The sequence below is a fragment of the Orcinus orca genome, chromosome 9 (genome assembly GCF_937001465.1).
Source record: "Orcinus orca chromosome 9, mOrcOrc1.1, whole genome shotgun sequence".
NCBI lineage: Eukaryota > Metazoa > Chordata > Mammalia > Artiodactyla > Delphinidae > Orcinus > Orcinus orca.
Window position 1 is genome coordinate 27,356,234 of NC_064567.1, and position 136,619 is coordinate 27,492,852.

The 136,619-nt window shown below is 37.8% G+C and overlaps 1 protein-coding gene across 1 annotated transcript; it reads left to right on the top strand.

The window, feature by feature from the left end:
• Positions 1 to 20,617: 20,617 nt before the first annotated feature.
• SLC13A1 (solute carrier family 13 member 1) lies at positions 20,618 to 107,393 on the top strand. Its single transcript, XM_049714539.1, has 16 exons — positions 20,618 to 20,687; positions 23,333 to 26,840; positions 46,497 to 46,625; positions 48,444 to 48,580; positions 50,954 to 51,141; positions 51,751 to 51,808; positions 51,887 to 51,935; positions 76,155 to 76,306; positions 87,115 to 87,234; positions 91,478 to 91,576; positions 92,002 to 92,103; positions 95,230 to 95,336; positions 97,427 to 97,536; positions 102,508 to 102,669; positions 104,166 to 104,303; positions 106,044 to 107,393. Exons 2-16 carry the CDS (start codon positions 26,742 to 26,744, stop codon positions 106,179 to 106,181), a joined length of 1,788 nt encoding a protein of 595 aa, XP_049570496.1. The 5' UTR covers positions 20,618 to 20,687; positions 23,333 to 26,741; the 3' UTR covers positions 106,182 to 107,393.
• Positions 107,394 to 136,619: the final 29,226 nt, after the last annotated feature.

The window sequence follows — 136,619 nt, forward strand, 5'->3', positions numbered from 1 at the left end:
AGAGATAAAAGGGTTGGGAGCAATGGAATGTTGATTTTAAAGGTTAGCTTAACATTTGGGAGACAGGGGGGTGAATTAAACACGTATGTAACTAGAGATTGAAAATGCTGGAAAAGGGGGGATTAACCCCCGAGACCAAGACCAGTGGTGAAGGTGTTTGCTCTAGAAAGGAGAACGGATGTGTCTCCCACTAACATTAAAGGGGAAGCGCGTGGACATGGAGATAGACATTTTTGAAGTGAAGGATCAGGAATCTTTATCTTCTCGATATAACTCTAATATTGATTTCCTGAAACTGTGCTTTATGGATACAGTGGCTCACTACATATCACTCTGCTAAGAACAATAAACAACTCATCTGCAAAGAGATTATACAATGAAATACAAACGAAACACCAAAAATGGACTTTCTTCTCATGTTGAGATATTGTTCCATCAAATATCCCTTCTTGCCTCTAAATATTCTCCTCCTTTGCATCCTTTCCTTCCTGTAAAGGCCTTCTATACAAATAAATAAGTCATCTAAAACCCTGTACTCCCCTTCTTTCCTACTTTTCAGAGATAACCATCTCATTGGCTCCATTGGCTCATCTTCCACTTACCCTTCAACCTACCTCAGTCTGATTTCCATGCCCACATCCCCAGGAAAGTGCTCTCACATGAGATCCATCATGATCTCCATCCAAGGACACATTCAAGAACTAATCCTTTTGTAGCTCACTCTTTCCTTGACCCCATTCTCTCTCTATGCTTCTTCTCCAATCTCTGATGTATCTATCACCGTCTCTTTCACATGTTCTTATCCCATCTGACTGTCTGACAAAAGCCAGTGTTCCCTGGAGTCCTGTTGTATGATGCAATCTGAAACATTCTGCATATATTATGAACATAATCTAAAAGAAACAAGCTTGAAGAAGAGACTGAAATGGTCAGGAAATAAATGCGGATGAAGAGATGAAGATGAAGAGAGGGTAGTGTTGGAATGATGGCAATTCTGAGACCTTTAAGGTGAATAAGGTAGATTTAAACTGAATGGAAACTAAAGGTAAAAGTGTTAAATAAGACACAGGGAAGCAGGCTAATCCTCACGGTCACTGTTTGGCTGCACAGAAGACTGGACAAGGCTGTAGGATCTCAGCTCTGCTCAGGTTGGATCAGAAGACCTGATCAGGTTTCCTGGCCCACTCGGGCTCTTGCCACAGTGGTCAGTAGGGGCCCCAAACTCCCTCTAGTAGTGAGGTGTTTTGGATGACGGACTCCTTCGAGAATCTGATGAAAGTTATATTCTATCTTCCTAGAGAAACTCAAACATGTGCTCTAGATGTGAATTCAAGAGGTTCATGGGTCCCTACTCTAAATTATGGAAAGCTCCAAGTTTTGCAAGCAGGTAGAACACCCCACCCATTAACCTATTTGTTTGTCCTTTGACCAGAAGCCTTCACTAAGTAAATCAGTATTGTTCTTGGCAATCAAGTTTTAGAAAAACTGAACGTTATTCTTTTTTATTTTTTCCAAATACTATCCTGTTCAGCTGCTCTACACTTACTGCTAAAAAGAAAACACACTGGTTGTTCTACTGGCATATGTTTGCCTTTTTTGTCTGAAATTTTTACATGTGACGGCATCAATTCACAGTAGTTCAATCCAGTTTCTCTCTTGCAACCAAATACTTTTGGAACGCTCTCCGTATGACTGAGATACTGTTATAAATCCAAGAGGGAAAAAAGCATCTTGAGTTTTGTCAACAAAAGGTTCCTATAGATTTTTCTCACTCAGCGGAGGATCCCTTGGTGTAATACTTAAAAGTCATTGTCTTTATTAAAGCATTCCCTCAACACCCATATCTGACATAAAAGTGGTCTGGTGTTGACATGTGCTTACTTCTATCCCTGTGGTCTACATTCATCTAACCCATTCATTCAAAGATCTTCTTTTGAGGACTCAGTGAAATACTCAGTTCTATGCTAGATCCAGAGAATAGTACAATGAATAAGACAAAGTCTTATTTCAAAGTCTTATTTCAAAGGCCTGAGCCTCTTGGCAGAGATAGACATATCAATAGATGATAAAGATACGTTGTAATAATCAGTGGTCCTCAGCCCTGACTTCATAATAGGATCATCAGAGAGACCTTTCAGGAAATGGTGATGCTTGTCTCTGACCAAGAGGTACTGGTTTAATCATTCTGAGATAATGCCTGAACATCAGTATTTTTTAACAACACCCAGGTAAACCTAGTAGCATCTAGATGAGGAAAATCTAAGGTATTGTGGAAACATTTAGGAGTTACCTAGGACCTAGAATGAATATCTGAGTTGATTCACTCAGTGAAGAAGGAATATCTAATTGAAGCAGGGAGAAGGCTCTCCCAACCAGATGCATCAGTATCTGCAAAAACATGAAAGTGGGAGGGCACATGATGGGTTTATTTATTCCTTTGCTCACCAAATACTTACTGAGTGCCTTGCTTAGAGCCAAGAGCTAGGTCACAGTAACTAGACAAATCACTCCTGCTCTTATAAAAATTATAGTAGGGTAGTTAAGTATTGACAGCATACCATTAACTGTAGAAATGATTGTTAAATTGCTGTTCTGAGAAATACCACAGAGCAGAAGCACAGGAACTATGAGGGTAGTTGGAATAGATCCCTCTCACTTTGGGGAAGCTAGGAGGGCTCACCTGAAGAATTGTTACTTAGGCTGAAATTTGAAGAAGTAGTCAGCAGAAGCAAGAATGCAATGCAGAGAACTGCTGGCAGAAGAGCTGTGAAAAGCCCTGATGTGGATGTGTGGTCAGTGGGTGGTCAAAGCACAGTGAGTTAGGGGAGAGTGATGGGGGGTGGAGAAGCAGAACGTTCCCTCAGTGTGGCCAGACAACCCAGGACCTTGTGGACCACACTGGGTCCCGAGTGCATCACATCCCTTCTGTTCCTGTACTGCATCAGCAACACATCGGTTTGTGCATGTCTTGGAGATTATCAACACGTTTGCCAATGTCCTCAAGACAGTCCTGTCTCTTCGTTAATGTCCAGAGATGCTAACTGACTTGCCCAAGTTTGCATAGTTTAAAATTAATCCTAAGAACCAAGGTTAGAACTCAAGGCTAGTGAGTCGAAATCTGAGCCCCTTTCCATCACATCACAGAAAATATTTTATCAGATGATATATTGTATGCAGCTAAGTAAAGTTCTGATAAATCTAGAATCACTTGTCAAAGTTTTATGACAGTACAAAGATGTCAGGAGCACTTTGTGGTTTGTTGTTTGTTTTTGTAATAATAATAGAATCAAAAGATGGAAAGGCAGAATTTTCAGGCCATATAGTGGTAGCTAGGGAGAACTGACTAGATGAAAGGAAGCTATGATGATAGATCTTTGTTTAGAGCCGGAGGGACCTTATTTTACTCAGTAACTGCTTCTAAGAGGAAATGAATACCTACACTCCCTAGGACTAAATATAAAGAAAAGAGAGGCTTCTCACTACCCAAATTCCACTGAAGTAAAGAAAAGAGCTTTGGTTTGTCAAACAAAGGTTCCAAGGAACGTGTGGGAGCTCTGAGAAAGCAGCCAACATAAGGGAAGGTCTGTGCCCTGCTCTAAGGCCTCACTCTCCGTGTGCCCAGCCAAGAGGAAAGCTGTACCTGCCAGAGTTGCCTCCACGTGGCTCACCCAGGAGCATGTTCACTGGCCTGCATTTTGCTGGTGGGCCCAGATCAGAGCCGCCACTTCCCCTCAGTGACACCCCCAAGGAATCTACAGAGTACCTGCCAGAGTAGAAAAGATTCGTGGTAGACATGAGCCAAATAGCAATTTATCCTTCTTGTCACTTTTCCTAGTAGTCCAGACTGGATAGATTGTAGCGGCTATCACCACAAAATGTTTCAGAGAGAAACATTCCCTATAGATATGAAATTGGGACACATACTGTGTCTTTAAATAAGTAAACCACTAACTAGATAGAACTAAATGCCAGGAAAAGTAGCATCTGACGACCTGCTGACAATGTCAGTTCTTTCATATTTTTCTTCCTCTGTATCCTGAATTTACAATAATATAGTACATACATATTTCAGAGAATAGAAGCCAAACTGTTTTGAATTTGGGCAAGCATCATCTTAATTCCTTGAACATAATCGAGGGTTTTATAAATTCATGATTATCTCATTTGGTCAGTATTATTAAAAACAGAATATCAAAAAGTGAATTTCTATATCACTAAAAGCAAAAACTTTTAATGTCAAAATGTATATTCCCCTATTTTCACATTTACCACCCTTTAGTATATTTTCCCTGTCCCTCAAGGCTGGCTCCCCATGGCCCTTTATTTCTCAGATCCCTTATCCAATCTGTCTTCTGGTTGAATAGATTCCACCTTCTAAAAGTTCACATGTTTAGTTTTGATTCCTCTCTTCCCTTCCCACTGTTGGCATCAGTTTATGACACATCACCTGAATTATTGCAGAATGTTTTGAACACTTCTCAGGGTTGCCTGCTTCCAACTCATCATTAACTCTCTTGCCAGATGAGATGCCATCTGTCATGACAACCCAGCACCTTGGGGCCAGGCTTACTGTACTTGGTGAATTTCCAACATTATGGAATCCACTTCCTAAGGCAGAAGTCAGAAATCAACCTTTCTGGCTGCTTGGTAGCCAAGGCACAGGCGTGAGCCCCGGGCTCTGGGAATTAGGCTCACCCATGCCACACATTTGGATTCCAAAGTAGGTAAATGGAGGAAGAGGCTCCGTGTGAATTCCATTTCACTGGCAAATGTTGTGGCCGGAAGTCTGCAGCATCCTGTGGCAGCAGCGTCTCAGGTGGCCATCTCATGGGGAGCCAGTCCTGAGTGCGATGTAGGGTGTCATTCTTCAAAGTACCTTTGAGCCTAGTTTTCTTCAGCTCTCCCAGGGGTTCCATGCATCATCTAGTACTGTCAGTAAAGTCAGCTGATTCTTCTTGCCTCTAACGACCCCAGAGTAATCTTTCTGTCCTCAATTCTTTTCATTCTTTTTTCTTTATTTTGCTCTACAGTAAGTATTTCCACTCTTTTATCTTCCAGGTCATTTATCTGTCCATCTGCCTCAGTTATTCTGCTATTGATTCCTTCTAGAGAATTTTAAATTTCATTCATTGTGTTGTTCATGATTGTTTGTTTGCTCTTTAGTTCTTCTAGGTCCTTGTTAAACGTTTCTTGTATTTTCTCCATTCTATTTCCAAGATTTTGGATATCTTTACTATCATTATTCTGAATTATTTTTCAGGTAGACTGCCTCTTTCCTCTTCATTTTTTTGGTCTGGTGGGTTTTTACCTTGCTCCTTCATCTGCTGCAGAGAAAAGGAGACCATGAGTCTCCTTTTCGCAGGCTGCAGGTTCATAGTTCCTGTTGTTTTTGGTGTCTGCCCGCAGTGGCTAAGGTTGGTTCAGTGGGTTGTGTAGGCTTCCTGGTGGAGGGGCCTGGTGCTTGTGTTCTGGTGGATGAGGCTGGATCTTGTCTTTCTGGTGGGCAGGACCACGTCCAGTGGTGCGTTTTGGGGTGTCTGTGAACTTATTATGATTTTAGGCAGCCTCTCTGCTAATGAATGGGGTTGTGTTCCTGTCTTGCTAGTTGTTCGGCATGGGGTGTCCAGCACTGGAGCTTGCTGGTCGTTGAGTGGAATTGAGTCTCAGCGTTGAGATGGAGATCTCTGACAAAGCTTTGGCCGTTTGATATTACGTGGGGCTGGGAGGTTTCTGGTGGACCAATATCCTGAACTCAGCTCTCCCACCTTGGAGGCTCAGGCCTGACCCCTGGCTGGAGCACCAAGATCCTGCCAGCCATACAGCTTCTGTCCTGAACGAATATGTTTAAGAAGGCAGGGGAGCACTTGGCCCACAGTTTTCTCTTGCTGTTGCTTGACTCCTTATAAACACATCTGGTTCTACAAGAATGAAGTCACTGACCTTCAACACACTCTTCCTTCAACATATAAAAGAAGGGTCGATCCACAGCTAGGGTGTTCATCAAGACTCTTCCCCAGCACTGGCATCGGACTGGACTTGTTTTGCCCACTGCGCAGCAAGCCAAAACACCGAGAGGCAGAGGTTTGCAGCAAAAAAGGGCTTATTCACAAAGCAGCCAAGACAGGGCAGGAGACGAAAAGAAAGAAGAACAAATCTCAAATTCATATTCTGGAAGGTAAGGGGCTAGGGGTATTTATGGGCTAAAGAAGCAGGGTCGTCTGAGGCATGAGGAACATGGGGAACGAGGGGGAAGGTGACTGGAAGTAAGGAAAAGCCACTTTTAAAAAATTGAAGTATAGTTAATTTACAATGTTGTGTTAGCTTCATGTGTACAGCAAAGTGATTCAGTTATCCATATATATATATATATATCCTTTTTCAGATTCTTTTCCATTATAAGTTATTATAAGACATTGAATATAGTTCCCTGGGCTATATAGTAGGTCTTTGTTATTTATCTATCTTATGCGTAGTAGTGTGTATAGGTTAATCCCATATTCCTAATTTATGTCCTACCCCATCCCCTCTGGTAACAATAAGTTTGTATGTCTATGAGTCTATTTGTGCTGTGTAAATAAGTTCAATTTTATCACTTTTTTAGATTCCACATGTAAGTGATATCATATGCTATTTGTCTTTTTCTGTCTGACTTACTTCACTTTATATGATAATCTCTAGGTCCATCCATGTTGCTTCAAATGGCATTATTTCATTATTTTTTATGTCTGAGAAATATTGCATTGTATATTATACCACATCTTCTTTATCCATTCATCCATTTATCCATTGGTAGCTTCCATGTCTTGGCTATTGTAAACGGTGCTGCAATGAACATTGGGGTGCATGCAGATATAGGGTTTTTCTTTTTTAGCACTTTTTAAAAAGTATTAAATCTGCTGATCATTTACTGGTCTTTCATGCCTCTGTCTTTCCATGGGAGGCACCACCCATCATATGCCAAAGTAGTTGGCGCCCATAGCACCCATTTCCTTGGGATGCTGAGTTGTCTGCCACTGGTCCTTCTAGCAGAAGCCTCACTAACATGTGCCAGGGCTCACTGCCAGGTGCCCTCAGCCTGGTTGCACATTGGCATGCAGATCAGAGGGCCTTGCAGCAAACCACCCAATGCAGGGCTTGTTGGGTTTTCAATTTCTACCCTGGTATTTTTGCAGAATTCTAAAGAAATCTCCCAAAGAGTTCATTTGGGCATCTGCAAAGATTTCAGTCTGAAATTATTTGAGTTGACTGATTCTACAGCTGGGATTTCAGTCTGTTTTCTCACTTTCTCTCCCTGTTCCCTTTCTTCTTTCTTTTAAGTTGAGTGACTTGGGCAATGCTGTTTCCTCTCTCTAAAGCTGCTGGTGGCATGGGGATTTCATAGATCACCTCACTCAGATTCTCTGGTAGGGACTAGTTTCAAAGCACTGACCCTCATCTATAATCACATTCACTGGCTGTCTGAGTCTAACTCCTTGAAGTGGCAGAATCCTACTGATGCTGGGATAAATACTGACCTTCTGGAAAGGAACACTGTATTTCAGGTCTTGGATCATCAAGAAGAAATGGTCAGAATGGCAAGCCTTGGACAAAGTCATCATTGCAATCTTTTTCCCTACAAAAAGTAGATTATTTTGTTTAATATAATTTTAATGTACATAATTTATAAGTAAGGAGTGGGCATAGGATATACTATCAGACTGTTTGTGTGTTATGTTATAATGGGATGTTAAATTACAGTGGAATGCAGAGGTGAGACAAGCATTGTCTTAGGGTGACCATGGCTTAAGTCAGCTTTCATCCATAAAAGTTCAGTTGCTCATCCCTGATATAAGGATTCGAAATATAAGATTCAAACGTCCAACTTCAGTTTTTCTTCTATAGCATATAGTTAACTCACCTTAATGTTGCAATAATAAATGCATCTGTAAGTGCATCCCCAAGCATAACTCATGGGAGATTCAATTTATATTCCAGAGATTGCTTAGCTACAGTGTACAATAAACAGTGCTCCTTTTGGGATACGAGGATGCTTTGACCCTCAATTAGACACGGCTTTGATGTTTTTTTTTCTTAATTAATGGTGCGGATTTGTTCTGTGAGGCATCCATGCTTCCTGTGATGTATAGCTGGCTAGGTTTAGATTGATCCTATGCCATGGGTTACAGGACAGAATTTTGGTTGTAAGAATCACAGACAGGATCACACTCATGCCTTTACTTCTATTAGAGTCATACTGAATCAGTTGCAAACATTTAAATATCAGGACATTTCACATAAAAGAATGTTTCTGACTTGTTTTTGAAACATCAAAAAAAAAAAAAAAATCAGACAACTGGGACCTGTCATGTCTCATGCCATCTGGCTCTGAGGATGGCTGCCTCTTTCAGTGGGCCGTCTACTTTCACTGTTACCGAGGTCCCCAGCCTGATTTTCCCTTTCATATCTGACAGTCTGGTGTCTGAAAGCATTGGGTTTGCAATCTCTGCTTTAGTTGTTATCCATGGAAGGACAGTGGCCTTAATTAAATTACTTCCCTCCAGTGGTCCTCTCTGATGGAGGAGGCATGAATTTCCCCGTTACTTTCACCAAAAAGGCATTTTATTCTCTTAATGGGATTAAGCCCTGTGGCCTGTGAATTAGCAAGTCTATCAGGACCATAGAGAAGATCTGTCTCTAACAGACATTCTTGTAACTCAACTAATTTTTGACACTCAGAAAATACATCTCTTTCAATGTTTAAAATTTTTAGTAAAATTATCTGTAAGCTGTCAGGATTTATAAAAGTCCTCTATACCATGAGCCAGTCCGCTCATGTCAGCCTCCATTCCTTTTGCCGTGTCATTCCCTCTAAGCAGGACACTCTCCCCAGGCCCTCTAAATATTCAAAATCTTTCCTTTTAGACCCAGTTTTATTCTCAGTTTCTGCCCTGGCTAAGGGGACCACATGATGCAATTTGTCTGTGATAGTCCCAGAGGAATTATTAACAGCATTTTTTTAATTCTCAAAACTCTCCAGGTTTGAGTCCTACCCTTGGCTACCTCCTCAATGATATCTGTGTTTGCAATTGCCATAACACAGAAGTGTCCATGTTCTAGAGTTTAGCAATTACAATTTTCTTATTGAATAGCAGACTTCTTTGAGTAAGAGATTTCTTTTTATCAACATCAAATTTAATGGACACCTCTGACTACCTCCCTCATAAGACAAACTTCTTTTGAATAACAATAGATTATCTCTTATTTGTTTAGTTTAGCACTTCCCAAAATGTGGTTCAGGGACCCCTGTGGGTCTCTAGGACCCTTTCAGAAGGTCTGCCAGGTCAAACTAGTTTAATAATATGACAAAGACATTATTTGCCTAATTCTCTCATTCTTTCACAAGTACACAGTGGAGTTTTACCTTTTCTTAAATTGAGATATAATTCACATGCTATAATGTTCACTCTTAATGAACATTATATTATATACTATTCAGTGGTTTTTAGTATATTCACAAAGTTGTGCAAACATCACCATTGTCTAATTCCAGAATATTTTCATAACCAAAAAGAAACCCCATAGCCATTGGCAGTTAATCCCCATTGTGCCCCTTTCCCCAACCCCTGGCAACTACTAATCTACCTTCTGTTTCTATGGATTTACCTATCCTGAGCATTTTATACATATCTTATTATGCCATATGTGTACTTTTGTGTTTGGCTTCTTTTATCTGGTATAATGTTTTCAAGGTTCATCCATGTTGTAGCATGTATCAGAATTTCACTCCGTTTTATGGCTGAATAATATTCCGTTGTATGGATATACCACATTTTGTTTATCCATTCATCATTAAATGACAGTTGGGTTGTTTCCATTTTTCAAAGATATTATGAAAAATGCTTCTGTAAACATTCATGTATAAGTTTTTGTGTGCAGACATGTTTTCATTTTTTCTTGGGTATATACCTAAATGTGGAATTGCTGAGTCATATAGTAGCATGATGGCATGAGACACGACAGGTCCCAAATGAGACCAGATGGCATGAGACATGACAGGTCCCAAATTGTCTGATTTTTTTTTTTTTTGATGTTTTTTGGTGTTTAACTTTTTTGAGGAACTTCAGAATGTTTTTCAAAGTGACTGTGCAATTCAACATTCCCACCAACCTTGTATAGGGTTCAATTTCTCTACATCCTTGTTAACACTTGTTATTGTCATCAGTCCTTTTTAATTCTAGCCATCCTAGTGGGTATAAAGCAGTCTTCCACTGTGATTTTGATTTGCATTTCTTTGGTGACCAGTGATCTTGAGTATCTTTTCATGTGCACATTTGCCATGTGTGTACCTTCTGTACAGAAGTGCCTATTCAAATCCTTTGCTCAGTTTTTAAAAATTGTTATTTATGTTATTTGTGTTATTATATCTTTTTATTGTTGAGTTGTAATCATTTTTATATATTCTGGTTACTAGACTCTTATCAGATTGATTTGCAAATATTTTCTCCCATTCTGTGGGTTGTCTTTTCACTTTCTTGGAGCACAGGAGTCTTTAATTTTGATGAAGTTCAATTTATCCAGTTTTACTTTGGTTACTTGTGTTTTTGGTATCATATCTAAAATAACCAATGCCAGGGGTGTGGGGGGCTGGGTGAAATGGGGAAAGGTGGTCAAAAGGTACAAACTGCCAGGAAAAAATAAATAAGTCATGGGGATGTAATGTACAGCACAGTAACTATAGTTAATTGCGTATTGAAAGTTTCTAAGAGAGTAAATCTTCAAAGTTCTCACCACACACACACATTTGCAACCATCCGTGGTGATGGATGTTAACTAGACTTATTGTGGTGATCATTTTTCAACATGTACAAATATCAAATGATTAAGTTATACACGTGAAACTAAATAAGTCAATTATATATAAAAAACTAGATTAAAGCCAACAACAACAAAAACAAACAAATAACCAATGGCAAATCCAAGGTAACAGATATTTAAACCTATGTTTCTTCTAAGAATTTTACAGTTTTGATTCTTACACTTAGTTCTTTGATCCATTTTGAGTTAATTTTTGTATATAGTGTGAGGCACTATTTCATTTTTTGCATGTAGATATTCAGTTGTCCCAGCACTATTTATTGAAAAGACTCTTCTTTCCCCATTGGAGAGTCTTGATACCTCATCATAGTAGTTCTACTTTTTTTTTTTTTTTTTACTTTTTTAAATATAATTTTTAAAGGTTACACTCCATTTACAGTTATTACAAAATATATTCCCTGTGTTGAACAATACATCCTTGTAACCTATCTTACACCCAAAAGTTTGTACCTCCTACTCCCCCATTCCTATGTTGTACCCCCCGGCACCACTGGCAATCACTAGTTTGTTCTCTGTATCTGCGAGTTGGCTTCTTGTTTGTTATATTCACCAGTTTGTCATATATTTTAGATTCCACATATAAGTGATATCATACAGTATTTGTCTTTCTCTGTCTGACTTATTTTACTAAGCATAATGCCCTCCAAGTCCATCCATGTTGCTGCAAATGGCAAAATGTTGTTCTTTTTTATGGCTGAGTAGTATTGCATTGTTTATATATGCCACATCTTCTTTACCCATCCTCTGTTGATGGACACTTAGGCTGTTTTCATATCTTGACAATTGTAAATAATGCTGCTATGAGCACTGGGGTGCATGTGTCTTTTTGAATTAGTGTTTTTGTTTTTTCATATATATACCCAGGAGTGGAGTTGCTGGGTCATATGGTAGTTCTATTCTTAGAGAGTAGTTTTACTTGTGCCTGATTTTTTCTTGCTTCTAAGTTAGTCTTGACCAGTTGCTCCTTTCACCCAAGTTCAAAGTGCACATTCCCAGACCAAGCACTGGCTGCTAGATAATTTGCTGGGAAACTGCTTTACAGAAAAACATCAAAGGTGAAACAGGGCAGTGCAGAAGGATGAAGATGAAAACACAGACTGTCATTATACTCTGTAGGGCCTTTCAAATTATGTATGGATACTAGGCTTTTTTTTTTTTCCATAGTGGAGAGGCATTGATATGTCCAAACAGGAAAGTAATGTGGTCAGATTCATTTGGGAAGAGCTTTCTGGTGGCACTGTGGAGGATGTATCATTGGGTAAGTTTTTAGGAATGGAGACATAGACCAGTTAGGAGGCCAGTAATCGTAGGGGATGGCGAGAGCCTGAACAAAGAGCAGTGGTCTTGGAGATGAGGGAGACGAGAAATTTGAGAGCATTGCAGTGGTAAAGTGAAGAGACCTCGACGATGGATGCAGTGGGGAGGTGGGGATGAGAAGACAGAGTCAGCATAATGTTCAGATCGCTGGTGGATGGGGGCGGGGAGCCTTCTTGATGCCATGACAGAGTGACTCCACATTCTAGTTCACCTGGGACTCTCCTAATTTTAGTACCGAAAGTCTCACGTCCCAGAAAACTCTCAGTCCTGGGAAAACTGGTACAATTTTTCGCCCTATTCACGAGCCTGATATGTTGGCTCCTGAGGTCACCACACCAGGCACCTTCATGGCCACTAAGCTGCCACCTCCCCAATCTCTGCCAAGTTTTATATATTAATGTATTTGCATCCCGCTTTCAGTTCCTGATCCAAGAAAAAATTACTCATCTGGGCAGGACATAAGAGCAATGACCAGGGTGCTCTGTAGACCCCTCCTTTCAGTGGCTGCACTCCGTTTCCCATATTCCCAATAGCAAACAAGACAGGCTACTCAGAAATGACTCTAGCTCCTGTGTCTTTAGATAGGCTCACTTTAGGAGCCCTGGGCTCTGTGCCTTCCTCGCTAGTTGGCATCCAAGTATGCTGTCCCATATGAAGTCGGAACTAGTGGTGAGTTAGGTGAAAAGAGCACAAGCTTTGGAATCAAACAAATCTGGATCTGGACTTGGTCTGAGTGACCTTAAGCAAGTTACTTAACCTCCTGAAGCCTCATCCGTAAAAATGAGATTGCCATTGGAAACCAAGGGTATGACAAAATACTAGCCATCAGTAATTTGATTTTTCTTGCCTTGGGTCTTTATAATTTCAGGGGATGCCTCCTTCCCCTGAGGGGAGCGTTTGGGGTCCTTCCACTCTTTCAGCCTTGCTGCTTCCCGGTTCAGATTTTCTATTTCCCCAGCAGACTCTGCCAAGATGCTGAGTGGCTGGCGCTGAACCTGCCTGGGAGGTAACATCCCTACAGGAGAAAAGAAAGGAAAGAATGGCCTGGAGGAAACATGCTAGTGGTTTCCAGGACTGTTAGGTTCACACTAACTCCACAGGTGATTTCCTGGTTGACTGTTTATAGAGTCACACATAGGCATTCATACATATTTAATACTGACATTTCCTTTCTAGAAAGAATGAACATTTCTAATTTTTAAATAATGATTGATGGATAATCCTTCTTTGTTTGGAGAAATCAATGCCACAATAAGTATAATAACTAACATTTCTTATCCAGACAAATGCATATTTTGAAGTATAGAAGAAGGATTGGTTTGTGAAGTTGAAAGTAACTTATGCCTTAGAAAAAACTGTTTATGTCCTTGTTGGCATTTTATATAAAATATATATATATATGAGTCTAGTAACCAGAATATATAAAATGCCAGCCAAGGAGTGGAAAGGTGGACATATAAAATGCCAGCCAAGGAGTGGAAAGGTGGACATAATCATATGTGTAATCTAAGTTTCTGGGAAGGTAGATTTCAAAAATTTTATAGGAAATGTGAATTTGTGCTCAAAGACAGGAAAATGCCATCCTGATGGTCAACAGGGCAAAAGTCATTGCTATTAACTGTATGTATATCAGAGAGTGAGGTGTCTGCCTAGAAGGGGAGATGATTCAGTAGGCCTGAGTTAATGATAGTATCCAAAAGCTACTTTCTAATGCGAGAGTGTCAACTTGAAGGGAGGTACTTGGAGAAGGGAGCTTGCTGAATACATTATCAATGATTCTGAATAAAAATGGGGTGGACACTCATTAAATATGTGTATAGCATGCATGTGATGAATTACAGAAGTCATGGCAATTTAAAGCATGTGTAAAAAAATCTAACATGATTAAAATTAGTAGGGAAAATTTGCCGTATTTACTAAGATGACAAGACAGAGAGTCCTTAGCTATAGCACATAGAAAAATAGTTTCAAAGTTTATGGGATAGCAAGCTCAAAATATTTCAGCAATGTCATGGGGCAAATGCAGCCGGTGTTGCTATAGGAACCACATCCAGAACCAGGGAGGTGATAGTCCGGTTCTGCTCCTGTCTGCCAAACAGCATCTGCAATAGAGCATTGAACTCAGGCACCAGCCAGGGATATAGAAAAAGACTAGTCCATGTTCTTAATTTAAGATGAGCTCCCAAGATTGTGAAGAAACTTAAAATCTGAGACGTGAGAAATGGTTGAAGCAAATGGGTAAGGGAAGACTTCAAATATATAAAGGCTGTCATGTGGAAGAGCAGCTTGATTTCCCTCCCAATGATCCCAAAAAGCAGAATTAAAACAGTAGATGGAAGCTACAGGAAGGCAAATTTTGGCTCAACTTCCAGGGGAAAAAAAAATCTAAGAGAGAAGAGAGGGGATATTTAAATATGGAATGAGGGATGAGTCATTCAAGAATGGGCTGGGAAAGAATGGGCTTTTGGGCACCGATATTTCCTGGGGGGGCTCGAACAATTTTCCAAACCAGAGATGCTATGATTCACTAAAAGTAGAGAAAACCACATTAGATCAAGACTCTTGCCGTGAAATTTTATAATTAGTTATTTTAGGGACTGTGAAAATGGAGATTATTATGAAAGATACCAGAGTGCTCAGAATTAATTGCCCTCCCATAGCGCTTGTCTTAAGCTCTACGAAGCCACCAGGAGTTCTTGGCTGTATACATGCTGTCTTCCCCATTTGATGGCAAGGTCCCTTGTGAAGGGACAGTATCTTATTCACATCAATGCAATCACTACAAGAGTCTATTTTATTAGCCCTGTTTCTTTTAAAAACCTCCCAGAATTCAAACTATTCCTCACCCCTATCATTTTTTTTTTTTTTTTTTTTGCGGTACGCAGGCCTCTCACTGTTGCGGCCTCTCCCGTTGCGGAGCACAGGCTCCGGACGCGCAGGCCCAGCGGCCATGGCTTACGGGCTTAGTTGCTCCGCGGCATGTGGGATCTTCCCGGACCGGGGCACGAACCCGCATCCCCTGCATCGGCAGGCGGACTCTCAACCACTGCGCCACCAGGGAAGCCCCCCCTATCATTTTATATCATGTTTATCCAGGCCAGAAGTATAAATTAAGCTGACCCCTCATGGTCTGTCCATTAATGTGGTTTAACTGTACAGTCCTACAAATGAAGAAGAAAATATTGTTCTGAAAATGTACCTCTGTGAGTCTATGGTAAAGAAAATGGACAAAAATGAAAGCATAAATAACTTGTCAGAATAAATGTTGGTATTTTTCTTCATAAGGTTGTAAGTAGTCACGAGGCACACATTGCCTTCCCTTAAACGATGAGTTGCCTCTATAAGCAACCATTTTGAACCGAAAGCCACCAAACCCAAATAGTAACAAAGTCAAGTGGTGAAGAGTAGTGAATGCTGTAGCTATGACAGAAGAAAGTTACTCCACGCGGGCCCCCGGCTGACTCCTTGTATTCATGTTAACGACATGTTGTGAGATATTCCACACTTAGGTAAAAATGAATTTCCAAGGAAGATGGGTCAGCCTGACAGTAGGCTGGATTGTGTCAATGCCACTTGCTACACTTAAAATGAAATCACCTTTAGAAACTTTTTCTTTTCATTGTCATCAAGGACAAGAGATGTACCGAGCTCAAATGGACAATATTTTTGGTAGCAAAATGGTGGGAGAAATACCAATTTTTTTCTGAGGGAGAAAAATGGACCCATTTGGCTATGAGCAACAAAACAGTGAATTCATAGCAGCACTAACGTTACCAGGGGAGAACTTGTACCTTTCTAGTTTCTTTAAACTGGTCTCGAGCTATACCCAAACCAGTTTCTGATTGCCTAACTGAACCCTGTGAAATCCTTTTGACTCTAGAAAAGAAGTGAGCACTTGGATCAGCTGGGATCACAGGGTTGTTCTATGTGATCTATTGCTGGGGATCCTCAGCTTCCATTTTTTGGAGTCCTGGAGTCATAGCAGTCCTCTCAGAGCACCTTACACTCTGGTCTGCTTTCCCACCCAGGTGCTGACAATAAATGCTACATTTGGGAGTCCTGGTTCACCTCTGCATACCCTGAAAGTTCTCATGAGGAGTCCCAAACTGCCTCCTGTGTGAAAGCTGCTGGAATAGGACTATTTCATAAGGCAACTGGGCAGGCAGGTGAGGGACAAGCAGGGAGCGGGAATAAACAGAGATCTAGACATTTTTGAGTAGCTTTATTCAGTTTCCTTTTCTAACAATGTGCTAAGTGTTCCAGAATGTCCTTTCTCTTCCATTCTCCCCAACATCCCCCTCTTCCTTCCTCCATCCCTGAATCTTCCCCTCTCATCCCCCAGAGAGCCCAAGATAAAGACATGGTCAGGCTTAGTCAAGAGAAAACCATCCCGTGCACCCTGGTGGAGGGTGTGACCAGTTGTGTCTGGGCAGGAGTGCTAAGGTGTCCAGGAAGCTGCTGTTCTTGCCAAAAATAGATCTGCCTCTTGTGGAATTTGCTTTGCTTCTCGGTTCATGGGAGTTCAGGTCACCACCTCATAGGACACAGTTCAGTCTTTCTCTGTTCAGTCAGTCATTTACTTCACGGAATTAGAGGAATGATTATTGAAGTTGTGGTTAATAATGAACAATATACCAATTTAGGTGTCTAGGGAGTTGCGCATGAATCTGGAGTCTCTAGGGTAGATTATCCTACCCTAGGTAATGCCTTTATCCTTTATTTTAGGAAATGAAAATAAAAACTGATACAGTTCATTGACATGGGCCTGGAAATTGCACTACATACACATTATCTGTACATTTCACTTTCATCAAGAGAATTCATCACCTTAAAGAATAGAACAGTGAGCATGAAGAAATCGAAAATATTAAAAAGTGCCAAAGTAAATGACTACTGGATGCTAATTACGAGGGGAAAAAAATGATCTTAGTTTTCATAGTATCTGAAAAGGTTTTAGGGCACAGCTCACATACGGAACTCAGGGAATAAACACTTTACAGTACAGTGTCTGGAAATGATAGAATTTATGATGATAACTGGAATATATAAATGGGGATACACGATGAGTGAGTTTCAGAATTAGGGACTAGTGAAGGCCTAGAAACAAATGACTGTGAAGAGAAAATCTGTCTTACATTCCTGCCTCTATAGTCTCAGCAATAGCAATCAAGTCAAAATGGCATGCACTTTGGCATCCACAAATTCTAAGAATGAAGCCAATGTGGTCTTTTTATGTACAAATGTGCCTGGCTGCTTTCACCAACAGGAAAAGCATTTTGACTTTTCTTTCCTTGGTCAAAGCATACACTCAGCATATACACTTTCTCATCTAAGTATTTATGGGTATATTTGGAATGGAGCAAATACTCCCCCACTGAACAAGCCATACGTCTTTGAAAACCTAACTACTTAATTGAAGAACTGCTCCTGTGGGCTTTCCTGGTGGCGCAGTGCTTGAGGGTCCGCCTGCCGGTGCAGGGGACGCGGGTTCGTGCCCCGGTCCGGGAGGATCCCGCATGCCGCGGAGCGGCTGGGCCCGTGGGCCGTGGCCGCTGGGCCTGCGCGTTCGGAGCCTGTGCTCCGCGATGGGGGAGGCCACGGAAGTGAGAGGCCCGCGTACCGCAAAAAAACAAAACAAAACAAAAAAGAACTGCTCCTGTAACCCATACTATATAAGCAATGGGGTTAATTTGTTCCCATTTATCTATATTTATAGGCAAATTTAGAGAAGTTTTTCACTGAGTAGTCACTTGTTGCTTTGCTAGGGTTTATTGAGGATTTAAGACTTACATGCATTTTTAAAATAGTAATTAATGTCAGTGTGTCTACTCACAGGGAGATGCATCTTACAGATACTATGTCAATGATTCTCAAATTTTAGTGTGCATAAAAACTACGTAGGGAGCCAACTAAACATGAAGCCACATTTTGACCTAATAGGGCAGGGACTCTGCACTTTTGTCAAGCACTCCAGGTTATTTGAATGCAGTTGGCCAAAGGAGCTTCCCAGGTGGGTCCATGGAAAGTCAGGAATTGTCAGGATGGATTTATAGAAAGCAGCAGATTTGAGATGAGTCTACTGGGTCAAACTTCAAGGATGGGTGGGATTTAAAGACAGAGAAGGGAAGCATTTCCTTGGAAGAGGGAAAGGCCTGAAGAAGAGCACAAATTTGAGAGTAAATATGGCATAAGAAAGAGAAAACCATAAAACAAGCCTGAGAGAAGCCTAAGGGATGGCACATAAAGTCTGGTTTCCTTTTCCCCCATGTTGATTGTCTACACAACTAAAGTCTTTATGAAAATAAGCAGAATATATAAAGAAGGAATCTTTCTATTTGTGGCTGAACCTGCTTTTCACATAAGGTATGTCCAATCATAAGTCTCAATGGACATTAAGAAAGCAAGCCCTAGAGCTACAGTCCCTAAGCCAACCAAACCATGTACATACATACAAATGCTAGGTTTCAGGTTTTAGTGTGTGGTGTCAAACTAATAGTCATTATGGTAGACACGTGACATAGTACCAAAAACACCCCACATTGCCTTAGGTCCCAGAAATAACTGGATTTAAATCATTATACCACTTAGTACCTGGGAATTTTACTTGGCCTCTTTGAATTTTAGTTTCCGAATCTATAAAGAGAAACAATTATAAAAATACACACCATACCAATCCCTTGTATTGGGTTTTTTTTTTTTTTAACACATCTTTATTGGAGTATAATTGCTTTACAGTGTTGTGCTATTTTATGATGTACAACAAAATGAATCAGCTATATGCAAACATATATCTCCATATCCCCTCCTTCTTGAGCCTCCCTCCCATCCACCCTCCCTATCCCACCCTTCTAGGTCATCACAAAGCACCGAGCTCATCTCCCTGTGCTATGCAGCAGCTTCCCACTAGCTATTTTACATTTGGTAGTGTATATATGTCAGTGCTACTCTCTCACAATGTCCCAGCCTCCCCTTCACCCCCATGACCTCAAGTCTGTTCTCAACGTCTGCATCTTTATTCCTGCCCTATCACTAGGTTCATCAGTACCATTTTTCTAGATTCCATATATATGAGTTAGCATATGGCATTTGCTTTTCTGACTTACCTCACTCTGTGTGACAGACTCTAGGTCCATCCACCTCACTACAAATAAGTCAATTTCGTTCCTTTTTATGGCTGAGTAATATTCCATTGTATATATGTGCCACATCTTCTTTATCCATTCGTCTATCAATGGACATTTAGGTTGTTTCCATGTCCTGCTATTGTAAATAGTGCTGCAATGAATATTGTGGTACATGTATGTTTTTGAATTATGGTTTTCTCAGGGTATATACCCAGTAGTGGGATTGCTGGATCATATGGTAGTTCTATTTTTAGTTTTTTAAGATATCGCCATACTGTTCTCCATAGTGGCTGTACCAATTTACATTCTTACCAACAGTGCAGGAGGGTTCCCTTTTCTCCACACCCTCTCCAGCATTTACTTTTTCTAGATTTTTTGATGATGGCCATTCTGACCGGTGTGAGGTGATAACCTCATTGTGGGTTATTTATTTTTTTTTAGCATCTTTATTGGAGTATAATTGCTTTACAGTGTTCTGTTAGTTTCTGTTGTGTAACAAAGTGCATCAGCTATACGTACACATATATCCCCATATCCCCTCCATCTTGTGTCTCCCTCCCACCCTCCCTACCCCACCCCTCTAGGTGGACACAAAGCACCGAGCTGATCTCCCTGTGCTATGCAGCTGCTTCCCACTAGCTATCTGTTTTACATTTGGTAGTGTATATATGTCCATGCCACTCTCTCACTTCATCCCAGCTTACCCTTCCCCCTCCATGTCCTCAAATCCATTCTCTACGTCTGCATCTTTATTCCTGTCCTGCCCCTAGGTTCTTCAGAATCTTTTTTTTTTTTTAGATTCCTTATATATGTGTTAGCATACAGTATTTGTTTTTCTCTTTCTGACTTACTTCACTCTGTATGACAGACTCTAGGTCCATCCACCTCACTACAAATAACTCAATTTCATTTCTTTTTATGGCTGAGTCATATTCCATTGTATATATGTGCCACATCTTCTTTATTCATTCATCTGTCGATGGACACTTAGGTTGTTTCCATGTCCTGGTTATTGTAATCAGAGCTGCAATGAACATTGTGGTACATGAATCTTTTTGAATTATGGTTTTCTCAGGGCATATGCCCAGTAGTGGGATTGCTGGGTCATATGGTAGTTCTACTTTTTAGTTTTTTAAGGAGCCTCCATACTGTTCTCCATAGTGGCTGTATCAATTTACATTCCCACCAACAGTGAAAGAGGGTTCCCTTTTCTCCACACCCTCTCCAGCATTTATTGTTTGTAGATTTTTTGATGATGGACATTCTGACTGGTGTGAGATGATATCTCATTGCAGTTTTGATTTGCATTTCTCTAATGATTAGTGATGTTGAGCATTCTTTCATGTGTTTGTTGGCAGTCTGTGTATCTTCTTTGGAGAAATGTCTATTTAGGTCTTCTGCCCATTTTTGGATTGGGTTGTTTGTTTTTTTGTTATTAAGCTGCATGAGCTGCTTATAAATTTTGGAGATTAATCCTTTGTCAGTTGCTTCATTTGCAAATATTTTCTCCCATTCTGAGGGTTGTCTTTTCGTCTTGTTTATGGTTTCCTCTGCTGTGCAAAAGCTTTGACGTTGCATTAGGTCCCATTTGTTTATTTTTGTTTTTATTTCCATTTCTCTAGGAGGTGGGTCAAAAAGGATCTTGCTGTGATTTATGTCACAGTGTCCTGCCTATGTTTTCCTCTAAGAGTTTGATACTTTCTGGCCTTACATTTAGGTCTTTAATCCATTTTGAGCTTATTTTTGTGTATGGTGTTAGGGAGTGATCTAATCTCATACTTTTAAATGTACCTGTCCAGTTTTCCCAGCACCGCTTATTGAAGAGGCTGTCCTTTCTCCACTGTACATTCCTGCCTCCTTTATCAAAGATAAGGTGACCATATGTGCATGGATTTATCTCTGGGCTTTCTATCCTGTTCCATTGATCTGTCTTTCTGTTTTTGTGCCAGTACCATACTGTCTTGATTACTGTAGCTTTGTAGTATAGTCAGGAGTCCCTAAAGTCAGGGAGCCTGATTCCTCCAGCTCCGTTTTTCGTTCTCAAGATTGCTTTGGCTATTCGGGGTCTTATGTTTCCATACAAATTGTGAAATTTTTTGTTCTAGCCCTGTGAAAAATGCCAATGGTAGTTTGATAGGGATTGCATTGAATCTGTAGATTGCTTTGGGTAGTAGAGTCATTTTCACAATGTTGATTCTTCCAATCCAAGAACATGGTATATCTCTCCATCTATTTGTACCATCTTTAATTTCTTTCATCAGTGTCTTATAATTTTCTGCATACAGGTCTTTTGTCTCCTTAGGTAGGTTTATTCCTAGGTATTTTATTCTTTTTGTTGCAATGGTAAATGGGAGTGTTTTCTTGATTTCACTTTCAGATTTTTCATCATTAGTGTATAGGAATGCCAGAGATTTCTGTGCATTAATTTTGTATCCTGCTACTTTACCAAATTCATTGATTAGCTCTAGTAGTTTTCTGGTAACATCTTTAGGATTCTCTATGTATAGTATCATGTCATCTGCAAACAGTGACAGCTTTACTTCTTCTTTTCCGATTTGGAGTCCTTTTATTTCCTTTTCTTCTCTGATTGCTGTGGCTAAAACTTCCAAAACTATGTTGAATAAGAGTGGTGAGAGGGGGCAACCTTGTCTTGTTCCTGATCTTAGTGGAAATGCTTTCAGTTTTTCACCATTGAGGATGACATTGGCTGTGGGTTTGTCGTATATGGCCTTTATTATGTTGAGGAAAGTTCCCTCTATGCCTACTTTCTGCAGGGTTTTTATCATAAATGGGTGTTGAATTTTGTCGAAAGCTTTCCCTGCATCTATTGAGATGATCATATGGTTTTTCTCCTTCAATTTGTTAATATGGTGTATCACGTTGATTGATTTGCATATATTGAAGAATCCTTTCATTTCTGGAATAAACCCCACTTGATCATGGTGTATGATCCGTTTAATGTGCTGTTGGATTCTGTTTGCTAGTATTTTGTTGAGGATTTTTGCATCTATGTTCATCAGTGATATTGGCCTATAGTTTTCTTTCTTTGTGACATCCTTGTCTGGTTTTGGTATCAGGGTGATGGTGGCCTCGTAGAATGAGTTTGGGAGTGTTCCTCCCTCTGCTATATTTTGGAAGAGTTTGAGAAGGATAGGTGTTAGCTCTTCTCTAAATGTTTGACAGAATTCGCCTGTGAAGCCATCTGGTCCTGGGCTTTTGTTTGTTGCAAGGTTTTTAATCACAGTTTCAATTTCAGTGCTTGTGATTGGTCTGTTCATATTTCCTATTTCTTTCTGATTCAGTCTTGGCAGGTTGTGCCTTTCTAAGAATTTGTCCATTTCTTCCAGGTTGTCCATTTTATTGGCATAGAGTTGCTTGTAGTAATCTCTCATGATCTTTTGTATTTCTGCAGTGTCAGTTGTTATTTCTCCCTTTTCATTTCTAATTCTATTGATTTGAGTCTTCTCCCTTTTTTTCTTGATGAGTCTGGCTAATGGTTTATCAATTTTGTTTATCTTCTCAAAGAACCAGCTTTTAGTTTTATTGATCTTTGCTATCGTTTCCTTCATTTCTTTTTCATTTATTTCTGATCTGATTTTTATTTATTTCTTTCCTTCTGCTAACTTTGAGGGTTTTTTGTTCTTCTTTCTCTAATTGCTTTAGGTGCAAGGTTAGGTTGTTTATTCGAGATGTTTCCTGTTTCTTAAGGTAGGATTGTATTGCTATAAATTTCCCTCTTAGAATTGCCTTTGCTGTATCCCATAGATTTTGGGTCGTCGTGTCTCCATTGTCATTTGTTTCTAGGTATTTTTTGATTTCTTCAGTGATCACTTCGTTTTTAAGTAGTGTATTGTTTAGCCTCCATGTGTTTGTATTTTTTTGTTTGTAGATTTTTTGATGATGGCCATTCTGACTGGTGTGAGATGATACCTCATTGCAGTTTTGTTTTGCATTTCTCTGATGATTAGTGATGTTGAGCATCCTTTCATGTGTTTGTTGGCAATCTGCATATCTTCTTTGGAGAAATGTCTATTTAGGTCTTCTGCCCATTTTTGGATTGGGTTGTTTGTTTTTTTGTTATTGAGCTGCATGAGTTGCTTGTAAATTTTGGAGATTAATCTTTTGTCAGTTGCTTCATTTGCAAATATTTTCTCCCATTCTGAGGTTTGTCATATCATCTTGTTTATATTTTCCTTTGCTGTGTAAAAGCTTTTAAGTTTCATTAGGTCCCATTTGTTTATTTTTGGTTTTATTTCAATTTCTCTAGGAGGTGAGTCAAAAAGGATCTTGCTGTGATTTGTCATAGAGTGTTCTGCCTATATTTTCCCCTAAGAGTTTTATAGTGTCTGGCCTTACATTTAGGTCTTTAATCCATTTTGAGTTTATTTTTGTGTATGGTGTTAGGGAGTGTTCTAATTTCATTCTTTTACATGTAGCTGTCCAGTTTTCCCAGCACCACTTATTGAAGAGGCTGTCTTTTCTCTATTTTATATTCTTGCCTCCTTTGTGAAAGATAAGGTGACCATATGTGCATGGGTTTATGTCTGGGCTTTCTATACTGTTCCATTTATCCATATTTCTGTTTTTGTGCCAGTACCATACAGTCTTGATTACTGTAGATTTGTAGTATAGTCTGAAGTCAGTGAGCCTGATTCCTCCAGCTCAGTTTTTTTCTTTCTCAAGATTGCTTTGGCTATTCAGGGTTTTGTGTTTCCTTACAGAGTGTAAAACTTTTTGTTCTAGTTCTGTGAAAAATGCCATTGGTAATCTGATAAGGATTGCATTAAATCTGTAGATTGCTTTGGGGAGTACAGTCATATTCACAATGTTGATTCTTCCAATCCAAGAACATGATATATCTCTCCATCTGTTTGTATTGTCTTTGATTTCTTTCATCAGTGTCTTATAGTTTTCTGCATACAGGTCTTTTGTCTCCTTAGGTAGGTTTATTCCTAGGTATTTTATTCATTTTTTCCAATGGTAAATGGGAGTGTTTCCTTAATTTCTCTTTCTGATTTTTCATTGTTAGTGTATAGGAATGAACTGTATTGGGTTTTGAAGACTAAATGAGGTAGTAACCTTCCTGACACAAAGCAGTTGATTGTAAATGGATGAGCAGTATTTGTAATATTTTTATATTCATAGAGATGTTTTAAATGGACTAATCCATAGTTACACAATGGTGTGAGTCATTTTACGTCAGATAGATAAAACAGCACAATTCTGATGTAGTAAGAGAGATATATGTTTTTCTATACAAATAAGAGATGAAAGTTGACAATTGTGGAACTGGTTAGCACCGTGATGTGATTTGAAAGATACCTTAAGATGTGTTTCCAAGTGGCCCAAAGTCTCCCATTAGAGTTTCATTCCCTGCTGGCTCTTGCAGAGGTGTGCCGCTCATATTAGTCTTTTGTGTTTAGTGTGAATTGTTTTCTCAGATCTTTTATCTCAACGACAATGGAGAGAAAACCCCTGAGGAAAAGGAAATTGGCTGGACGTAAAGCAAAGGTAGAACCATTTTGTGATAAAGGGCAGCCACAGAAGATGGAGCTGGCTAGAACCTCAGGCCATAATAGGAGGGACCTGCAAGACTCGGTCTGGTGAGAAATGGGAGCCAGAACAGAGAAAACAGCGCACTGAGAGGAGGCCCTGACAAAATGTCAATTGTTTTACCTTTAGCCTTTGTCTGGCTTGAGTGCCACTGTTCCCTGCATGCATAGGCCTTCATTTCCATTAAATATCATACAAATACCTTTTCATTTTTGGTATCATCTCACAGAGTAAGATCTTCTAAGATGAGAAAATGAGGCTCAAATGGTCTCACCAGGTGGCTGAAGGAAATCTGAGAACAGACATGGTTTCTTCAAAAAATATATATAAAAATAGCATGCAATGAACTGTACTGAGTGTTATATAGAAAAAAAAGTATCAAAACTGCTTTAACTCTCCTCCTTTAATGTGTTTTTTAACGCTTTTATTACTGCTCACTATTTACTACTATTATTTATAATTACCCTCCTTTTTTTCACCTGAGAAATTCAAGATGTAATGTGCCTTTCTGGTTTGGAGACTTTTTTTCTGCTTACTGATTTTCCTGAATCACTATATATGATATATCTTTAGAAATTTAGACTTTTAGAGGCGAAAAAATGTTTTCTCATCCGCATTAACAATACAGTGAGGTGAGTGTTGGTGAAAGAATTATCTTTCTTGAAGGGAAAAGAAGGCAGAGTTATATTCATGGGGCATAGAAATAAGGTCTAAATGCTAACCACAGATTATTTAAAACTAAGGTTATTTGTGGCAAGAGAAATTGACTATAGATTATAGAAGGAAATGTGTTTTGTTTATACCTAGAGCCAGGTGCATAGTAGTTGTTTAGTTGAGGTTTGTTGTATGATTAATTTATGACACAATGAGAAACTAACCAGTGAGTCCCTAGCCCTGAGGTGTTTCAAAACAGATCCTCCATGTCACTGTCAGAACAGTTCCCATTTACACACACACACTCCTCTTGAATGGCCATATCTCTGTACAAATTATCTCTGTACAAATTCCCTGATAATTATACAGTCAATATAGTCAGTATCAGCACAATAGTATCAACTCAGTTCTGAAAAAGTCTTACAGGTGAGGGCTTATGGAAGACTTTATGGTAACTTTTGGTTTCCTATCCAAAGAGGTCATAGAGTCCAAGAAACACGGAACTTTGCTTTCGAACAGTGAAGAAATTATTGTGCAACTGAGTGTGGTACTGGGGAGAAAAATACTATTCACTCTCAGAAGCAGTGGTATTTATCTTTTGAATGAGAACAGAGAAGTCCTAAATGAGAGCGGTCAGGAGCTCTCCTCTGAGCCAAACTCCACAAAGGCAGTGCGTTCGGCTGCCTCAATACCTTATCTGAGAAGTCCCAGAAGAACCCATCTGTAGCAAAAACTTGCCTTTTCACACTGGAATTCCTACTACTGGGGTTGCTATTTCGATTCACAAACTGAAAATGAGCTTCACTAGAAAGGGTACTGGAGGCACCCAGTAAAGACCTGCTCAAGGCACCACGCAAGTGTGGAGCCTCCAATTCAGGGAACATCAAAAGGTAAGGAGGGGCCTCATCGTGGGCAGACTCAGCCAGCCTCATGGTTTGCCTTCTCCTAGACTTGGCCAGTTCACATTCCAGTTAATGTGCACAGACTAAATCAGGACAGTTTTGCCCTTCAAAAACATAACAGAAAATGGTCTTTGAGTTCTTGCAAACACTCTTGAGCTTATCTCTCCATGTGAATTGTGACAGTAAAACAATAAAAATCGAGATTTAATTTTAACTCGTTGGTGAGTCTGGGGCAGTAAATGAAGACGATGGGCTAGAGAAATATTAATCCAGGTTGGCTATTTAACGTCTGCCTTTTTTTGGAGGAGAACACTATTGAAGGCACCAGTTCGGGACAATGAAATTCTTCAGTTATATTTTAGTTTATCGCCGGTTTCTCCTTGTACTTTTCACTCTGTTGATTTTATTGCCACTGCCACTCATCCTCCGCAACAAGGTAAGTGAACCCGGAGAATGGGCTGGTGGGTTTTCTGATTTATCTAATTGTCCTTTATTGTTGCTATGTAATTGTCTGGCTCAGAGCTGAATGGGTGATGACACCTTGGGCTTGAAATCAGGATGGTTATACATTGTGTTTTGTCCATTTTTTCTCCTTTTTAATGATTAATGTTGTTGATCCTCGGTATGATTAACTGCAATAATTAAATAGTATATTCAGTCAGAATTGTTCTCTGCCTGGCAACCAGATGAGAGGAAGGGCAAAAGAATCACAGCCCTTGAGATCCTGTCATTCTAGTTATCAATCTCCAGAGAGCATCCTGGGTTAACACAATCCTTTCCCCTGAGACGAGGCAGCAATGTGACACTGGGGGAAAGAGCTAGAAGAAAACTTGGGAGTCCTAGGGAGGGTCTAGCGCAAACTAATTTACTTGACAGCTCCGTGGCTTGGTGTGGGCCACCGAATCTTCTGGAAATCTAGTTTCCTTATGCTTCATTGAAAGCATGAAGTAATTTTCCTTGGTTAATCAGAAAAGTCTAATAAATAACTGTACATGTTCTGAGCATTTGAGATTTTTTATCATTTTGGTGTGCTTGTAGGGATTTTTCTGTTTCCTTTTAAGTGTGGTCAGTCTAAGTCCAGAATAATAAACACAATGCATTTTTAATACCTTGGGGAAATGACTGTATCAGCAGACACTTAGTGAGCACCTTCTCAACGCCAGGCACGATGAGTGTCTCTTGGTGGTAAGAGGACAGTCACCAGAGTCAGAGTTAGGTCCCAGGTTTCCACTTAGAGGCTGTGTGACCTAGACAAATTAATTAACCTCTCTGTGCTTCCATTGTCTCATATGTAAGAGTGAGAGAGTAACAGGCTTGTTATGAGGATTAAATAAATAAGCACTCATCAAGCACTTACTTGGAGCTGTGGCTGGCACACAGTAAGTGGGCTAGTGAGAATCTCCCCAAATCTGTTGATCCCACAGCTGTGCAGTTCCCGCCACCCCATGATGCCTTTTCTCTGAGTAGAAGAGAACCTTTCTGATGTTCTTCTCTCATAAGCATTAACCAAGGTTATACTAGTCTGGGTAAAAATAGAATTGCAGTAATTATAATACTCCACCCTCCCTCAGAAGTCTGCCACTGTCTGAAGGAAAGTCGTATCAGCTACAGAAAAGTCTCTTTTGACTCTGTCAAGGCCTCCTCTACCTGCAAAGCCGGCAAGGGATCTGGCCTCTGCCACCCACAGCTGCGGGGTGTTTCCTTCAGGAGGAGGTGCAACGGAGGTCTCACAGTGCCCTGAGGAGCGGGGGAAGAACTCTCTCCCACTTTTCGTCAAATATTGTTCTGAACCCCCAAAGTTTTAGAGAATGTCTAGTGAAAACAGCGGGCACACTCCATGGTCTTTGGTTTGGTTGGCTTTGTTTTGCAAATTCTTTGTGACTAATCCTCCCCTGTTCCCCCTGCCCCTCCCACCCAGCTAGTTCTGAGGACTCTTCTGTGAGTCTCTGGCAGCCACTAGATGACAAATGTGAATCACAGACATAGGGATTTCATCTGAATGCCCACCCCCCCCCGCTATGAAGACTCGTCACTCCATCTAGTGCGCATGACGGCCTTCTTTTTCCAACTCCCCTGGTCCTACCTGTCCCCCAGACCTGGCTGACTCCTACCATGAGTACGTCCTGATTCATACCTGGACACCTGCTCTATTTTAATATTTCTGGGTTACTCTCAGTATAAGTCCTTACTTATGGCAGAGAAAATAAGTTAAACTAGTCAAGACAAACTTTGGCCATGAGTGCATATCATCTGTGCTGCTCCTTTGACATATACACATATGACACTTTGAGTATCTTCCATAATTTTCAGAGGAAGTGAATATAAGCTCCTTGAAAAGGAAGAACAATTAAATTAATAGAAAGCAACATTCTCCATGCATGAGTCATTAATCAGAAAGTGCACATTAGGTCTGTGGGGAAACCTGGCAACAAGTTGCATTTGACAAACTGTGTTCCTCTTTCCTTTCCCTCTAATCAACTCATTTGTTAAAACTCAATGTTAATGGGAGGATTTTTTTCTAGTACAGTAACATGATTTCATTTTTTGTTTACTCTAAATGCATACTTAACCATTCAATCAACCGCTAATCAAACCCAAAGAATATTATTTTAACTGCTGCATACAAGGAGAGTAAAACTTTGTTTCAGAGGATGTGGGCCTTTGGAGTGTTTAAAAGTTAGGTAGAGGCTTACTTTGACATGAATGCAAATCAATTTATTGTAACGTTCATGTTACCAAACCGGAGAACCCTATGCTTGCTTCCAAACCCACAATAATAGTCAAGCAAAACAAAGTCGATTTTGCTTTATAAAAGCACAGTGAATCTACATGATGTAGAACCAACAAACAATAAGTTATTGGCTGATTTTTTTTCATTTTCCTTCTGATTATTGAGTTGTTTCTATAGACCAGCCTTAACGCTTACCTTAATTTTACCTTAATTCAAAAATGTAGCGTCAATTATGAGAGCCCCTAAGTGGCTTTGCAATGTAACGTTCAAAAGGGAGGGGAAGGGCTTCGCTTTGCAGACATGTGACCCAACAAAGGCCAAACAGATGCTATTGAAACTGGATTTGAACTCAGGTTCTGTCAGAACTCAGAATTCATGATTTAACAGTGGTTTTGTTTTACTCTTTTCTATATTTTGTACTTTTGAAGATTTATCCTCTATTTTGAAGAGTCACATAAAGTGTGGCTTGATAATCATTTCTGAACAACTCAGGCATAACTCTTTACAATAATGCTTTAGACAGGTCAGACCAGAGAAGAGGTGCATCTTTGCCATTTCCTCAATTGACCTCATGCAACTCAATGTCTTTAAAAGGTAGAGAATTGCAGTGATTCTAACCACTGGGGCGGACCTGTGAGAACTGGAGTAGCGGGCTCATGTGTGTCATTTGCTGAATGTCCCAGAGTCCCAGCTATACAAGCTTGTATTATCAGCTTGTCAGGATATGGTGCCCCTTCCCTTCACACCTGTGCCCAAATGTTTACCATGAGTCATGGCATTTAGTGGGCATCTTAAAATCTTCTAGTTGGAAGAGACCTTGGAACTGTGTATTTCAGTGTTTTCATGGAAATAATATTTTATAGTGAAAGAAAATATGTATTGATATCACCCCAGAAGCCTATGAGCATAAGTCAAACAGAAGCTCAAATTGAATCCTTATGAATTAGGTATTGTAACTGGTCAAATTTTGCAGATTAGAAATGGAGATAGAAACATGCAAATAGCTTACCAAAATGTGGCTATACAGATGTTTCCAATCAACATCTGTCTGACTTTAGAGCCAGTGATCTCAACCACAACTGAGTATCTGTGTCTTTATAGCTTCCAAGGGTAATAAGTATACTCCTAACACATTGGTGTAAATGTCACTTTACTAAAGGAATTGTATTTCCTTATTGCTTTACACTGAAACATCAAAAATACTGTCTTTTTAATCATCACATAAGTATAAGGGTAGTCCTAATCCTTTCCCAATTAGTAGTTAGTGCCCAGTAAAACAACCCTGTAGTGTAATTGATATTTATGTAAATATTTGAATAAAATTAATAATTGCACTGAATTTTTCTTTTTGGAGAGGGAATATCTTAAATATTCCCAGATAAAAACTTGTTAAAATTGGCCTAGGCTACGTGCCGTAGTCCCAGTGATATTCACAGTGCAACTTTGTTCTTTTATGACTATTTCTAGCAGCTTGTTAATTTTACTTCTCAGAACTCCATACTATTTCTTTGCTTATTTTTCTAGTTTCTTGGCTTTTCTTTGTATTTCTTTTGATGGAACAAAATGATAAAAAGAAGGCCAAGTTTGTTTGAGGAGTTTTAATAGGAGAAAACTGAACAATAATATTTTCTCTTTGTAGACAGCATCCTTCCAGGTGTGTCACTCCATCTAATTTACCCATTCATTATGGACCCCCTTTTTTTTTTTCAGTTAAGGAGACAGGAAAACAGCCACACAGATACTGAGCAGCATTCCCTAGTTGACTGGTTGTAAATCCGAGACCAGATTTCAGGTTTCTGTCAGATACTTCAGGATTTCTCTGGAAGATATTTTACACCAGGAGAAACTTGAAGAGAGGAGAGGGGAAGAGTCAGCCGAGCAGAGAGCCTTAGGGCGCTGGACCGGCCCAGGTTAGGGATGGAGGAAACACAGCTGGGAGGGCCACCTGCTTCAGTTTCCTTCACAATCTATGCATCTGATGCACCGTAAATTTCAAAGTTATAATAGAAATTATAATAAGTAAAAGAAATGATACATAATGAGAGTCTTATGGTGCTCCATCTAGAAAAACTAAACAGGTGGGAGAAAGGTAGCTCTTGTAAAGAAATGTAAACCTTAAAGTGATGGAAGGGGGAAAGTGGTAGGTTGAGAAGTCTGACAAAGGAAAGGAAAATGAGTGGGAGAAAATTTAAAAAGACCACAGATGAGAGAAGAGGGAGGGCAGAATTCTGAGAAAACATACAGAACTTTTAAAGGGGCAAATCAAGTAATGAAACAGTTGATATTGTTTTTAATGTTGGTCTAAACTGTTGTAGAGATTTAAGATAAAGGAGGGAGATGCTATAAACTCCAAGAAAGTGAACATTTTAGATACAAAAGAGCATCAGAATGATGGAGGGCAAGAAAAAGAAGGCATGGAATCATGCTAATTAATGTGGTAGGAGATGAACAAAACCAGAAAATCCAAATGTGATATATATTTATTTCATGAATATTTGATGAGAACTTGCTAGGCCCAAAGTATTGTGCTCAGTGAACAGTGGCACATTACGCAGTTTAATGTTTCTGCTTTCAAGTAGCTTGCACAATTGCTGAAAAGTCAATATATACCATGGCCAACATTCATCACAAAATAAGGTTGTATATAAATCCATGCCAAATGATGGAAACAAATGATTTGTGTTATAGACGTGTAATTAAAAGGTGAATATATCTCTAAGGATTCATTGTTCTTCAGCCCCTCCATTCCCCCAGCCACACACATCCCACTTGCCCACAACCTGCTGCTCCTTCTATTTTCCCTGTCTCGGAGAATCTGCTACCCCGTTTCCAGGTCTGAAATCTGTGTGTCATGTCAGATCCCTCAGATATTCCTAAGCCCTCATCACTCAGTCTATGTTGCTTTACCTCCTGAATCCACCCGCTTCCCATCTGTGTCTTCATCTCCGTTCCTGCTGGCACTGCTCTCCTCAATCCTGTCTTTTCCTCTCTCTTTCACAGACCATTTTCACACTCTTTCCCCCAGAGTCTCCTGCCAGAGGACTATTTTTAAAATGTCAACCTCGTCCTATTGTACCACTGGTCAGACATCTTCCATGGCTCCCTTTTGCCGACAGGGGGAAAATATCTAAACCAAACATGTATATACTGATGTATCTTTGGGATTTTGCCATTTATTCCTCCTAATAGCCCTCCCCAAAGCCCCCAGTACCTATCTCCCGCATTGCATTCACATTTCCCATGGCAGCGATATTTCACTATCTGCCGCCCTAGGAGACCCATGATTGTTCTTCCCTCTCTTTCTCTGCACATGCTGCATCCTCCTCCTGGAATGCCCACTCCTTTCACCCTGTCCTTCTTGGGAAAGGCGGCTTGGGCTGTGATACAAACAGAATCATCCTCCGTGCTCTCATTGCACAGTCGTGGAGACATCGGCCTCCATCGTAGTATGTATTCCATTTTGCCTTTATCTTTGCCTCCCCCTCTAAACTGCAGATACCTCAAGAACACAGAACATGTTGTTTAACTTGTTTCCTCCGGCCCACGCACAGTGCCTGTCACACAGTTAGACAGTTGATAACTGTGCTGAACGGATGGATTAAGGACCTCTCACAGCAGAAGGATATGGTACATAGCTAGATCTTGTAGGAGGGATAAGATACAGGAGAAAGGAGACGATGAAAGGAAAGAACTTCAAATAGAGTATAGAGAGCGACTAAGGGACAGAACAAGAATGTAGGTGTAACAGGAGTGTGTCTCTTCCATGAAGCTCTTCTTTTCCTTTCATGATACATATTTATGCCTTGGTTGGTAACAATAGTATATGTGAATGTCTACTGTCAGCCTCCTAACAACCATTAGTATAGTCAATATTATCCCCATTTTACAAATGAGCAAACAGACACTCAAAGAGATTAAGCAATTTGCCCAAAGTCACACAGCCTCTAAGGGGAATGGGAGGATTTAAAGACAAGCTGTCTGGCTCCCAAGCCCATTGATGCTATTGCTTCCTTAATGGCATTTATATCAGATTTTTACAACCTCGTGCACCATTGTTCCTGCATTTGTAATAACAAAACACATGTTGAGATGAGGTCTCCCACTGCCTGGATTACAGAGCAACCACGACCCCTGATGACCAAATAACGTGAGCAAGAAATAAACTTTGGTTGTTTCAAGCTGCTGAGACTTAGGGGGTTTTGCCACAGCATAAGCTAGGCTGTCCCAACTTATCTAGCATATTCTGAAAAACTCGCCAAGTGATTCTGTCATGCTACCCTCTGGCCCATGTCCTCATCTGTAAAATGAACAAGACTTAAAAGAGTTTTCAATGTTATTTGTGGATTGGCTGCCCCAGATTCACCTGAGGTACTTATGGATGTGAAGTCCAGGATGCTGCACATTTAACAGACTCATCATGATTCAGAAGCAGTTAATCCATGGCCTGAATTGTTATCACACCCTGGTGCATTGGAGAACAAGATGATCTCTATGGCTATGTCCAGTTCCACTGTGTGCATGGGGTGTGAATACAGCATGTCTCCTTTGCTAATTGCTTTTAGAAGTTAGATGAAAAGGAGTTAAAAATTCCCTTGTAACTGACATAGTGGAGCCACCAATTGCCTTTCCCTGCTACCCATTTTGGGCTGAAAACTAACTAGAAATGCTAATTATTTTTCCTTGACTTTGTAGTTGAGCTTCTTACTCTCCATCTTCCAAGATGGAGTCACTTTAACCTTTGCAGTTAATATGGATTGAGTCTTGAGAATTTCCTGCAGCAGTAGGGTAGGTGTGTCATGAACCATGCAAAGCCCTTTATGGGTTCTGTCAAATAATAATAGTGTTTTTCTTGTAGCACACAGATTTAGAATGCATTATTTTTCTCCTGTCTTAATTGCTTTGCATTCTTTTTTGAAAATCAATTGCAGTGAGTGAGGCCTGTGATTGGTCCTGCTCTTCTCAAGCTGTGCTGAGAGATGGTACCTACATATGTACTAATTCTTCAGTGAAATTATTCCATAATATCAGTCAGTGTGTCATTAAAAAGGGGGAGAAGAGGTGAAAAAACTATATTTTAAAGCCTAATTTATATTTCAATTCCACCCGGAACAATAATTTGAAAGAGAACCAAGGTGATTTTTAAATATAATCAGCCACATTTCCCAAGATAATTTGACACTCAGAACTTCAGTAGGGGGGAGTCATTATCCACATTGCCTAGTCATAGGGTCATTTGCCTTTTCGGCCTCGGTAGCAAGTTCCTGGCTGTGCTTACTTGGGGTGGTTAAGACACCATATGACTAATATTGTGAAATGGGAAAGTGGGAGAGTGGCAGCTACTGGGAAGTGACCTATGCAAGTAAAAGTTTTAGTTCCAATTTCAGCTTATTAGCAAGAGAGGTGAGAACCTCAGGAGAACTATAGAGACAATTCACCCACCGGGATGAGCGCCAAAACATCCAGTGCCGGGCAAGTAGGAGCGAAAACAGAAAAGAGAACAAGGCAAAGAAAAGAGATTCCTAGGCTAAAGAATTTATGCCTAGTAGAGGGATTGTTTTATATAGGGATCAAGATATATGAATAAAAACAGCTGTAGGAAAGACACCGAGGGAAAAAAGCTTCATTCATTTAATAAATATTACTGGGCACTTACTGTATGCCAGGCATTGGTTTAAGTGCTGGGACTAAGGCAGTAAATGAAATGAGATGTGCTCTCATGGATATACTTGGATTGAACTCTACTACATACTAGCAATGTGATTATTGATCCTAAGTTCAACATGGAATTACCGTACCTACTTTACAGAATTTGGTAAGGTCTACATAAAACAAATATTATATCTGGCATGTTGCAGGCATTCATAAATGTTATTTTCCCCTCCTCTTACTTAGTCATAAGTCAGAAAAACAGATTTGCCTATTTATTTGGCAAATATCTTCACCTTTTAAATAAGATTTCCTATCTTTAAAGTCTGTGATTACCAGTCTAGATGAAGTTTGTACAATTAAGACCCCCCTCATCCCTTTCTCCACCATAAACACAAAGCTAATGAACAACTCTGTAGACCAGAATGGGTCAGAAAAGCACGCAAGCAGAGCAGATGTGAGAACCTGTGGTCTGAAGTGCTCCCACATCATTCTAGGGTCAGAGTTAATTTTAGTGCCACAAACAAGGGCTGGAGAATGGTTTTCTTGGCAACTATGACAGGCCCAAAAAAAAGCTAGACTGACCACTCTCTGTGGTGGCATTCAGAGGAGGCAGATTCTGCCCAGCCTCCCAGGCAGAGCTGATCCAAGCTTCCTGATCCACCTAGATGACAGGATTTGCATTGTCCTGGGAGGACAGGACCTCAGGCTGACAAGATAAGGCACACTCTGTACTATGAGCTAAGGACTGGCTGGAGGCAACTGTAAAACTTCTAGATGGTAAATAATGAGTACAGAAAGAAAAAACACAAAAACAAAACAACTACCATACAGGGTAAATCTGGAAATAAAATTTCAAAATGAAATAAGACAACCAAGAAAGTCTGACAATGAAATCAACACAGAGATGAAAACACTCCAAATAAAATGAAAATAACAGGGAAATCAATAGATGAAGAAAGGGGGAAAATCCACAATAGATGTCAAATTATTTTTAAAATAGAAATATACAATATTGTATTACAATATGCAATTACACACCAACATATTAAATAACCTAAAAGTGGATAAGTTCCTAGAAACATACAACCTATGAAGACTGAATCATAAGGAAACAGAAAACCTGAACAGACCAATAATGAGTGTGAGGTGCTTGAATCAGTAATCAAAAACTTCCCAACAAAGACAGGCCAGGACCAGGGCTTCACTGGTAAATTCTACCAAATATATTTTAAAAGAATTAACGCCAATCCTTTTAAAACTGTTCCAGAAAATTGAAGAGGAGCGAACACTTCCAAACTGATTTTATGAGGCCAACATTATCCTCATACCAAAGTCAGGCAAAGAGACAATACAATGAAAGGAAATCACAGGCTCCTCTACAAAGTACTAGCCAACCAAACTCATTAGCACATTAAAAGGATCATACAACATGAGCAAGTGGGATTTATCCCTGGGATACAAGGATGATTCAATATACACAAAACAGTTAATGTGATGTATCACATTAACAGAATGAAGGATTTTTAAAAATCACATAATCATCTCAATAGATGCAGACAAATCATTGACAAAATTCAACATCCTTTTATGATGAAAAACTCTCAACAAATTAAGTATAGAAGGAATGAACCTCAACATAATAAAGGATGTATATGACAAGCCCTGAGTACATAACATCATACTCAATGGTGAAAAACTGAAAGCTTTTCCTCTAGGATTAGAAATAAGACAAGGATGCCCACTCTCACCACTTCTATTTAATACAGTATTAGAAGTCCTAACCAGAGCAATTAGGCAAGAAAAAGAAATAAAAGGCATTAAATTGGAAAGGGAGAAGTAAAATGATCTTATGTGTAGAAAACTGTAAATACTGTACAAAAAACTGTTATAACTAATAAACAAATTCAGTAAAGTTGAAGGAGACAAAATCAATGCAAAAAATCAGTTGTTTTCTACACACTAACAACTATGAGAAAAGAAAAATTTTTTTTAAATCCTATTTACAATAGCATCTAAAAGAATAAAATACTTAGGAATAAACTTAACCAGGAGTTTCACCTTCTGAAAACTATAAAACTTTAAAACATTGATGAAAGAAATTAAAGGAAACCCACATAAATAGAAAGACATCTCATGTTCATGGATTGGAAGACTTAATATTGCTAAAATGTCCATCTACCCAAAGCAATCTACAAATTCAGTGCTATCCCCATCAAAATTCCTATGACATTTTTTACAGAAATAGATAAAACAATCTTAAAATTCATATGGAACCACAAAGACCTTGAATAACCAAAGGTATCTGAGCAAAGAGAATGAAGCTTGAGGCATCACACTTCCTGACTTCAAAACACATTACAAAACTACAGTAATTAAACAGTATCTTACTGGCATAAAGACAGACATATAGACCAATGAAACAGAATAGAGAAATCAGAAATAAAACCATGCATATGTAGTCAACTGATCTTTGACCAGGGTACCAAAAATACACAATAGGCAAAGGACTTGAATGGACATTTCTCCAAAGATGATATACAAATGACCAACAGACATATGAAAAGGTACTCAATATCACCAATCATCAGGGAAATGCAAATCAAAGCCACAGTGAGTTATCACTTCACACCTATTAGAATGGTTTTAATTTTTTTAAAAAAAGATGTGTTGGTGACGATGTGGAGAAATTGGTACCATGGTATACTGTTGGTGGGAATATGAAATGATGCAGTCACTATGGAAAACAGTATGGAGGTTTCTCAAAAAATTAAAAATGGAACTACCATATGTATGATGCAGCAGTCTCACTTATAGGTATATAGCCAAAAGAATTGAAATCAGGATCTTGAATTAGTATTTGCACTCCCATGTCCATTGCAGCATTATTCACAATAGCCATAATATGGAAACAACCTAAATGTCCATCAATGAATGAATCAATAAAGAAAAATGTCTTATCTATAGACAGCAGAATATTATTCGGCCTTAAAGTAAAAGAAGGAAATCATGTCATCTGAGACAACATGGATGAAATCATGTCATCTGCGACAACATGGAGGACATTATGCTGAGAAATAAGCCAGTGATAGAAGGAAAAATACTGCATGATTCCACTTCTATGAAGTATCTAAAATAGTCACATTCATAAAAGTAGAGAGTAGAATGGTGGTTGCCAAAAGTTGGGTGGAGGGAGAAATGGGGAGTTGTTCAACAGGTAAAAGTTTCAGTTATGCAAGATGAGTAAGTTCTAGAAATCTGCTGCACAGCACAGTAACCATAGTTAACAACAATATTGTATTGTGCACTTAAAATTTTTAAGAGGGTAGATCTCATGTTAAGTATTTTTAACACACACACACACACACACACACACATACACACACACACAAAACAAAAACAAACAAAACCCAGAATGGGGCCTCAGGAAACTTTTGGACATGATGGATATGTTTGTTACCCTGATCGTGGTGATAGTTACACAGGTATATGCATATATCCAAAACTCAGCAAACTGTATACAATATATATGTGCAGTTTTTTGTGTATCTATTAATCCTCATTTTTAAAAAAAGAAATATAAACCAAGAGCAGGTGAATATAAAAAAAAAGACTAGTTAGAAATCTTGGAAATGAAAAATAAAGTCTCTGAAATTCTTTTAAAAATCAAATTTTAAAAACTCAAGATATAATAAACTGTAAACTTTAAACTGAGTACACTTGAGGACATAATCAGTGAACTGATAAGAAAGAATACTAGGAATTCACCTAAAAATCAGACAGAATAATAAATAAATAAATATGCTTTACATGAAAGAATAATTTGAAGGATGAGTTCGGAATTTCCAACATACATGTAAAACGTATTCCTCCTGAAAAAAGAGGGACTAGAAGAGAGATTATATTCAAAGTAATAATGGTTAAAATTTTCAGAATTAAAAAAGATATGAATCCTCAGATAGAATATGCATTTCTAAGTACAAAATAATTTAATTAAATATTAGTCCATGTTTAGACACATCATAAATGAAACTTCAAACCACCGAAGATAAGGAGAAAATTTTAAAGCTACCAAACAGTAAAGAGAACAAAAATTATACAAAAGGATGATAATTAGATTAATTTCTCATTTTTTTCAACAATAATGAAGATGCCTAGTACAGATTTACATGACCCTTATGGGGAAAACTTCAAAATATTATAGAAGGAATTTAATGAATACCTAAATGAATGAAAGTGTTCATAGATGGGAATATTTTAAGGCCATTTCTTGTTTTATAAATTCTGTGTAATTTCAATAAAAATCTAAAATTCAAAATGTAAAAGCCTAAAACTATCAAGGCAAGTTTGAGAAAAATGTAAGATAAGGGACTTGAGGTACAGATTGTAAAACTTATTGAAAAGCTATAGTAGTTAAAAGAGTTTAGTAATTCTGCAAGACTTGATGTTTGAAAGGCGGTGGGGGGAGTAGGTGATTGAGGGACAAAACAAGGAGTCCATAAACACATGTGCCTGCATTTGTAGTGATTTGGCACAGGAAATAATATAGCAACACAAATTAGATGGACCAAAGATGGACCATCTAATAAAAAAAGCCAGGGCATTTAGGTTATACATTTAGAAAAAAGGCATCAGATTCTTCTACAAGTAAATTTAGGCCCTACACTTGAAAACAGCCTTTTTAAGTTTTAGAAAAAAATATGGGAATATAATAGAATATAGAAAGAATTTCTCATACAAGGTAGTAAAAGCACAGAATATAACAGAAAGGATTTTAAAATAACTGCATTAAAATTAAAATCCTCTTATCAACCAGAAATAGAATAAAACCAATTTCATAGATGAGTCAGAGAGTAAGACAAATATTTGCAAATATATACTTATAAAGAAATATTATTAAGAATCTAAAAATAACTCCACAAATTCATGATAAAAAGAAATAACTGAACAGAAAGATGGAAAGAGACTATAAATAAGGTAATTTTCAGGAGAGAAACAATTATGTTCAATAACCATGAAAAAAATACTTCAGTGGTATTCAAGCAGATGCAAATTAAGAGGAACTTTCCATACTATCAGATTGTCCAATAAATAAATTAGTCCAGTATGCCAATGGTTGGTGAAACGGAACATTCTCACATTGTTGGTGCTAATACTGTATAAACTGATACAACCATCTTGCATACTTTCCACTCAGAAACTTCGATAACTACACTTTTTATACACTAGCTTAGAAAATCTCTTTCCTATATTCACTTTGGAACTAAGTACAAAGATGTTCGTAGCCCGTAAACAGCCATCAGTAGAAAAACGGACATATGAATTCTAATGTATTTATAAAAAGAAATGCTCTATCCATTTAAAACAAATTAACAATAGGCCTTCATGTATCAACATGAATGCACTTGAAATAGATAAAACATTGAGTGAAAAAGCAAGTTGAAAAATCACATATACAGAAAATCTTATTTAATCTCAAAACCACATGATGTTTATTAATGCATTAATGTAGTAAAATGTAGTAAATACATGTAGTAAATACATGTAGTAAAATCACAAAAGCATGGATAGAGAGGACACACATTCTAGATAGTGGTTGACTTTCAGGATTTCAGAGAAGGAAGTGGAGTGGTGTATATAAATCTTGAATGTTTTATTTATTTTTTAAAAATTCAAGCAAATGTGGCAAAATATTAGCATTTAAAAATATGTGTACGAATGTGTTTATTATATAATTTTCCATATGTTCTTAATATTTCATAATTTAAAAAATGCTTTTAAAACATATACTGCTAGAAGGCTTCTTATGCTTCATTTTTTCAAAAATATCAAGGATCAGGAATCTCTTTCTTTAAATTTTTATTAGAGTATAATTGATTACAATGTTGTGTTAGTTTCTGCTGTACAGCAAAGTGAATCAGTTATACACACACATATATCCACTCTTTTTTAGATTCTTTTCCCATATAGGTCATTAGAGAGTACTGATCAGAGTTCCCTGTGCTATACAGTAGGAGGTCCTTATTAGTTATCTATTTTATATATAGTAATGTGTATATGTCAATCAGGAACAGGAATTTCTTGCCCATATTGGTTGGTAATCATCTGCACGTAATCTCTCTGGTAGTTTGAGAGAATCTTCTTTTAACAGGAAAGGTGGAGATGGCCCTAAATGAGCCAGAAAGGCACAGCGTACACACACAGACCAGGAAAACACGGTCAAGTGACATTACACCTCACACTATCGAATGGAATTTACAATATCTGTATTCTGCATAGCTGCCTCTGCCTGGTGGATGTGGTTTGCTGAACTTCTCGGTGTAACTTTTGGAAGTGGTAGAGGGTATATAGGTTTTTTTTAACAGAAAATCGGTGTTTTTATTTGGGGAAGTCCTCTGGACTTTTCCCCCTTTGTTTCATATAGTATTTTGAGAAGAGATCATGACTTAAAAAATATTTCTGTAAGATCAGTCTTACTCATAATTTTGAATCTTTTTTCCTTCCTATATTTTCCTTCACAATAAACAAAATGAAAGTAGACGTTACTTGTGTTGCTCTCACTCAGTTCAAGAATTTATAATACTAAAATGTTTTGCTATCTGTGGAACAGAATTTGATTCAAGTTTTTACTTGTTATGGTTGCAAGGTTAATTTTAATAAAGACAACAGATGTACTCACGATTTTCACTAGACTTGAGAGGGACTGAGAGGGAAATGATTCACCCACAGTCTAACTTACTTGACAATTGGTCTTTTACTGTTGTATCAGTGTTTGCTGGTGGTGGTAGTACTGGTGATTGTGGTGTATAATGGTGGTTACAGTGGTGTCCTTCTGTTTTAGGAGTAGGGGGCTTGATAAGAAGGTGGAGAAAGAGAGGGAAGAGAAAAAAATTAAAGAGACAAAGACGGTAGAGCTAGAGATAATGGGTCACTCTAAGAATTTCCAGTGATATAATGAAGCAATTTTTTCCTCTATCTCAGAGATGGTTCTACAAACATTCAGAATGGTTCAAACATTCAGAATGACTTTTTTTTTTTTTTTTTTGCGGTACACGGGCCTCTCACTGTTGTGGCCTCTCCCGTTGCGGAGCACAGGCTCTGGACGCGCAGGCCCAGTGGCCATGGCTCACGGGCCTAGCCGCTCTGCGGCATGTGGGATCTTCCCAGACCGGGGCACGAACCCGTGTCCCCTGCATCGGCAGGTGGACTCTCAACCACTGCGCCACCAGGGAAGCCCTCAGAATGACTTTTGAGTTGTGAGCACTAAGATAACTCCTGAACTTTCTTCTTCATCAGAAGAACGTGTTCACCCAAAATCATTCACCCTCATTTTAGTTTTGTTGAATATAATGTAAATAACAAATGAAATGTTTTTCTCTATCTTTTCTTTCTTTTTCTTAACAAAAACATCCACAGATCTTTGATTTTTTAAAAAAAAATCCTATATATATTTAATATAAGATTCTTAAAATACTTGACTTTGTGCCTGGATTAACCTTGTGTTGTTGAAGGCCTAAAGTGCTAATAGGAAAGAACACTTTCCTGTCCAGGACTCCAAGCCTGACCAAGAAAGATCACATAATAGAAAACAGGAATTTGAGGAAGGAGGTAGTCCTAGGATAGATCCATCAATAGGATGACTGCATAATTTGTCAGCCAAAGAGGGACACTTTGGAGAATGAAAGTGATTGCTAATCAAAAGGGATACCTGCCCAACAGGTGTAAACCAGCACTATGCCATGAAAACTGACACAGATGGCCATCCTACCCATTCAAAGGGGGATACATCTGTTTTCCTCCTTTTCTAGACTTTGAGCTTCCTTAAGATATGGGAAAAAGAGGCATTTCCTACACATTGTGGGAATGCAGCTATCAGGGACAACAGATATAGTGCCTTAGCCAGATGCAGCTGTAATCTCCTGGGACACATAGGCAGAAATATGAAATGTAGGTAAGTGTTTGTGGGAAGCTCCATAGACAAGATGTAAATATGAACCTCACATTGAAGAATGGCCAAGTTTTCACAATAGATTATGAGTCTAGGGATTCAGCTTGAGCAAATAGACACTTACTGGAAGCACGTTTCTGGTTTGCAAGTTGGACCCAGGGATAATGATAAAAGGGAAGGTCCGAAAGGTTACTTCCTCGAACGAGGTAGTAACCCAGGGCTTCTCAAACTGTAACTTATGTAAGAATCACCTGGGGAACCTTAAAATGGTGATCCTGATTCAGAACGCCTGGGGAAGACCTTGAGATGCTTGCATTGCTCACAAGCTCCCAGATCATGTTGATGCTGTTGGTCCATGGACCACACAGCTGGTAGGCAGAGAAATCCAAGTGAGCGATCCAAGTGTTGATTCTCACTTGGTGATTTGCAAGGAAGAGCAGGTAGGCAGCATTTTTATTACCAGAGATTTTACTCAAATGCTGTTTAAGGCCAAGCAGGTAAGAGAGTGCGTGAGATGGTGCAGAGGTACTGTGCAGAACTGAAAAGCACAAGTCAGTCTCTAAAGGGGAATTTCGGAGTCCTCAAGTCTGGAGAATTATTGACCTGGAAGAATATGATTCCAATGTTACCAAATTCCTTCGTTTTTCAAGAGAAGCCAGAAATCTGGATTTTAAATCTAATATGAAATCTGCTTGTTTGTAAATCTTGACTCAAATTAAATGCACACACACTCACACACATACCATTGTAAGTCAAGTAAACTGTATTTTTTGCTAGATTTGGCCATCAGTTCGCAACTGCTTTGTCTACATAGTTAAACTAGGTCAGAGGGTCCAAGAGGCCAAGGTATGGTCACACGCAGGTAGAAGCCGTCACATAAGAGTATCTGGGGGCTTCCCTAGTGGCACAGTGGTTGAGAGTCTGCCTGCCGATGCAGGGGACAGGGGTTCGTGCCCTGGTCCGGGAAGATCCCACATGCTGCGGAGCGGCTGGGCCCGTGAGCTATGGCTGCTGAGCCTGTGTGTCCGGAGCCTGTGCTCCACAACGGGAGAGGCCACAACAGTGAGAGGCCCGCGTACCGCAAAAAAAAAAAAAAAAAAAAAAAAAGAGTATCTGGGGTCTCACTAGTATGACTGCCTGATTGAATGTTATGGATTAGAGTTTAGAAGGGTGTATGATGAGGAGCAGGGATCAGAACCCAAATATGAAGAAGGAATATAGATAAGACTCTTTAGAAATATTTCAGGAAGTACTGGGGTGAGGTTTTTTTTTTGTTTTTTGTTTTTGGCTGCGTTGGGTCTTCGTTGCTGCACGCGGGCTTTCTCTAGTTGTGGTGAGCAGGGCCTACTCTTCGTTGCAGTGCGCAGGCTTCTCATTGCGGTGGCTTCTCTTGTTGAGGAGCACGGGCTCTAGAGCGCAGGCTCAGTAGCTGTGGTGCATGGGCTTAGTTGCTCTGCGGCATGTGGGATCTTCCCGGACCAGGGCTCGAACCCGTGTCCCCTGCATTGGTAGGTGGATTCCTAACCACTGCGCCACCAGGGAAGCCCTGGAGTGAGTCTTATAGTTAGAGTGAAGGTGGCCTTGAATGCAAGATGAGGATTTTGGATTCTTTTCAATAAACAACTGAAAAATCACTGACTTGATCATTTTAAATCAGGGCTGGGCGAGTTAAAACATGAAAGCCATCTACACAAGCAAATAATACTTGAAATTTTGCTTTTTATTTTGTCCCCAAAGTTGCCCCATCTGAGCAGACTATGAGTGTCTAGCTGAAGTAGACCCATGTGGAAATGAAATTTCAACACTATGGCAGGGGTTATGTGTGGTGAACAGAATTCACTGGTACCATATTCTATTTATTTTTCTGATGTTTTTGCAGTCCCTTATAGATTGGTGCGCCAGACACTTGTCAGGGTAGCTAGTCCCTTAATCCAGCCTCATGAAAGGGAATGACGAAAACGAAGCAGATTTTTAAAAGATCACCTCATTCTGGAACAGCCTTGCCTGCAGTGGAGGAAGTAGAATGGAAGCAGAAGGTCAGGTTTTAGAGGTAAAATGACAGGGGGATGGATAGGACCAAGAGACTGGTTGGTTGTGATTAAAAAGCAAGATAATAAAAAGGTCCATTTTTATCTTTGAAATCTAGGTTCTTGTAAGTATGATAGAAAACATAGGGTCATAATGAAGAGCTTTGGGGTTATCCACGTGTTCTAACTACGAGAAAAAGCAGGCCTGGTCATTCTCTACACTGGCATTTTTATTTTATTTTTTAATTAATTAATATTTTTGGCTGCCTTAGGTCTTTGTTGCTGCACACGGGCTCTCTCTAGTTGCCGGGAGTGGGGGCTACTCTTTGTTGCGGAGCAGGGGCTCTAGGTGCATGGGCTTCAGTAGTTGTAGCACGCAGGCTCAGTAGTTGTGGCACATAGGCTTAGTTGCTCCGTGGCATGTGGGATCTTCCCGGACCAGGGCTCGAACCCATGTCCCCTGCATTAGCAGGCGGATTCTTAACCACTGCGCCACCAGGGAAGCCCTACACTGACATTTTAAATTAAGCTCATATTCACAGATTCTCTCCAGAGCAAGTCAGGAAGATTTAGTCAAAGCTCAGCTTTGTTTCACTGTTTTTTATTGTTTGTCAAGATTATAGAGGCAGACTTTGTGTAATATTGTCAACATCAAAACACCTTTAGTCTTTCTCCTTGAAAAAGCACAACAAAGACATGACACAATCATGGCTTATTAAGAATTTCTTAGAAACCCACTGAAAGTACAGGATTTCTGGATGAGTAAATACCAGGCCCAGAGGACTCACCCTGAGGTAGGTGAATCAGAGGGCAGCAGAGCTAGAAATGTTATTGTCCTGGGAAAGCCTTAAATAAAAGACCTCGGTAAACTCAGACAGCAGTTTTTGTAAATTTGTAAATTTTTCAAACACAGCCCAGAATTTGCAGAGATTAAGCAGTGTGAGAGCAAAACAAAGCCTATAAGAGATGCTAACCTTTACTGATCACTTAGTACATCCTGGGTGATTTCATATCAAAATTATTTATATAAGCCAAACACAATGACAAATTCCAACCATTCCTTAACAATGCCCTAAAATAGAAACCCACAGTTTTATACCTAGCGAAGCAAAACATTCTATTAAGAGTCTCCATCCTGTTGAGTCCCCCTGTGTCTTCCCAGGAGCTCAGCTGTCTTTCTAAAAAGCAAAGCAGAGGCTCTTCACCTCCAGGTCTGTGTCACTTAGGAGCAAATTCAGTCTTATCCATGCATGTAACAGGGCACTGTCCTTCTTTCCCTGTAAAAAAGTACACCAATACTTTTCTTCTAGGTTGATTTTCCCTTTTTAGTAGAGGGAGAGGAAGGTCAGTGTGCATGGTTCCCACCCAACCAAGAAATGCAGTGAAAAGGCAGGGAGTACAGTTCACAGGCCAAATGAAGGTGAGGGCAAACAACTATATACGCTGACATGAACACAGAAAACTGACTGCATGCTGTTGTCTGTTTTGAAGAAAATGCGAAGGAAACATAACAAATAAGGATGTTTTTATGTCATTGGTTTTTCATGTGTATTAAATTTTGACTCTTGGAACCCCTCAGAAATAACCATTTTGCTGCCCAACTCAAAGGGGCAGGGACCTTCAGAGTTTCTTCATAACTTTCTCTGTGACTCGACTCTATCCAGCAAATGTGATTGTGGTTTGAATGATAATTTCCCAGCCTCATTATTTCACCTGGCATTTTGCCTTTGTTCTGTCCAGGAAGCAGAATGTGCCTACATCCTGTTTGTCGTTGCCACGTTTTGGCTGACAGAAGCTTTGCCTCTGTCGGTAACAGCTTTGCTGCCTGCCTTAATGCTCCCTGTGTTTGGGATCATGCCTTCCAAGAAGGTAAGTTCTCCTGCGAATGTTTGACATAATTAGATTCCCTACTTCATGCTGCTACTTCCAATGAGAAAGCTGTATTTAAAAGGATCAATAATCCTGTTGATAAGGCTTCCACATAAGTCCTCCAAACTTCCAGCTGTTTCTTGCCTCTAGAATTCTGCATGTGTGTCCACAGACTGTGGCTTCTTGAGTCATGTGTGCCAGTAGGAGAAATGTGTTTCCAATCTTCCCAGGCTGACATCCATGCCCGGTGCCTACCTCCCAAGAAAAGGGCCAATTCTTTCACGTCCTGCATCAGCTTTTTCTAGTCAACAGAATTCGGTCTCACACAGTGTTGGAAAAGCAATTTTTGTTTCTAATGAAGAAAAAGCTTCCCTGTTTTCTTTTCCAGAAAACTGCCATTTCAGAAGATAAGGCCAAATTAACTTTCACATGTATTTCCATTTTGTTCTTGCTGAGAGTTTATTCATGCTGAGAGGTGTTTCTTACCTTTATACAATCTAAGGGTACCCATCTGAAGAAAATGGATTCAGTTTCCCATTAAAAGCATGAAATGCATTGAAACCAGAATATCTATCTCCATGCAGCTTTCAGCCACCCAGCACACAACTGCCTAAACCACAGCTGAAACATTCTCAGGCAAGATGTCATGTTCAAGATGCCAGGCCATGCAATTTATCACCTTTGGATTTCTATCTTCTGCCTGAGCCCAGTACTGCTTTCATGAGGCTCATCTGTCCTGTAACATGGGTGGAGACTTCTGTTTTTTAACTAACCCATAATACCCATGATACAGTTCTCTTCCCCTTTCCGCGGGAGAAGATTTTACCACAGCCTTGTGATTCAATTTAAGCCAAGCATTTTGTAAAGTCAGGTCTCTTGAATATCAGTACCATGAGGTATTTTTAAATAAGGTTTCTATGATTAGATAAGTTTGAAAAATATGTAGTATAGGGTATCCCACACTTTGAGAGTGATAGTATACACTAGTGTTTAAAGGTTTTGAGAAGGCCTACAAGAAAGAAAATTCTAGAATCATAGAAAACTCTGTTTTTTAAACTTATTTGACCACAGAAACTTTTTTTTTTTTTTGGTATGCGGGCCTCTCACTGTTGTGGCCTCTCCCATTGCGGAGCACAGGCTCCGGACGCGCAGGCTCAGCGGCCATGGCTCTCGGGCCCAGCCGCTCCGCGGCATGTGGGATCTTCCCAGACCGGGGCACGAACCCGTGTCCCCTGCATCGGCAGGCGGACTCCCAACCACTGCGCCACCAGGGAAGCCCAGAAACTTTTTTTTTAAAGAAAAATATTATGTACCTTTCAGAGCATTCTTTGGTAAGTCCTGCTGCAAGTGGTTGCCCAAGTATCTGTATACTCTACTAGTCTCCACTCAAGATACAAGAGTGACTGCAGTTTTGGTATAATGGTGGTGATAAAGATATTGGCACGCCAAAACTTGACTTGAGATTTTCCCAGATCATAGTCATGGCCGTTCTGCCATAGGAGTACAAACTAATTAACCCCAGTTTACAGATGGAGAAATTAAGGCATAGAAGGCACCTGCCTGATGTTGCTCAGCTCTTTAAAAACTTAGTATATGGGTACCCTTTTTCTTTTCTATATACTTTTTTCATAGCACTACTGTTTCTGGGTAAGGATGTGGAACTTATTTAAATTTGTATTCAAACACATCTACATTTCTTTCAACAAAATAGAAAGATCATGTAGTTGAAGGTCAAAGTTAAGTGCAGTGAAACAATGTCTTTCTGGTGCAATGTTTTCCCCCCACCAATGTAAATAATGGGTTTAACTGTAATTTCAGGTGGCATCTGCTTATTTCAAAGATTTTCACCTACTGCTAACTGGAGTCATCTGTTTAGCAACATCAATAGAAAAATGGAATCTGCACAAAAGGATTGCTCTGAGAATGGTGATGATGGTGGGTGTGAACCCAGCATGGTAAGTAAGTACTGTGTTTACCGTTCCAGGTTTACATTCCAAACAGACCATTTTTGTGCAGAGCAAATAAACAGATAAGTAATGCATATCCAGACAATCATTTGTATGGCAGTGTAAGTCATGACTTTATTTTTCTCTGCAAATATGAAAGTGATATAAAAGGTACTTGAGGGGCTTCCCTGGTGGCGCAGTGGTTGAGAGTCCGCCTGCCGATGCAGGGGACACGGGTTCGTGCCCCGGTCTGGGAGGATCCCACATGCCGCGGAGCGGCTGGGCCCCGTGAGCCATGGCCACTGAGCCTGCGGGTCTGGAGCCTGTGCTCCGCAACGGGAGAGGCCACAACAGTGAGAGGCCCGCATAACGCAAAAAGAAAAAAAAAAAAAAGGTACTTGAGTTGGAGGAGGAAAAGAAAGAAAACTTTCCCACTGCAGGTCTAACTACAGGGAGGTTGGAATAAGTGCACACAACTCGTTCACCTTTTATGCACTGTAGGAGTCAAAGCTGAGAGAAGCCTTGAACCTCAACAGACAAGACTGACAGACATCAGAGTAGATTTCAGTGCTAGCTTGTTTATTTGGCTGATTACACATTCAAGTCTCTTTCAAGAGTATCCTTGATCATCAGGGAGGATGTTAAGAACCAAAGACATTGCTGACAAAATACAAATATGTGCAGAAAAATTCTAAGGTGAACATTTCTCTTTTTAAATGAACTGTTCCAAAGTGAAGCAATTAAGAAGGTTCATTTATAGAATGTGAAATCACTCATTAGACTGATTTTCCCCACTAAAATAAATGCTTTTTTCCATTAAATTAACTGGCTGTTTTGGTTTTAATTCTAGCTCTTGTTAAGAACATAGATGGGAGCTAAAACAAAAAAATTCCAGTGTCATAATCATTTACCTAATGGCATTATGCTTTAAAGCCTTAGGTGGTTCTTCCCTTCTCATCTTTCTTTAAAACATAGGAAAATTGTATTGAATTATGTTGCATAATTCGTTCCAGGGTATAACCACATCTGTGTTTATCATTCATGGAGCAAACTATTTTGTTAAATAGAAAAAAAATTCAATAACTCAGATCAGACACATTTTTTAAAATATCTGTTACTTAAAAATTTTACGACATGTATTAAGGGTATTTCACTCTTACAATGAAATGGTGTTCCATGCCTCTTAAAGTGCTGTAGAAATGTGTCTCTTTTCCTTGGCCACCTGCTCACTGGCCCCAGGGGGTGAGGTCATGCACTGCACAGTGAGGCAAGGGTCCTGTCCATTATACCACTAAGCGGTTTTTCAATTTAAGGCATTTTTACCACGCAGAAGTTTTATCAGTTCCCACCCTTTGTGTATTGAAAGATTTCTTGTTTTGCCAGTGCCTGAAGTTAAAATTGTTTCTTTTTTTATTAAGAATCACTTCTTGTTTAAACAGCTTTCTTAAAAGTTTTCTTTTACACATAGAAAATATCCACCTTATCTGTAGTTGGAATTTATAGTGTGGAATTTTCTTATAGATCTATTTCAAAAGAGACTCAGAGAATTTCATAAATGGCTCTATATGGAAAGATGTGCTTCTGAATGATTTTCTTGGACCTCCTACTCAAGAGATCATGTTTTTTCCCAATTGTGATTTTGAAAGCTTATAGACATGGTTTAAAATCCTATTAGGTATGTTATTTTTTAAGGGAGAAGAATTACTCTATTTGTAAGAGGAGACAGTGTAATACATCCAGTCTTGACAACAGGCAGGGATGTCAGATTCAGGACAGCATGAATAATTGAATCTACAGAAAATTCTGAAACCTCATTTTAGCTAGTGATTTTACCCATTTCCTCCACCCACCATATATTGAACCAGAGTAGTTAACAAGTAAAAAGCAGATTTATAAATATTAACCTCCCTCCTTGCCCTTGTGCCTCCTTGGCACATATACTAATAATCAGAGATACGACCCAAACATAAAAGAAAGGATAAGGGATCTTAAATGCAAATGCTGACTGCACCTTATCTTACTAGTATTTGAAGATGTGTCATCTGTAAAGGGCATTCAAATATTGGTGTAATATTATAAGCTGTTACACCATCTACCAACTTGCAGTTTGATTATAAGTTTTATCATTTTTCTGGTTTCAGAGAGAAGATTCTTATGGTTTTCAGGGAGACAAACCTCGTAAGAAATCTGCCCTTACATGTGCCATTTTGATTTCTACCTGGCTATAGCTCTCCTCAGAGTTCCTCATCTGGGAGGAATCTTAACCTTCTATGTTTTGAAAAAATTAATTCACAACTCATGAACAACATCCTTTACAGTTAAGTGATACGGAGCTGGTGAAGCTAGAGAGCACACTTCATAATAAAGGCCCTCTCATTTCAGGCTGACCTTGGGGTTCATGAGCAGTACCGCCTTCTTATCTATGTGGCTTAGCAACACCTCTACTACTGCCATGGTGATGCCCATCATGGAGGCTGTGGCCCAGCAGATCATCAGTGCTGAAGCAGAGGTTGAGGCTACTCAGATGACTTATATCAGTGGATCAACCAACTATGGACTGGAAACAGATGGTATCACATGTTGATTTGGCCACAGTGGGGTCTAGTCATTTGGGCAATAGAAAAAGCTCAAGAATTCTGGGTTATATTTTGAACTAATTGTCCATACATGCATGATGGGAATTTAACCTTCTTCTTTCTCTATTTTCCAGTATTTATACAAGGGAATTACATTTACCCAAATATTTTACTTTCAGTTAATGGCTGAATTTACATTCTCTGGCAAAAGGGAAAGAATAAGTATGACTTTTCTATCCTCCAGCCAGTCTATTAGAACTTTCTCTGTCTTTCATGCCTTTATCAGTAGACCTCCAGGTTACTCTTTTATACTGAAATGACTTTCCTGCATAATGTTGGGAACGTTTAATTCTTATATTCTATTTGGAAACAGCATCACATTTTACCTTGGTTATTTCTGGTCTGATAAACTGCTCTGATGCAGTGAAAAAAAATGTTGGGAGGATATTGGTGTTCGTAAAATACTTTATTATGATGACTGTTATGTCAGTACAAGGTGAATTTGTTTATTTTCAGTTTCTAATAATGCTTCCATCTTCACACATACACACATTGATAACCCTTCATTTAAATTATTATTTTTTTCTATTTAATGTTTTGCAGAAAATGTTAATGGGCATGAAACAAGTGAGAGAAAAGAGAAAACAAAACCAGTTCCAGGGTAAAGAATATTATTTTGATTAGGATTTTCTGAATTACATTTTAATAAAATTATAAACTGGGTCACTTTGTTTTTCAGATATAGTAATGATGCAGGGAAAATTTCAAGCAAGATGGAGCTGGAAAAGGTACATGAAATTTGATTCTCTCTGAATAATTATACATAAAATTATATTAGATTTGCAGTTAGATACGTGTGCATTTTAAAACCTGTTACTTGCTTCCTTGTCTATAAATTACTTTACTTGCTTACATCAAAGCATGTTGTAATGGTTTGATAAGCCTTCATGGATGGACTGAAATCAACATCCTGATAGGAAACATTTTAGGCTCTGAAAATCAGCCTCATTTTCTCCTTTTACCAGGTTCATGGTGATGGCAGTTAGCATATGTAGTTTAAAGAAATATAATGCTAGTCTCAGAATATTGTTTCATTTTCTTATTAAAATCTTGCTGCCTTTTTATTAGGCTCATCCTATTTCTTCCAGGGTATGAACTTAGAGCAACTCCTATTCATGTAATTACAATCCAGTTATCTTTAGTGTCTTCCTTACCACTAAATTCAATGCAGAATTCATGAGCTGCTACTGTCAAACACAGATGGAGGAGTTGTTGTAGCTATTCTGCCTATTAAAGGAAGGAAAGAGACTTTTGTAAACTATCCCATAGAATTCATTTCCCCAGAATAAATCAATGTAAAAATACTATACTAGGTTGTATTGGGAGCAATATATCTTGAGACCATTGAAAAATAATCCTGCATAGAAATAGTCCAACGGTAACCATGGCATTAGAAATATGAGAGTGGGGCATATGTTCCTTTCTCAGGCTATAATGCATTAGCATGCAACTCAATAGGAAAAAGAAAACTTTCTTGTTATTTACAGAAATCTTCAAGGAAAGAGCGAATTTTATGTAAAGAGAAAACTAATACAAAGATAAGTTTTAAGCCACTAGCTACAGGGTGTATTAAGGGTTTTTAAGATGAGAATTGAATACATATTTATGAAAACATTATCATCTTTAGGGAGAGAAGTAATTCTTTTAAAACACAGAAAATCAACAGTATGCCCGCTGTATTACAGAAGAATGCATTATAAATAGGCTTTAAAAACTGCTGGATATACTTGCACTTGGTAACTTTCTCGTGGTCATCTTTACAAACCCAGTTTTCTGGTGTGATGCCTAAATTTGGCTTCCAATGATTTGACATCCAACACTGTCCTAGGCATTGTAGGAAGGTCTGTTGATGAAAAGACCTACTCCTTACCATAAGCAGCTCAGAGTCTAATGGGGAAGATGGACTTAAAAAAAATGCGTGACATAGGGCTTCCCTGGTGGCGCAGGGGTTGAGAGTCCGCCTGCTGATGCAGGGGACACAGGTTCGTGCCCCGGTCTGGGAAGCTCCCACATGCCGCGGAGCGGCTGGGCCCGTGAGCCATGGCTGCTGAGCCTGCGCGTCCGGAGCCTGTGCTCCACAACGGGAGAGGCCACAACAGTGAGAGGCCCGCATACAGCAAAAAAAAAAAAAAGCGTGACATAAATACCACAGCAAAGGTGCACACAGAGGCCAGATCTCCCAGAAGCTGGAGCAACTAGCTCAATCTAGGAATATTGCCAGAGGGAATGTGAGGTAAAGGAATTTGAGTCTGGAGCAAGATGTCGTGTGCAATCAGGGAAGTGCAAACTCCATGAGCGCAGGAACTGTGTCCACTTGGTTCAGCATATAATCCCCTAGCACATTCCATTGTTTGACAGAGAGTAGGTATTCGATAGATATTTATCTTGACTAATTAACGAAGGAGAGAAAAAGGAAGAGGTAACATAATCAGAGAATAAGATGAATTCAAAGACCCCAAAATGTCGAGAGCAGGGCTTTTTTTGGGAAACATCTCCAGTGCAGGTGCCAGGAATGAGCTGTGGAAAGTGAAATGTTTGGATAGGTTGGACCAGGTTAAAAATTGCTGTTCATGCCATGCAAAAGAGTTTAGTTCATCTTAAGGGAAATAGAGAGCTTTGAAGCCAGGAGGCAGCATGTTAAATTCTGCCCTTTAAGAAGCTTACTGTGGCAACAATGTGAAAGGCAGAGGGTATGGACCTAATTGAATTTTTGATTAATCTGACTTTGTAGATGAGAGAGGGAAAAGTATAGAAGATGCCTCTGCTACAGTAAGCTAGGTAAAGGCAGATGGTGATGCCACAGACTGAGATGGGAAACACTGAGGGGAAATAAGTTTTCAACGGCAAGAAGTAAGGTAATTTGGGTATATTTTAGGCAGTAAAGATTAAGATCTGAGTTTGGAAGAGAAGACCTTTGAACAATGATTCTATGGTCTTTCTAGAACTTTATATATACAAATTTAGCTTGGTGTAAAAGAAAAATTAAGGGATCACTTTTTGCTCTGTAATAGTGCTATTTATAAGAGATCACATGAAAGTATTTTTTACATACTGTACATTTAAGATATGTTTTGATTTTTAGCAGTTACACATCTCTTCTCAGATATAAACATATTGTATAGTTTGTGTTATAATTATAATAAATTGCACCTGTTCTTTGCTAGATTTAAACTAGATAATTTAAGATTAACTGATTATGTGGAAGAATCTATATCTACTTAATCTAGCTATAAAATGGAAGGGATATTTATATTCATAATGTTTTAGTCTTCTGCTTTTTTCATGAAGTTGGTGGGACATTTTATTGAATTAAAATAAATCCTGTGTGGTTTGGCTTTGAATGTGAACTACAAGTCAAAAAAGATCCAAATATTACTCCTTTTGAGAGGGGATGGTTTAAAATAAATTTCAAAGAAGAGAAAAAAAATGAAAGTCATAGATTTTTTTGGTAATTTGCACCATTTTGCCATGTTTTTACACATCTGAATCACCAACGTGTTGATTTGATATACTCACATATTGCAAAATGATCTCCACCATAGCTTTATTTAACACCTCCATCACATTACATAATTACCATTCCTTTATTGCAGTGTTAACATTTAAGATCTACTCTCTTAGCAACTTCCAGCTATGTATATAGTATTACTAATTATAATAATCATGCTGTACATTAGATCCCCAGAACTTATTCATCCTAAAACTAGCAGCTTGCACCCTTTGACCATCATCTCCCCATTTGCCCACCCCCAGCCCCTGGTAACCACCACTCTACTCTCTGTTTTATGAGTTTGGCTTTTATGCATTCCACATATAAATGATACCATGCAGTATTTGTCTTTCTCTGTCTGATTTATTTCACTTAGCATAATGCTATTATAATGATAGCCATTCTAACAGGTGTGAGATGATAACTCATTATACTTTTGATCTGCCTTTCCCTGATGATTAGTGGTGTTGAGCACCTTTTCGTGTACCTGTTGACCATTTGGATGTCTTCTTTGTGAAAATGTCTATTCAGCTCCTCTGCCCATTTTTCAATTGGCTTGTCTGGGGATTTTTGGTTGGTTGGTTGTTTGGATGTTTTTGCTAGTGAGTTGTATGAGTTCTTTATATACTTTATCAGTCCTAAAATTATTATTAATAGAACAGCAAAGTTTTGGTAAAGATGATAACGATGATAATTTGATGATAATTTTCCCACTGCTGCTGCTGCAGCAGCTGATGGTGATGATTATATGCTGGTTTTGAAGCTGATGGATATTCAGCAGTTCCTCAGATTCCAGGAACTGATTAAGAAGCACTCCTATCTAAGAGTCATATTCCTAAGCTGCATACTTAAAAAAGAGATGTCTTCCATGACTCACCAAGTTCCCTTTTCACTATAGGCAATGGCCCACCCATTAGCAGAACTCCCTACTCATGCCCAGAATAAAAATGGTGGGTAGGTACTTAGACCTAACTGACCATAAATTCTATATTACTCCAAAAGTAGCTGAAATATTTTTAGAGAAGAAAAGGAACAAGAAGAAAGGAAGACCCCAAAATGACACTGACATACATGAGGGAATAGATTTTTCAGGTTCCAACGGAGCAATTGGGAGACCAATCATCACGCATATTATTTCCATAAGAAATGAGTTCCAGGTTTCCAAAAATCAATTTTTACACACCAAGAGAAGAATCAAGTTGCTATATATTTTCCTTCTTTCAAGCACTAGTATTAATCAAAGAGATACCTCAGATTTTTACACTAGCTCAATTTCTAAACCTCCAGACATCTTTGAAGGAAAGGAACTGAAAAATCAGTACACTTTTAATGAAAGGCCTAAAATAACTGTTTTCCATTCATCTTATATAATTTCTTGTTCCCCAAAGGGAAAAATTCAAAGGAAAATTTCCTTGAACAAATTGAATTTTGCTTTTAATTACGTGTTGTTTAGTTTGGGGGTGAAATTCTTATTATTCAAAATTAAATTCCGTAAGAGGGCACTCTTTAATATTCTCCAAAAATTCTAAGAACCATATAACAGTAATTAGCATGGGTCATAATGTCAGGGACTAGGGGCATTAGTGCTGCCGAGTAAGGAGATATCAGTTCTAGAATATCTGGCCCCTAGATCAAATGTAGAAAAGGAATTTTAGATTAGATCAAGTAGGTGCTACAAACAAAGGTTCTTCTTGATTACTCTTGCCTTCTCTTAGACCGCGTGAAATTCGGCAGCAAAGCCAATTGTTAATGCCTCTCGGACCTCACTTGAGACAACTCACGGGTCTCCTTTACTCATCCTGCCAAACCCAGCGGTTTATAGAGAGGTGAGCAGAAAGAAAGAGAGAGGGAGAATGATTGAGAGAGAGAGCCTATTACACACCCTTTAGGAATCACAGCAGCATCAAAAAGACAAGAGATAACAAGTGTTGTTGAAGGTGTCGAGAAAAGGGAGCCCCCTGTTCATTGTCGGTGGGAATGTAAAGTGGTGCAACCACTATGGAAAGCAGTATGAAGGTTCCTCAAAATATTAAAAATAGGACCACCATAGGACCCAGCAATCCCACTACAGGGTATATATTCAAAGGAAATGAAAACAGGATATTGAAGAGATATCTGCACTCCCATGTTCATTGCAGTAGCCAAGATATGGAAAAAACGTAAGTGAATGAATGGATCAAGAAGATGTGGTATGTATAGACCATGGAATATTATTTAGCCATGGCAAAAAAGGAAATTCTGCCATTTGCAATGACATGGATGAAACCTGAGTGCACTATGCTAAGTAAAATAAGCCAGACAGAGAAAGACAAATACTGCATGGCTTCATTTATATATGGAAATCTTTTTTTTTTTTTTTAAGTAAAACTCATAGAAACAAAGAGTAGAAAAATGGTTGCCAGGGGCTGGGGCAGGGTGGTGGGTAGGTAATAGGGAGAGGTTGGTAATAGAGTATAAGCATTTGGCTATAAGATAAAGTCAGAGGACCTAATGTAAAACATGGGGACTAGAGTTGATAATACTGTTGTATGGTTGAGATTGGCTAGGGGACTGATACTTGAATGTCTCACCAAAAAAAAAGAAAAAAAAAGAAAAAGGAAAGAAAGAAAAAGAAAGAAAGAGAAACATGAGGTGATGGATGTGTTGATGGGCTGGATGGGGGTAATCTTTTCATAATGTATATGTGGATCAGATCACAATGATGTACACTTTAAATATCTTACAATTTTATTTTTTAATTATACCTCAATAAAGTTGAAAAGGATCATGGGATATTTAAAGTGTACATCATGGTGATTTGATGAAGTATTCATGGTGAAATGGTTTCCCCCATCTGGTTGATTGGCACATTGATCACCTCACATATTTATCCTTTCTTCTTTTCTTTTTTGTTTTTTGGTGAGAACATTTGAGTTCTACTCTCTTGGCAAATTTCAATTGTCGAGTGCAGTGTTGTCAACTCCAGTCACCATGTTTTGCGATGGCTCTTAAGTCCTTACTCATCTTATAGCTGAAAGTTTGTACCCTTTACTTAGTCCTTTTTTAACCTGGCAGTTTTCTGTGCCTCTGGGAATACAAGATGAAGTTGAACTTTCAAAAGAAATTGTAACTATTCTACTCACTAATCCAATTTATGAGAACTCATTCCATTCAGCTGAGAATTTGGAAGCCTCATTATCAATGGTATTAAATCAGAACAAAGGATGATATTTCTGACATACACTGGGGATCCAATATGCCCCACAAAGAGGCTTCACTAAAGTGAAGGTAAATGCCTGGGTGTCAGCAAACAGGTCACACCCGATCCACGTGAAATTCTGCCAGGTGCATCTTCCGAAAGAAGAGAGAAGTGGGTGGCAACCGTTGGTGAGGAAATTCACTTCTGAGTAAATAATTTATTTTAATATTCATTAAAAAAAGAGAGGAATCATAGCAGCAACCTGTGAACACAACCTCACTCAGATTTTAATATTTATTGTAGTCAAAGTCCTAGCTGGGCTCCACTGGTTTACTTAGCTAGGGTTCCACAAAACATTTTGTTATTAAAGAAATAACTGACTATTGATGATACCTCTTCTTCCATATGTCTTTCATTTTTGAATCACAAAAATGTGGTTCTTCACATTTCATATTGTTAAAATATTATCTAGCAAATAACATGAGCTTAGCCATGTTGGAAGCATCTGTACTTTCCTCTAACTGTACAATAAACCTCCCATACCATAAAATTTATTCTAATACTGTACTTTGTTTCCTAAAATCTTCAACAATATTTTTCTCTTCATATTCCAATGATATTTCCTAACAAAGGAATAGATTTATTTTGTCCCCAAACTGTTTTTCATATATCTTGATTATGAAATATTTTAATATATACATATTTAAAGAATGTAACACAAATTTAAAAGAATAAAACGAATAAAATGGTATTTACCAACACCCCAGCTTAAGAAATAGAACATAACAATTTCTAGAAATCTCCATGAGCTCTTCTCTGATTCCATCTCCTTTCTTCAGACCATCATATCCATCCCCTTGTCAACATAGCCACAGTCCAGAATTTCATGTTAATCATTTTCTTATTTTCTTTTCAGTATTACCACTTATATTAGTTACTTCTTCATCTCAACAAAGACCAAAAATAGCAATAGTTTTAATAAGATAGAAATAGGCTGGTATGGTGGCTCCACAATCATGATGACCTTGACTCTTTCTATTCTTGCTCTGCCATCCTCAGCACTTGATGGCTACCTCATGGTTCAAGATGGCTGCCTCATCTCCCTCTATCCATTCTCTGTTCCAGCTAGCAGGAAACAGAAAGGAGAAAGTAGAAGGCATATACATATACTTAGTAATTATTCTATTACTTTCCTGGATTCAGAATTATTCATATTTTCTATTTCTCCTTGAGTTTTAGTTATATTTTTCTAGGAATTTATGCATTCCATTTCAAATTTAGTAGCATGTTGTTTATAATATTCACTTATTACCTCTTTAATTTCTATAGTATTTTTAGTTATGTATCTTTTAGTTACTAATACTTTTACTTATGCTTTTAAACATTTTTGGAATAATTCTTCCAAAAGTATGTTGATTTTATGTCTTATAAGTCTTATCAAAGAACAAGCTTTTGGCTCTTTTGATCCTATTTCATGTTCTACTTTATTAGTTTCTTCTCTTTATTACTTCGTTCTGTCTATTTAATCTTTGCATTTAGTTTCTGTTCATTTACTTTTAAAAGTATACATTTGCATTACTTTTTTTGAGCTTTTCTTCTCTTCCAAAGTAAGAATTTGAGGCGACAAATTTTCTTCCATTTCTTCCACTTTAGCTGTATTCCATATTTTTTAGTTCTTTGTGTTTTTTGCTTTCCATTACGCTAGAGTCTTTGATCCATGAGCTGCTTAGACATGTGTTTTAAATTTTGAAATAAATGAGTCTTTTGTAGCTACTTTTTGTTTTGTTTTTTTATTTCTAACATAAATTTACTGTGGTCAGAAACTGGTCTGTATGACATCAGTTCTTTTAAACTTGTTGAGGCAGATTTGTGGACTAGCATGTGGCCAATTGTGATAAATACTTCCGTGTGCTAAAAAAGGATTGCATATTTTCAACTTACTGGGTGCAGTATTTTCCAAGTCTATTAGATCAAGTTTGCCAGTTGTGAATTTCAAATTGTCTGTGACCTAACAATTTTTTGTCTGCTTAACCCAGCAATTAATGCAACTGTTTTGTTAAAATCTCCCTCCATGATGTGGCTATATCTATTTCTCCTGATAGTTCTGTCAATTTTGGTTTCTATATATTTTCAGATTATGTTATTATGTCCCTATCACGTAATAATGTTTAGAATGTTTATATGTTCTGGTTAATTAACACTTTTACCATTTTGCAGTGTCCCTCTCAGTCTATGGTAATGTTTTGGGGTCTTTGAGTTTGTCTGATGATAATGTAATAGCAATGCCAGCTTTCTTTAGGTTAGTGTTTACCTGACATTACTTCTATCCTTTCACTTTCAACAGTTCTATGTCCTTATACTTTAGATGTTTCTCTTATAAAAAGCATATTGTTGGCTTTTGCATTTTTATCCAGGTTAGAAATTTTTGCCTGACAAGTCTGATCCCCTTGAACTCTCTGTAACTTTATAAATTTAGAATAATTTTTAGTGCCAGATTTCTATTTTTTCTAAATATTTATTCTTTCCATCTCTCTTTCCTGCATTCTTTATTTTCTTTTCGTTCTTTATTATTTATATGATCCTACACACACACACACACACACACACACACACACACACACACACTTATACTGACGTCCTATGCTGCTATATTATTTATATATCATTTCAGTCATTTTTACCACTATAAAAAGAACAGGATTTTTTTCTAATAGCATGTATGTTTTGATTTTTTGCTCTTCACTAAGAAATTACAAAGGAAGCTTCTACATACTTAACATTTAGGATATAACATTTTGTAAAATAAATCCTGGATTTAATTGATTTTTGACATTGCTAGAAACAGAATTTTTATGAAAAGTTGTCTCGAGTGCTAAATTTTGAATATCTATTTGTTATACTATTACTATATAAACAAATATCCCAATTCACAATATGCATCATAATTCTTTATTAACTACAGTGGATATAAATCCTATTTCAAGGAGTTATTGATAACTTCAAATTTGTTACCAGCTCTCCTGAGTTGTTCAGGTTATTGCTAATTAGATCTTCTCTAGATCTTCATGAAGAATTCATACCACAGGTAGGAGAAGGATATCCTCTTATATTTTCTTATATTATCTTCATTCTAGGTGTGTTTTTTTTTTTTTACATAAGTCATTTCCTGTAGAAATCATGTACAGCCATAAGCACATTATGGGAGGGCTAGTTTAATTAAAACTAGAAAGGATAATTTGTTATCCACTTACCAAGCCCATATAAACTCAATATGCCAAGAGTGAACGAAGTGGGCAGGGCCCTATTGTCAGTCTCTCTGTGCACTTGGAGCTTTCCTCTCCTCTCCCTTTACCTCCATCATCCACCAATGTATGGGCCATGAAGGCACTAAGGTCAATCTGTGCAATAATTATTAGTCAAGAATCATTTATTTCTTGGGGATTTTTTAATGTAAAAAGAGAAATATCACGTCTTCCAATAAGATGGCAGATTGAATAGGTCCATTTACCTTCACTCTATCCCAAATCTCCATTAAAACAAGAATAGATTTTTAAGTCATACGTCACAATTATAAAAATATCAAGAGAGGAGATGACAGCAAAATCATTTTGGAAGCTGGAAAGTTAAAGAATGGCTGGAAAATGCCTCAGTTATCCCATGAAAGTGGAATTCTAAGTCAACAGTAAGTTACAAAAGTAAGCAATCTCAAGTCCATTCTCTAGTAGGTCTGCGTCTTTATTCCTGTTCTGCCCCTAGCTTCTTCATGACCTTTTTTTTTTTTTTTTTAGATTCCATATATATGTGTTAGCATACAGTATTTGTTTTTCTCTTTCTGAATTACTTCACTCTGTATGACAGACTCTGGGTCTATCCACCTCACTACAAATAACTCAATTTCGTTTATTTTTATGGCTGAGTAATATTCCATTGTATATATGTACCACATCTTCTTTATCGGGCTGGGGGAAGGGTAAGCTGGGACAAAGTGAGAGAGTGGCATGGACATATATACACTACCAAATGTAAAATAGATAGCTAGTGGGAAGCAGCTGCGTAGCACAGGGAGATCAGCTCGGTGCTTTGTGTCCACCTAGAGGGGTGGGATAGGGAGGGTGGGAGGGAGGGAGGCGCAAGAGGGAGGGGATATGGGGACACACGTATATGTATAACTGATTCACTTTGTTATAAAGCAGAAATTAACAGACCACTGTAAAGCAATTATACTCCAATAAAGATGTTTAAAAAAAAAAAAATCTAATTTACCTAGCAGCAGCCCTCAAAGTTTTTCAAAATGTTGAAAAGTGAGGGTAAGTTAAAAAATTTTATGCAACAGTTAAATCCACAAATTTCTTCCCAACCTCTACATGGATGCAGCTGCTCCTCCTCCACCAAACGGAAGTGTAGTCTTTATTTATTTATTTATTTATTTTTTTGCGGTACACGGGCCTCTCACTGTTGTGGCCTCTCCCACTGCGGAGCACAGGCTCCGGACGCGCAGGCTCAGCGGCCGTGGCTCACAGGCCCAGCCGCTCCACGGCATGTGGGATCTTCCCGGGCCGGGGCACAAACCCGCGTCCCCTGCATTAGCAGGCGGACTCTTAACCACTGCGCCACCAGGGAAGCCGGGAAGTGTAGTCTTTTGACACAGTAAAGCAGACAGGAAGAGTTCAGGGTCAGGAACAGATTTCACAATGAAAACAGGGACACTGAGTGACAGTTAATATGTTGAATGGTGAGAGCCCCTCCTTCCACCCCACCGTCCCCAACAGCCAGGTCTATTCCCTCCAGGTGACAGTAGGCAAGGAACCAGGAGGTTTTTCTTTGGGGAATGCAATGAGCACAAGAGAAAAGATGAAAATATACAGCATTGGGTTTTCTCAAAAAAAGCTCCAGTCAGATGATACTATATATGTGCCCACAGTCAACAAGAAATCCCAAAGCACATGTACAGGACTTCCAACCAGCTTTTCACTGCCTTAAATATGAGCAAACCACCAAAGTTCCTGGATATCTGAAGACAGCCTCAGGCATGAAAGAGAGAGACCCAAACAAACAAAAAGGAGACAGAAACTTGCAGGAAACAGAGACTGTGCAAGAAGTTGAAAACACAAGACAAGAAACTATCATTAATATATTCAGAGAGGTGAACAAAGAAATTGCATTCATGAAATATGAATGACATTCTATAAAAGAGGCACGAGAAGCAAAAAATAAATATATAAATAAAATAGAAAATACATAAAATACAAAATATCAATATAATGTAAAGATATAAAACATAAGTGGAAATTTTAGTATACAAGAAAGAAGATAAGAAAATAATAGGAGTTTCAGAAAAAGAATAGAGAAAACTGAGATTACATCAAAACTCAAGAAAACTTCCATAAAAGAAGAATATAATTTTTATGACATAAAGTCCCGCTGCGTGCCAGCAAAATTGACGAAACAGATGCACACAGGGAAGGGCACTGAGAGTTCAGAACATGGTGAATGAAGAGAGACCCTAAAAGTTTCCAGAAAGGGGGAAAAACAGATTCCTTAAGATGAAAAGAATGGCAGAAGACTTCTTTATACCAAACACTGGGAACTCCCAGGCAATAAGGGGGAAATGGCTTCAAGGAAGAAAATGACTAGTTGTAGGACAAGCAGAAAAGCCCTGGAAGAGATGTCTCTAAGACAATGGAATTGGTAGAATATTTGATGTAGATTAGGTGTCCTGTCACTTGATTGTTTGAAGGGAAGATTTAAACAACCAGGGAATACTTGGGGCTGATTTAGTGGTATCCACTTAGAAAGCTAAGCAAGTAAGCGGGGGACACAAAACAGGAAAAGTAATATAAATCCAATTGCTCAGCTGTTAACAGATATCTAGACAACATTCTGAACACTGAACTCTGCTCTAAGCAAACTTATGATATAGCCATAATGGGAGAACGATGGAGACATGAAAAGTATAAGTGTGTTCAGTGGAGGATGCTGTGAAAGATAGCTAGATTCTCATCATCTAACATAGTGGAGTTTTAACTGTAATGCCTTCAACTGAGAAATCAAGAGATGGTATCATATGAATACTCCTAAAGTAAGTGCAAATAAATGTCCAAAAAGAGCTGGAAGATTTTAAACTGGCTGTCTTTGGCAAGCAGAAAATGGTTAGCAGGAACTAATATTTTGTGCAATTTGCCTTGAATAAATATAGAAATATAAATAGAACCCCTAATGTTTTTATACCACACTCACCCAAATGAATTCTTTTGTACACTGCCTTGGAGACCACTGGTTTAGTTCATGGTGATTCTTGTGTGCATTATTAGCACCCGGGGTCGGTGCTAATCACTGGAGTCTGCAATCACTACCACCAGGTGGCAATAGTGAGTTATATCTGGACCTGCAGGATTTCTGTTCAGAAATGACCCTTGAGCACCACCCAGTTATCTTAGGATTCTGAATTTGGTCATGTCCTGGACAAAATGTTCTCAGTCACTTGAAAGAAGTTGTGAGACATACTCACAAGGTCTTAGATGTCATGTATTTGTGGGAAATACGAATGTACGATGACAACTAGGATTGAATAAAAACACACTAAGCAATATGAAATGTAATTAAATGTAAAGTTTTAGATGTAGGCTAAAAAACTCACATAAATAAAAAGTGTTCTGGAAGGCAAGATGACACAAGGGAAATTACTGAGAGGGAACTTAGATACACAGAAATCTGCTTCAATTCTGCTGTGACCATTATGTCACACTGAGATTTATTTTTGCTCTTCTGAAAATTTAGGTCTGTGTACCAGATTATCTCTAAATACTATCTGTTCTAATAGTCTATGATTCTTTTATATATTAAAAAGACTTTTTTATGATTGTGGAAGATACAAAAAGTATCAAGAAGGTAGCAGGTACTCTCATATCTTGACACATTTCATTTCAGTCTTATTTCTAGGCACATATGTAGATATATTTTTTATTTTTTTAAAAATTACATCGTTCTATACATTTAATTTCACAGAAGTCTCTCATCATGAAACATAAAACAAGTACTTTCCCATTCACAGTATAGCCATGGCAATGTCCTTTGGTCACCAGCACAAGAGGTTTTCTCTGGCCACTTCATCCCTGTCTCCAGCCTCACCCCTCTAGACACTTTGCTTCTCCCTTCTTCACTTTGGATTTTTTTTTCTCTCCCGAACTCATAGGAGAAAATACCACCCCCCCCAATTCCTCCTCCACTCATGGAAAAATGTAGTGATTAGTCTGATAATCTGCAAATATGTGCTCTCAGGGTCTGAATCTTACTTTCTACCCTGAGTGACTTATTCCAACACCCTCTTAGATTAGGGTCAAACACTTGGTCTCAAGTTGAAACTACTGCCTTGAGCAGAAGATTAATTTGCTAAGGACACCCCCCACTCCCTTTTATAGTTTCTGTACCAATCATTGGCTTAATTAGTGGCTCATCTCAGACTTCCTTAAGAGCTGTATTTTCCTGCCCATTGCCCTCTACTACTATCCCTCTGGTCCTCAACTTTTACCCCTTACTGCAGTATCATCTCTTCACAGTAGTTCAGTCCAGCAATCACAGGCCCTAAGTAAAAATAACAGTAGAGCTGACTGCATGGGATTCATGTTTACTGGCTAGATAACGCAAGTGGTGCGCCCCATGCCACCTCCCAAAGACCTCCGCTTAACTCTTGATGTGTTTTATGATATATTACCATTACCATTTACTGCAGGACTTGAATTTAACTTGAATTTGTAATGCTTTTCTAAATTGTCCACGATATTTGCAGAAACATCGCCTTTTGTGCTGTAGCATTCATGTATGTTTTAAAGTCTTTATATAGGAAAAAAGTATGAGAAGTCCATAAGGTCTAAAGCATGCAAATATGTCAATATTTTTCTATTTTGATTTTTTAATTTTATACCTGTCAGTGCAGTTTTATCATTTTATATATATGACTGCATATATACATATATGAAGTCCAATTTTTTATGAAATCCAAGTTTTTCTTTGTATTTTTGAAAGTTTTAATGTGATGAGAAATTACATGCATATTACATCTTTAAGTTTCCATTTCTTATTATCAATTTAATAATATCCAAATTATATATCATTTTCTGATTTGTGTTTGAAGTCTCTCCTTTAGTAAAATAGCTAATAGTTAAGCCCTAAGTTTCATTTGTCATTTTGTATCACTGATAAGAACTTTTAAACTTATTTTACTCTTTTATTTACATATCCTTTATTTTTCAAATTTTCAATGGAAAGTTTTATTATGTAGAAAATACAAATCATTCCCATGTAGGAAATATAAGGCAAAGGGAGACATTTGTAAATTAATTTATTTGGGGTGAAGGGTAGATACCTTTGGGGGCTAACCTTTAAGTTAATTAGAAAGTAAAAGGCAAATTACAATCCAATGTCCTGACCCTGCCATGCTAAATGCCATTCCCACATCCATGATGGCTTTTAGTGAGCAGACATTTTTTCCTATCATGATTTCTCAAAAGGCTCTTTCAGTGCCAGTGTCACACACAGCATGCTTATCTGTATGAAACGGGGCAATTCTTCTGTCTGCATATTTCTTAAATACATCCAGTTCTTTTTTTTTTAAAGGCTCAGTGTGCAAGACAGGTCTGAAATAGGCAAGAATTGGAGACCTATAAAGAGGTGATTACAGTAACTCAAATCAGAGATAACAATGACTTAGACCAAACGTGATAGTGGAGATGGAAAAAACCCAACAGACTCCAGATGTATTTAAGGAGATACAATTGACAGGATTTGGTGGGATGAGGAAAAGAATGATTTCAAGGAGGATGAGAAATACTGTGTAGTGGCTGAGGGTATGAGCCCTCCATGGTCTCAAAATTCAAGTCTACCATTTCCAGGCTCTATAACCTTGGGAAGCCATTTAACCTCTCTGGGCTTCATGTCTTCATGTGTAAAGTGGGATACTAGCAGTACTGCCCTCATTGTGTTGTAAGAAAAATGTGAATTAAATCATTTATTTGATTTTAACCTGAAGCAGTGCTTTTGCATACTAGGCACACTCTAAGTGTTTGTAATCATGGTGATGGTAATGCTATTAGCTTATACAGATGATCCTGAAGAAGAACAGGGCTTGAGGAAGGAAATAATGAGTTCTGTCTTGAACATTTGGGGACTGGAGTTTTATTTAAGACATTCAAATTATGTCGAACAGACAATTGGATTGATAGGTCTAAAAGGAGAAGTCTGGCTGAAAACAAGTTTGGTGGTCTGGTTTTATCTTTCATTAAAACAATGAAAGCATATGAGATTTCCTAAGGAGAAATATTACTATGAGAAGAGACAAGTACTTATGACAGAGTTTCAAGAAATTCCAGTTTTAAGGAAGGATCAAGGAAAATGAACTGGCAAGGGAGACAGAGGAAAGGCAGAAATGTAGAAGAAAACCCAGAGGACTGAGATATCACAGAGCCCAAAGAAGAGTTCTGCAGCAGGAAGGAGTGATCAACTATCTTAGGTGCTGCTGAGAGGTCTACAAACCTGACACTGAACAATATCTATTGGGTTTAGTAATATGAAGGTTATCAATAATCATAGCAAGTACGTATTGGTGGATTGAAGAAACAGAAGCCAGACTGGAGAGGTTAAAGCAATGGAGTCAGTGAATGCAGACAACTCTTTTGAGTAGTTTGGCTGTGAAAATGGATGTGCTGTGGGCAGTAGTTTCATTGAGAGGGGGGTTAAGAAGGCCTTCTGTTTTTCTTTTGGAAAGATGACTTGAAAATGATTAAACTTTGGTGGGAAAATTCTAGTGAAGTCTATTGTATAAGGTTTCTGAGGAGGCCTGAGAGATTGGGGTTCAGAAACTAGTTGGAGGAGAGAGATTTACTCTCTTTGTATGTAGAATATGGAAGGAAGGGCAGATGCAGGTATGTTTCTACCTTTGACAGGGAGTCTTCTACCAGCTTCTATTTTCTGTGTGGAATAGGAGGCAGGGCTACCCGTGAAGAGTGAGAGGAGGGAGGTGAAAAGAGAAGTGGGAAGGTTTTAAGTTTTCTTGTGGAGACAGGTAGAATCATTTGGTGAGAGAAACACAGCAGGGTAGAGGTGCAGCAGTAACAAAGCAGTTGAAAGTTATGACCACGAATGTTGGGAGCCTAATCTCCTCTACTGTGTGTAACTTTTTCTTTTTTTTTTTTTAAAAAATTTATTTACTTTATTTATTTTTGTCTGCATTGGGTCTTCGTTGCTGTACATGGGCTTTCTCTAGTTTCGGCGAGCGGGGGCTACTCTTTGTTGTGGTGCGCGGGCTCCTCATGCGGTGGCTTCTCTTGTCGCAGAGCATGGGCTCTAGAGCGCAGGCTCAGTAGTTGTGGTGCACAGGCTTAGTTGCTCTGCGGCCTGTGGGATCTTCCCAGACCAGGGCTCGAACCCGTGTCCGCTGCATTGGCAGGTGGATTCTTAACCACTGCGCCACCAGGGAAGCCCTACTCTGTAATTTTCATCAACAGAACTTGGCTGCTCAGGGGCAGACGTGACGCAGAGAAAGTAAATTGTTGGGTTAATCCAAAGTTAAAATTTTGCTAAAGAACTATCATTCTAAAGAGAGACAAGAGAGTTTAGGGTTTTGCTGAGAAAGTTACTGATGGTGGTGATGGCTTCATGGGTGTATAATTATCTTCAAACTCATCAAGTTGTATATATTAAATATGTACAACATTTTACATATCAATCATACCTCAATAAAGTGGCTTTAAAAATAAATGCATTTGGGGCTTCCCTGGTGGCGCAGTGGTTGAGAGTCCGCCTTCCGATGCAGGGGACACGGGTTCGTGTCCCGGTCCGGGAAGATCCCACATGCCTCAGAGCGGCTAGGCCCGTGAGCCATGGCCGCTGGGCCTGCGCTTCCGGAGCCTGTGCTCTGCAATGGGAGAGGCCACAACAGTGAGAGGCCCGCGTACCGCAAAAAAATAAAAATAAAAATATAAAAATAAATGCTTTTGACCACCTAGAGGGGTGGGATAGGGAGGGTGGGAGGGAGGGAGACGCAAGAGGGAGGAGATATGGGGATATATGTATAACTGATTCACCTTGTTATAAAGCAGAAACTAACACACCATTGTCAAGCAATTATACCCCAATAAAGATGTTAAAAAAAAATGCCTTAAAAAAGAAAGTTACTGAATTGGTTTACCAAGAAATCTAAACTGGATAAGAAAGGAAGTGAAGAAAGGAGAGGACCAAACTATTGGGAATAATAACTAGATGCTTTAGTGACCAAGACTTGTCAATAGAGTCAAAGGACAACAGGGACAGAAGTAATTCAACAGCTAAGTTGGAAAAGAAGCTGTGGTAAACTGCAGAATTCTTGGTTAATGGAGTGGTAAAACAAGGCTCTTCCTATCCCTGAAGAACTATCATATCAAGCACATCCCATAAGTATTCCTGTGTTTTACTTACACAGGATTTGCAAAGCAAGTGACCAAAAAACAGTTTTAGACTCTTAAATTTAGTGTTGAAAATGAGAAGGTTGAGAGACAGTCTACCTTTGGAGAAATTCAGAATATTTTCCTAAACTCCAACTTGTATGATCAATTTTTGGCAGGGGAGCCTTCCATTTACCTCGAGACAGTGCAATAGATATTGAGGAATCACCACTTGGAAAACTTGAAACTCTGTTTCCTAGAGATCAGTGGACTGGTATTTGACATACTCTTGAAACATTTAAAAGTGAAAGTCACTGCTGAGTCTCCTTATCTAATGGAGAGTCAGCTGCTCTTTCACTGTGAACGGAGCAGAGGTGCCTGTTTCCCATGAGCCAGATGTATGACAGGAGTGGTATTTGGGGTCATTTTAAAAGCAACTTTCCCCAAGACAGCTTCTTGACAGGGCAAGGCGACCTCTGCATCAAGAGATCGGGTGACCATCACATGCAGAAACCACAGGGTGTCATAGTGGAAGAGGTGCATTACTCCACAGAAGGAGCAGCAACCTGATGTTCTTATTTGGGTGACAGGAATCTCTAAAAGCACCATGACGCATAAAATCCATAATACCACCCACCAGATGAGGCCATCTGGAACATCCATCAAACATAAAGAGAAATCTGTATGTCTTCTTTGGAGAAATGTCTATTTAGGTCTTCTGCCCATTTTTGGATTGGGTTTTTTTTTTTTTTTTTTTTTGGTATTGAGCTGCATGAGCTGCTTGTATATTTTGGAGGTTAATCCTTTGTCAGTTGCTTCATTTGCAAATATTTTCTCCCATTCTGAGCACTGTCTTTTCGTCTTGTTTATGGCTTCCTTTGCTATGCAAATGGACATATATACACTACCAAATGTAAAATAGATAGCTAGTGGGAAGCAGCCACATAGCACAGGGAGATCAGCTCGGTGCTTTGTGAACACCTAGAGGGGTGGGATAGGGAGGGTGGGAGGGAGGGAGACGCAAGCGGGAAGAGATATGGGAACATATGTATATGTATAACTGATTCACTTTGTTATAAAGCAGAAACTAACACACCATTGTAAAGCAATTATACTCCAATAAAGATGTTAAAAAAAAAACCCATAAAGAGTACTAACATCATATCTTATTTAAACCAATCAACTAAGACCTCTCCTAATCCTTACTGCTCTTCTCCCGATACTGTCCATCCCTTGCCACTCCAAATATGGAGGATTTAGAAACTTGAACTAGCAAATGGTGGGAGAAACTGGAGCTAGAAGAGAGAGAACAATACAAACCCACAAACCTACTTCCAACTATGGGCTTTTCAGCAAGCCTGATCTAGGGGACAAGCAAAAGTTTAACTTTACTAAAGTTTGGACTTTTGCTAGTAGAGGACTCTTTATTTCAGCTACTGAAATGAGGTTGCTTTTTTTTTATTAAAACTAAACATGACTGAAAGACTCTATTAAATGAAGTGACCAAAAATGTTATAGATTCTACTCCAGATTTCACCCCAGGGATACCAAGAATCAGACCAACCTCAGAGTGTGTTACATGGATCACAGGTGAGAGAAGGAATGAAGTTGCTTTTGTAGTGCACCTCAGGGAGCTCTATTCTTAAACAGAAACATTAGAAATAGTGATTTTTTTCAGATGGAGCCATCTGAGGATGTGCTATTGTCCAGGAACTAGAGGAGAGGGTGACAGGAAGAGCGGAGTCGAAGGTCTCTGGAAATGAGATTTAAGAAATGTGTAAAGCCGGGATATTTAAGGCGTTACTCATGAAGACGGTATAGTTATCCAGATGCTGACAGGATTTGCAGGATGAGGAATGTTGTGTGCCAGATGGGCATGTCATCTTAAGTGATGGCAGTGGGTGACTGGGAGATCAGAACATCCTGTTCAAAAGAATAGGCAGAGAAAGAGCCAAATTATATGAGCCTTAAAGAGAAATCGATTAGTTTTCATGTCAGTAGAGGATTAATGTTCTAGAAGAGGGTTGGGAACAAGGAGGACACGGACTCTCTCTCTCAACAGTGAAGTACAGAGGGTGAAAACGTTCAATTTCACAAGTAGTGGTATCCTCTGGGGAGGATCAGTGAAAGTGCCAAATAAAGAAACACTCCAACAAGAGGTTTAGGAATTCACTGACCATGTACCACCAGTTCAGAGGGAAAACCCTGGAAAGATTTGGGAGTGTTTGGTGAGAAGGGAAGAAAGGAAGTTAAGAGTTGGCTCAGGAATAAGAAAGAAGGATGAATGAATGAAACTGTGTAAAGTATTTCAGTGGTTATGTATTTTTATTGTTAACATTTCTACTGATGGAAAGATAAATGTTGCATTATTGGGCTGCCATAACAAAATACCATAGACCGGGTGACTTAAAAAGCAGGAACTGATGGTCAGAAGACTTCCGGGAAGATGGCGGAAGAGTAAGACGCGGAGATCACCTTCCTCCCCACAGATACACCAGAAATACATCTACGCGTGGAACAACTCCTACGGAGCACCTACTGAACGCTGGCAGAAGACCTCAGACCTCCCAAAAGGCAAGGAACCCCCCACGTACCTGGTTAGGGCAAAAGAAAAAACTAAACAGAGACAAAAGGATAGGGACGGGTCCTGCACCAGCGGGAGAGAGCTGTGAAGGAGGAAAAGTGTCCACACACTAGGAAGCCCCTTCGCGGGTGGAGACTTCGGGAGGCGGAGTGGGGGAGCTTGGGAGCCGCGGAGGAGAGCACAGCAACAGGGGTGCGGAGGGCAAAGCGGACAGATTCCAGCGCAGAGGATCGGGCCGACCGGAACTCACCAGCCGAGAGGCTTTTCTGCTCGCCCGCCAGGGCGGGCGGGACTGGGAGCTGAGGCTCCGGCTTTTGTCGGAGCGCCGGGAGAGGACTGAGGTTGGCGGCGTGAACACAGCCTGCAGGGCGTTAGTGCACCGCGGCTAGCCGGGAGAGAGTCCGGGGAAAAGTCTGGACCTGCCGAAGAGGCAAGAGACTTTTACGTCCCTCTTTGTTTCCTGGTACACGAGGAGAGGGGATTAAGAACGCTGCTTGAGAGAGCTCCAGGGACGGGCGCGAGCCGCGGCTAAAAGTGCGGAGCCCAGAGACAGACATGAGACGCTAAGGCCGCTGCTGCCGCCACCAGGAGGCCTGTGTGCGAACACAGGTCACTAGCCACACGCCCTTCCGGGGAGCCTGTGCAGCCCGCCACTGCCAGGGTCCCGGGATCCAGGGACAACTCGCCCGGGAGATCGCACGGCGCGCCTCAGGCTGCAACGTCACGCCGGCCTCTGCCGCTGCAGGCCCGCCCCACACTCCGTGACCCTCCCTACCCCCCGGCCTGAGTGAGCCAGAGCCTCCGAATCAGCGGCTCCTTTAACCCCGTCCTGTCTGAGCAAAGAACAGACGCCCTCCGGCGACCTACACGCACAGGCGGGGCCAAATCCAAAGCTGAGCCCCTGGGAGCTGTGAGAACGAAGAAGAGAAAGGGAAATCTCTCCCAGCAGCCTCAGAAGCAGCGGATTAAAGCTCCACAATCAACTTGATATACCCTGCATCTGTGGAATACCTGAATAGTCAACGAATCATCCCAAATTAAGGAGCCCTGTGGATGAAAGGCTCTTGGTGCTGCAGCCAGGAGTCAGTGCTGTGCCTCTGAGGTGGGAGAGCCAACTTCAGGACACTGGTCCACAAGAGGCCTCCCAGCTGCACATAATATCAAACAGCAAAAATCTCCGAGAGATCTCCATCTCAACGCCAGCACCCAGCTTCACTCAACGACCAGCAAGCTACAGTGCTGGACATCCTATGCCAAACAACTAGCAAGACAGGAACACAACCCCACCCATTAGCAGAGAGGCTGCCCAAAATCATAATAAGTCTACAGACACCCCAAAACACACCACCAGACGTGGACCTGCCCACCACAAAGACAAGATCCAGCCTCATCCACCAGAACACAGGCACTAGTACCCTCCACCAGGAAGCCGACACAACCCACTGAACCAACCTTAGCCACTGGGGACAGACACAAAAAACAACAGGAACTACGAACCTTCAGCCTGCAAAAAAGGAGACCACAAACACAGTAAGATAAGCAAAATGAAAAGACAGAAAAACACACAGCAGATGAAGGAGCAAGATAAAAACCCACCAGACCTAACAAATGAAGAGGAAATAGGCAGTCTACCGGAAAAAGAATTCAGAATAATGATAGTAAGGTTGATCCGAAATCTTGGAGATAGAATGGACAATAGAATGGACAAAATGCAAGAATCAGTTAACAAGGACCTAGAAGAACTAAAGATGAAACAGGCAACGATGAACAACACAATAAATGAAATTAAAAGTACTCTAGATGGGATCAATAGCAGAATAACTGAGGCAGAAGAACGGATAAGTGACCTGGAAGATAAAATAGTCGAAATAACTACTGCAGAGCAGAATAAAGAAAAAAGAATGAAAAGAACTGAGGACAGTCTCAGAGACCTCTGGGACAACATTAAACGCACCAACATTCGAATTATAGGGGTTCCAGAAGAAGAAGAGAAAAAGAAAGGGACTGAGAAAATATTTGAAGAGATTATAGTTGAAAACTTCCCTAATATGGGAAAGGAAATAGTTAATCAAGTCCAGGAAGCACAGAGAGTCCCATACAGGATAAATCCAAGGAGAAATACGCCAAGACACATATTAATCAAACTGTCAAAAATTAAATACAAAGAAAACATATTAAAAGCAGCAAGGGAAAAACAACAAATAACACACAAGGGAATCCCCATAAGGTTAACAGCTGATCTTTCAGCAGAAACTCTGCAAGCCAGAAGGGAGTGGCAGGACATATTGAAAGTGTTGAAGGAGAAAAACCTGCAACCAAGAATACTCTACCCAGCAAGGATCTCATTCAGATTTGATGGAGAAATTAAAACCTTTACAGACAAGCAAAAGCTGAGAGAGTTCAGCACCACCAAACCAGCTCTACAACAACTGCTAAAGGAACTTCTCTAGGCAAGAAACACAAAAGAAGGAAAAGACCTACAATAACAAACCCCAAACAATTAAGAAAATGGGAATGGGAACACACATATCGATAATTACCTTAAATGTAAATGGACTAAATGCTCCCACCAAAAGACACAGATTGGCTGAATGGATACAAAAACAAGACCCATATATTTGCTGTCTACAAGAGACCCACTTCAGACCTAGAGACACATACAGACTGAAAGTAAGGGGATGGAAAAAGGTATTTCATGCAAATGGAAACCAAAAGAAAGCTGGAGTAGCAATTCTCATATAAGTTATATATATATATATATATGTAGTTTGCTTGAGTGCAGTGTTTTTTGTTTTCTGTACTGAATTCATTAGCATGGGTCGGTATAAAATTTAGCATAGGTCAATATGTAATTTGTAAACTAATAAGGTCTTAAAAGTGAGGAATTAAGTCTTTTAAATTTAATTATTTATTGCAAAGAGCAGAATAGCATACATAAACAGGTGCCTAAGGAAAACTTGTATTCTAATATGGAACTCTCATGAACACCTTTTTTTTTTCTTCTAACGGTATGATAGTAGGCCATTTGATTATTTTTATGGCTTTAACTTTACAACAATGAAATATTCGTAAATTTTAAAAAGTATTTTTCTTTATTTGATGCGGGTGGGATACTGGAGAAATGAAAGGTCAAACATCTATTGAGGAATCCATACTTGTCTATATATTGTGTACTTTTATTTCAAGAACTGATTTAAAATTCCTAAAAGGATGCTATAATAAGTTATTATGCCATTTTACAGACTGAATTAAGTGAATTTCAGGGAGGTATGAAACTTGCCTAAGGCTATCCAGCTACCAAGCGGTAGAAGTGAGAATTAAATCCAGGTATACCTTTAAAAAGAAAAAAAAAAAAAAAAAGAAGGCGAGGGCAGCACCAGGGTATGGGGTTGTTAGTTTTATAGGGGTGAGTAATTTCATACGCTGATGAGTGGGAGGAGTATTCCAGCTATTTTGGGGAAGGGGTGGGGATTTCTAGGAATTGAGCCACCGCCCACTTTTTGACCTTTATGGTCATCCTTGGAACTGTCGTGGCACCTGTGGGTGTGTCGCTTAGCTTGCTGATGTGTTACAATGAGTGTATACTGAGGCTCAAGGTCTAGTGGAAGTAGACTCGTCCGCCATCTTGGACCTATTTTGTTCTAATCAGTTTATGTTGTGTCCTCGGGCTATGTAATTCTTTTAAAGGTTGTGCCCTGCCCCCTTTCCTCCTGTTTCATATTGAATATATAATATTTACCAGAGTATGTTTTAATAATTAATACATGATATATTGTATAATTAATTTATATATCATATATATAATGATATCTATAGGTATTTGTTCTAATAAGTCATTAAAAATAAATGAATATTCTTTTTCTTTCATAAAAAAAAAAAAAAAAAAAGCAGGAACTTATTTCTCCCAGTTCTAGAACCTGAAAATCCAAGATCAAGGTACCAGCAGGATTAGTGTCTGATGAGAGCTCTCTCCTTAGGTTGCAGATGGCTGCTTTCTCTCTGTGATCTCACATGGCAGAGAGAGAAAGATCAAGCTCTCTGGTGCCTCCTCTTACAAGAGCACTAATCCCATCATGCAAGGCCCCGACCATCATGACCTCATCTAACCCTATTACCTCCCAGAGTCTCCACCTCCAAATACCATCTGATTGGGGGTTAGGGCTTTCAACATATGAATTTTGCGGTGGGGTGGACACAAACATTCAGCCCATAACAAATGCTATTACTGCTTGTTATGACCACAAACAGAGCTGTTCTCATGTACGTTTTATTGTTGAACAGAATTCAGGCACAGGAAACAAATATCGAACAAAGAAGGACCACATGATGTGTAAACTTATGTGCCTGTGCGTTGCTTACTCTTCTACCATTGGTGGATTGACAACGATCACTGGTACCTCCACCAACTTGATCTTCGCTGAGCATTTCAGTATGTAAGTAAAATTGTTGGACTGGTGATTTAATAAATGGACAACACACAAATTATAAGAATTATTCTTACTTGTTTCAGAGAATCCAAAGACAGAGATACTATATTGAGTTAACTCTCCTTTGTTCCCCATCAGGACTTCTATATTTCTAGAAACATGCCCTTCTACTCGTTCCCATGGAGTTAAATATGTAGGGCATAGTGAATTAACAGGTGTTTGCAGATTGCAAGGTCACCTTGAAAGAAATAACTCCTGGATGACCATGCTCACCAAACACAGAAGACACTTTTCATTATAAATAATATTGCAAATGGTAGTTACCTACAAAGAAAGGGGATTGTTCACATGGGACAATTTATGTAGGGTTTTGCAACTGAACTTAAATGATGAGCAGGAAACAGAATTGCTCATTACAGAAAATTTGGTGTTGAGGTTGAAAAAGATTTGAAGGATTGTGCAATTACCAAAAATAGCAGTAACAAAGTATTCTAAGGACAGATGTATGAATCTGAATATAAGTTAATGCTGTGATGTTACTCCAGTGCAGAAAATGGGGAATCCTGGATACAGTCAGAGCACTTGAGTTAAAAATTCCACAACTTTCAGTCACTTACTTTGTGAATTTGAACAATAAAAAGTAAATAACTCTTCCAAGACTTAATTTTTTCATACCTAAAATAGTCACAGTTCATATGATTATTATGAGAATTAAATGAAGTAGACTACGTAAAAATACTTGGTACCATGTAAGAACTATTGAAGCAATAGTCTGAAAGTCCATGCTTTTTTGTGAGAGCTCAATCTGATCCTGCACCCAAGGTATATTTTCAAGGACTAATAGGACAGATAATTGTCAGAGTGCCTGGAAGGTGGGCAGTGCTGAGGATGGCCTGGAACAGGATTTAGGTCCTTTTCACAGAAAAATTTAGGAAAACCACACTCTAGGAAACAGATTCAGAAACTCTGTGAACTTTCTGAAATTATTTGCAAGATGTTCCAAGAAATCCAAGATTCAAAAAATGTCACCCTCCGTTGTGGAAAGAATGAGAACTTATGTACAAAAGAGAACACTAACAGAACAGTTTAGGGAATTTGTAACACAGACCTCCATGTGCGCTTATTGTTTCTATTAGTACACAACCATCATGTGTACTCCAACGGCCTACTTAGAAAGGAACCTTAGAAAGACATTTGGTTTATAAGTGGGAGACTTCTAAAATTCCTAGTGCAGAGAGGATTTATCCCATTTATCTCCTAGTTCAAGATAGGAAATGTACTTGATCCCTTTCTGAAAGCTAGACTTCTGTCCTTTCCCACGAATCCCCCAAAGAAAGAGATTCCACATTTCAGTCCTCTCTGCAAATCTCTTTTTCTAAAATTTAGACCAATTTTTTATTTTTTATCTTTGTTGGTGTTAGAGAACTGCTGGTTTCCACCATTCCCATGAAATTACTTGGTATTGTCAAAATGACCACATTGAGTTTGCCCTTGGTCTTTGTGTTCTTGCCCAATGTATCGACAAAATTTTCTTTCTTTTATTTAACTGTTCCTTTGACTCTGAATGCATTCATCCATTTGCAATGACAGATTGAGAGCACTGTAGCACTTTGGGCAAAATGTTTTAGTAACTATTTTCCCCAATTGTCTAATCTTCTAGTTCTTCTAATCATGGGAATTTGGCCAAAATGTTCTTTAAATTTAGAAAATACTTAAAATGTACTTTAAAATTAGTGGGTTTTTTTCTTCAAGTTTTCTTTAACATTAAGAGTTATATGAAAACTGGAAAAAAACTCAAAGTATCCCTTCTTGATAGAAAATATTAAAATAGAAGGGGGAAAACAACCTTATGTAACAAAATATAATTGATACTATTAAACAAACTAGCTATTTAATAAATGTTTTCTTAAATATCGACCCTAAAAAATACAACAGCAACCCAAAGCAACAATGGAATGAAATGCCTTCAGTTTCACTGGAAAAAGTTTCAGAAACTTAAAACTGCAGAAAATAAAAAAGATTTATTTTCTATGTTCAGATGTTTGGAGCCAGAGAGAAATCGCCCTTTATTTCCAAATCCACTACAATAATCTCACCTTTTCTCTTGACACTGCTTGCCATCTTTTTGAGCAATACCAATGATCATTTTGTACAAATTCATTTTGGGTCTTGCCAACTTCCAAAGGGTACATAAGCATGAGAGTCAATGATTTCCTGCCTTTGACATTTAGAAAAAGGTGCTATCTTACAAATAAACTATGGGAGGAAGAGACTGGATAACACATTTAAAAGCCTTATCTATCTATCTGTCTATCTATCTATTTACTTATACATAATATATATTTATATATTATACATGTGATGTCTTTTGTTCTCTTTTTTACACAAAGGAAATAAGAACAATGAATTCTGAGAAACCTAAATTCTATTCTGTGCAAATAAAAAACAGATCTTCACTTATTCACTCAGTCAATCAACAAACATTTGTTGAGGACTGACAATGTGCAAGGCATGGTTTTGAATTCTTTCGGAAAAGGCAAAAAATAAAAATTACCAGAAAGAAGATTCCATCTCATTGTCTAGACAAAACATACATATATGGAAACCATGAAAACATTTAAAACATAATAACATTTGTTCTTTGACATATAAGGAAGAAGGTAAAGTGACATGTATTGAGCCCTTGCCAGATGAATTACATATATTATAGTGCACACGAATCCTATATATCCTTGCTGTGGAAGTGGTATACAGTGGTAATTAAAGGTATAGCTCTGAGATTAAAATGTCTGTGTTCAAATACCAGCTCTTGGACAAACTACTTAATGTCTTTAAGCCTGTTATTTTGCCAGAAAATAAATGAAGATAATAATAAGATCTCTCTCTCTCTCAGAGAGTTGTTTTGAGTTTTACATAAAATAAATGGCACTTAGAACAGTGCCTAACACAAAGCATGTGCTCCATTAATGTTGGCTATTATTAGTAGAGTTGAGAAAGTTGGCATTCAGCTTAGCAGTTTGAAGGCCAAACCAAGATCAGTCAGACCCCAAAGTCTGTCTCCCTAAAATATTACCTTCCTAGTAACACTTGAACATGCATCCTTAAAGAGGACTCTAGCTGTGTGCAGCACCCCTTGATCAGTAGAGAAAATCTGTCTGTGTAACCCGGCCCAATCTTAAAAGAGGTAAACACCATGTTTATGGAGAAAATGAATGCAAATAATCCATAAAATCAAAGCACAAAAATCGTGTCATCAGTTTTGCAGGGAGGCAGTGGATAGTCTGTGCATGTCTTTGCACAGTTGAGAATAGCAGTGTGCACATTGGCGTTATAAGAGTCTGGGGACGGGAGACCAGTTAGGAGTTTATTACCAATGTACTGACAAATGATGAGAGGCAGAACTAGATTAGCTGTGAAGTGATGGGGGGATTTAGTCTTAGGGCACTGTACAGTCAGAAGGTAGTGAGTAACTAGGTGTGAGGATGTAAGGGTCAGGAGGGGTTAAGGCAACTCTGGGAAATTTTGACAATATGGCTGTATAGATAGTGATGACATGCACTTCTAGAGAAGTCATGGCAGGTTCATTAGAGAAATAAATAAATTTTATTTTGAGTATATTGAAGTGGCCTGCTCAGAATCTATCCACAAGGAGATTTTCAGCAGGCATTTGCAAATACATTGTTGAAATTAGTTGTAAATTTGGGACTCTATATATATATCAACATAGATATTAAAATCTTGACTCTAGAAATGGTCATATAGGGAGAAAAAAAGTTAAAAGAATTGAGACCTGGATAGATTCATAGGAAATATTAACAAGAAAGAAGATGAGAAAAGTTAATCAAGGTAGGTGGAGAACCAGGAGCACATGGGATTTTTTTTTTTTTTTTTTGCGGTCCGCGGGCCTCTCACTGTTGTGGCCTCTCCCGTTGCGGAGCACAGGCTCCGGACACGCAGGCTCAGCAGCCATGGCTCACAGGCCCAGCCACTCCGTGGCATGTGGGATCTTCCCGGACCAGGGCACGAACCCACGTCCCCTGCATCGGCAGGCGGACTCTCAACCACTGCGCCACCAGGGAAGCCCCATGTGGGATTTTGAAAGACAGAGGAGACCATTTTCCAAAGGGAGGATGAGTCAGGAGCATGCAATGTTGTGTAAGGGCCAAGTAGGATGATGGCTGAGAAGAGGCTTTTGGTTCTCATCAGTGTCCTCCAAGAGGGCAGGTGCAGTGGAACAGTGGGGTATGGGGCAGAATTCAGACTGAAGAGAGTTAAGGAGTGAGGACATCGTGGGAGGGCAAGGCAGCTAGTTTAAATGATTGTTTCAAGTTTGACAAAGAAAAGGAAAAAAGAGCAAGCATGGTATAACCAGAGGTAGAGTGTTCCTTTAGAACAAGGGTAGTGTCAGTCTGGTTTTACACTCAGGGGAAGGAGACAGTAAAAACAGAGCTATGTGAAGTTTGGGGAAAAAAGAGCGAGAGAGAGAATATATTGATTGGCTAAGAGTCAGGTGGAAGTGGAATGGAATAGAAACAAGAGTAGAAATGTCAGTCTTGGGAAAGAAGGATGTGTCCTGCTGAGTGATAATGAAAAGGGACAAGTGAAGACAGAGATCTCTCAAATCACGTGTATGCATGCCCTCATTTCACAGATGAGGAAACCGAGGCTCCAAGAGTTTAAATCATGATCACTAGTCAGTGGAGGCACTTGGCCTGAGTCCCATTGCCCTTTTCACTCTGCAGCCTCATTGCCTCTCTGACCATCTGTGAGGGGGCCATGTTCGCCAAAGTCTTGAAAAAGCAAGTTTGCTGACAGTGACAAGTAAAGACTGCATGGGTATTTGCATTCATGCGTTGCATTTTCTTTTTATAAAATATAAACCTGCACACATAACAAGTATTATTTAAAAGAGTTGCAAAGCTGGGAATGTGGCTAGTTTGACTGAACCACTCCCTCATTGTCATAAGCTGATGTATAGCTTAGAAAGTGACTTTCAGAACAATACTGAGAAGACTAAGCCAATTGTCTAACTCAGCCAGAAGGTAGGAAATTTCTTGTGTTCTTAATCTTTGAATCTAGTACCTGTGACACCTGAATTCTGACTGCCTTGTGATTAATTCACCATTAGTTATGACTAATCCTTGGAATAGGGCATTCTGGAAATATTCTTTGTTTCGTCTTCTCATTAGGGAAATCCTGCTTGCTCAATGCTCTCTACCTGACCCTTCTGCTCCACTGATAGACTCTTCTAGTCATCACCCAATCTCCTCCTTTCCTAACACTATTGTTAATAAATCTCACCCTGTAAGTAACCCATTTCTTTCTACTCTGGTTCTTGAAAGACCTGCCAATTCTGCCAATTTCTTTCTCTCCTTGTGTGGATGCTGTATCATTTGAAACTCTGTTCGGTTACTCCAGAACTTCCATTCCCATCTCCTCTTATCATAAACTATACTCACATTTCTATAAATTTGTCTTATCCACAAAAATTGTCTTATGCACAACTACCACCCCTGATTGCAAACTTCTAAAGGCTTCATGAATTATTGTCTTCTTCATCTTTTAGCCCACAAGGGGCACAGGTAGGTGATCAATAAACGTTGGTTGCATTGAACTGTACCAAGACATAAATGAAGTGCTGACTGTTCCTGGGAATCATCTAAGTAACTGAATAATCTTTTGATATTAAAATAAAGTTATTAAGGGAAATATTATTAGGGACAATTACTGCTTTCATAACAGAGGAGTTTTGATGCATCAATATCACTTAACAAATGCAACAGCTATTAATAACATAAAAGGCAAATCTATCAGATTAAGAATGGAAGATATCACAAGTAAAATTTTGTAGTTTGCTGATTATCAAAGTATATTATTCAGCTTGTAGGTGTCAGCAGTGAAATATGTGGGTATACAAAACAGCTTGGAAGGAAGCTGAATTATCAATGATTAGCACAGTCACTAATTCTACGTTAAATAATAACTATTATAGCTTCACAAACGTAGAAATGGTAAAAGAAATGTGTTTATAGGCACCCTAAATTCAAAGCCCGCTTCCCTAACCCCCGTTCTTGATTAATCACAGAGGAAGAAGGCTAACCAGTTACCTAGCAACAGCCACTTTCAAAACTTACTATGATTCCCCCCTGCAGAAAAGAGCAATGTGTGTTTCTAAGGAAGAATTTCTCTGGCAAATAATAGAGAAGAAATTTGGATACTGCAGAGTTTGGACTTAGACATTGGTTCAGATTTCAGTCTTGCCATGTATTAGCTTAACTTCTGCAAACATCAGTTTCTCCATCTGTAAAATGGAGGCAAAACTAGAACTTATAACATTATTATGAGGATGAAATGGCATAGTGCATCCGTGGCCCTTAGCAGAGGGCCTGGCAGGTAGGAAATTGTCAATAACCCTAACCATTTTTTGTTGCTGCCGCTTCTACTTTTGCCATTGCTATTAGAAATCTAAGCCTGGCTCATGAGTAACGAGTAATTAATATTTCAAAAGAAACCTCTGGAAGTACATAAATACAAAACTGAAAAGTGACTTTGACTCAGAAATCATCAAAACAGTCATTAATCAAAAGGACTATAATCAGCGTGGATACCAGCTGATCACACTCTTAATGGCCAAAATCTGTTTCAAGGCTGTAAACGTCCACAACCGCACCCATTCTTTTAAGACCAGTACTGTGTATTTCGTTAGTATGATTCATGATCTTGTACGTGGGCATAAGAACTGCATCGACAACACCATCTTCCTAAATATCAACACTGACGCACATACATGCTTTAGGTCAAAGCATGTCTCTCCTATGGTGCCATCACTCCTATATGGTGTTCGAAAATGTCCTTAAAACATCAAGTTTGTACTCTAGCTTATGGATGTTTTGCAATATATATGGAATTTTCTCTTTTCACCTGGGAGCTGGTGTTGAGGACACTAGGCTTTAATGAAGAGAGGTTGTGTTTTCAACATTCGTCCTGGGTGTAAATATCCAGCTTGACTGCATTCTGTGACCTTGAGCGATCCACTTAACCTTCTGAGACTCAGTGTTTTCGGTGTAAAATGAAAATATAATGCTTTGCCCACAGGATTTTTGTTAGAATTAAATGCGCTTAGCTCATTCCTCTAAGACATAGGGAGCCCCAGGTGCATTTCCTCTTCCGCTCACCTCCATTTACTTCCGAAATTATCACATCCATTTCCATGGTTTATAAATCCACCTGTATGTGGGTAACCACCAATTTTACATCTCTAACCTGCCCTCTCAATTCCAGACTCATTTGTCTAACTGCCTATCCACCATGGCCACTTGGGAAACTAAGGGACATCTCACATTAACATGCCCACAGCAGCTTCCTAATCCATCATTCCTTCTGCCAACCTGTTCTTCCCTCAGACTTCATTTCAATGAATAGCACCTTTTCCCAATTTCGTACATTTTATGCCAAACATTTGTAAAATTTATTGCCTTCTCTTCATCTTCACTGCTGCTCATGTAAATTAAGCTAAAACCTACTCAACTCCACTGTTTTTAAAATGTTTTTAAAAGCTGAAAAATAAAAATTTTTAAATAAATAAATAAGAAAAGAAAAACAGCATGAATTTATTACCTCGTAATTTCTGTGGGTCAGGCATCTAGGCACAGTTTAGCCAGGTCCTTTGCTGAGCTGAAATCAAGGTGTCAACTGGGCCTGCAATCTCCACAGAAGCTCAGGGTCTTCATTCAGGCTGTTGAGAGAATTCAATTCGCTGTGTTTGAATTACTGAGGTGCCCATTTTATAGCTGACTATTGGCGTAAGGTCACTCTCAGCAACTAGAGGCTACCCCTAGATCCTTGCCGTGTGGCCCCTTCCTTCGGCAACATGGAAGCTCACTTCTTTAGGCCAGCAGGAAAATCTCTTTTAAGGGCTCCCTTGAGTAAGTCAGGCCCACCCAAGATAATCTCCCTTTTGATTAACTCAGAGTCCATTTGTGGGAACCTCTGCAAAATCCTTTCACTTTAGCCATAAAAGAACCTAATCCCAGGAATAAAATCTTGCCCTATTTACAAGTTCTGTCCACACAGAAGGAGAAAGGAATATACTAAGCATATATACCAGGGGCAGGATTCTTGGGGTTCATCTTGGAACTCTGCCTACCACACTTGACTTCCACTCTTGTTACGGTCAATCTTGACAATCCACCTAGCTAACATGTTTTATGAAATTCATAAATTTACATAGATTTTAAATTAGATCATGTCACTAGCTTACTTACTATGTTCCAATTACTCCTAATTGCATTAGTATTAAAATCCAAATTCCTTCTGATGGCCTACAAGGTTATATATGATCTGACCCCTATTGGCTACTTCTTGGACTTTATTTCATGTGACTGTAAACTTAGCTCACTACCCACAGCCACACTGGTCTTCCAAACTCATTCCTACCCCAGGGCCTTTGTACTTGCTACTTCCTCTGTCTGGAATGCTATTTCCCAGTTATCTACATGACTGGCTCCTTCTTGCCATTTAGATCTCATCTCAACTATCTCTTTTGTTGGTCACACTATGTAAAATTTCTCCCTCCACCTAATAACTTTTTATCATATTATTCTGTTTTATTTTCTGATTCATTATATGCTTACCTGTTTGTTTATTGCCTGTGTTCTTCATTTAATATAAACTGTGAGAGCCTGGACTATGTCCATCTAATTCGCTACTACATCCCCAAAACTAGGAGACTATCCGGCACATGGTAGACACCCAAAACACAGTGTTGGGTGAAAGAAAATGATTCTATTAGAATTAAATGTACTTAACATAGTTTATGATAGAAGAAATCTGTATCTGCTTTAGGCAGATACTTGCAGTCCCTTCACTTACAGGATATGAGGAAGTGGGAAAAGAACTACCACAGTGAAACTAACCCTGAGTATGCCACTCATTCCACTTTCATTCAAAATATTTACACCTGCATGGTGTTTACTTTCTTACTACTGAGTTAAAAAACAAAGACAAAACAAACAAAACAACCCCCAGAGTTCAGCTTTTTTAAGCTTTCATTTTTCTAAATGACCTATCCCTCCAGGCAAAAATTTTGAAAAGCTCCTCTTCCTCAAATCTCACAGGACTCTCTGCAGTGGGTGGGGAGAACAATGCAGCCTGATTTCTAGGTATGAGCTACAGATGGTGAAAAATGAAATTGGGTTTGGGGCATTGTTTTGAACCTAATCCAAGCAGCATTTCTCAATGTCTTCAGGCTGAACAAAACAACATAGGCCACTGACCTGTAATCCAAGTCTAACAGATGGGAGAAAAGCTTAAGCCTTTTCCCACTTATTTTATTTTCCAACTGAAAACAACATTTATTTTTAAGCAGGCAATTCTCAGTAAAACCTCATGGACATGGTAAAGCATTTTTTTCCATTCATCAATTCTCTGTATTCTACAGCAATTTTTACTTATCATTTGTCACTTTCTAATGGCATAAATATATAAGCTCTTCAAAGTAGATGGAATCATCCTCAAGTTGCCAATAACTCTAGGACCCAGGGAGATCAGCTCAAAGAAATTGTAGACAACATTAGAAATCTGCAGGTTTGAAAGCTTAATTTTGTTTTTTTAAAAACAGCCTCTGCATTTGTTAGGAACCATTCTAAAATAGAAGGAGTGCTCTAAAATAAATAAATTTGGCTTATGTTGAGGCATGTAGCATGAATCTTCTCATTTATTTACATGATCTTTTTTAAGTGGCAAAATACACTTAAATTTTAAGTGGTACGATTTAAATAGAAAAAATATATATTGAAAATCTGTCATTTCTATAAAGTTCTCTATATTTTGTGATTTCAAAAATAATTTTAAAAAATGTTAAGTGTTTTTATTACTTCTGTATTATATTTTGTACTTTTCCAATTTCTGACTCTGTGTTACTGCTTCACGAAGAAAATTTAAAGACAACTGTTTCTCAAATTTTCTTTTTTTTCCCACACAGTCATAAAATAGATAACTATATGAAATTTAGACTACATTTTGAAACAAAGAATGTGAGGCTACCAAAGAAACTGTGCTTGTACCTGAACTTTTTTTGTTGCTATTGTCTTCTTCTTATTATGTGAGCTAAAAAGCTGAAAGTAACTAGGAGAGAGAAAGGGAAAAGTTGATGTTTTCCACAGGACTTTTAATTATTTTTATCTGATTTATTCTGTTTGACTGAGCCCCAAAGCACTGTCTAATTCTAGGAAGAAAGGGCTAGAATATGTCTGGTAAGATGGTTGCAGTTGCTCTGGGGCAGAAGAAACAGAGAGGGAAACAGCTTTGAGAGACAATGCGGGTGGGGTCTGAGTCCCTTCTGAGTCTGGGATGTCAGCTCCCAAGACGAAATGGTAATGGACACATTCAGTTTTGTTAAGTTAATTCTCATCTGTTCCTAAGTCTGCTTATTTGTCTTTCCTCACTCATATACTGATGATTTGAGTACGAACAACAAAACGCACACACCCATGCATACCCATTTCTTGTGCATTTCCATGAGTAGCAGGTACCGTGGTAGGTTCCTTCACAAACACTTCCTTATAGATTGAATAAAGGGAGCAAAAGTTACAACATGCCCACTCTTGTTTTTGTGGGAAGCAGCAATAATTATGCAGTTACAGACTCAAGAGGTGAGGAGTAAAACTAACTTCTGTATTTAATGGTGAATACCTCCCACATCTTCCTTCTTGGCTGGTGGCACAGGAAAGACGGGAAGTGCTGCTTCCCACTGACCATCAGAAAGGATTCCTCTTGTACTCCTTCTGTGAACACGTTTCCATATTTTCACACAGGCGCTACCCTGATTGTCATTGCATCAACTTTGGATCATGGTTTCTGATGTCCTTCCCGGCTGCTATTATTATTCTCCTCTTGTCATGGATTTGGCTTCAGTGGCTTTTCTTAGGATTCAAGTGAGTACATATTCCACGTTAATCAGATAAATAAAGGTGTCTGGGTTCCATGTTCTCAGCCCCTCATTCAGGGCTTCTACACCTATTTCACGAGTGCTGCATTTCTGCATTTCTCTTATCCACAAAACTGACACGTATGAACACATACATACATTAAGGACCCTCTAGAATATCACCTAACCAGTGTTGACTGTGGAAGAGAGTTTGTAGACAGAAATTCCACCTTGGTCTCCTTTGATCCCAACCCATTAAGACATTAATAGACCAGAAGGGCATACGAAGCTCATTATGGTGAGGACCCAGTCCAACCTGTTAAAGTGTTACTTTAAGAAGTTTTGTCCCTCCTCTTGGTTAATGTGGGGATTTCCTCAGGTTATCGAGTTACTTTAAACTGTAATATGCAGGGCTTCCTGCTTCATCCTAGTACCAACATTGATTTGCCCTTGAAAAACGAAAGAATATTGGATTGGGAATTGGGAGGCCAGGGACAAAGTTGTGGCTGCCCACGAGCCAGATGAGTAATCTTTGCAAGTCCTGATCCATTCTCAGTCTCAGTATCTTCAACTAAATACCATGGAATTTAACTGGAAGATCAGCAAGATCACTTTCAATGCTGTAATTCTAACACGGATGGGCCCCAGTTGAATACAGAGAAGTCAAGGTAGGAAACACGGATCAATCAAGAGCTGGAAAATGTCAAATATATGCATTCAAGGAGAATTTGCAAGTGTTTCTTTGGCTGGGACTGAAGTTGGTGGTTCATAAGTACCAATGAGTTACATGACTTAAATGACAGCTAACACTTAAAATTATACAGGGCCCCACAGCAAAATCTAAAATGCTGCATCATAGATTCACCATATATAACAATACTCCAAAAGAAAGGGGAAAGGGCTGTATATCAAACCTTGAGTATTCTTTTCCCTAAAAAAAAAACCCCAAAAAATTCAACTTCATTTTCATAGGGTTTTATTTAAATAATTTCAAGGACCTATGAATGAAAAAACGTGTTATCCACCAAGCAGGGGAGACTGAAGTCAGCTTTTTGTACTTCCTTTGAACAGCAAAATACTGCAATCAGGTCGTATTCCCCCCCATGCCTGTGCCCAGATTTTCCAAGCTTAGTCATGTAAGGACTGATATTCTTCTCTCTCCATTCCTCTTCCTGGTTTTTCTCCAGAACTGCCACAATTTTGTTAGTAGTGGGGAGATGGTACTGATGAGTTTTTGAAAAATCTATTTGTCCAGATTGTGGGAGCAGTGTGAGGTTTTCCTCCTGCTGAAGCAAATGAGTGGAATGTCACCGCCTTCAGCAGGTGGGCATTAGTGGGGAGAGGCTAGCTGCATACTAAATGCCCTTTCCTGGAAATCCAAGCCTTTGGGGGTCGATTCAATCGTACAGGTAGCAAAGCAGAATGCAGGGGATAGGAATCCCAAACCAACAGAGAAAGCATCCAGTCTCAGACCCACAGCTGTTTTGTTCTTTTTTTTGCTGCATATAATGACTTTATAAAATAAGTATGCAACCCTTGTCATTATTCTGAAGTCGCCCACCGCTTAAAAAGGAGAAATCAAGAAGATAAAGGGCAGATGTACTGAAATGTGTTTCTCTATGAGGAAAAACATCCTGTGAAGTGCATATATTAGGCCAAGTCCATAAATCATGATCAGTAGCATGTTGAAACTGTCCCCTTGTGGTCCACTGTTGGTTAGACATGGCACAGTTTCATGCTCCAGCTAATTCTTCAGTGTCCTTTTCAGTCTGCCAGGGTGTTCACCTCCAGAGGTTTTAGATTGAGAAACAGAAATTATTAGCCCCTCCCCTGGCAGGCCACCATACATTCTGATTAGCGTGTTGGCTGTTAACACAGTTAACTCACCCATCATAAATGACCCCAACCCACTCGGGAAGTGAAGCTCATCTATCAGTGCCACGGAAGTTATTTAAAAGGAGAGGTTGATGCATTGTCATACGCTTCATCAGCTCCTTTGTGAAGGCATTAACCTTCATTTGTAGCAAAGCCAGTATGGCTTTTGACTTAACTATTGATTATCCCCAAGCAAAGTGACAAAATACATGTGCAGTCTACTCGGTAGAAAACAGTTTCTAAGGAGACTCATTTTTTTCCTTTAACTCTACTTTTTAATTCTACAGATGGTTCTCAAGGCAGTCCATGGATCAGTTTCTTTTTTAATGGTAGGATTTATATTGTGACAAAGGGAAAAACTTCAAGACTGGCACTAGTCATAATTGAATTGAGGCTATAAAAATTAAGTATTACCTCATTGATCTTAAACACAACAACCAATCATGTTCCCTGGGGGTTGTGTGTGCATGAGGGTCATTATGAATATGTAGGATGGATGACTTACGAATTGAGGAAACTCTGATCCTTCACAGGGAGTAATAGTCCAAACAAATCTGAGTAGCAGAGTTACAGAAAAATAAATAAATGAAATGTGTCTTTGTGTGATAGCTGCCCTCCCCAAATTATCAATGTTTACCCCAGCAATTTTACAGAAGAAAATGTCCCTGATTTCTTTTTTTAAAAAACTGCTTTATTGAGGCATGACTGACATACAAAGAGCTGTAGATATTAAATGTACACAAAACTTACTGTGTTTGGAGATAAACATACACCCATGAAACCATCATCAATATCAATGACATAAACTCATCCATCACTTCCAAAAGTTTCCTCCCACCTCCTTTGCTTTTTGGTTTTTTTTTCATTTTTCCTTTTGTAGTAAACCCCCTTCGTATAAGATCTACCCTCTTAGCACATTTTTAAGTATATAATACAGTATTGTTCTTCATAGGCTTTATTTTGTACAGAGATCTCCAGGACTTACTTATTTTGCATAACTGAAACTTTGGCCAACACCTCCCCATCTTCCCCTTACCCTAGCCCCTGGCAATCACCATTTTACTCTCTACTTCTATGTGTTTAACTGTTTTAGATTCCACATATAAGTGAGATCATGCAGTATTTGTTTTTCTGTGTCTGACTTATTTCATTCAGCATCATGTCTTCCAGGTCCATCCACATTGTAGCATGTATCAGTGCTTTATTCCTTTTTATAAGTAAATAATATTCCATTGTATGTATATACCACCACTTTTTCTTTATCCGTTTGTCCATCCATGGACATTTGAGTTGTTTCCATATTTTGGCTGTTGTGAATAATGCTGCAATGGATATATTTGAATGCAGATATCTCTTCAAGATCTAGATGTCAATGTCTTTAGATATATACCCAGAAGTCCTTTCTATACCAACATATAATCTAACTGAGCTTCTCATAGACATTCCAAGAGATAATCCGTAAGAATCTGGCCATTTTCCCATTTGTTTCTTCCTCTGGAGGGATTTTTTTTTTTTTTTTAAATCAAGGTTTAGAGCAGCACTTCACAAAAAAATGTTCAAGGTTTTGAAGACCCTGGACTTCAGGATAGGTAAATTAGTCACAGGAGAAAGGGGTCACTAAAACAAGCAGCTAAAAGAAATAGAGACTGACAGTTACTATTAGAAGTAAATTGGAAAATTATCTGGTTGATGCTATTAGGATATAAGGAGTAAACAAACTCAAAAAAAAAACCAACTAATAGAATCGGTTTTAGTTCTGAGAACAGACCTAGTTTGAACTCTGTTCATCTTCAGTGTATGTGACTTCTATGCCCTAGTGTATAACTGGAGTTTAGCATATTTTGTGAAAATTGATGGATCTAGCAACCAACTATCTCATAAATTTGACAGAGGTACTGAGTGAATGAATCAAGTATTTACCGTGTATGTCAGTGTTTAGAGATAACTGGGCCAAAAAAATCCACGATACTGCCCCTGCCCTCTAATAATTTGTTTCCTCACTAGTGAGATAAAACTTACACATGTGCGAAAATTAACAATAAAGATACTTAAGAAATATATTAAAATATATAACAATCAGGTATATAATGAAGTATTAAATTAGAGATGAGTGGTACATGGCAAAATTCCAGTGGTGCAAAAGGACTTGGAAGAGATCAGTGGATGATGTCATGGGAGATACGGAATGAAAATTAAGCAAACCAGGGAAAAACAGAAAAAAGGGGAGAAGAAATTCAAAGAAGGAGATAGGGGTATAGGCAAAAAGCACAGCTTTTTATTATTAGCAGGGAGATTTGTATTTTCTGACACTTTGACACAAGTATCTTCTATAAAGGGAGAATTCTTTGCTTAACAGGCTTAATTATTCTTTTCAGCTTTAAGGAGATGGCACAGTGTGGCAAAACCGCAACAGCCAAACAAAAAGCTTGTGCTGAGGTTATTAAACAAGAATACCAAAAACTTGGACCAATAAAGTAAGTTACACACACACACACACACACACACACACACACACACACACACACACACAAGCAAGCAAACACAGAGATGCTGGTTATACTGCAAGTATCTGTTTAAAGGCAAATATGTGCACAATTGTCTTAGTGTATTTATTACACTTGATAAGGGCCCTGAATGTTCTAACCTTTGTGAATATAACTCAACATGATAAAATACATACCTTGTCTAACTAAAACTTACCAGGTGGAAGGACAAGAAACTGAAAGGCCCACAGAGGACTAAAGCCCCTTTCAAACTGCAGATTCTCTTAAATACTTGATACATCAAGTTTTGACAGTGCTTAGTGTTCTGCTAAGACTACTTCTGACAATAGTTCAGGGAGTTTCTACAAATGTCCTGACTGAGAAAAATAAATGAAAGGATTGGAATTTTCCCACAGGTATCAAGAAATTGTGACCTTAGTCCTCTTCATTGTAATGGCCCTGCTATGGTTCACCCGAGATCCTGGGTTTGTGTCTGGTTGGTCCGTGCTTTTTTCAGAGTAAGCATTACATGTTATGTTTGTCAACACTTCCTGTTTTATACTCAGCTTTTCTCCTAAGTGGTTCCTATAACTCTGAAAAACTGTATAAGATTTTTTTTCTTCTTTTCCATCGAACAGATTTAATTCTTATCTTTTCAGGAAAAAAAAAAGATAAGGAATGAAATCTAGGGTAAGGCAGCAAACAAGGTAACCAAACTACCCTGTAACTAAAGATAAGTCTCCTTCAGACAAGGCTATTTTCATCTTTACAAAATTAGAAATATGATTGCAGGAAAGCCATGTTTTAAAATGGTCAGGAGTATAGACCTTGGAGCCACACTGCTTGGGTTCCATTCCTGGCTCTTCCACTTACTTTGGGCAAGTCACTTACCTCTCAGTTTCTCCATCTGTAAAATGGCGCTAATTAGAATAGTGCTGCGCTTCTCCCCACAGGAAGTGCAGTATAATTGTTTATTATGTGAACTCAATGCCACTCAATGCTTCTTAGTAACCTGATATGAATTCATATTCTGTGATTTTTGCTGGCTTATTTTTTTTTTATTTCTATGGAGGGTTATTTATTTGGTTCATATTTTGTCTTTTCCTCTATTGATGTCCATTTTTGTATTAGTCGCTATAAATCCATCCTGCCCCTATTTTATAAATAAGGAAATCCTGAGTAAGCAATAAGACTGAGTTTACAAACTAATGTTAGAAGCTGGGTCAGAGTTAATTTTATCTCTCAGTGTCTAATATCCCAGCAGACATTGCTGAGTCATGTGAAGTGAGGGGGAAGATTGTAGCATAATTTTCTAAATTAAGGACCATCCTACATGTCAATATAAATACTTTGGTTTTGAGATTCGCATTCCCAAATCTGGCTTTCACTGAAGTCCTCTGGATCCTAAATTCAGCAGATCTCTGATTTGAACTTCCTGTCTCACATCCCCCAGCAAAAATCCATGTAGTGGGGTAGAAACCAAAAACATTTGAGTCAGATCTATTCTGCCCACATGGAATGAAGAAATTCTTGCATCGGAGCCTTCTGCTTATGTAGGCATTGCCAACATTTTTTTAAAGCTGCCAAGTCGGCGTCCCAATTCCTAGTGAGCACACAAGTGCAGCAATGCAGTGTGGTACATGTTTCAAAGGATCAGCTCCAGCTTTATAAACTTTTTATTTCCATTAGGACAAAAACGTTTCATCTCAAGAAGTCAAAACAAAAGGCAGTATCCAATCATTCAAAGCAAGCTATTCAAAGCAAACTATTATTTAATAGTTTGATTCGAACTTCATAGTTTTGGAATAGGACCTAGACCAACAGAAAAAATAATTCTTCCTCCTTTTAAAAATCCCACTCCTATCATTCTAGAGAGGGAGGGTCTTCTCTAAACACCAGTATGTAAAAACCAAATGAAATCAGGCAATGGGTAATAAAAACCAGGCAGAAATCCCAAGAGGAAATTCAATATAATCAGCTTCTAATTTCTACTCCTTATGGGAGGAAAATGTAATTCAGGAGATGTTTTTTTTTGTAGCAGGAAAACAAGGCGTACTTGCTTTGGGGAGGTGCTCATGATATCTAGAATTCTGAGAGAAAACAATAAGAAAAGAAACAAAGCTGTGAAAGAGGAAGGGATTTGAAGATATACATCTAATTGGCAATTAGATGTATAAATTGCCAAGGCAAATAAAATTTGCATAAGCTTAATATTTTGTAATACTGAGACAACCTTAGTTCATAATAAACCAAAATAAAATAAACTAATAATAAATAAAATGATAGTAGTTTTAAAAGTCTTTTAAAAAGCAGTTATTTCTGTATTTATGGCTTGATTTTATTTAAAGTATATATTCTGTAGAATACATTTGTAATGTAGAGGTTTTAGGCATTTAGAGTTTCCAAAGCTAGAATGATAAATCTAGATTTATAGCTACCACCTCATGTTTTCATTCCATCTGTTTGAACCTGGAAGGAATTCAATATGTCTTTTCATATAAAGCAAAATCAGATTACATGATGCCTGACCTAATTTGGCAAAAATTCAACCAAAATTATAACTGAAATAAGGAACAGTAAAATAATAAATATGGGTTAAGTTTGTTGAATAAATTACACCAAGGCAGCTTTTTACTCCACAATGAAATAAAGAAAATCTGTATTTGGGGAAAACAGACTGCTTTATAAAATTGTCAGATTGAATAAAATAATGCATTTCCTTGATTATGTAAATTGTTCAAATAAATTACAGGAATAAAGAGCCTCTATATTATGTATGCATTGCTGAGTTACAAGGTAGCAAAATAATTTTTAGGGTGTACATACTTCTTTTCAGACTACGAAGATTCACTAGTTAATACGCTAACTTCTAAACTGACTTCTAATTATTTATGCCTGTTTCATTCATATCTGGTCTCCAGGTACTTCTTAACTGTTGGGGCTTCTGGGAACCTGTTCTACTTGCTGGAATGGCCTGGTGATTCTAAGACCCCATCTGTTTCTGAATAACTCTTAATTTGTTCAGTGATCATTTATGAGTACCTCAAAGCCATTCTAATAATTAATATCCTTGATTGAGTTTCACAGGGTGCAAAGCATTAAATGGGTGATTTCATTTGTATGATATGGCCAGGGCCTATAAACACAGAAGCAGACGTTATATCTTAGAAAAACAGATCAATTCCTTTTCACAATTTACAGAAGAGTTTTAAAGGACACTCAAAACATCCATGCCGTGCCACAATTCAATAGTAGCCTTTTATAAATCAGTTATACAGGATTTGGCCTATTGTTTCAACCTCAATGCTTTGCCAATAAAATTAAAGAAATAATTCAAAGAAGTTATTTACCAGATCTGTCAGCTTTACCTAGAAGTGAACTCTTGGCCTAGTATATCAACATATGTATACATGGTTTTGAAAATAAGGAGATATATATGAAAACAATGGGGATATGATCTGAGATTTTTCAGTCCCACTAAGTTACATATTTAGTTGGGAATTACAGACTTTAGAGCAGATTAGCCAGAATAAATTACCAATACCACCACTTCTACTTGTATGCTATCAGCGTAATCAGTTGGTGCTTAGTTCATACAAATTCTTGATGGCATTTTTTAATGCACACACATGTCTTTTTTTCAGGTACCCTGGTTTTGCTACAGATTCAACTGTTGCCTTACTTGTAGGACTCCTGTTCTTTCTTATCCCAGCTAAGAGATTGACCAAAACTATACCTACAGGAGAAACTGGTTGAGTATTATTTATAATTCTGAATGAATTTGACAGAAGAGCAAAAATACAAAATTCCCTTGGTTTCAGTTAACACGTAGAACAGAAGGAATGGACATGGACACAGCCCCCGGCTTACATCTCCTGTTTATACACTGCAACCCCTATTCAGACAGCACACATCCTCTCCTTATACGAAGGATTATCTTACTTTGCAGAAGCTAGACGTAGATTTCCTTACGCACCATGGTTATGTAGGATTCTGCTATGGGTGATACTATTTGGATTTGGTCTGCCATGTACCCACTTCCCTGGTCATAATCGGAATTAATCTTACTATTGGCAAACGTAGGAAAAGGAACTTGGAAGTCATACTTCAAGATGAGCCCTTGGTAATAAATACTAAGGATCTAAAAAGGTGAGGAGTTTCAACGGGAAGAGTATTTACAGCCTCATAAGTAGCCTTGGAGAAAATGCAAATCAACCCCACACTTAGCCATAACCTAGTGTCACAGTTGAAAGAAACCACATTCAGTGGGAGCGTTCATTGCCTTTATAACACACAGACAAGAAAGTGTGTGTGTTTGTGTGCGTATACCCATCCTGTCCCCAACACACACACACTTCTTAAACATAGGATCCATCCATGCCTGTGCTTTATACTAGCACAGAGTATTTTGGGTAGTCAGATTCATATGTTGTCAATATGGGAAAATGGTTTAAAATTGTTTGGAAATGGCCTAGCAGAGTTGTAGGTTTTTCATTCATCCTTTATCTATTTATCTATTTATTTATTTATTTATTTTATTTTTTATTTATCTGCTGGGACGGAACTGGGAGTCATGCAGTTGGGTTGGCCCACCTGCCTCCTTGAGTCAGAATAGATAAATGACTAATGGGTCACATTTCCAGGACATGATATATGTAAACAGTATAGTATAGAAATACATGCCTTTTGTTCTTCACTTGAGACTAGAATATCTCAAATGTGTTATAAGGAGGTGTTGTAATATAGAGCAATGATTCCTGTGAGACCCTGAGGACTCTGACCATTGTAGTCAAAGCCCTAAGGCCTTGCAGTGGCAAGTGCTATGCTTGGCTTAACTCCTCTGGCTCCCACATCTGAGTCCCCTTCTCAGAAAGAGCCTTGCCCTACCCACCATCCTCTCCCTTCTCATTCTGCAGCTCCTCTTCTCCCTGATAAACTCATTCACACTAGGTTTTAAAATGCCAAATAAGACATAAAATATTCAGTTTCAGATGAGAGGTAAATTCAGAGATGATTGCATTTTGACAGGATATATGGCTTTAATTCGAGCAGGAAATAGCAAAATTTCCATCAACAGTGAGGGTAGGTTTGGTTTAGGTTTGGGATAAGGAGACAGGAAGGGGACTTATTAGTAACCTTAAAACCTCACCATGTAGAAGCTTGCCTGTTACACACAAATGTTAAATGGGCATAATGTGTTCATGGATTATGTTATTTCTAAGCAAATCAATGGAGCTATCAGGACCCAAATATCAAGAGAAATCCTTATGATTATTGCTTTATGAGCATTTTAAGGGTCTCATGAATAATACATAAATTTTAAAATCTGAACTTCAAATTATTTTAAACAGAAATCCTGGTGAATCTATCATGACCCTCCTCATGATTTGAAAAAACAATAAAATATTCAAATAGATATAAGTGAATAATAATTATAAAGTTCTACTGATGCTGTTGAACCAATGGCGTATTACAGACATTTCACATAGCAAAGGACAGTATAGCCCAATGCACTTGTGACTCATAGTAGGCAAAGATGTTAGTGGAATGAATGAATAAATGAATGAATGAATAGTATTATATATGACAGTGTTATTTATCTAAATTTATTCTATAATAAAATAGAAAGGATTTTTACAAGTTATGGATTTTTTTCTTTTTTTATAATATAATGTTCTGCCTAGGCCAGGTGGAAATTACTCAAAGTCCAGATCAAGTTTCCTATCTAAGAACAATACAAGAATATTAAAAACTTCTTGTGAGATGGCTACTTAGGATAATAAGCAGTGTCATATTGTCATATTTTAAGCAATGTGTAACTGCAGGACTTTTGTTTTTCAGTTGCTTTTGATTACTCTCCACTGATTACTTGGAAAGAATTCCAGTCATTCATGCCCTGGGATATAGCCATTCTTGTTGGTGGAGGGTTTGCCTTGGCAGATGGCTGTGAGGTAATACTCTGTGTCTAAGATAGTTAGCAATTAACTAGACTGTTCGAAAGAAGAACGCAAAGACAGTCAAGCTTTTGGAATGCTCGACTTCATCCTTTCATTGTAATGATGCAGATTTCAGTAGCCATGCAGTAACTGTACCACACAGATGAGGTAAGTTCAGAGTTCAAGAATCTTTATAAGCATAAAACATCATTGTTTATGATGTCCCAGCATATCAAAAGAAAAAAAGAAAATTAGAATTCTTAATCCATGAAATAATATTAGAAGACCAGCTTAATAAGAAAAATATGTTATATAAAAATCATATGTACATATATTTTTTTGTTTATACCTTCACCTTATTTGATGATGAATTTAAGTTGCTCTCAGATGTGTCTGCAGTATATCATGGTCCTAATGTTGCCAAAGAAGCATGAGAAACAACAGTACTTTATTATATTATTTATTACATATCATATTAAATACATTAAAGGTACTTAATACATGCTTATTGAATGAAGTCCAGAAAGAATTTCACATAGCCATGTTTAATATTGTATTATGTCTAATTGTAGGAAGAAACAAAACCGTCATGAGAAATAAAGTTGGCTATTTCTTTGGCCTGTCATCTATGCAGTTGATATAAAGTAGAAGTCTGGGAAGCCTTTGTCGCTTGAAATTGCCCTGGTCATTATAGGGTTGCTAGAAGAAAAGTATCTTCTCCAGAAATTCCATGAAAATCCTCTCCTCTTTAACTAACTTTTCGGGACTTAGTAGCCTTCTGTGAAACACTCAAAACTCATGGACATTCCATTTCCTTATTCAGTCATCAAAGTAAAAATGATGGTGAGAGAGATATCATGTCAAGCCCTTCAGTTTCTGAAAAGTTATATTTTTATACTTTTCAAGACAAATAACTATCTGTTCTGTTCTATTCTTGACAGTCTAAGGGAAGACTGGTTTTTACTTCTGACTTTATTGTCAAGTCTTCTGTATGATATTTGGATACTGAGTTTTCAGCAATTTAGTAATAGGTGAAAGTCTTAGAAATTGTCTCAGTTCTGAGTGCCCCTTACAATGTCGTTTTAGGTCTAGATTTGGCTTGCCTCATAGACTGTTCAAATATAAATGATAGAAATAGAAAACAAATACACTTTTCTACTAGCTCAGTAGTAATGAGATCAGGTTTCTCAGAATAAATAACTTCTATTCCTGTGTCTGCTAATTTGAATTGTGAGGAAATCAGAATCAGCAATTCTAGCATTGACGTGAATTTGTTCATCTCTCCTTCATAGAATATCTGTCACTCAAAGTGATTGGCCAGACCCTAGAATAGCAAAATTGAAGGAAATGAAAAGGTGTGGACTTAGTCTGATGCACTAGGCTCTCTCACTGGAAGAATGAGGGAAACCATGGAGGGACTCTGCTGTGAAAATCCTAGTACAAAGAATCAGGTTTCTGTGGGATACCCCAAATCACCCTATTTCTATAGCTGTGGACAACTATTCCACTAGAAACTGGTTTTACAAAGATTTGGAGACAGTTCCTTTTTAAAAATTTTGTTCCAAACTGTAATTAGTTTGGCAAATGCCTAGAACTAGATAACCTTTCTAGTCGGGAACTGTGAGATTGCAGCTCCTAAAGCTTTCACCTCATTGCTATTTCCTCTCTCTTAAATGCCCCTTGATTTTGGTTCAACATGATTGAACTCTCACGAACTGACAGTCACCTTCAAAATCTTATCAGTGAACAACTCCTCCTCTCCCATTTTCACACATTCCTCAAAATTTTTCTATTAAGTTAAATATGGAGGACTTAACACTTTGACTCAGGTCTCCACTAAAATGGAAACAGCACAACAAAAAAGTATCAATCTCTAAAGACAAAGAATAAATGGCAGGAACAATAACATACAAGAGATACTGATAAAATTTAGAAGATGGAAGAAGATATATGAGGGGTCAATGACTTTGTACAGTAAAGAATTAGAAAAAGATTCAATCTACAGCCTGCAAAAAAAAAGCCAAAAAGAAACAAATATGCATCCACAAGATTCTGGAAGAGTTTAGGAATTGGAAGCAGCAGATTAACTGAAAGCTAGAGAAAAAACCAGCACTAAAAATGGAAGATTGTTTAAAAAGTGTGTAAGGAGGTGTGAGCCTCCAGACACTCCCTCCAGCGCTGAACAGAGAGACAACTGCCCTCTCTCCTCCCTGGTAGAAAATTTAGATTTACTCTGTAAAAAATCGAATCATTGAGACACTGGCTTACAGTTCAGTCACCTATAGTAATGTCTTCCTCTCAACAATCTTCACTTAGACACAAAGAGCTTCCAATTGTGATTTTTTCGCCTCCCTTTAAAACATAAATAGGTAGTCCAGGATTACCAGACAGTGGGGAAAGCCTCTGATACAACAACCAGTAACAAAAAATAAGCAAAAAGAGAAAGAATACCAAAAAGACAAGGAAAATGTATAAAGTAAAAGAAAACTTTCAAAATTTTTCATTGATGCTTCAAAGAGATATCAGAAACATTAAAGTCACGAAAGTAAAACAGAATGTAATTTTTTTTTTTTGGAAAAATTCTGTGAACATAGGCTATTTTATTTCCACAGGGGATGCATTGGAAACTTTTTTTAAAATTTAATTTAATTTTTTTATACAGAGGGTTCTTATTAGTTATCTATTTTATGCATATTGGTGTATATATGTCAATCCCAATCTCCCAATTCATCCTACCACCACCACCCCCCCACGAGAATGTAATTTTTTTTTAATGGACTAGATAGAAAATAAGAAAGAGCCACTGAAAATAAGAAATAGAACAACAGGAATTTCTAAATTCAGTAGCAGGGTTAGAAATTGAAGTTTGAACTTATCCCAGAAAATAGAACAAAAAGATGAAGAGAAAATATTATTATTAAAAAACGATAAGAAAATTAGAGTATCAATCCAACAGCTGATCAATAATAGCTTCAGAAAGAAAAGGGGAAAGAAAGAAGAAAGAAAATAGAAATAGAAGGCCACTTCCAAAAAATAACACAAGAAATTTCATGGAACCGAGGACTTAGAGATTCTGGACAGAGAGAGCTACTGAGAACCCAGTACCAAACCACCTCATGTAGGATTTTGATATGATCCCAGTGGCTTCCAGAGACAAGGGACAATATGTGGTGTAATCTTTTCCAGCTGTATCTAATCAGGTGTAGATAAAATCCATTCTTAAAATATATTTAAAGAGGAATTTGTGCCAATGTGATTTAAATGGTAAATAGTCTTTTTCCATCTAAAAAACAAAACCCAGGGAATTCCCTGGTGGTCCAGTGGTTGGGACTCTGCGCTTCCACTGCAGGGGGCACAGGTTCCATCCCTGGTCAGGGAACTAAGATCCCACATGCCTCGCGGTATGGCCAAATAAATAAATAAAAATAAAATAATAAAAAATAAAAACCCAAAACAAACAAAAAAGTAAGTCAGAACTGCAAATAATATACATAATATCTGGCTATCACATCTGGCGATGTTTTTGTCAACTTCTGATCTGAGGGTATACTGCTTGTAATTAGAGCATTTCTGATGTCCATCCTACTTTGTCATGAGCATACAGATTCACACATGCAGCAGCTCACTGAAATCTCACAAATGGAGGATTTTCCCTTCCATTTGACTATTAATTTGACTGTGGCAGATTTTTCTGTATTATGTACAATGAATCCAAGATCAGAATATTATCCGGCTTCTAAAGAACCCAACTGGAAGCCACAGGAAGTGGAGCAATAATTATTTGGAGTGGTAATTTTTTCAAGTCTAGAATTCTACAAAAGCTAAATATCAAAGCAATGGGAAAAGAAAAGAAAGAGGTTTTCAGACATGCAGAGACTAAAAAAATTTACTTCCCATGCACCAATTAACAGGAAGCTACAGAAGATGTGGTCCTGTGGCCCACCAACACAAAGAAGTTAGCAAGAAAGGATTCCCACATCAGAGAGAGGTGAAGGGAATCCACAGTATGCTAGTGAAGAGAAGTCTCTTTATAACAGTAAAGTAGATCTACAGAGCAACTAGTCCCAATGGAGCAGAAAAAGGGAATACTACAAAATTGATACCTCCATTAGGGAAAATGAAAAAGGACAATTACCTGAAATTTTTATCTACTTGTGAAGAGTTTTCCATTTTTACTGGAGAGTGTACTGGAGAATTAGTGATAGATACTTAGAAAACTAAGCAAACAAAAGAATAGGGAAATTATTTCCTGGAAAAACAAACAAACAAAAAGTAAAACAAAAAAGTGAAAGCAATCACAGTACACTAAGTGGCTCAGTTGTGAACGATATCCATATAATCATAATGGCAAACTTTAAATATTGATTTAACCAAAAATGTTGACATATGAGTGTAAGGGAATGGAGGGTGGGGACAGGAAATATATGTATGGTGGATGGTGTTAGAAAGCTGAATTCTATGTATGGTGGAAGGTGTTAGAAAGCTGAATTCTTATGCACGTATTAGGAAATCAGTAAATAATGTCTACATTTGAAAATTTAGAAATATGAAAAAGTAGAATTTTGTAAAATAGCTATCAACACATAAACATGGTTATAAATAGCTAATATGGATGAAAGTTGTTGCCTCTGGGGAACACAGATGTGGACAGAGGTAGACCAGAAAGGCTGCTCTTTTCTTAAAGCCCTATAGTACTACATGGCTTGTTATACCCACATATATTAATTAGATATAATTAAAATTTAATTGAAAAGATGTGGGAAGACAATTCAAACTTCCTAAAGTTTGGTATATTAAAATGAGAATAATTGAGAACTTTTCCATGCCAAACCCACCTAGATCTAACAAACCACAGAAAAACATGAAAGATTAAAATTATACTTTAGAAACTGAGTTCTTAGATCAAATAATGCTTTTTAATATATTTAAATGTCTGATTAAATGACTTATTAATGAATACTAAATATTGCAAATTTGTTTTTTTAGGAGTCAGGACTATCTAAATGGATAGGAAATAAATTATCTCCTCTAGGTTCATTACCAGTCTGGCTAATAATTCTGATATCTTCTTTGCTCGTCACATCTTTAACAGAGGTAGCCAGCAATCCAGCTACCATTACCCTCCTTCTTCCAATACTGTCTCCATTGGTGAGTATCTCATTTATCCTATTTACACTATTCATTGAAAGAACAGTGTTCTACTTTGTGTGTTCTCATATTGCAGTGTGGAATCATTTGGGTCCTGAATGGTCCCCCTGTAGGTAACTTACAGAGTCGTCCTTATTTGCATTCATACTTTCTTAGGAGACCTCAACTCAGGAGAACTCTTTTCTTCCATGTTCAAGCAGCATGATCTTAAGTGAACCCTCTACCTTCTTTCTACCCATATTCTTCATTTGCAGATAAACAGGAGGGTCAGCCCACATCCTTTCCAGCTCTAGAAGACTTTGGGATTCAGTGCTTCCTGGCAACTTTAGTATTTAGATCTCTAACACTGATACTTCTCCCTCCAGAAGATGTCTTGAATTTTTGAGAAGTGCTTCATATAAGTGATTTGCAAGGGAATAAAAAGCTATGTTTACACTTCAGGCTTCAAGCTTAAATGTCTTAGATGCAGTTCTCTACGGCCCAGGGAAGAATTTAAAAAGATAAGTAAGAAGCAGATTTGCAAGGAGAGAGGGGGAAGACTGTTTCTCTTCCTCTCTGTCACTAGCTGGCAATTACAAGAAACAGCTTCAAGTAAAATGTTTTTCTTATTGGGACAGATGAGTTTGGTGAAAGGAAAGCACTTTGGATGAAGAAGAATTGCCCTTCTGGAAGTGTTCTGCTACCAGCTCAAGGGGCAGATGTTGGCATTCTTGAGCTGCTCCAAATTAGAAAAGAAATGCAGGCAGGTTATGTTGGTAAAATACAATTTTGGGTTTTTTCTGGTTTTTATTTCTCAACATGGAGCAGTTAAAAAATCATGTGATAAATTAAGAATAGTAGTAACTCTTCTGTGATGATTCCTAAGAAAATTTTAAATTACATATGTCACAGAGGTAGTAAAGTTAATGGAATGATGAGAAGCTTTGGAGCCAGAGGGACCTGAGAACTCTGTAAGCTCCACTGCTTGCCAGCTATGTGTTTGGATCAGTTACTTTAACGTTTATGGACCTCAGTTTCTTCATCTGCTATTTGGGACTACAGTTGTGATCTTTTAAGGTCGTAGTGAAATTTAAATTATATATATATAAATATACAATGTTATTATGTTATACATTATATATATGTTAAATTTTACATATATCTTATATATATTATATATATAACATATATATATATATACACTTAGCACAGCACTTAGCGCTAGATCAGTAATAAACAGCTGCTGTTTTAATTTTGTTTCTGGAATAAATGATACTTTATTTTCTAAATGAACTGAGTTATAATGCTTAAATGGACGCCAATCACCATATAAACAATGATAAGAGGAAGATACGTTTTCTAAAAATTATTCTTCCAGTTATAACTGCATTTATGTATATATACTTTTATGTCTTTATATATCAATCTGCTTCTGGGAAAGTTTATTATAATAATTTTGCTCATTTTGATGCCTATCTCAAAATTTTACTTAGACTCCTTTTTATCTTTTCCAACAGGCAGAAGCCATTCAAGTCAACCCTCTTTATATTTTGTTACCTTCTACTCTGTGTAATTCATTTGCATTCCTCCTACCAGTAGCAAATCCACCCAATGCTATTGTTTTTTCGTATGGCCATCTAAAAGTTACTGACATGGTGAGTGAGCTGAAAGAATGCTATCAAGACCAATAGACATTATTTTGTGATATCTTGGGTTGTCTATCCTTTTATACGCTAGTCAACTGCTAGGAAATGCATAGCCTGAGTACTACTTCTGAAGGTGAGCTCATGACTGGCCATAGAATTGTTTTTAAGAGTGATACTGGCCATAGAATTGTTTTTAAGAGTGATAACCAGAAGCAAACATGCCATTAATATTTACAGTCACAAATACAGAGATATTGAATGCATCAGTAATACGCTGGCAGAGGAAGAGAGCAAACAATATGCTCAACACAATGGCTTAAGCTTACATGTCAAGATCAGGACCCAACTTGACCTAAGCAAAAGGGTTAATGAAATTCAGCAGTCAAGCACTGTGGTTTACTATCATGAATATGTACAGAACTGACATTTGCTCTGAATAAGATGTTGGGCTCAGTGCTTGACTGATGAAAAGTCATCTTTCTTTTTCTGATTCTAATAGTGGCACCTGAAATAAAACGAAATGAAATGAAGTGAAATGAAATGAAATTAGCACAAGCAAGTAATAATAGAAACTTTAAGTGACAAAACGTGCACATTTTGCCAATTACAAAAGTTGTGGTAGAGAAGGACTAGCTTGAGAATATCCTGCTCTTCTCTCAATCTTGATCACCAGCTTTCGGAACAAACCAAGCAAGACTATAACTAAAGGCAATTCAGTGAGTTTGCTGTGCAAATGCAGTTCCAAGTTAAGCCCCAGGTTCTTTTCTTCCAGACAGATTGCTGTCCCTAAACCCCTGTAACGTAAAAATTCTGGAAATGCCTCTATGCAGAAGTCGTATAATCTCCTTTGGGTAAAGAAAATGAGCATAATATACAATATAAACTGTGCTAGGTATGTGAATGTTAAAAAAAACCAGGATTCTAAAATAAACGAGAGGCTTGCATGGACAGAACAGGAGGCCTCTATAATGTTTATTTTGCCTTGGGGCTCCATGTTTTAATACAGAGAATGCAGAGATAAGCAAGCTTTCTCTGTAAAGAGCCAGAGAGTAAATATTTGAGACTCTGTGGGTTATATGGTCTCTGTCACAACTACTGCATCATGAAAGCAGCCAACAACAACATGTAAACAAATGGGCAGAATTGTGGTCCCGCAAAACTTTCTTTACAAAAACAGTTTATGGGCAGTAGTTTGCCAACCTCTGTCTTAATAGCTAGAAAGCAATTTGAGATTGTTTAGTGCCACCAGAATAATGACGTCAGACCTAGAAAAATGGGAACTCTAAGAAAGATGAATGGAAGAGGTATTAAATCTCAATAAGAGAATACTGAAGGCTAAACTAAAAATAATATGGAGTGAATATGAAGGATTCAGTTTTCATATAGTGACCTGAACCTTATTTTCACTGAAATACAAAACCGCAAAACTCAAATCCTGATTTGACATGAAACGGCAGATTTTTAAAGGGATTTTTCTCTAATCAGAATGACTTCAGTATATTCCTAAGAGGAACCTCTCTGAGACTCTCAACCTAAATGGCATTTAGTTGGGAACAGATTCTTTTTTGACATGAGTGGAAGGACTCCTTGTCTTATGAAACCAATCATTGATACTAATCATTTAGGATGCATGTAAATCTGACATATGCCTTCTTCAACAGTATTCCAATTCTCCCATAGGTTGTTTTTGGGTTTTTTTGTTTGTTTGTTTGTTTTTGAGACTGACATTCATGTTCTTTCGTATTCAAGGTTAAAGCTGGACTTGGCGTTAATATTGTGGGTGTTGCTGTCGTGATGCTTGGCATGTTTACCTGGATTGTACCCATGTTTGACCTCCACACTTACCCTTCCTGGGCTCCTGCAGTTAGTAATGAGACCATGCCATGACAAGCATGAATGCTCTGACTATCCTGTGGTGGGTTTTGGGAACCACTAAGAATTCACTACAAAATTTGGCTCTAGAAAACTGATGACACTTAAATTAGTCCTGGTGTAGCTGCTGTAAAACACCCCAAACCTGCTTTGAGATGCAACCAAGACCATCTATGTGCCTTCATGAAGAAGCCCTCAGTTGAGATTTTGCTCATGGACCATATGCATCCTGCTTCATCATAAGAATAATTTATAACTTGACCTTCAAGAGATTAGGTCATTTGCTTCATCTTACACTTTGGGTTCAGTGTAACATTTCAAATGTCAATTTGTTATTTCAGAAACTTTCCATGAAGGTAGAAATAGAAAATAAAATATACAAGTTTATTAGCTACTTGTATAAATCATTTCTGTAGTGTCCAAGGGAATTTTCTGAAAAATCAAAGCTGTGGTCATCTGGTAGTGCAAAAGAAAAGTTTAATCTAAGTAAAATATTACATTCCCTCATTTAAAAAATATTCCAATCAGATTACTCTTGAAATATCCACATAGTATAAAAATTGAAAGTTAAGGGCTTCCCTGGTGGCGCAGTGGTTGAGAGTCCGCCTGCCGATGCAGGGGACACGAGTTCATGCCCCGGTCCGGGAAGATCCCACATGCCGCAGAGTGACTGGGCCCGTGAGCCATGGCCGCTGAGCCTGCGCGTCCGGAGCCTGTGCTCCACAACAGGAGAGGCCACAACAGTGAGAGGCCCGCGGACCGCAAAAAAAAAAAAAAAAAAAAAAAAATGAAAGTAGTAGTTGCAAAATTATAGCTGAATCCACTAAACAACAGAAAATAGATAAGGATTAATTTCTATTTGACCCTATGGTTAAAGTATTGATAATATAATTCATACTTTTATGATCTCGGTGCACTGAGAAATGTACTTTGTAGAGCTATGGATAAGGCTTGCTATGACTTGCACTATTAGCACGGTATAGTTAGGAAAGAAAGCTAAACAGTATAAAATTATTAACACATTTGTGGATTTTTATAACGGTTTTGCTTAAATGTTTATTTTATTTCAGAACTACATAATGTCATATATAAAAACAAGAAATTCCGAAATTTAAATGAATTATCACTGTGTATGCAGATACAGAAAAAAGTCATGTAACTCCATTGCATCAACATTGAAATGGAATACCAGAGGGAAAATAAAGAATAAAAAATTGAAACTGTTGATATATTTGCAAAAGAAAAAAATAAATTATTTATGTGCAAACCAAAAAGAAAAAAGAACTGAACATTCGAACAAAAGTAGGAAGAAAATAGTCTCCTAGCATTCAGGATGTTAAACTGTAAGGTCTACTGGCATTCCAAAATTAGACTAAAGCCAAAAAATTGAAAAAGACAAAAAATGTGTACAGTTAGGAAAATATGGAGAAGTTAGAAAAATTCTCATGCTAAAAATAAAATGGAAGACAAGGTTAAAAAACACCTTTAATAGCTTTAATTTTCATAGAGCTCATCAGACCTGGTTTTTTTGTGCAAATGACATTATTTATAAAGTTATTCTTGAAAACTAAATATGGTAAAGAGGGTTTTTTAAAGTTATACATTTCTTTAAAAAATTATATATAATAGCCCATGTTTATTATTTGTCTGTTTATTAATTACTCAATGCAAAATTAACCACTTTTTCAAGAAAAAAAATGTGTCTATTTAAGCCTGACAATATAATATTGCTGCTTTGTGTAAATCATCTATGTTCACCCCGTTCACTTGTTCCCTTCCCTATCATATGTTACACATTTATTTATGATCCATAGTATTTATTACATTTCTGCTTTTTTCTAGTCATTCAATTTATCAGTGCTGAATTATATTATATGATGAATATATTTTCATTATGAAAAAATGAAATGACTTTTCAAATTATAGTAAGTTTTGCTCTCAAGAAAATAATATAAACATTTCAGCTTGAATCATTTTAACAGAATTACTTCCAACAGCTGCCAGCTGAGTGCAGGAAAAATGATACTTTGTTAAAATTTGTTTAAGTGAGCCGTATGGTTCTCTTGTTACATCTTTATGTTTAGTTGATATATCAAAAATGACTTAACTCATCCATTTCACATTTGTCCCATTTACATCAAAGTTCTCAAGTTCTTTTAGTTTGAGAGGTGCATACTGTCTTTGAAAGTTTCCAAAAGACAGCCTAAACAGATGATCAGACAAATCTTTGTCTTCCCACTGTAGGGTAGGCAGTGTTTTTGTTCTTATATTGAGCCTTACTTAGAAGTTAACTAGAAGTCTTTGTCACTTTAAATCCCTGTATCTTGCTTACGGTTGGATCTTGTCCAGATAATAGGAGCAATTTCACTAAGTGCCTATTTACTGTCTGTTCCTTGCAAGTGCTTAGAGGGCTCCGCAGCATATGTGTATCCTTCACTCACCACAATTGCCACTGTATATGTCAGCACCTCTAGAATTCAGCTTTCCTTCCTTTCAAATGTGTGCACTGTTTTCACCCTACCTGGTCTCCAAGACTTTGTTCTCTCCTTTTTCAGCTTGGGAGGTAGGAAGGTACACTTTTAGCCAGTATTACTAACTAAATTTATTAGCAAAATTTGATAAAACAATATCATGACACGTGTCTGGACATGTGTACTACATATTATTATATGTCAAAGTTTATTATTAGATACTTTATTATATCTTTGCCATGGCTAAATATTTGATAAGAATCTTTGTGATGACACTTTTGTTACAGTTTTCTTGGTTTAGTTATTGAATGATTATTACCTTTACTTGTGTGTGGATTTTTCCCAATTAAATACTTTTATTTTCAGGAGGGAGAGGATTGTACTAGCAATGAAAGAGTAAACCCAAACAAACATTCAGTTTTATTACTGTAATGTAATATAAAAATAAAAATAGTTTAAATTATTACCCCAGAGCAGCATCAGCCATGTTATTCCCAAACAAAGTATTTTAGTCAAAATAACAATTTACTAGGTAAGTTTGGGGAATGCACTGGGAAATGTCCCCAGTGCAGAGTAAGATCAGATTAGTCCAGGAGTAAATAGTAAAAACAGCACATAAATAAAGTAAAAATTAAAAGGTTTTCCAAACATGAGGACCTTCATTTGTTTAGGAACAAAAAGATGTGGGGTTTGAAAAGAGAAATAAAAGGGCTTTTCTTAATGACAGTATGGTGGTATAGACATTGGAGGCTAGAGGTGGGGGAGATCTTCTTAAGGCCAAATAATAATAAATATTGTATAACATACATTACCATGTAGGCAAAAAAAAAAATAGAAGTCCTTAAGAAGAGAAATATATAGAAGGACCAGCAAATGTCCAGAGACTTAAGCAAGGACTGAAGATAGAAACTGCTAGTCCCTAGAGATATTGAAATTTTCTTTTAATAAGTACACAGGGTACGAGGGATGGGAGACCAAGCTAGGACCCAAGCAAGTTAGGGGTTGAATGGAAAATTACATAGAGTTAGGATCTCCAAGGGCTATACTCTCAGTGAAAATGAGAAAAAAAACACACACAAAAAACCCACCTTGTGGCGGAAAACATCAAGGGAATTTTCATGTTTTGGCCTATGCACTTGGTGGAGGGGTAAAATCTCCTTTGAAAATTCATAACCATCCAGGTTAGGGGCCTAAAGTCTCAATATCAATGTGTGTAGGTACCTCAATCTGAAACGTAATTTTAAAACAGTCCTAGGCTGATAACATCCCCAACTACCTGGCCAAAAAAAGGGAACACTTTCTTCAAGTTGGGGCTCAAAGAATTTCTAAGATTATAATCAAAACCCATAAATTCTGCCAAGACATAAAGCATTTTGTGCAAGAGACAACATAAACAGAAGAAATAAAATCCAAAGTGCAAAGACAACAGATATTCTAATTATTAAATAAAGAATATAAAGTGAAGACTCATAAACCAATGTGATTATATGAGCTCTTAAAAGCAGAAGAGAAAGGCAGAAGAGTCAGGTGGGTGAGATCAGACAGAATGGGAAGTCAGAGAGATTTGAAACATGAGAACTGGACCCCCCAGTGTTGCTGGGTTTGATGATGAAAAGGGTCACAAGCCAGAGAATGCAGGCAGCCTTTAGAAACTGAGAATGACCCTGGTTGAAACCCAGCAAGGAAACAGAGGCCTCAGTCCTACAGCTGCATGGAACTGAATTCAGCCAACAACATAAGCCTAGAAACAGATTGTCCTCAAGAGCCTCCAGTAAGGAATGCAACCCTGCAGACACCTTGATTTTAGTCCAGTGAGACTTGTATTGGACAAATCTGCTAATCTACAGAGCTTTGAGATAATAATAAGTATTGCGGTAGTTTGTTATGGCAACAATAGAAAACAAATACAATGAGGAACTAGAGACCCTGAAAAGTGACCAGAAAGATATGAAAAGGATAGGGAGGGTGGGAGGGAGACGCAAGAAGGAGGAGATATGGGGATATATGTATATATATAGCTGATTCACTTTGTTATAAAGCAGAAACACATCATTGTAAAGCAATTATACTCTAATAAAGGTGTTAAAAAAAGATATGAAAAGGTGTCAAATAGAAATTTTAAGTAGAAAAAGTATAATGATTTAAATTAAAAACTTAATGAATAGTTTAAATAGCACTATACAAACTGGAAGAAAGTGTGTGAACTTGAAAACACATTTAAAAAATTATTTAGAATACAACACAGAGATAGAACTCTGAAGGAGAAGTTAAGAAAAATGCAAGCTAGAATGAGAAATGTAGCATATATTTAATCAGAATTCCAAGAGTATATAGTAAAATGAACGAGGGAGACACAATCATTGAAGGTACAATGGGTAACAATTTTCCAGTATTAGTGAAAACAACCAATCAAGATTTTCAGGAAGCATAATGAATCCAAAGCAGGATTTTTAAAAGGGAAATTTGCCCTCACCTACATGAGAGTGAAATAGTAGAACACTCAAAAGAAAGAAAAGGTAATAAAGAGAGAGAGAGAAGAAAGATTACATATAAGGAACTATTATAATTAGACTAAGGCTACCTTCTCAAGAACAACTAGAAACAGTGAAGAATCTCCAAGTGCTAAAACAAAGAGCTATCAACCTAAAATTGTACATCTAGAAAGTCTATGTTTCAAGAATGAAAGAAAACTAAGGAGTTTTCAAACCAATAAAAACTAAGAGAGTTTACCAATAACCAAAGCTCATAAAGGTACGTCTAACATATGTAACAAAGGAAAGAGAAAAACAATTCAAGACAAAAGTTGTGTGTGACATGACAAGAAATGGTGAGTAACCAAATTGGTAAACATATGGGTTAAAAAAAAACTAGAATTAATACTGAAAAAGCATAAAAGAAGTTCAAAGAAAAGTATTCTAATTTAGCTCTCAAGCTTCCACTTTTCACAACAGCGGCACACTTTAAATCGAAGTCAATTTAGTCATTTCAGTGCTTTTTCTGATTTCAGAGTTTAACTTAGTCAACTTAGGTTTTTGTTTTTTACATCCCCTCTCTTGTTCCTTTCTTCTTGAGGTTTTTATCTAAGTTCTGTGACCCTTACATATGAAACTTGCACTGGATGAGTGAGATGCATCTGGTCTTTGTGATCAGCAATTGTCCGTGTTGGCTTCCACTGAGATGAACAATCCTCTGAAATGTATGATTCCTATCAGTTTTATCTTTTACTTCTGATTCCAAGATCTATTCATACTCCCTGGCTCATGTACCTCTCATGTCATGCCTAAAATCAACATCTCTTGAACGGAGCCACAAGCCCCACTGACCCACCACTTCAAGGGTGTAGGGAAACTGGGATGCCCTCTGCACCTCTCTGGGATCCTCTGGGAGGAAAGTGTATCTCAGGCCCACATTAGTAGACACTCCTTGCCATTAACCAACTCTACTGCAGAGCTTCGTGTTAAGTGCAAGAGAGACGGAGCCTGAAGCTCACATCTTTCACCTAGAAGAGTCAGTATATTAATAAATTCATGGCACAAATAACTGATGTAACCTAGAGCCACAGAACAGAGCTAGAGCCTAGCTCAAATGAAGACCAAAACCATTCTGTCTAGAGCACTGCTTATGAGAATAGAATCTGGAGGCTGACTTCCAGGACTGAATGCTTGCTCCACAACTCACCATACCATCCTCAGATATGTAATTTGACCTCTACATGCTACAGTTTCCTCATCTGAAAATGGACCACTGATGACACAAGAATATCTTCATGGGGTTATGAGAATTAAATGAATTAATACACATAAAACGCTTAGGGCAGTGACTGGCCATAATAAAAGCTCAATATTAGGTTGTATTCTTATTACTGTTATTTTCTTATCATTCCTTAGCACATCACCAGAAGTAATTGCTCACACAGTCACCAAGCTTGGTCAAACTCCTTCTTCAGAAGACTCTTAGCCAGAATCTCATTGAAACCTTAGGTAAGCTAATTTTATTAAGTTTAAAAGGTTTCCCTTAGTAATAACACCTAAACAAACATTCCCAAAGAATCATTTAACTTTTACCCAATTACCCTTTGGTTGAGAGAGCACGCTGAAGGTAAAACAGTGAACAAAGTGTGCATTTTTAAAAATGCATTTTCACTTTACAGAATTCAGCACACAAAGAAAATATAGGACAATTTAGACACTGTATACAATATTAAAAAACAAATTCAATACCTTATTGGAATAATGTGGTATGTTGGTATCAAATGAGCCTCTAACTCCATTAAACTACTCTCATTATTAGTTTTCACTTCAGGGATTTTTAGATAGTTCAATCCCCTCCCACCCCATATTGTCAGGGCTCCCTGGAGCATTGTTTGCAGGGTTGTGGATGAATCTGGACAAATGTAGTTCTGTACACCTGCTGAGCTGAGCCTACCCTTTGACCTTTCTTCAGTGGCAAGTCTATGGCTGGGCCACTGAATCAGACTCTATGCCTTTGTGGTTATTATTCTGTAAAAAGTATGTACTGAAGATCACCAAAATGCCAGAAAAGTCAGAGAGCCTCTCCATTCAAAGAAAAGTGGTGTGCTCTTGCATCCATGTTAAGGCTGACATTTCCATTATTTTCCTTATTTATTCTAATGCTTAATTCTTATTTTTATTTAGTGCAACTTTTTTTCTTGACACAGTATCTTTTTTTAAGAGATGCAGATATGCTTGGACTCTTCAGAAGAGTCAGAGACTGTGTTTGTTAGAGCCTCTAAGAATAGTGGCCTCTTATAGCGCTCCTACATAAAGAAATGACAAATAGATAGCTTTCTCCATTTACTTCATATTCTATGGCCTTGGAATAAATATTCAAACAAAGCTTGAAAATGACATGCCTTCTATATTATGCAATGGTTTTCAAACTCCAAGTGATCCTGAAAGAGTGGGAGAGAGTTTTGGTGGAAAAGCTTAGGGCAGAAGAGATGTTCTAAAGACAGCATGTTTGATCCATCTAAACCTGACTGCCACAAAATCCGTTTCTAGTGTGAAAACTCCCCTTCTTCAAACAATATTATATTTTTTAGATGTTGGATTTCCAGACTAGCTTCCAGGATCCTTCCTTCCTTCACACTTCTTGAGGGAGTTTATGGATTTTATCACCTTAGACAATTTAAAGTGCATACCAAAAGTGAAAACATTTGAGATTACAACAGGGACTCAATAAACTCTAGTCATAAACAATAAATCAACTTGGGAAGAGTTGACACCTTAAAAATTTTGATTCTCTTGACCCATAAACACTGTATCTCTCTACTTAGGTATTCTTTCCTTTCTCTGAGCAATGCTATATAGTTTTCAGTATACAGTCCTGCTCATCTTTAAACAGATTTATAAGTATTTCATATTTTTTATGCTATTGTATTTTTTTTGTATTTCATTTTTTGATGCTATTGTAAATTGTATTATTTTTTAGCTTCAGATTCTTTTTTTTTTAAGATTTTTTTGATGTGGACCATTTTTCAAGTCTTTATTGAATTTATTACAATATTGCTTTGTGTTATGTTTTTGGTTTTTTGGCCACGAGGCATGCGGGTTCTTAGCTCCCGACCAGAGATCGAACCCGCATCCCCTGCATTGGAAGGCGAAGTCTTAACCACTGGACTGCCAGGGAAGTCTCTATTTTTCAGCTTCAATTTCTGATTGATAGTTGCTAGGATTTAGTAATACACTGATTTTTTAAATTCTGTACCCTTGCTAAGCTTACTTATTACTTCTAGCTGCTTTTTTGTGGACTTCATAGGATTTTCTAACATAAACAATAATGTCTTATGTGAATAAAGTCACTTATATTTCTTGCTTTTCAATCTGGATACTTTTATTTCTTATTCTGCTTTAAGATATCCTTATCTTTTTCCTTCTGTTAGCAGTAAACCCTCTTTTTTCTTACCATTAGTTATCAGTGTTTGTTAGCTGTAGAATTTTCAGATTGAGGAAACTCTTCTATTGCTAGTTTGCTGATAGTTTTTATCAGGAATAGATGTTGGAATTTGTTAAATGTTTTTGCTGTGTCTTTCAAGATGATCTTATGGTTTTCTTTTTTAGTCTGTTAACTTGCTAAATTACATTGAATTAAACTAACTTTGAGCATGATATATTATACTTTTTATATATTGTTAAATTTTATTTACTAAAATTTTATTTAAAATTTTCACATCAGTGATCAGGAGGGACATTGGTCTTTAGCCTTTTTATAGGTCTTTTGTTTGTTTGTTGTCAGGTTTTGGTACTAGAGTAATGCTGGCCTCAGAGAATTAGTTAGCAGTCTCTTCAGTTATCTGGGAGAGTCTGTAGAATTTGATTCCTTTTAAATTTATTGAGATTTTTTTATGAAAGAATATCTTGGTATATATTACATGTGCCCTTGAAAAGAATATATATTCTGCTGTTGTTGCGTGGTGTGTTCTAGAGTGTCACTCAATCAAGTTGGTTGATAGAATTTTCAATTATTCTATATCCTTTTTGGCTTTCTACTTCTTCTATCAACTACTGAGAGAGGAATGTTAAAATCTTTGCCTGTAGTTGTGGATTTGTCAATTCTCCTTGCATTTTTATCTGGTTTTGCTTTATGTTTTTTGAAGCTCTGGTATTTGATTAGTTTGTAAACATTTAAGGTTGCTATATATTCATTATGAGTATATGCCTGTATCACAATACAGTGCTCTTTTCATCAGTGTTGATATTCTTCATTCTGAAATACACTGATATTAATGTAACTATTACAACTTTTTAAAATTTTATAATGGTGTATATCTTTTTCCATCCTTTTATTTTTAAACTACTTGTATCTTTATATTATATTTAAAGTGGGTTTCTTGTAGGTAAAATATAATTGATTTTTTTAAAATTTTATTTATTTATTTATTTTTGGTTACGTTGGGTCTTCATTGCTGTGCGCGGGCTTTCTCCAGTTGCAGCGAGTGGGGGGCTACTCTTCGTTAACAGTGTGCGGGCTTCTCATTGCAGTGGCTTCTCCTGTTGCGGAGCATGGGCTCTAGGCGTGTGGGCTTCAGTAGTTGTGGCACATGGGCTCAGCAGTTGTGGCTCGTGGGCTCTAGAGCACAGGCTCAGTAGTTGTGGCTCATGGGCTTAGTTGCTCCGCGGCCTGTGGGATCTTCCCGGACCAGGGCTTGAACATGTGTCCCCTGCATTGGCACGTGGATTCTTAAGCACTGCACCACCAGGGAAGTCCAATACAAATGAATTTTGTTTTCTTAGGTTTGTCAAATATGACAGATTCTGTCTTTTGATTTATGTGTTTAAGCCATTTATATTTAATGTGGTTTTGGTATGACTGCACTTAATTCTACCATCTTTCTACTTGTTTTATTTGTTCTCTCTTTTTTTTTTTTTTTTTTTTGTGGTACACGGGCCTCTCACTGTTGTGGCCTCTCCCGTTGAGGAGCACAGGCTCTGGACGTGCAGGCTCAGCAGCCATGGCTCACGGGCCCAGCCACTCCGCGGCATGTGGGATCTTCCCGGACCGGGGCACGAACCCATGTCCCCTGCATCGGCAGGCGGACTCTCAACCACTGTGCCACCAGGGAAGCCCTGTTCTCGTTTTTGTTTTCCTCTTGTACTACCTTCTTTTGGATTAATTGACCATTTTTGTGATTTAATTTTATTTCGTTTGCTGACTTATTTACCATAATTTTTTGTGGTTGTCTAAGAATTTATAGTATACATTTTAACTTATCACAGTTACTTTAAGTAATATTATATCACTTCATGTGTATTATAAGACTCACAAGAGTTCATACCTATAGCTCCCTTCACATCTTTGTGTTCTTTCGTCATGTGTTTTATTTCTACATATGTCATAAACCTCAAAATGCATTGCTATTGTTTTTTATTTAAACAGTAGATAATCTTTTAAAAGATTAAAAAATATAAAAGATCAAAAAGTGTCTTATATCTTCCCATATTCTTCTTTCCTTTCATATAGGCTTGTTATTTCAATTAATACCTGTTATAACTTTTATTCTTTTTGCTTTGTGAGTTTGAAAAAATCTCTATTTTGCCTTCATTTTTGAAAGATATTTCCACTGGGAATACAATTCTAGATTGACAGTATTATTTTACTCAGGAATTTAAAGATGTTGAAAGACTTCTGGCTTATATTCTTTTTGTTGAAAAAATGTGCTTTTATCCTTAACTTTGTTGTTCTGCATGTAATGTGTATCTTTTCCCCTCTGGCCACTTTTAAGATTTTCCTTACATGATCTTATGCAATTTAATTGTCAGGTAACTTGAAGTCATTTTCTTTATGCGTCTATGTGTTTGACATTCATTAAGTTTCCATGTATTTTTAGATTTTTAAGCAAATTTGGAAAACCTTCATCCATTATTCCTTAAAATACTCTCTCTCACCTCTTTTTCTTCAGGGACTACAATTACACACATATTTGGTTAGTTGAAATTGTCCCAGAGTACACTGAACCTCTGGGGATTTTTATCCATTTCTTTGTCTGTGTTTCATTTTGGATAGTTTCTATTGCTACATGTTTAAGTTCACTAATTCCCTCTTTTGCAGTATCTATATTAACTTAATTCTGTTAATTAACAGAATTAACTTCTGTTAATTCTATCAAGCATTATTTTTTTCATCTCAAACATTGTAATTTTCTACTCTAGAAATTTGATTTGGGTCTTATATATTTTTCCTGTTGCTACTCAGTATACTCATTTTTTCCTCTACCTCCTTGAACATATGTAATATAGGTTTCATAACTTTTGCTGTTCTTGTCTACATCTCTTTCATTTCTGCCTCCATTCCTATTGTTTGATTCTCCTCTCTTTTAAGAGCCGTATTTTTGTTCTTTTTCTGCCTGGTAATTTTTTTCAATTGAGGGCCAGGTATTGCTCATTTTACTTTGTTTAATACTATCTATATTTTTATTTCTATAAATATTATTGAGTGTTATTCTGGGGCACAGTTATTTGAAACAGTTTGCTCTTAAGATTTATTGGGTAAGACTAAAACAACCTTTAATCTAGGACTGCATTTGCCTCACTGCTGAGGCAATATTTTTCTGAGTATTGTACTTGATGTTCCATTAATTTTGAGGTTTTCCACTCTGATTGGAACGTGCATTAGTCTCAACCCTGTGTGAGCCCTTGTGATCATCTCATCTAATAATTTTGAGTGATTATTTCCTTACCCTGAGGTAGTTTTCTGACAGATATGTGTTGATCAGTATTCAGGAGAATAAGGGACAGAATTTCTGAAGCTCTTTCTATCTGTGCATGTCTCTCCTTTCTGGTACTCTGCCCTGCAAACTCTAGCCACCTGTCTTCCCCAGACTCCCAACTCCATCTGTTCAACTTAGGTTATCACCAGACTCTGCCTGGATTCCCCCTTTTCTGAGATGCTGCCTGGAAACTCTCCCCATGCTATGAGTTGGAGCAATCATAGAACTCAACTATTTCCTCCCTTTCAGAGACCACTGTCCTGTTTTGCCTGATATCCAATGTCTGAAAACTGTTATTTCATAAGATTTTTCCTTTTTTTTAAATTGTTTCAGACAGAAGAGTAAATCCTTTTCCTAATGCTGCATCTTGTCAAGAGTGGAGGTCTCATCTTGCCAAGAGTAGAAGAGTCAAATTTAATCATAATCTTCTTCTCCCCCTAGTAAACTTGGAATCAGGACAAGCTGAGTTAATTGGATGGTTCTGAAGTCTCCAATTTTAATCACTGAGTGTGTAGTGCAGATCTTAAATAAGAGAGTAAAGAGTGGATAAGGAGCCTTTCTGGTGGTATTGGGAAGTAGAAAAGGTTCTTCCGTGAATGCAATTTTGAATTTGTTGACCTTGAGATTTACTCAGCACTTATGAGAGAGTCAAGAAGAACTGACTAAACTCACTTAAATAATCCAAATGTGAAGCTGAGGACAGTGGTCAGACCTTCATTTTTAGCTTAAAATATAATATTTCTATAAGATGAAGTGAGTCCAGAACATACAAAAAAATGTGTAAAAAACTGTCTTTTCTTCAACTTCAACACTATGATAGCTATATAATATTCATATCCTAAATTATTTGATATTTATTTTATTTGAAGTATAGTTGTACAAGGTGTTAGTTTCAGGTGTACAGCAAAGTGGTTCAGTTATATATATATATATTTTTTTCAGATTCTTTTCCCTTATAGGTTATTACAAAATATTGAGTATAGTTCCCTGTGCAACACTATTACCAAACCCAGGTCCAGTTGCTCGCCGCTCAAAAGCCAATACTCGAGAGACGAGCATTGGTAGGAAAGGAAAGGTTGCATTGTTGTGGAAGCCAGCAACCAGCGGATAAGGTAGACTCATGTCCAAGAACCAACTCCCAATTGACACTCAGGGGGCAAGGGGATTTTCAGGGGTGTATTGGCAGAGGGAGGGGGCACAGCAGCAGAGTCAGCTCTAAAAGTCATCTCTAAATGAGTAATGTGGTGGTCTAATCAGCATCATTTTGAGGCCAGTTCTCAGAATTCTATGAAATGGAGTTGCTTCTGTCATGGTTACAATTTGGTCATATTCCTCCACCTGGTAGGAGCTTTGTTATCTGCAAAACAGCTCACAGGATATGGCTCAGAATATTATCTATAGCCCTTGAGGAGTAACTAAAGGTCCTTGACTTTGCTTAATGACTAAACTATTATTATTTTGTCTTGTGTAAAGACTTAAGAGTTTAAAGTAAAACTAAGTTCTGAGGCCAAGGGGGTGCTTACAATACAGTAGGTCCTTGCTGTTTATCTATTTTATATATAGTAGTGCGTATATGTTAATCCCAAACTCCTAATTTATCCCTCCTCCACCTCTCTCCTCTGGTAACCATAAGTTTGTTTTCTATGTCTGTGAGTCTATTTCTGTTTTGTATATAAGTTCATTTGTATCATTTTTTTTAGATTCCACATATAAGCAATATCATATATTTGTCTTTCTCTGCCTGGCTTACTTCACTTAGTATGATTGTCTCTAGGTCCATCCATGCTGCTGCAAATGGCATTATTTCATTCTTTTTTATGGCCGAGTAATATTCCATTGTATAAATATACCACATCTTTATACATTCAGAGAAAACCATAATTTGAAAAGATACACACACCCCAATTTTCATTACAGCACTATTTACAATAGTCAATACATACAAGCAACCTAAATGTCCATTGACAGATGAATGAAATATATAATTTTAAATTATTATTTTAATTCAGAACTCAAGATTTCATGGCCATATTTGAAAGTATGTTGGGACAGATATAACATACTTTCTTGTTTTATCTAAAAAGAATTAGGGGGTGTAGAGGTTTAAATCTTGCAAAAATTGTTTAGAAAATAATTCAACCTCAAAGTCAGTTCAACCTGAGGAGGCAGGTCTCTGACAGAAGCTACAGTCTGACAGGAATATTTTATTTTCACAGTCACAGGGCTTTTTGTGGTTCATCTAACAAATGTTAAATGAATAATAAATAATGGCAGGTTATTCCTCAGGATCTGGGAAGTCATTTTTACTACAGTCCTTGACTTTCCTCTCCGTAAACTTTTAATCTCCATCTCAGCTGGGAAAGTAATTACTTCTGGTCAGAATTGGGGGTCTACTGACTGTTTTCCAGTCAGAGTTGGAGGTCTACTGGGTGTGAACAGTCCTGTCCTCAGGGAATCTGGTAGGTTGCTTTGGGATGCCCTGATCTTCCTCCATATAGAACCTACTCATGGGTCCTCCTTAGAATTTGAAAAGGGCCAGAATCCATCCTCAGAACTGGAAGTTGACATTCTCTATTATTGCAACTGTAGTTGAGACTATATGTGAGACTTAATGTGCTAGATAATTTATACTTTGAGTTAAAGCCAGCTTTATAGTTAATATATTTCTGAAGGCTAGTGTCACTTATATTTACTTCCCTATTTTTTTTGAAAGCCAGAACTGTGAGGTCATAAAGAACCTCAGTCTTCCCATGCGGAAGGAAGTCTCACTGGCCACTATTTACATTCCATCTCCTACATCTGTCTTCTTTATCTTCATATATTCACTTGACTAAATAATGTAATAAGCAAAGAAACAAAACTCTGTACAATTTCCTAAAGCGCTTTTGAGCATTTCTAGTAGCTTACCTTTTAAAATCTGATAGTAGTCAAGTACTCTACAAAATGTAAAGCAAGTTTTCAAGAAAGAGTATTTTAAACTAGTAATCCTTGGTATTTGTCCTGGAAAAACTTATATGGAAAGCAGACATGATAACTAAACACTGAAGTACTAGTTGCTATAATGTACTACTGCATCTTGTGCAACCTCCTCTGAATCTATTCGCCAAATATTATGGATATTGGATCAGTACTTAGGTGGTTCTGTGGATATAATAAGAGCATTCAAAGACGTTTAAAGTAGGCTTTAAATGTTTTTTTTTCAGTGACAAGACAGAGCCAGACTAGTGTACCCAACTTTGAGACTTATAATATAGATACAGTAATCAAGACTGTATGGTATTGGCAAAGGAATAGACACATATAATTGACACAGGATAGAGAAACCAGAAGTAGTACCACATAAATATACCTAACTGAACTTTGACTAAGGTAAAAAAGCAATTCATGGAGGAAAATTGGATTTTTAATGAATGATGCAAGAGAGGTGGACATCCACAGATAAAAACAAGAAAACAAAACAAAACAAAACTTTGACCTTTAAGTTTCATACCTTATACAAAAATTAACTCAATATAGATCATGGACTTAAATAAATACTTTAATGTAAAACATAATAGTATAAAACTTTTAGAAAAAAATATAGAAGAAAATCTTCAGAATCTAAGCCTTGGCAAAGAGTTAACAGACTTGACATGAAAAGCATAGTCCACAAAAGCAAAAACGAATAAATTGGACATCAAAATTTTAAACTTTTTCTCAGCAAAAGACCCCATTAAGTGAATGAAAATACAAACAACAGAATGAGAGAACATTTCTGCGAACCACAGAGACTAATATTGATAATACATAAAGAACTCTTAAAACAATAAATAAACAATCCAATTAGAAAATGGAGAAAAGATATGAAGATATACTTCACAGAGGAGCATATACAGATGTTAAATAAATACATGAAAAGATGCTCAACCTTACTATCCATTAGGTAAATACAAATTAAAACCACAATGAGATATTACTACGCAACTGTCAGAAAGGCCTAAATAAAGAATAATGACAACACCAAACGCTGGTGAGGGTGTGAAGAAACAATCACTCAGACAGTGCTGGTGGGAATATAAGTGGTACAAACTAGTCTGGAAAACAGACTGGCAATTTCTTGACAAAAAAACTGGACATGAAACTACCATCTGACCCACCAACTGCAATCCTGGGCATTTATCCCGAGAAATGAAAATGCAAAATGCTATTCATACAAAAACCTACATACAAAAGTTTATAGCAGCTTATTAGTAAAGTCAAAAATTGGAAACAACCCACATGTCCTTCAAAGTGTGAATCATTAAGGAAACTGTGATATATTCATACCACAGAATATTACTCAGCATTAAAAAAGAACAAACTTTTGATACATTACAAACTAAAATGAACCTCCAGAGATTATGATGAGTGAAAAAGGACAGCATGGAAGTTGGTGTGGTTATAACAGGGCAACAAGAGCAATCTTCATGGGGATGGAACTGTTCTGTGTCTTGACTGTATCAATGTCAGTATCTTGGTTGTGATGTTTTCTACAGTTTTACAAGATGGGGAAAACTGGGCAAAAATACAGGAGACTTCTTTGTATTAAGCATGTGAATCTGTAATTATGTCAAAGTAAAAAAGCTTAACTTAAAAAATACATTTTTAAAGTATACAATGTGATGATTTGATTTTTATATACTTTGTGGAATGATTACCAAGGTCAAGATAATTAACACATTTATCACCTCACATAGTTAACTTCACCTGTGCATGTGCACACATGTGTGTGTGTCTGTGTGTGGTGAGAATGCTTTTTAAAAAGTAATAAAAATATACATTTTTGAGTGTCAAGACAGACAGGAAAAACTCATACCTATTGAGAGTACTTAAAATGTTACTTCCAGTTATTCCTGAGGCAATAGGATGTCTAATGTCTTTAAAATATCTTCAACTCAGGCTGCAAATATTTTGTGTACCCTTGTACTTTGTCTACATCAATGGAGAAAACATAAAGAAGACTGTAGAAAGCTTGAAGGTTTGCAGAAATTTTCCTGGACATTCAACCTTATTTATTAATTGCTAATTATAGCCTTCCATCTTTGCTTTTCAGTGACTTGGGTCCTTTTAAGATCTCAGTTCCAGTAGGATTCTTAAAGTGTCTCTAGTGACACAAGTTGCCCAGGTATGCCTTCAGAGTCTCTTTAGTATTGGTGATGTTTTGCATTAGTGAAGTGTTAAGCGTTTTGTGGAGCAGCTGTAAAGATTTATTTCTTACACTGTTCTAAATCCTCTCTCTACAAACAGTAAATTATGGTAAAAACAAATGTGGAGATGGAGGTTGGGATGGCAGATGCTGTTGACAGATTGGCTCTTTGAGGTACAGATATCACTTTCCAGCTACACCTGAGCTTTGGTAAACTGAAGAGATGGAAGCAATACTCTGCACATGCAGGAGTGATGTTGAGCCTCATTTTTCTCTTCCAATTTTTATCCTTCACAATCCATCTGCTTTTCATTTCTACTATCTAAATGGCTGATGGAGTACCTTTTTTTTTTTTTTGCGGTACACCAGCCTCTCACCGTTGTGGCCTCTCCCATTGCGGAGCACAGGCTCTGGACGCACAGGCTCAGCGGCCATGGCTCACGGGCCCAGCTGCTCCACAGCATGTGGGATCCTCCCGGACTGGGGCACGAACCTGTGTCCCCTGCATCGGCAGGCGGACTCTCAACCACTGCGCCACCAGGGAAGCCCTGGAGTACCTTTTTAAAGCACTCAGAATGTTAGTGAGTGAATTGAAAGATGCATCACACCATAATTGCATGTTCTCAAGGAATTTTCAGATTGTTCACTTTTATTAGAGTCTGATTAAGTGCCCCCTCAGAGGCAAAGCAACAATATCAGAATTATCAAAGCACTCATCTCCAGTATATCTTCTAACTCCATGAAGAAATGTCAGCTTGTGAATTAGGAGATTTTCCAAAAATTTCTTGTTGATATTTTCTAATCCCTTTAAAAAATTCTCTTTAAAAAATATAACAAATGGGACTTCCCTGGTGGCGCAGTGGTTGAGAGTCCACCTGCCGATGCAGGGGACACGGGTTCGTGCCCCGGTCCGGGAAGATCCCACATGCCGCGGAGTGGCTGTGCCCGTGAGCCATGGCCACTGAGTCTGCACATCCAGAGCCTGTGCTCCGCAACGGGAGAGGCCAAAACAGTGAGAGGCCCGCGTAATGCAAAAAAAAAAAAAAAAAAAAAAAGATGATTTAATAGTGCCCTCTGTCTCTCAAGTATTGTTCTGAATTTCTACAAAAGTACAAGAATTCTTGGAAGAGTTGGAAAACCAGCTATTTCCCCTTATTCAGAGGTTAGAATTAGCTGTGGGCTGATTCAGCCCATTGTATCAATACAAAGCTTAATTCCAAAGCAAGACCTTGTGAGAGGTTCTAGAATTTCTTCATGAAATTGCATCACTGTAATATATATTCCTATCCCTCTTAGGAAAAAATATTAAAATCAACCATGCTCTTCTGGAAAAGACCATTTAGTCCACATTTTCACTTTTTGGATAAATATGAGATCATAAAGATCTGATATGAAAAGCTCATTCATTAATCAGTTGATTTTAAGGAAGATATACCAGGCTGATGTTTTGATTGTATGAGTAGAGTTATGGAAGGCTGAGGGTGGGGAAGTAAGGTGAAGAGAGACTTAATTAAAGAGTGCAGTTGGAAGATTTTTGTACAATCTTATCAAAATATTATTAAAATGCTTTTGTATTTAGGTTAAATGCCAGAGTACACTTGTCTAATTTAAGATTAGAAAAGTAAAGAATAAGTTAAACTAATTCAAAAAGATACATGCACCACTATGTTCTTTGCAGCATTATTTACAATAATCACAATATGGAAGCAACATAAATACCCATCGACGAATGTATACACATATGTACATACGTATGATGAAATTCTACTCAGCCATTAAAAGAGAATGAAATCTTGCCATCTGTGACAACATGGATGGGAACTGAGGGTATCATGTGAAGTGAAATAAGTCAGATGGAGAAAACCAAATATACTGTATGATCTTGCTCATATTTGGAATATAAAAACTGAACAACACAAAATGAATTGAAAAACAAAAACCAAACCAAAAAAACACAAATGTACAGAGAACAGAGTAGTGATTACCAGAGGGGAAGAGGCAGGAGCAAAAGGAGTAAAGGAAGTCAACTGTATGGTGATGGATGGAAACTAAATTTTTGGTGGTGAGCACACCGTAGTGTATACAGAAGTCAAAATACAATGTTGTACACATGAAACTTATGTCATGATATAATGTTATAAACCAATGTCACCTCAATTTAAATCTTTTTTTTCAATAAGGTAATATAATAAAGAAAAACCAGTTAAGAGCCTGGTTTTGGAGTAAGAAATACCAGAGCTTGAATATTACCATTTTCTAGTTGCATTATTTTGGCCCAGTTATTTAACTCTTTAAGTTTTCCTGACTGTAAAAGATCATAATAATAGTACTTAACTATTAGGATTATAAGATATAATGCATATATTTAGTTTTTAGGAAGCTCTTTTAAATAAAGAGTCCTTACAATTTTAGTATTGTTCATAAAATGAGTTTTTGCCTATATGAATAACTGCTTTTACTCAAGAGAAGGATTAGGGATTCAAATACTTTTTTGAATCCTCTTGATAATTTCTGTTAATCTGTTTATTCCTAAACTTTTCTCTGGACTTCCTCCCAAGAAGGATTTCAATTGGATTATAGCTATTAAAATAAAAGAGAAAAATTCTAAAAGAAAACAGAGGAAGAAAGAGCATAGAGAAAATAAATGTGGGAAAATCAGTCTAAGCTAAATATATTACACTACATTTATGATACTCTCCATATTGTCATATGCCTTTCTACCTTGGTGATATAGAAGATCCCATCGTTAATGATATTATTATAATAATTAAGCTCCTGAACTGTTTCTTAGAATGTCCTATAATAAAAGCCCATAGAATAATGACAAAACATCATTTATGAAAGCAGGTCTTGTTATGAGCTGGGGTGGAGGAGAGGGGTAGGGGAGGTGAGTTGACATGTGGTAAGGGTAGAGTGGGGGAGAAATGCCACAATTCTGTTTCAGGTGTCTGATATCTGACAGGTTTGACTCTGAATGTTTTATCTAGAGAATGAATATCATAGTCTTAGGAATATATTCCATGTATATCAATCCTTTTTATCTATTTTTAATTTTTAATTAGGAAACACTCCAAACATAAAGAAAGGTACAGAACATAATATTAACAACACCAGTGTATCCACCATCCCATGGACCCATTGTGCAAATTTTAAAACTTAATAAATTAATTAAGAAATAATTTTAAATTAATAGTTTTAAGTATCTGTTCCATATATTTTCCCAAAAGAAATAAACAACTAAACCCTCCCAACTCATTACTGCCCCCAGAGGTAATCGCAACCTTCAATTTGGTATGTATCATCCCATCTATGCATGATTTCATACTTTTTCTACATTTGTATGTATGTAAAAGCAATTTATAATACTGTGTTTAGAGTGTTTTAAAAGTTTTAGACTCCCTCTTGAGAGAACACCAGAATCACAACTAGCTGCTGGACAATCATCAACAGGAAGACACTTGAACTCACCAAAAAAGATACCCCAAATCCAAAGACAAAGGAGAAGCCACAATGAGACAGTAGGAGGAGCACAATCACAGTAAAATCAAATCCCATAACTGCTGGGTGGGTGACTCACAGACTGGAGAACACTTACACCACAGAAGTCCACCCACCGGAGTGAAGGTTCTGAGCCCCACATCAGGCTTCCAAACCTGGTCCGGCAATGGGAGAAGGAATTCCTAGACAATCAGAATTGAAGGCTAGCAGGATTTGACTGCAGGACTTCAACAGGACTGGGGGAAACAGAGACTCCACTCTTGGAGGGCACACACAAAGTAGCGTGCACATCAGGACACAGGGGAAGGAGCAGTGACCCCAGGGGAGACTGAACCAGACCTACCTGCTAGTGTTGGAGGGTCTCCTGCAGAGGCAGGGGGTGGCTGTGGCTCACCGTGAGGACAAGGACACTGGCAGCAGAGGTTCTGGGGGTGCTCCTTTGTGTGGGCGCTCCCGGAGTCTGCCACTGGCCCCACCAGGGAGTCTGGGTGGGCTCCAGTGTTGGGTCGCCTCAGGCCAAACAACCAACAGGGAGGGAACCCAGCCCCACCCATCAGCAGTCAAGCAGATTAAAGTTTTCCTGAGCTCTGCCCACCTGAGCAACAGTCAGCTCCACCCACCACCAGTCTCTCCCATCAGGAAACTTGCACAAGCCTCTTAGATAGCCTCAACCATCAGAGGGAAGACAGCAGAAGCAAGAAGAACTACAATCCTGCACCCTGTGGAACAAAAACCACATTGACAGAAAGATACAAAAGATGAAGAGGCTATGTACCAGATGAAGGAACAAGATAAAACCCCAGAAAAACAACTAAATGAAGTGGATATAGGCAACTTTCCAGAAAAAGAATTCAGAATAATGATAGTGAAGATGATCCAGGACCTCAGAAAAAGAATGGACGCAAAGATCGAGAAGATGCAAGAAATGTTTAACAAAGACCTACAATAATTAAAAAAACAAAGAAAAACAATACAATAACTAAAATGAAAATTACACTAGAAGGAATCAATAGCAGAATAACTGAGGCAGAAAAACGGATAAGTGACCTGGAAGACAGAATGGTGGAATTCACAGCTGCGGAACAGAATAAAGAAAAAAGAATGAAAAGAAATTAAGACAGCCTAAGAGATTTCTGGGACAATATTAAACGCAACAACATTCGCATTATAGGAGTCCCAGAAGGAGAAAAGAGAGAGAAAGGACCAGAGAAAATTTTGAAGAGATTATAATCGAAAACTTTCCTAACATGGGAAAGGAAATAGCCACCCAAGTCCAGGAAGTGCAGAGAGTCCAATACAGGATAAACACAAGGAGAAACACGTCAAAACACATAGTACCAAATTTGCAAAAATTAAAGACAAAGAAAAATTATGGAAAGAAGCAAGGGAAAAATGACAAATAACATACAAGGGAGCTCCCATAAGGTTAACAGCTGATTTCTCAGCAGAAACTCTACAAGCCAAAAGGGAGTGGCATGATATACTTAAAATGATGAAAGGGAAGAAGATACAACCAAGATTACTCTACCAGGCAAGGATCTCATTCAGATTCGATGGAGAAATCAAAAGCTTTACAAACAAGCAAAAGCTAAGAGAATTCAGCACCACGAAACCAGCTCTACAACAAATGCTAAAGGAACTTCTCTAAGTGGGAAACACAAGAGAAGAAAAGGACCTACAAAAACAAACCAAAAACAATTAAGAAAATGGTCATAGGAACATACATATCGATAATTACTGTAAACGTGAATGGATTAAATGTTCCAACCAAAAGACACAGGCTTGCTGAATGGATACAAAAACAAGACCCATATATATGCTGTCTACAAAAGACCCACTTCAGACCAAGGGACACATACAGACTGAAAGTGAGGGGATGGAAAAAGATATTCCGTGCAAATGGAAATCAAAAGAAAGCTGGAGTAGCAATACTCATATCAGATAAAACAGAGTTTAAAATAAAGAATGTTAGAAGAGACAGGGAAGGACACTACATAATGATCAAGGGATCAATCCAAGAAGAAGATATAAAATATATATGCACCCAACATAGGAGCACCTCAATACTTAAGGCAACTGCTAACAGCTATACAACAGGATATCGACAGTAACCCAATAATAGTAGGGGACTTTAACACCTCACTTACACCAATGGACAGGTCATCCAAGATGAAAATAAATAAGGAAACAGAAGCTTTAAATGACACAATAGACCAGGTAGATTTAATTGATATTTATAGGACATTCCATCCAAAAACAGCAGATTACACTTTCTTCTCAAGTGTGCACAGAACAGTCTCCAGGATAGATCACATCTTGGGTCACAAATCAAGCCTCAGTAAATTTAAGAAAACTGAAAGCATATCAAACAACTTTTCTGACCACAATGCTATGAGATTAGAAATCAATTACAGGGAAAAAAACGTAAAAACACAAACACATGGAGGCTAAACAATATGTTACTAAATAACCAAGAGATCACTGCAAAAATCAAAGAGGAAATCAAAAAATACCTAGAGACAAATTACGATGAAAACATGATGATCCAAAACCAATGGGATGCAGCAAAAGCAGTTCTAAGAGGGAAGTTTATAGCAATACAAGCCTACCTCAAGAAACAAGAAAAATCTCAAATAAACAATCTAACCTTACACCTAAAGGAACTAGAGAAAGAAGAACAAACAAAACCCAAAGTTAGCAGAAGGAAAGAAATCATGAAGACCAGAGCAGAAATAAATGAAATAGAAACAAAGAAAACAATAGCAAAGATCAATAAAACAAAAAGCTGGTTCTTTGAGAAGATAAAATTGATAAACCATTAGCCAGACTCATCAAGAAAATGAGAGAGAGGACTCAAATCAATAGAATTAGAAATGAAAAAGGAGAAGTTACAACAGACACCGCAGAAATACAAAGCATCCTAAGAGACTACTACCAGCAACTCTACGTCAATAAAATGGACAACCTGGAAGAAATGGACAAATTCTTAAAAAGGTATAACCTCCCAAGACTGAACCAGGAAGGAATAGAAAATATGAACAGACCAATCACAAGAAATGAAATTGAAACTGTGATTAAAAATCTTCCAACAAACAGAAGTCCAGGACCAGATGGCTTCACAGGTGAATTCCATAAAACATTTAAGGAAGAGCTAACACCTATCCTTCTCAAACTCTTCCAAAAAATTGCAGAGGAAGGAACACTCCCAAACTCATTCTATGAGGCCACCATCACCCTGATACCAAAACCAGACAAAGATACTACAAAAAAAGAAAATTACAGACCAATATCACTGATGAACATAGATGCAAAAATCCTCAACAAAATACCAGCAAACAGAATCCAACAATACATTAAAAGGATCATACACCATGATCAAGTGGGATTTATCCCACGGATGCAAGGATTCTTCAGTATACTCAAATCAATCAATGTGATACACCATATTAACAAATTGAAGTATAAAAACCATATGATCATCTCAATAGATGCAGAAAACGCTTTTGAAAAAATTCAACACCCATTTATGATAAAAACTCTCCAGGAACTGGGCATAGAGGGAACCTACCTCAACATAATAAAGGCCGTATATGACAAACCCACAGCAAACGTCATTCTCAATGGTGAAAAACTGAAAGCATTTTCTCTAAGATCAGGAACAAGACAAGGTTGTCCACTCTCACCACTATTATTCAACATAGTTTTGGAAGGCCTAGCCACGGAAATCAGAGAAGAAAAAGAAATAAAAGGAATCCAAACTGGAAAAGAGGACGTAAAACTGTCACTGTTTGCAGATGACATGATGCTATACATAGAGAATCCTAAAGATGCTACCAGAACACTACTAGAGCTAATCAATGAATCTGGTAAAGTTGCAGGATACAAAATTACTGCACAGAAATCTCTTGCATTCCTATACACTAATGATGAAAAATCTGAAAGAGAAATTAAGGAAACACTCCCATTTACCATTGCAACAAAAAGAATAAAATAACTAGGAATAAACCTGCCGAGGGAGACAAAAGACCTGTATGCAGAAAACTATAAGACAATGATGAAAGAAATTAAAGATGATACCAACAAATGGAGAGATATACCATGCTCTTGGATTGGAAGAATCAATATTGTGAAAATGACTATACTACCCAAAGCAATCTGCAGATTTAATGCAATCCCTATCAAATTACCAATGGCATTTTTTATGGAAGTAGAACAAAAAATCTTAAAATTTGTATGGAGACACAAAAGAACCCGAATAGCCAAAGAACCTGAATAGCCAAAGCAGTCTTGAAGGAAAAAAATGGAGGAATCAGACTCTCTGAATTCAGACTATACTACAAAGCTACAGTAATCAAGATAATATGGTACTGGCACAAAAACAGAAACATAGATCAATGGAACAAGACAGAAAGCCCAGAGATAAACCCATGCACCTATGGTCAACTAATCTATGACAAAGGAGGCAAGGATATACAATGGAGAAAAGACAGTCTCTTCAATAAGTGGTGCTGGGAAAACTGGACAGCTACATGTAAAAGAATGAAATTAGAACACTCCGTAACACCACACACAAAAATAAACTCAAAATGGATTAGAGACCTAAATGTAAGACTGGACACTATAAAACTCTTAGAGGAAAACATAGGAAGAACACTCTTTGACATAAATCACAGCAAGATCTTTTTTGATCCACCACCTAGAGTAATGGAAATAAAAACAAAAATAAACAAATGGGACCTAATGAAACTTCAGTGCTTTTGTACAGCAAAGGAAACCATAAACAAGACGAAAAGAAAACCTTCAGAATGGGAGAAAATATTTGCAAACGAATCAACGGACAAAGGATTAATCTCCAAAATATATAAACAGCTCATGCAGCTCAATATTAAAAAAACAAACAATCCAATTCAAAAATGGGCAGACGACCTAAATAGACATTTCTCCAAAGAGGACATACAGATGGCCAAGAAGCACATGAAAATCTGCTCAACATCACTAATTATTAGACAAATGCAAAACAAAACTACAATGAGGTATCCCCTCACACCATTTAGAATGGGCAGCATCAGAAAATCTACAAACAACAAATGCTGGAGAGGGTGTGGAGAAAAGGGAACCCTCTTGCACTGCTGGTGGGAATGTAAATTGATACAGCCACTATGGAGAACAGTATGGAGGTTCCTTAAGAAACTAAAAATAGAATTAGCAAATGATGCAGCAATCCCACTACTGGGTATATACCCTGAGAAAACCATAATTCAAAAAGACACATGCACCCCAATGTTCACTGCAGCACTATTTACAATAGCCAGGACATGGAAGCAACCTAAATGCCCATCGACAGACGAATGGATAAGGAAGACGTGGTACATATATACAATAGAATATTACTCAGCCATAAAAAGGAACGAAATTGGTTCATTTATTGAGACGTGGATGGATCTAGAGACTGTCATACAGAGTGACGTAAGTCAGAAAGAGAAAAACAAATACTGTATATTAACGCATATATGTGGAACCTAGAAAAATGGTACAGATGAACCTGTTTGCAGGGTAGAAATTGAGACACAGATGTAGAGAACAAATGTATGGACACCAAGGGGGGAAGCAGGGGTGGGGGTGGGGGTGTGATGAATTGGGCGATTGGGATTGACATGTATACACTGACATGTATAAAACTGATGACTAATAAGAACCTGCTGTATAAAAAAATAAAATGAAAGCATAAATTTAAAAAAGTTTTATAAAATTATTAGTCTCTGGGTATATTTTTACAATATATTTTTCTTAATAACTGTATTCATATATGTAGATCTTGTTTATTCATTTTAATTTATCTAAAGCATTAGGTTTTATTTTAAAGGACAACATTATCAATTCTCCTAATGATGGACAATATATTTTTTCCTAGTAATAACCTTGTACATGGCTTGTTGTGCACATGGATGAGTTTTTCTAGAGGAGACCATTGTAATTGATATTGCTCAGTTCTAGAATATGGACACGCCCAATTTTACTAGATATCGCCTAGCTGCTTTCAGTAGTGGCTGCAGTCATTTAATACTCCTGACAGCAATGTATGAAAGTTTCCATTTGTCCACATCCTTGTCAACATTTATTGTTAGATATTTCAGGGCTTGCTATTCCCATAGAAATTTTATCTTGATATTACTTTAACATTTCCCTAATGTGTTGTGAGGCTGAGCATCTTTTCATATATTTATTAGCCCTTGGAATTTCACATTCTTTTGTCTGTAAATATATTTTCCCTAATTTTCTGCTATTTCTTTTTAGTATTTATTTATAGTAATTCTTTAGATAATAATCGTTCTTCTGGTTGGCAGATTGTTTTATTTTTAATCTTTTCATGACGTATTATCTTTGAATCGACTGTTAATTTTAATATAGTAAAATGTGTTTTTTCCTTTAGCATTTGTGCTTTTTGCCTTTTTTGCCCCTATGGATATACTCTATGCAACTTACTTAAGAAACATGTCCCTGCCCACAATGTCATAAAGCTATTCTCTTATGTTTTGCAGCAATGCTCATACATAAAATTAGTTTATAATTTTTTTCTTTTTTTTGTATTTGTCCAATCTTACTACTAAGGTTATAGTAGCCTGATTATGTGAGTTGAGTATCTTTTCCACTTTTTCTATTCTCTGGAATCATTTATCTTAGGTATGGATGGTCTTTCTTCCAAGACTTGAGAAAAACTGACTACATAAATACTTAGAATTCCCCCCCCAACATTTTATTATGAAAATTCTCAAATAAACAGCAAAGTTGAAATAATTTTAGTGAACATCCCTGCTCCTACCACCTAGATTCTATCATTAACATTCTACTCTGCTTGCTTTACCACACATTTGTCTGTCTGTCCACCCCTCTATCCAACTATACTTCCAGTAAGTAGATTTTAAATGTTGATTCTGCTTTAATGTTATAAATCAGTACAAATTTTTAAAAATTTTGTTATGAGTGACTTTCACTTTAGTTTTCAAAATTATTGGAGTAAAGTTTTTAACATGATCCTCGTTATTTTGTCTACTGTATTTCTCCCTCTGCCCCATCTGTCTTTGTTTTTACAAATTGATTGATCATGAACTAGTTCACAAAACAAGTCTCAATAAATTACAACAAATCAATTTTAGACAATGTTTTCTGACCACAAGGCAATAAAATTAGTAGCTAATAGCAAAAAGGTAGTTCAAAATAACACCACTTGTTTCAAAATTTTAAAAACCTTTCTAATAAATTTTAATACAACATGAATTATATATTATGTTGTTGTATATGTTCAATATGTTACTTGCCAGAAACACCTTTATGCTCTCGGCATTTATTGCTACCATCTGATTTGTGATTATATTCAATATGCATTTTCTTTTGTACTACATTTGTTCAGATCTCATTTTATGCACTTTAATAAGATTCTACAGTTTTATTCTTATAGGTCCCATGCTGGTTTTATGTTATTGATGTTATCATCAGCAGAACAATCACTTTTCAGCTGAGCTACTCTTTCTGTGGAATTCCATACAATGTTCCACCAATTCACCATAATCAGTATATGCCTCCCTTCACTCATCTCAACATGGCTAAAAACTGTCATTCCATCTGTTCTTGCTGGCAGATGGCATGTATCATTGATTTTTCTTACTCAGATTTCTGTTCACATTCAGATTGCCTATTCTTTCTCTGACTCTGGAAAGGGGTTGCTTAAAGAACATTTGCTGGACACAAAGAATGACCATTGTGCATTTCTCTTACTGGTGCTGGTATCTCAGAAAAATATATTCCTCTTATAAGTAGATAGGTTTTCCCTCAGGTATTTTCCCCTGTCTAGAATCAGCAACATGAGCACTTCTGGACTGAGAACCCTGCACTTATGTTTCCTTTATTTGGTTAGTCACAAGATACTTATTAGATTCAAAGCCGTACTGGGATTTAGCATTAATAAAAACAGTAGCTCACGCTTATTGAGTGATCATCGTGAAGCAGGTATGGTTCTAGGGGATATACACGTACTTAATCTCGTATTTGGGATGTGTATATTTTATTTCACAGTAATCATAATAACACTTTTCATTTTCTTCCTACAGTGAGATATATCTGATGTTTGTCTTCCCAATTTGTTAAAGGTGGAAAAATTAATTTAGTTCAGATTCAATGTCAGCAGGGTTAGTGATAAACAAGTTTTCATCATTTTCCTCTTGCCCTTACAGTTGAGATTAAGATTGCCTCAACATATTAGAGTAACATAATTTCAGTTATTATTTGCATAGGCTATGGAAAAATATGCAAAGTCAGTGAAACAATTTATTATCTGGCCTTTAGTACACTTAAAGTCTTGCCATTGACTACAGAAGATTATGAATGATCTTCACAATTGTTTTTTATTATTTACCTTCTCCATTCATTTGGTGCTGTTTACTAAAGCTATATCCACTGCTGTTGCATACTTATTTAATGGTTTTTGTTCATGTTCAAACAGATGAGGGCAAAGTACATGTATAGTCCTCATACGTTCTGTGGAGACGGAATCTGGCTTTACTTTGTTTTCCCAAAAGCTGAGATCTCCACTAAAGGATTGTTTCTTAAGGCTGGTAACTATGTACTTGCCTTTCCTTTTTTTAATTGCATGATGTATCTACAGGTTATAAAACCAAGGGATCCAGGGAGGCTTGCCCTTCATCGTTTCTATTCTGGGCAAAAACTCCTTTTTTCTAATCACTAGAGAGGTAAGTGTTTGCCCTCAGTCAGGATCCACCCCACTTTCAGTCCTGTAAAACTTAGTGAAGAGGACAGGGGTCCCTCCACTAACCATTACTGAAGAGAAGAAGTAAAACAAACGAACAAAACATGCAGCCTTAACAAGCATTAGAATTTCTTATTCTAGGAGATCCTGCTCTCTGTTACACATTTGCTCACTTTGAAGAATTAGTTTAATAATTCATCTTTGAATAGATTTCCTTCTCCCTTCAATATAAATCAGGGTTCTCAAAAACAGCGCTATTGACATTTTAGTCCAGCTAAGGTTTTTTTTGTGAGGAACTATCCTTTGCATTGTGGAATGTTTAGCAGCATTTCTGGCCTCTACCTTCTTCTAGACCCCAGTAGTAAATGCCCTCCATTTGTGGAAACCAAAAATACCTCTGGACTTTGTCAAATGCCCCTTGGTGGGCAAAATTACCCCCAGTTAAGAACCACTGATATATATTATATTTAATTATGTATATATTTAATTGCAATTATAGATAATATAAATCTAATTTACAGAAGATAAATAATTACAGAAAACAGGGTAGCTGTTATAACAAAATATGGTTGAAATTTTATATTTAAAAGCAAGTAGAATATTTTTTAACTGATCATATTGACAAAAATATTAAATAATTTATGACTAAGAACATTGCGTTATAGCCACCAAGGCATAACAGCTAGCTGTTAGGCATTTGTATTATAGCAACTAAGATGCACTACTCATTCTTTCCTTCAGCAATTTTGGAGTGATTCCCTTGCTCTAGAAACTGTGCAGAGGACAGAGATTACAGAAATTAAAACAGTCCCTTTCTTCAAGTAAAATGTTGTTGACAAAGATAGTTTTTCTAAAGACATAATGTTCATAAATTTAAGGAATATAAACATAGCATGAGGTAGATATTGAATAAAAGTTTAATTCAAAATTCTGTCATTTTCTCAGCTTTTGCCAAACTATGTATTTTGCAGGTGTCAATAAAAAAGTAGGGACTTCCCTGGAGGTCCAGTAGTTAAGACTTTGCCTTCCAGTACAGGGGGTGCGGGTTCGATCCCTGGTCGGGGAGCTAAGATCCTACATGCCTCACAGCCAAAAGACCAAAAACAAAAAACAGAAGCAATATTGCAACAAATTCAATAAAGACTTAAAAAAAATAAAAAAAAGTTTAAAAAAAATTAAAAAGGAAAAATTCCCTAATCTTATTTAGCAAAAGGAAAATTGTTGTAAGTTCTCAAGAATTATTTAGTAAACCTTCTTTCTGCATTTTCTATTGTTATTCAAATGAAATTAATAAAAACTTGCCACTTAAAAATTTTAGGAATCTGTTTTAATG

Bases quoted from the DNA above. Each gene is read 5' to 3' on its own strand.
- SLC13A1 (XM_049714539.1), top strand. From the start codon at position 26,742: ATGAAATTCTTCAGTTATATTTTAGTTTATCGCCGGTTTCTCCTTGTA. The intron at 26,841-46,496 runs GTAAGTGAACCC...TGTTCTGTCCAG, and splicing joins CACTCATCCTCCGCAACAAG to GAAGCAGAATGTGCCTACAT. The intron at 87,235-91,477 runs GTGAGTACATAT...TATTCTTTTCAG, and splicing joins TGGCTTTTCTTAGGATTCAA to CTTTAAGGAGATGGCACAGT.